Source organism: Ursus arctos, unplaced genomic scaffold, assembly GCF_023065955.2.
Source record: "Ursus arctos isolate Adak ecotype North America unplaced genomic scaffold, UrsArc2.0 scaffold_25, whole genome shotgun sequence".
NCBI lineage: Eukaryota > Metazoa > Chordata > Mammalia > Carnivora > Ursidae > Ursus > Ursus arctos.
In genome coordinates this window covers 41,694,946-41,839,124 of record NW_026622930.1, presented here as the reverse complement: position 1 = coordinate 41,839,124, position 144,179 = coordinate 41,694,946, and the positions used below count along the sequence as shown (strand labels likewise).

At 43.1% G+C, this 144,179-nt stretch overlaps 1 protein-coding gene and 2 long non-coding RNA genes across 8 annotated transcripts; all 3 read left to right on the top strand.

Annotated features, from left to right (window-relative positions):
• Nucleotides 1-33,526: 33,526 nt before the first annotated feature.
• On the top strand, nucleotides 33,527-40,533 carry BMP4 (bone morphogenetic protein 4). 4 transcript variants are annotated; one of them, XM_026480359.3, is made up of 4 exons: nucleotides 33,527-33,841; nucleotides 36,869-36,993; nucleotides 38,059-38,438; nucleotides 39,422-40,533. In XM_026480359.3, exons 3-4 carry the CDS (start codon nucleotides 38,066-38,068, stop codon nucleotides 40,276-40,278), a joined length of 1,230 nt encoding a protein of 409 aa, XP_026336144.1. In that variant the 5' UTR covers nucleotides 33,527-33,841; nucleotides 36,869-36,993; nucleotides 38,059-38,065; the 3' UTR covers nucleotides 40,279-40,533. The 4 variants fall into 4 exon arrangements, with proteins under 4 accessions (XP_026336144.1, XP_026336147.1, XP_044233568.1 ...); XM_026480362.4 differs by having other exon boundaries at nucleotides 33,553-33,632; nucleotides 38,112-38,438; XM_044377633.3 differs by having other exon boundaries at nucleotides 33,554-33,632.
• A 41,764-nt stretch (nucleotides 40,534-82,297) lies between these two features.
• LOC130544810 (uncharacterized) lies at nucleotides 82,298-107,135 on the top strand. The gene is made up of 2 exons (XR_008961429.1): nucleotides 82,298-86,471; nucleotides 86,567-107,135. It is a non-coding gene; the product is annotated as an uncharacterized LOC130544810 (long non-coding RNA).
• An 8,524-nt stretch (nucleotides 107,136-115,659) lies between these two features.
• Nucleotides 115,660-142,724, top strand: LOC123000160 (uncharacterized). 3 transcript variants are annotated; one of them, XR_008961427.1, is made up of 4 exons: nucleotides 115,660-122,427; nucleotides 128,657-128,694; nucleotides 129,683-129,740; nucleotides 142,485-142,724. It is a non-coding gene; the product is annotated as an uncharacterized LOC123000160 (long non-coding RNA). The 3 variants fall into 3 exon arrangements; XR_008961428.1 differs by lacking the exon at nucleotides 142,485-142,724 and having other exon boundaries at nucleotides 129,683-130,744; XR_008961426.1 differs by lacking the exon at nucleotides 142,485-142,724 and having other exon boundaries at nucleotides 128,657-136,258.
• The last annotated feature ends 1,455 nt before the right edge of the window (nucleotides 142,725-144,179 follow it).

Sequence of the window (144,179 nt, the reverse complement as noted above, 5' to 3'; positions counted from 1 at the left end):
CAGTTGGAGGGCAATTTCAGAACCTGGCAGAAGAATAAGGGAGGAGTGGTTGGTGGATTCTTTGGTATTCGTGGCCATTAAATACTCTGTGACTGAGATTTTAAGTATAAATGGGAGACTATTTTTAAAATACAAGCAGTTGTTGCTTAAAACATTTTCTCTCTCTCTCTCTCTCTCTCTCTCTCTCTCTCTATTGAAGATAGTTTTGAGATTAGTGTGGAAATTTGCTCATGGACAAATTCGTCCTGGTGTTTATAGCCACAATTTAAGCAATCATTGCAGCTAGGAGAATTCTACCTTATAGCATAAAAGGAGATAAACACATTCTGGGTATCCTGGGCGTTTAGACTAGCCAGCTGGCTCTCACCATGTCAGCTTCCTTTGCCATTGTAGAGGCTGCAGTGCTATCATGTTAGAGTACAGGACTGGGCAGGTGACAAATTTAAGAGCTAGACCTGGGTATGACCTGGATCTGGGGCTGCTTAAACACAAAGTTTAAGAGGACAGGAGTTTCCGTTGCCCTGCTCAAGAAGCTCAGGTCAAACCTGTTACTTCTGCTGTTTGGCCTACATACCAAGATATATGGTTGCACCAAAATACTTGTTGACAATATTCACTACTTACTCTAGGGCAGGTGTTCCTCACCAGGGATCTAGAGGCTCTTAAGGGATTCAGTGAATTCTCTGAAATTATATGCAAAATTTGGTGGGTACGTGAGCATATGTGTTTTTCCTGGGTATTGTTCATTGAGTTCTCAAAGGGGCTCTGGTCCCAAAACAAAAATAAGAACTGCTTCTGTAGGAGGGAAAATTTCTCCAGGATTTTCCCAATGAGCGAAATTCAATAATTTCTGGCTATGTTTCCTCAGAAGAATTAAGTTGAACAAGTTAAAACTTCACTGTATTTTCCTTTTTGTACAGAACAGTTTTTTGTTTATCCAGATTTAATCTTCCTATCTTTAAAAAAAAGTATGTATTAGTTCATTGGTTACAAATGAAATACAAATTTAAACATTCTATTCAAATGAAATTATATTCTATACTGCAATATTCTATTTAAATTCTAGCTATTTTAACCAAAATATTTCAAACACCATCTCAGCAAGAAAGAAAACTATAGCTTTCTCCAAACCCATTTTCAGGAAATACAAAATAATCAAATTTTTTATCACTGAAAAGTAATTAGAACTCTTAGTTAATCACTTAAAAAGTCTTAAAAAAAAAGAAGCATAAATAATAAATCGATATAAGAGATAAAATGGAAAAATAAAAATGCTCAATTAAGCCCAGAGAAGACAGAAAAGGAGGACATAGAAACTAAGACCCTAGAGAGAAAACAGCCAGCAAGATGGTAGAATTCAATGTGGCGATACCAACAATCACTTTAAATGTGAATGATCTAAACATACCAGTTAAAAGACAAAGATTTAGATTCAGTAAAGTAGCAAGACCCAAATACATGCCATCTATAACAAACGCACTTTAAATGTAAAGACTAAGATTAAGAGTTAAAAAATGGAGAAAGGTATAACACGAAAATGCTAACTAAAGGAAAGCTGGAATAACTATGCTAATTTTAGGCAAAGTAGACTCTAGAATCACAAAGATTATCAGGGATAAAGAGGGACATTTCATAATAATAAAGAAGTCAGTTTTCCAAGAAAGTATAATCCTAAATGTGTATGCATCTAATAGTAAAGCTTCGAAATGCATGAGGCAAAACCGATAGAAGTAAATAAATAAATACACAAATATGCAGTTACACCTGCAGACTTAACACCCCTAAGTAACTGATATAACAGACAGAAAATGAATAAGGATTTAAAGATTTATTTATTTATTTTAGAAAGAGAGAGAGAGAGAGCTGGGGGAGGAGCAAAGGGAGAGGGAGAGAGAGAATGTCAAGCAGACTACCGATGCAGGGCTCACTCACACGACCCTGAGATCATGACCTGAGTTGAAATCAAGAGTCAGACACTTAACTGACTGAGCCACCCAGGTGCCCCAAAATGAATAAGCACTTAGATGACCTAAACAGCACTGGCCAGCAACCGGACCTCATTGACTTTTGTCGGCCACTGGTTCAAACAACAGTGGAATACGTATTCTGTAGTGCACCTGGAACATTCACCACCATACCCTGGGCCATAAAGCAAACCTTAATAAAGTTAAAAGAATAGAAATCACACAGAATGTGTTCTCAGACCACAATGGAATTCAACTAGAAATCTAGAATAGAAAAATGTTGGGAAATTAAACAACACCCTTCTATGGAACCATGGGTCAGGGAGGAAAGGGAAATTGGATGCACATCGGTGAGCCGCTGGGCCCGGGCATGGTATAAGGGAAGTTGGCATGACCGCCAGTGAGGCAGAAGTAGGGGCCAAGCCCTCAGGCCCCTCAGAGAAGGAACACCATGAGATGTGGGGACGAAATTCAAGCAAGGGTGGCGTTGTGGGTGTGGGTTGGGCACCTGAGTGGCAGAACCGTGTATGGAGAACATCTGGGGCCCCTGTGGTATTGTTCGCAGCCCTGTTGCCCAGCCTTTCTTCCTCTGTCTGCTGTTCTGCTGTAGTCAATGCAGTGATGTCCGTGGGCCAGGTGTGGACACCAAGTCAAAGGACAACAGAGTTGCGTAGAGCACTTGATTCTGAGCTCTTTGTTCTTGATCTCTTCCCTTCAACCCTCAAAGTATCTCCTACTTTGCTTTCCCCATTATATCCAATCCTAAAAATTAGAAGTATGGTTTCTTTACTACATGGCAGACACTACACTAAGCATTTAATAAACGTTATTTTATTCAGTCCTCACAAAAAACCTTGTCAGGGAGACAGTCTCCTCTGTTTCACAGACGCGTCAACTGAGGTGCAGAGAGATTCAACAGGCACATAGCCGGCGAGGGGCGAAGCCAGGACTCGACTCCTATTGCGTGTGATTCCTGACACTCTCGTGCCCGCCATGTGCTGCTTCCTGCTGTGGGAGCTCACTTCCTGGCTCTGGCACTTCTGAGTGTCTAAGAACACGAAGGTCTGAGGGGATCCGAATGAGAAGCTTTCCCCGTCCGCGGGCAGAACTTTGGAGCATTCAGAAAGCCCAAGGAGCTTTTGGCGCGAGTTGGGGAAGCAGTCATGTTTAGGCAGAATCATTGGACACCCATTTGTAGTATCTTCACTAATGTAGGGCTAGGTTTAAAAATTCACAGCCTCGGGGCGCCTGGGTGGCACAGCGGTTAAGCGTCTGCCTTCGGCTCAGGGCGTGATCCCGGTGTTATGGGATCGAGCCCCATATCAGGCTCCTCCGCTATGAGCCTGCTTCTTCCTCTCCCACTCCCCTGCTTGTGTTCCCTCTCTCGCTGGCTGTCTCTATCTCTGTCGAATAAATAAATAAAATCTTTAAAAAAACAAAATTCACAGCCTCGCCCTCTCCAGTAGGCCTCTCACTGGACTCTAGCGCAGTGGGCCCCTGGGGCAGTACGCTAGCAGGAGGAGGAGAAACTCCCCTTGGACATGCATTCTTCAGGCTGGGACTGCTGTGACTACCTGCACAATACTGGGATTAAAGACAAAAATGAATCATTTAAAAATCTATACTCATTCTTCTCACCAGGTGATAGAAATATTGAAGGAGAATAAGGAGGATACTAAACTGGATAGGAAAATATTTATGTAGGCAGAAAAAGTAAAGGGCAGGTTGTTGGTGGCAAAAATATAAATGTGTGTACATTTCAGCATGGTGTTTAAGCTTTCCACCCCTGGAGTTAGACAGCCTGGGATCAAAACCTGTTTTTGCTGCCTACTGGCTGTGTGGCCTTGGGCTTCTGTTGCTTTATCTCTCTTTGCCTCAATTTCCTTACCTCAGAAATATCCGGAATAATAACAGTGTTTATTATTACACAGGGCTATTGTGAGGACTGAATGAACATATATGTGCGTGTGTGTGTGTGTGTAGGAAGCAGTGTTTGGTACATTTCTAGTTATGGCTGTATGTCCAGCACTATCACAGAATTAAAAACATTTACGGGATAGTTCAAGACCCAAAGAAATGAGGCTCAAAACATTTAGCTTCCTTCCAGACCCTGATCAATTGCACTTTCGTGAACTTCCTAAGACCGTAATCTTTCCCTCTTTCCAAGCTTTGGGTAAACTACTAGTTTAGCGCTCATTCCATTTGGAGCAGTGGGTGGTTACTTGTGTAGCTGTCTCATGGGCTGTCCATGGTTGGGCTCTCTGAGAGCAGGAATAGGGTCTTGCTCATCTGTCGCCGGGACCCCCCCACCCTAGCTGCAAACACAGATAGCACTTAGGATAGTGCCTGGGACTTAGCTGGTCCTCAATAAATGTTTTTTAAATTGAACTGAACTGAATTGAAGTGCAAAGACTGGCCCACTAGGGAGAAAAGAGGCAGCTAGAAGAAAAGTGGGGGTTTGCCGCCATTGGTCACGCAGAAGCAGGACTGTCCCTGTCCTCCTACGTATTTGAATGAAGGGCGTTCAACGCCGCCAGCACGTTTGGGCACAAGCGAGCCAACTGAGGCCAGGTGGGGACAAATCATCCTTTACAAAATAAGAACTGGGAAGCCTGCTCATTTTAGGAACTTCGGTCTCCCAGATTTTCGTCTGTATCAGGCTCGGAGATCCCTGAGAAGCTGTTTAGGAAACTGTAGCTGGTGCAACTTTACTTGTGCAAATTAGTGTGAGCTAAAGGAGGCCTTTGGACAGACTCAGCTGTGATGCCCTAGTCAGAAGCTCATAAAGTTCGGAGGGGTCAAATGTGACAAGAGTGTGTCTAGCTTTGGTCTCCGGAAGCCTGAGCAAAGTCATGGAAACCAGATGCAATCAGGGCTATTATCATGACTCCAGAGGGATCGGCCTGCGAGTATTGTTCGTTCTGTAGCACTGGCATACACGGCTTGCACGGCGCTCTCTCACACCCACTCAGGCTCTCGCAGACAATCCCATGAACTCCCAAACACTGAGACACACGCGTGCACACACACACTCTTGTAGGAGCCATTTCAGAAACTGCATTCATCAAGCACTTGCGTAGCAACCGTTACTGGGGATCCAGAAACCAGCTTCTTTTCCGTATATAATGTCACAGTGCTGAGTGTTTCAGTGTTTGGCTACCGAGCTAGTAGTTCTCACCTTTGCATTCGTCTGTCAGAATCTCTTGTGGAGTGTTTAAAAACGAACTTCCTGGGCCCTGCGCCTTTCGAAATTCTGACTCAGCAGGTCTGGGGCAGAGTCTAAGAATCTGCGTTTGGCAGACAAATCAATAAGAGGCCACCCAAAATGAATCACACTTGGAGGAATGATTTTCTGCGGACTTGTGGGTACTTTTTTTTTTTTTTTTAAGATTTACTTATTTATTTGAGAGAGTGAGAGAACGGGAGGGAGAGGGCCAGAGGGAGAGGGAGGGAGGATCTCAAACAGACTCTGCACTGAGCGTAGAGCCAACACGGGGCTGGATCTCACGACCCTCAGATCACAGCCCGAGCCAAAGCCGAGTCGGGCACTTAACCGACTGTGCCACCCAGGCGCCCCTTGTGGCTGCTTTTTAAGGTCTGATAAGTCTACTGTACATCTTAGCGTTGAGTCAATGAGGAGACTGTTGAGACCTTCGTGGCAGCCTGGTTGACCTTGTCTGGGATGTGCCAGCACGCTTCCCTTCCGTGTTAACGGCGTAAGAAAGCCTATATTGAAGAGTGGGGCATCATACACAGTTCTCCCTGCAATGAGCCCACTCTCCTACTAGTGTCACACCTAGTGTCTCGCTCTCTCTCAGCAGAGATGGCACTTGAACCCAAACCTTCTGATGTCAAGCCCAGTGTGTTTCACTGCACCACAGTTGTCTTCACTGGGTGACCCGGAGTCTCATAAAATGAAGTTTTTGTGTCAGGTAGTATTAAAAATATTTAGCAACCAGTAAAACAGGTGCAAGCCCCTCAGAGCCCGTGCAGATGAGTGCTCCCCCCCCACTCTGTGGCCCCACCCACCACTAATGGTAAAGTACCGTTCAAGATGTTATCACTTGGGACTCAGGTCCCAAATTAGGGGCGGAAGAGAGAAGCAGGAAATTACCTGCTTTCACCCGACTTCCAGGACACTTGACAGGAAATAGAAAATGATGACTAAAAATGCAAGTTCACTCTTTTTTTGAAATAGAGTAGAAGGACTGAATTATCGGGTTGGTTTCCATGGAAATGGTGACAAACATGTCCCCCCCTCCGAACTACAGCCTAGACCCATGATCTAACAAGTGTTCCTGTATTTATGAAGGTAAAAGGCCACAGTACTGAAAATCATGACCGTCCTACAGATTTGTGAGAAATGCTGGCCGAATCTCAGGCACCATGTGGTGGTCACTGGTGTGCTTTACTATCCCGTGGGGTAGCTGAAAAGTCACCAGTAGAAGCTTATTTCCTTCCTATAGAAAATCGCCCCCTTCTGGGCTCAGCTGCAGACACCTGGGATGATGAGATTGCGGGGGTCTAGCAAGGTGACTGGTGAAGTCCCAACTAGCCTCACAGTCTGGCCTGGATCCAGGGCGGGTCAGCTGTCCTTTGACCCTCTGTCAGGGTCTGTACGAAGCCCCACGTGGGGGAGGGTTGATTTTCTCTGCAGATTGCAGTTTAGAAAAAGCTCTGGTCAGCCACAGGCTTCCTTCTTTTTCTTTTCCCAGCTTCACATTCCCATCTGGTGGACATCTTCCCTATTCTGTCCTGAGTTTTCATACTTCATATTGAATCCTCTTAATTGCACAACTCATGAGTCTCTATTTTCTTACCAAGTTGAACTTTCACTTTTGATGGAAGTTTCTAGCCTTCGTCTTATTTTTTTTTTCTGTGCAGCCATTTAAGTGTGGAGATTTATTGTCCTAAGTGCTCCATTTCTGACTTGAAATGATTTCCAATTTTAAATAACATTCTGATTTAAAATCCCACACTTAGGGGCGCCTGGGTGGCACAGCGGTTAAGCGTCTGCCTTCGACTCAGGGCGTGATCCCGGCGTTATGGGATCGAGCCCCACATCAGGCTCCTCCGCTATGAGCCTGCTTCTTCCTCTCCCACTCCCCCTGCTGTGTTCCCTCTCTCGCTGGCTGTCTCTATCTCTGTCGAATAAATAAATAAAAATCTTTAAAAAAAATAAAATAAAATAAAAAATAAAATCCCACACTTAATACAGCAATGCCTAATAACTGTGCCCACAAAGTATTTAATGTAATTGGAAAATATTTTATTCTGGCTTCACTTCCCTTAAAGCATTCCAATATCACTCATTCAAGGAGCTAAAATAGAAGCTTGATCTCAGAATTAATTGGAGATTAACATGGAATCCTAATTTTAAATGTATCAAAGGAAAGAAAACAATTTAGACCCCAGTGTACATCAAAGGATAATTCTATCTGGCACCGTACAATGGCTTTGTGGCAGCCTAATCTCTCACCACACCCCAATGCTTCCATAGCTACCGCACCACAGAAGCCACAACAACATCTTGAGTGCCGTTCCCTCACGCAAGGAACACTCTCCCAGTGCACCGTGGCTGGGATTTAATTAATTACAACTATTTGCAAACTCTCAGAAGCTTGTTACACATCAGCAGAAAATCTCCAGCAAGTCAGTAAGTAGCCTCTTTGGAAGTCATTGGTGACCTGCCTTCTGATCGCTTGTCACTGAACGCTGATCGAACCCTGGCAAGGAAGCCAGCTCAGCCTCTGCCCTGCTTGCAACCTCTGCGGTGGGAGAGGCCCTCTAGGCCCTGGGGCGCTAGGCCACAGGGATGAGTGAGAGGCCAAGAACAAGGTGGGAGAGAACTCAGAGTCCAACACCAGCTGCATGCAGGGTTCAAAGTGGTGTCAAATGTCAGCACTTTGCAGCCAGGAGGTCCCTATGCACATACCTTCTTCTCCTAGGCAAGGTCTCTTGTGCATTTTTCTTTTTTTCATTTATTTGAAAACCTTGCAATGCAGAGGAAGGGATTATGTGCTGGGAGTGTTTCATTTTCAAATGTTTTTGCACATAGCTTTTTGCCTCCCACCAACATTTCAATCACCCATAGTGAGTTTCACTAGCAAGAAGTTTTTCATTTAAAATTTGAGTAAACACGATAAAATCAAAAAGGATTCAGCATGCCTAATTCTGAAAGATAGAATTCTGGATAAAGTAACCATCTTTTGGTTGAACCAGACGAACCGGAACTTCATCAACCGGACCTTAAGTCAACCTGCGTATAATTTGAGACTTTGGTAGGGGAGTGAAATTTAGGCCTTGAAGAGTAAATTTGTATTTCATTAGGGTGAAAATATTTTAAGTGTACCTTACTTTCTGACCGTACTTACTGAAAAGGGTATTCCTTCTGCTACTTCTCCCCGCCCCCTCCTCTTTTTCTTCTTTTCCTGGTAAGTGTCACTAAAACAAAATTTTTAAATGATCTTCTGTACAACTCCTGAATCATCTTTTCTCCAGCACTCTCTGCTCTGAGCTTCCAAATATTAAACCTCGAGTGGCTTCCACTGAAGTACGGCCCGGGGCTCCTCCTGCCTGTTGCGGAGAGCCTTGTCACTGTTGGTTTCAAACACCTGTCACAGGCAACCTCCCCTCGCAAGGGCTAAAGCGATTACTGGGCGTGCAAAGGAGGCTAAATCCTTCACTCTGGGGACAGCCAGTTCCAAGGGGACACCCCTCCTTCCCCGTGCTGGAAATGGCTTTTTATCTCAAAGAGTTTTTAGCTTGAACTGATAAACAAAAATACGTTGTTAGTGAGTGTTTTCCTGGGTATAGTGTGTCCCTCAAAGCATTTTTCTGAAGAGGGAAATGTTAAGCTCTTGATAAATGAAAAATAAACTCTTGTTTTCCAAGATAAATTATTACAACAAAAACTTTCTCTAACCTAAGAATCTAATACTCATCTTCGGCTTTGCATGGTAGAGCTTCTCTAAACTGTTGAATGCAGTGCTCGCTTCTCAGACCTTGTTTTGGTAAAGGACAAGGAGAGCATCTCCGAAGGGTGAGTGATTACCTATCCTTTTACCGCAGCCCCGGGGATCTTAACCTCTTTAAGCAGTGGCATGTAAGTCTTGAGGACACCCAGAAGCTTGCCCCAGGCTTTAGACATTCTCGGTTAGAAAAGAAGAAAGAAAGGAAAAGAAAGACCAGCTAGGGTATCAACAAGGCAGAAACAGAATAAGCCAGGTAGTTAGTTGCATTCTGATAAGGCTGGAGATCTTCTACAAATCAGGTAAACTGACCTGCAAACAAGTGCCCTCGCTTGGGCAGAGCAGCCTCTCCTGTCCTGGGCTTTGTATCCGGGGCAGTCCTTCTCCGAGCGCACTCAGTGGCAAGCAGAGGTAGAGACAGGCTCTTTCCCAGCTTCTCTGAGCAATGAGCTTATTCTTTCACTTCTACAAACCTTTTTAATCACATCTTCTTACCTTTCCTTTGTGCATCAAAAAGAGGTTATCTAAAACTGAATTATAACCATCTAGGTTATAATGGCTATGTCATAAAAACTGGAATCATCACTTTTAAGAGGATTTTATGGGGCGCCTGGGTGGCACAGCGGTTAAGCGTCTGCCTTCGGCTCAGGGCGTGATCCTGGCGTTATGGGATCGAGCCCCACATCAGGCTCTTCCGCTATGAGCCTGCTTCTTCCTCTCCCACTCCCCCTGCTTGTGTTCCCTCTCTCGCTGGCTGTCTCTATCTCTGTCGAATAAATAAATAAAATCTTTAAAAAAAAAAAAAAGGATTTTATCACCAACACTTTATAGCTCTTGATTGAAATGAAATAATACACATAAGGAATGCTTGACCTCTGAAATGACACCTTGCCAAAGGAAAGCCCGCTTAAAAAAAAAAAAAGAAAAGAAAAAAGATCGTAGAAAAATGCTGTTCAGACCTAGAAGTCAGAATGCAGAAAGTTATTCCTTTATTAAGACTCTGCAAATTGGTCTTATTTTAAACCCTTTTATAATAAAGCCCATATGTCAGAGTAATGATGTCAAAACCCTTAAACTACACTGGTAAATTGAAAAGGTAATGGAAAATGAAAGCTTTTATTCAAGGGTTTTGTTTTTGTTTTTGTTTTGTTTTGTTTTTGCATTTTGCTGGAAGTGCTGCCTATTAAAAAAACATAAATAAGGAAAACGAAAGTATACTGGTATATCTAGTTTTAACTTTAGTAAGACAGTTCTGACTGTCTTACTTTATGACTTGTTCTCAAATTAAAAGAGGTTGTCATGTAATATCATCTATAAAAAGAATACAAAAATAAAAGGCAAGAAGGGCGTATGCCTGGAGTTAAGGAATCCTTGATCTGAAGTGGTATGATTATAGTTCACGTTTTTTCTTACTTTTTTAGTTTTCAGAATTTTCCAATTTTCTTACAGTGAATATTTATGACTTTTTAAATTTAATATAATTTTGTTTAAAGTGTAAAAAGGTTTCAATCATGTTATTTCATTCTTGGGTGTTTCTTTTAAGATTTTATTTATTTATGTATTTAGGTATTTGGGAGAGAGAGCACAAGAATGCACTTGCATCCAGGAGGAGGAGCAGAGGGGAAGGGAGAGGGACAAGCCCGTTTAGTGCTCAGCGCGGAGCCGCTTGGGCTCATCTCTTGACCCTGAGATTTAGACCTGAGTTGAAACCAAGAGTCCACTCTTGAACTGACTGAGCCACCCAGGCACCACTCATTCTTGGGTGTTTTGAATGAGAAATTTTTGACCGTCTTTCCCCTTCTCATTCCTCTGCTCATCTCTGGATTGAGCTCCTCTTGGGTTGCTTTTTCGTCCTCTCATTTCCTGTCCTTCTTCTCCTCTTTCTTCTTCTTCAGTCAGCGTCCTCAGTGTGGGACTGAAGTGCCTGCCTATCCCTGGGAGGCTTTTATGGAAAAGAGGCCAGAGAGGGAAGGAAACTGGTCCTGCCTGGGCCAGGAAAGTTCCAACTCTATTTCAGAGTTGAAGGGTTGAGACCAACTGCCTCACCTTACAGAGGAAGGAACTAGGGTTGACCATGGAGTGACTTGCTCAAGGTCACACCACCAGTTTGGGGCAGAGTAGAAATTAGAACCCAGGACTAGTCTTACAGCTGGAACCTGCGAAAGGCTGTGGAAAACAGCAAACAGAAGCATACAAGGAACAGTGAAGACACCTAATGTGGTAAGGAGGCTGGATTTTTCTAGAGAGTACTGCTGACTGTGGTTTGGGGTGTGTGTGTGTGTGTGTGTGTGTGTGTTTCATTTACTCACCTGAGCTAGAGATATAAGCACAGAGAAATGTCTCTTTGCTGTAAGAAACACAGCAGCGTCCAAGCAAGAGAAGCAGAAACTGGCCTGCAGCCTCCGTGTCCTGGGAAACAGAGGCGCTCTAGCCACCACGTCTCAAGGGTGCCTCTTCAGCTGTTACTGCCATGTAAGAATCTTCTTATTTGACAAGAGAAGTGAAAAATTAAGATTTTTCTGTGCAATTTCCCAGTTTTAAAGTGTTGATACAAATGTTTAAAAGTCCTATTTAAGCCAGGCAAAATACAGCAGGAGCTTGTAACCCTTGATGCCAAACGTGAGGACGGGGCAGAGCTGCCGCAGGATCTTCGAGTGAAGATAAGTGTTCGGGGACCCATGATACAAGAGGGGTGGGCGACTACCTGGTGCTCGATCTCAGAGTGAGGTGGCATCAGCGTACACGGTCAGCGCAGGGACGGACTGGGGCACTGGGCGTTCTCGGCAACTGCTCTTTCCATGCTTTTCATATCCTGCCTGGTTTTCACAAACCCTTTTACACTAAAAGCAAGATGAAAATTGCTGCATCCTTGGCTTATCACTACCCTCAAACTCTCCCTAACCCTTGGTAGGAAGCTGTGGCAGCAGAGTGGGATCTACTTGGATCCAGGTGGGAAAATTTGAATATAACACACAAGGTCCCCAAAACGGGTGAGCTTCTACTCCGATGCCCATAGAAGGGTCCCTTCTTGCCGGGTATGGGAGTCTGGTTCTGTTTTGTTCCCACCTTCATTTAGAAAAAAGGAAATCCTCTCCATGGCACAGAGCTGATGTATTCATTTTATATGCCTAACAACTGACAAAGACCACGCGATCGCACTCCCTTTGAAGCCAGCTCGTGAGAAAAGGCGTTGTTTAATGTCGCCCTGCGCATCGTATCTCGTGAGCCTCAGAAAGCCCTGGCCGCCATGGGAATTCATGTGTGCTCTGGAGAACCAACCCTCCTGAAGGAAACAGACGGCTCTAGAGTTTGTCTTTGCTTCTCCTGCCAGAACATTCCGGCGGAGCACCACGGAACCCTATTGGGTGGTTTGGGGACCCGGGTAAATTCTGTGAGGAAAATGAGAGTTCTGCTTTTGTTTTGAATATTCTACCGTTTTTAAAGAAGCAGTAGTTGAATTTAGAGTCATTGTAAATTCAGTTGCTTTTACGTTTTCAAATCAAAAAATTATATGTCCTTTCAGAGTTTGCAGGGTTCGTTCTTGAGCACAGAACAGTCTCTTTGAACGAACTTCGAGCTTGTACTAAGGACTGTGACAATTTTACTAATGCTTTGCGCGTAGTAAATACTCAACTAATAAACAATACTTGTTACGTATGATGAAATGTTGAGCCTCCTTGACAAATGTTCACCGCATGATAGAAGGCGATGGAAAAGTGCCATGCACAGAGCATCCAGGGAAGCTTTCCTACCCACCAGAATGAAGGGAGACGCCAACTTCTTCATGACTGATTCCGTAAACTATTTAAGCATTTTCCTAGCCTACTGTTTGCTGCTGCTGTTTTATAGCATTTAATTTACAATTTATTATGCCAGCTTAATATGAGAGATTTTTCTTCCTTTTTTAAGAAACACTATTTAGACTGACTGAAGATGTATGTTCACCACCACTGTCCACTCTGGGCTTCATTGTCTCTGGCCTGGACTACTGTGATTGGCCCCCCTGCTGACTTCCTGTTTCGTACAATCTACTCCGGCACACCATTGCAGTCTTTGTGAAATGCCAGTCTAATCCTGGCCTGTGACCCACTAGATAACGAGAGCTATTGAGCACTTACTGCACCTGGCATTGTGTTAAGCACCTTAAATTCATTATCTCATTTAATCCTTGTAACAATCCCATGGGGTAATCTCCATTTTACAGAGAAGCAGAGGGAGGCTCAGAGAGGTTAAGTAAATTGTGCAAGTTAATTGTAGATTACATTTTGACTTCATTCATCCATTTAATGACACATACTCTCTCCACTTGCAGCCCCACAGCGATGATGGCAGGACACAGTAGGCACGGTGACACCTCTGTCACATGCTGTCTTCCCTGTCCGGAAGGCTCTCGCTCTCTTGGCACTCAAGCCAGTTCTCCCCACTGTCTTCCAGATATCCTTCCAGCTCCCCACTTAGTCCTGACGTTTCTCCAGCATGCCTACTGCTTTGCTATTATAAGTTTATCTGTCTTTCTCTTTCATTAAACGTCATGAGGGCTGGGACTTAACCATATTGAATTTGTTCATTTACACAAAGCCTGGGAAATAGTAAGCACTCAATAAATCTTTATGAAATGGGTGAATTCTGAGGTCCTCAAGAGTGACTTACTGATCTTTATATCCCCCAAATGAAATTGCAGTACCAGGAGGTCAACCAGGAAGGGGCAGATTGACTGAGAGGCAGTTCCAGTGGTCTGGGCATTTGGGATGTCACAAGCCATGGGGAAGAGAATCAGTAGACAGAGATGCTAAAGCTGGAGATAGAGAAACCCAACTGGGGGCCAGCTGGACAAAGAGGAGGTTGGATATGGAACAAGTAGAGATGGGGTGGTGTGTTAGTCGAGGTACTCCAGAGAAGCAGAGCCAAATATAAAAAGAAATTTATTATAAGGAATTATGACTTACACGATTATGGAATTTCTCGGGATCTGCAGTCAGCGAGCTGGAGACCCAGGAGAGCCCCCGGTATAGACAGTTCAGTCTGAATGTCAGCAGACCAGAGACCTGAAAAGAGCCAGTGTTTCAGTCTGAGGACAAAACATCAGGAACAAAACTGATGTCTCAACTCAAAGACATTCAGGTAGGAGGAATTCCTTCTTTACTTGTGGGAGGGTCAGTCCCTTTGTTCTTTTTAGTCCTTCAACTGATTTGGATGGGACCCACCCACACTGGGGAGGGCAATCTGCTTTACTCAGTCTACCAATTCAAATATTAATCTCATCCAGAAACACCCTCACAGACAAATCCAGAAAACTGCTTGCTCAAATATCTGGGCATCTCAAGGCCCAATCAAGTTGGCACGTAAGATTAGCCATCATATATGGAGTAGAGTTAACCCTCATGGGCACTGGCTTCCAATTAGAGTCCCTCTTCTAGCTGCAGGTTGCAGTGGCCCCATTTGATGTGGACAGTTCTTAAAGTCTCCCTTCCTGACAGTCAATTGCCCGAGGAACCTACCATCTCCCACTACTGTGCCCTCAGACCTGCTCCTTCTGCACACTTCCCTCCTGAAACTTTGAGCAAAACATACCTTACCTTGGAGTCCCCCTCATTCATCCTGATTCTTGATCCTGGCATCTAAACAGTTGCCGAGACCTGTCAATTCTTCCTATCACATGCTTCTCCCATCTCTCATTCCCTTCACTGTGTGTTGCTACTTTCTTACTTATACAGGGATGGCTCTTCAATTTTTAAAGAGAAAGGAGGGTTGAGGGTCACAGTCTGGTTGCAGAAGAGGTTAAGGAGACTAGTTTTGAAGCAAAATGAAATTATCTTTAGATTGTATGTTACAAATTAGTAATACAGCAGTTTTATGTAAGTATACTTTACATGCAAAGTGTTCATTGTCTCCATCAAATTATACATATATATTTTTCAAATTTGTGATAGAGATTATGATAAGGAGATCCTACTCTGTACAGCAACTATTAGAATTGTTTCTTAAACATTTTCTTTGACTCCAAGTACTTTTTCTTTTGTTCCTGGGTAAGTCTTCCTAAAGTACAATTTCAATACCATTACTACCCACAAACCTTCACTGGATCCTCACAGCCTTCTAAACAAGGAACAATTAGTCTGTAAATGGATTCTATGACCCTTTGAAATATGAATCCCACTCATTTTTCCGGCCTTATGTCGTATGAGTCACCGTTGCCCCTGTATCAGTCAGGAATGCCTTTGGCTGCAAGTAACAGAACATCTAATGCTGGCTTAAACAAATAGTTATTTTTGTCACGTAATCAGAAATTAATAGGTCTGAAGTTCAGGGCTGGAGCAAGTGCTCAGTGATGGATCCGAGCTCCTTCTAACTCTCTTTTCCATCATCCCATTATATGATTTTTGCTTATTACCTCATGACCTCAAGATGCACTTCCAGACATCTCAGTCACATTCCCAGTAGGAGGCAAGGGTCAAAGCTGAAGGAAAGTGCATGCTAATTGAGCCTGTCCTGTTTTTATGGGTGAAGTGAATACTTTCCCAGAATCCTAACCCAGCAATCTTCTGCTTATGACTCAGCGGTCAGAAGGGTGTCACACAGTGGAAGGTGATGGGGTGGGGGGGAGGGCAAGGTTAAGGGTGGAGGTGGGCCAGCCAGTCAGAAGTACCTGCCGTGTACACACCCACTGCACTTAAGCAGCTCACTCACCTTATTCCTCATCTGTTTTCACATCATTTCCTCCATCTTGAATGATCTTTGTCCTGCCCCATCTCTGCTTATTGAAGGGCTCTCATTTTGTTTAAGTCTTGATAAAGTACCACTTCATCCAAAAAGTCTTCCTGGTCTCCTTCCAAGCCCCTCTGACAAAATTTCCCCTTCAGAGATCAACCACTGTTTGTATTTCTACTATACCTAGAATCCTCACACTGTACTATGGTTAATTACATGTGTGTTATCTCCGCATCTATATTTTGAGGTCCAAGAGGACAGGGAGCATGTCTCATTCATCTTTGTATTTCCAAGGCAACTCAGCACAGAGTAGGTATTCAATAAATGTTGGATGAATGCATGCATATTCTGTAATATTCCATTCTGAACAGTAAAGTCTGCAATACCCGCACTGTGTCTATAATGGTGCCTCTGATCCAAGTTAAAGGAGAACATCTGCAGTCCTCTGTGAATATTGGCTGCTGTCCTCTGTCCTCAGCCAAAGCAGGGACATCTGTGGTGACAATGTGACTATCTACCAATGCTTTTTATGTCCCTCTGCCCAAATGTGCAGCTGTTTCCTGGGTGGGAAAGTAAGGAAACAGTAAAAATCAGAGAAAATAACAGCAATTTTAACAGGAGACTTGTGAGGGGCTTAGGTTAAAGTTAAGAACCTTGAAGTTGTGCTACAATATAAGCAATAATAATATTAATGCCAGTTAATACCATTCATTAAACCCCTCATGCCAGACACTGTACTTTATATGCATTAACTCATGGACTCCTCTGAAGAACATACTCCTTTATTAAATAAGGAACCAAGACTCAGAAAGATTAAACAATTTGTCCAGGGTTCCATAGCCTGCAAGTCCCAAACCTGGGCAGATGCTCTTTATTTAGTGCAAGTCTGTGCGGGAAGGGGTGTTAGTTCTGTTTTGCAGATGAGAAAACTGCAACCCGGAGAAGTGAGTGAGTTGCTCACAGCAGTGCCGTGCGGTGGTTAAGAGGATGGGCTCTGGCGTTGGACTTGCTTCTGTGCCTCCGTTTCCTTATCTGTAAAACAGGGGTGACAGCTCATAGGTGCCTATGAAAACAAAATGAATAAGTACCTATATGGAGACTGGCCTAGGCACCTAGTCCAAACCAAGTATTCAGTAGCTCTGGGCCAGGGCTGCCACTAGCCTAAATGATAAAGTAGCCCGAGGACCACATACTCGGTATGTGGAGCAGGAGAGAGGTGGGCATTCAGATGTGCTTTGTCCTGCTGGAGGAACGAAATCAGTGCTACTTTCTGGCTCCTGGTGGTAAGCCCTATTTTCTCCTCAAAAGGGACCCTTAGTCACCCTGCATCAGATTCACACTTTTTGAACAAATTGGCTATGTCTGCACTTCTGTCCACTGCCAGCATTAATTGACCCAGAGAATTAGCAGGCTTGTGATGTTGGGAGTGTTTTGAGAAAGGACCTTCATTTGGTACATGCTGAACTCTGTGGAGTAACCTTCGCTATTTCCATAGGATAATGCCATTCTGTTTTGTTTAAGCTACTTTTCTCATCTTGGTAGCCAGGCTCCAAATATGCTGTGGCAAAGGACCCTGGCTTCTGGCATTCACACCCTTCCCTCATTGAATCTAGGCAGGCTTTATGTAGCCAAAGGAATATGGTAGGACTGATTGGTTTGACTTTTGAGGCTAGGTCATAATAAGCCTACTGGCCTCTGCCTTCAGTTCCTTAAAAGCTCACACTGGTGGAAGCCAGCCACCATATGAGAAGTTTAACTACTAGGAGACCACCACGCTGTGATAAAACCCAAGTTATCTGCGTTGAGAGGCTGCATGGAAAAAAAGAGACATCTGCCCCGCCCGCCCCCCCTCCCGTCCACAATCCCAGCCATCTAGGTGAGGTGGCAAACCCTTAGGGAAGAAGCCATCTTAGACATCTAGCCCTGTTGAGCCTTCAGCTGTCTGTAGCCCCAGCTGCCCCCTGACTGCCACTGCATAAGACCCCAGGCAAGAAGTGCCCAGCTGAGCCCAGTCAACCTACAGAGCCACGAGAGATGACTTAAGTTGTTATTTTCAGTCTGTTTGGGGTTATTTATTATGAAGCACCAGATAACTGAAACGTTCGTGATTCCCCAAGGCGGCTGGTGCAGTTACAGTCAGATCCGAACCACAGATGAGGACTGTAAGCTGTTCCTTTTTATTAAATTAGATTTTGTGGTAAATATACGAGTCAGGACCAATTGAAGTCTATATGCAAAACTTTTGTAATTCTTTCTGTTTTTCTTAAGTCGGAGAAATACTCTTCTAACACCACCTAGCATCGTATTACATGTTTATGTGCCTCTTTGACTATTATTGTGTGTTTGAATATAAGCTCAAACATGGCAGTGATTTTGTCTGTTTTATTCTCCTTTGTATCCCCAATACTGGCAACAGTACTTGACCTACAGTGGGTCTACAATAAATATTCGTTGAATTAGTAAACACTTGGAGAGAGAAAAGATAAATGGATAAAGTGTTCATATAATAAATACATTTAGCCCATAGAAAACTTCCCACCTTGGCTTCAAGAATAAAATCTGACTATGAAGATATTCATAATGTATTAAGTAAAAAGGCTAGTTTTTAAAAATCAGCTTGCAAATCAGTAAGTGCAGCAAAGTTACATTTAAAATGTTTTTAAGTGTATGTTTATGAAAAACAACAACAACAACAAAATGAGTCCACAAGTATTTTCATCTCACTGTTAACAAAGATTATTTCCGGGGGAAAATGTCACAAGGGGATTTTGTTTTTTCTTAATGCCTTTCACGCTTTTTCTAAAATATTTAAAATAAAATTGTATTACTTTGGAATCAGGGAAAATGTTATTTAATAAAAGTAAATTGGAGTATTGATATACCTATTGTTTTATGTATCTCCCGTTTGAGACCACAAAAAGTAAAGTCTTTCAGTTTTTTTCTCAACCAGCGGCACACGTTCCAGATGTCTTTGTCACAGCTTTCCTGACTTTCAGGGGAGACAGAGCACAGCACTTCTGCTCACATGGGCAACAAAATAAAAAGTAGAAAGAATTCGTTTGCGACTCAGGTAAATTCCTAGAGCACCTCCAGCGAGCGAGGGGGGATTGGTTGTGGAGTAGTGGACAGGGATGAAAATGGAGAAATCCATGGCTATGATTTGAGTTTCTCAAATAGAGCAGGAAATACTGTATTTATAATTATGTGGAAGCGAACTTTGTAGCCTATTGTGAAAGTGACCCATTATAGAAAGCACCGGAACATGCTCCCGGTAGCAAATTCTTGTTTGCTTATATCTCTGAGGTCCACGTGAAAATGCCTTGAAACTCACCAGAGAATGGAAGCAAAGTACTTGCCTTTCCCCTGAGAATGAGAAACTCTGTTGGAGAGGTAGCACACATCGGGAAGGAGCGGAACCCTGCCATTTCTGAATGTTTTCTAAGTAGCAAAATGGTGACACCACCACTTGTTCTACCCAGCCTTCTACGATCTGAGACGAACAAATGCAACAAGGGTATGCAGAGCTGCATTGTCCATGAGCAACGGTGCTGGAGCTCAGATATGCTCCTGGTGATGGATGTTAGGAATTCCACCTCTCTGCCTACAGACCCAGTAGTACCTCTTAAGGTGACCCTCGTTGGTCCTTTAGATGTTCTGTCATTGGGAACTAAGCATTATTTAATGGTGAAAACGCTTTCTAAAGCATAGATCAGCCTCACGGATGACCAGACACTGAATTTTTTTTTTTTTTTTACTCGCTAGTCTACTGATTTATTACAAAAGAAATTAAAGGATACAAATCAACAGCCATGTGAAGGGATACATAGGGGGAGGTCCAAAACAAAGGAGCTGCTGTCCTTGTGGAGCTCGGGGCTTGGGGACACATGGAAGCATTCTGCTTCCCCAACCTGGAGACTCTGACCAGACGCTGACTTTATGTATCATAAAGGCTCCTCAAACCTGACTTCCCTCTTAGATTTCCCATCTCCATTAATGGCTAGAAACAACAGAATCCTCCTTACCCTTGCCTCTCTTTCTGCATATCCCTCATCTGGAGGTTCTTGTCAACTAATCCTCAGGAAAGTTTTCAGATTCTAATTTCCCTTCTTTCCCGGTGCTGTGCCCAGAGTTCAGAGTCTTACCACCTCTTACCACAGCTAGTGCACCAGTCTCCTAACTCCAGTCCTGACAAATGCTTTCTGGACATCTTTTCCACCAGATTAACGGGTGTTCTCTGAAGAAGAAGAGCAAGTCTAACAGACTTTTAAATTTCTCAAAGGGCATTTCTCCTGGTAGGTGCTCAATAAATGTTTTGTGCTCACTGATTTGCTTGCTTGCCCGAAGAGTAGTATTTGGGGTGGAAAAAGCACTGGGCCTGAGGAACTGAAGATAGGGTGGTGGCCCATTGTGTCAGTTTCCCATGGCGGTATATGAAATCATCCCCAAACTTACTAACTTAAGACAACAATTATTTTATTTTTTTTCTCACCTTTTCTGTGGATCGGGAATTTGAACAGGACATAGTGAAGTTACGTATCTTTCCTTTCTGATGTCTGGAGCCTCAGGTGGGAATATTTGAAAGCTGGGGGTAATGCAACAGCTGGGGACTGGCATCACCTGGAAGCATCTTCATTCACATGGGTGGTGGTTGGTGCCGGCTGCCAGCTGAGGCTGCGGCTGGCTGCCAGCCAGAACGCTTACGTGGGACCTCTTCATGTAGCCTCTCTGCTTGGGTTATTTGCGTCTCCTCACAGCCTGGCAATGGCATTGGGTCGTAAAAGTAAGTGATTCAAGACAACCAGTTGGCAGCAGTATCACTTTCCTGGCTGAATCTCGGAAGATATACAGCTCAATTCTGCTGTAGTCATGGGCTTGGCCGGTGTGGTAGGCAGAATAACAACCCCCTAAAGAGGTCTGTGTCCTAATCCCCAAACCTGTGACTATGTTACTTTCCCTGGCAAAAGGGACTTTGTGATGCGATTCAGTTAAGGACCTCGAGATGGGGAGATGATCCTGGATTCTCTGGACGGCCCAATGTAATCACGAGTGTCCTTATAACAGGGAGACAGGAGGGTCAGAGTCAGAGAAGGAAATATGAGGTGGAAGCAGAGGATGGAGTGATGCTGGCCAGGCATCAAAGAATGCCGGCAGCCTCTAGAAGCTGGAAAGGCAAGGCAACAGATTTTCTCTAGAGTCTCCAGAAAGAACACAGTCCTACTATGACCTTGATTTTAGCCTGCTGAGATCCATTTTGGGATTCTGATCTCCAAAAATGTAAGATAATAGATTGGTGCTGTTGTAAGCCATTAAGTTTGTGGTAATTTGTTGAGCAGCGATAGAAAATTACCATCTTTCCACACTAAGAGTGTCGGTGTCATGTTCAAGAGCATGCGAGATGGAAGACTTTGTTGCAGCTAGCTTTGAAAAATACAGCCTGCCACGCTCTACCACTAAGTAGGTAATTGTGGGTTCATCTCTCCGGGTCTCAGTCTCTGCTTTTACAAAATGAAAGGTTGAAATGAGGATAACAAACCTTCTGGAACTAAAAGTTCCCTGGTCTTCTGGGACCTTTGGAAAGGGAGATGTAGTATTCCCATGCGAAATCATAATACATCACGACTGGTATCCTAAGTCCTTCCTCGCTGCTTAGCACCCTCTATATGCTACCCTAAAGGGAACAGGAGTGGAGTGCCTGGACCAGAAAACCTCAGCATGTGTGGCAAATTTCCTGTGAGATAAGATTTGAGGAAGGATTTTTGTTTTTGTTTTCAATTTCAAAATATTTAAAGAAGGAAGGAAGGAGGGAGGGAAAGAAGAGGGAAGGAAAGAAGGAAAAAACTATTGACTTTTTGAGGCAGACCGTTTCTTGTTCATTATTGGAACCTTGGCACCTGGTAATACAGTCTAGAAGATAGGCAATCTCCAAAGAATGTTGAGTGAGAACAAAAAGAAAAGACAACCCAAGATTCACTGGTTTTGTGCCTGATAACTGTATGGGGGGCGCCCAATCCTTGGTGGGTCACCAGGCACAGACCCTTTCACCCTTTTACTCTGGAAATTATCTCAGTAGTCTTCCAATTGGCCCCCTTTATTCTATCCTTGCCCTAAACACAGCAGCCAGACTGATTCTGATAAAATATAAAGTCGATCATGCCACTCCTCTGCTGAAAACCCTCCAGAAGCTTCCTGGTTCACTTGTCATTAAAGCCAAAGCCCTTTCCAGGGCCAGAACTAGGTGAGGGGAGGGAGGCTCCCAGGACACAGCATTTAAGAAGGTGCTGACTCTCGGGGGCCCACCCAGCACTCGCACCACTGTCAGAGGGAGTGCCTCCTTAAATAGGGAGCCCTGGGTGCCTCCTTTGCCTCAACCTAATCCTGACATTGCCTCTTATGGTAAGATAAGGGGAGGTGGGGAAGGAATAATGACAGAGGCAGTGTGTGGCCCCCAAAACCTAAATAATGAGCTCTTTGGTCCTTTACAGAAAAAGGTGTTGACACTGAGACCATACACCATCTAACCTCTCACCTCCTCTACCTGTCTGACCTCATCTCCAAATACCCATCCCCTCCCCTCCTTGGCCCACTCCGCTCAAGTGTACATGCCTCTTCCCTGTTTCCTGAACACACAAGGCCACTTCCACCTCAGAGTTTACGCTGCTCTTCCTTTTGATGAAGTGGTTTCCCCACTGTCCATGTTTCCGGGTGCCTCATCTCCTTCAGGTTTCTGCTCAAATACTACCTTTCCTGTGGAGCATTCCATGACTGCTCTATTAAAAGTCAACCCCATTGCTATGTCTCTTTCCCACTCTATTTTTATTCTTAGCATCCAGGTCCATCTAATATGCTGTGAATCGTTCATATTTACTTTGGTGGTGGTCTGCCTTTCCTGCTAGACTGTAAGATCCAGGTGGACAAGGATTTGAATCCATTTTTCACTGCTGTGTCCCAGCATCTAGAATAGTGCCTAGCATATGTGGATGCTCGATAAAAAATTGTGAAACGAATGGACATCGTGAGGCAATTTGTGGTATAAAGCCACGGAGAATAGAGAATTATGGGATATTAGAATAAACAGAGGTCTTACTAAAGGGATCAGCAGACTATAGCTTGCAACCTATGTTCGTATGGTCTGTGAGCTAAGAATGATCTTATGAATTGAATTGTGTCCCTCTAAAATTCATATGTTGAAACCTAACCTCCATCATGTCAGAATATGACCTTAATTTGGAAATGGGGTCATCACTGCAGATATAATTAGTTCAGAGGAGGTCATACTGGAGTAGAATGGGCCCCTAGCTCAAGATGACTGGTGTCCTTACAAAGAGGAGAAATTGGACACAGACACACAGGGAGAATGCCATGTGAACATGAAGGTAGAAGTTGGGTGAAGTTCTACAAGCCAAGGATCACCAGAGATTGCCATGGAACAGATCCTTCCTCATAGCCCCTGAAAGGAACCGACCCTGCTGACGCCATGATCTCGACTTCCGGCCTCCAGAACTGCAAGATGATAAGTTTATGTTTAAGCCACAGTTTGTGGTACTTTGGTAAGGCAGCCCTAACAAGGAATATGAATGGTTTGAACATCCGTAAACAATTGTAGGAGGAGAAAGAGGAAGAGATAAAGGGAAAGGAAGAGGGAAAGGAAGGAGGAAGAGAAGAGAATGGGGGCAAGATAAGGGGAGGTGGGGAAGGAATAATGACAGAGGCAGTGTGTGGCCCCCAAAGCCTAAATAATGAGCTCTTTGGTCCTTTACAGAAAAAGGTGATGACACTGAAAGTTTAGAGATCATCTAGTCCAGAAGTTCATAACTTACGAAGAAATGGCAACCTTCGGAAATAAAATCACTTATCCACATTCATACGTACAGTATGAACTGGTGTAGCCATACCCAAAATGAGGCTATCTGACTTCAAGTCTATGTTTTAAAAAGCACTCTACACCGACTACTGCACCTTTAAAAATCATTTCGTCAATTCCCCTTGTTTAAGTTGAAGTACCAACATGTTACTAAGAAGATGTTTTTATCAATTATCCCCCCCAGCAACCTGAGGCCTTTACAGAAACATACCATCATTCATAATTTTTTTGAGCAAAGTGATGATCCATATTTTTTTTGTTTTTGCTTTTGGGCCCTGCCCTCCAGCAACTCATTTTCTGTGATACTGGTTCTCAAACTATAATTAAAACATAATTAAAGATCAAGAACAGATGTCTGCCTGCTCTCTGGAGCTTCCAGAGTATAGAGTATGGTATCATGGGTTTTATACTAAAGAGAAATAAAAGAGGAGAACTATCGGTTGAACAAACCCACATACAAATGCTAAAGTATTTAAAATAAAGTGGACCTGAACTTGTGGCAGTTTTTTTAATACACCTATAACACAGGGAGCAGCAAAACAAATCTGTTCTGTTTTCATCAGCTCCATGACTTGATGGTATAGACAAAAAAAGACCTGTGTTCTTGCTAACTCATCTTGGGTGAGACATTGAACCATTCGGAGGAGGGTCTCAGTTTTGCCCTTTGTCAGCTGCTGAAGATGAGAGCGCTTCCTACAGAGGGTTCCTGGAGCGGGTTGCTGGAGTGGAGGGCAAAGGTCGTCTTTCCCTTCTAAGGCTGCCTCATTAGTTGAAGCATAGATGCCGCTAATAAGGAACTGAGTGTATAAATTTCTGTTATTTTGCTGGTGAGCCTGAAATGTGGGGGAAATGAAAAGGAAGTGAATGGGTTAAAGACAGTTTTCCAGCAAAGAGTATATGAGAACACTGAACATCCCAAATGTGGCTGCTCTAATTCAAACTCACATACTTTTGCACAGAATGTACAAGTACCATAGGAATTAAATTTTCTTAAATCTGAACAAAATTTGCTTTTTTTTTTTCTTCTCTAGTATTCCTTCTCTAAAGCAGGGATCTCTTCTGAAGTTGAAGTCTGGTGTTAGCTGGGTGGCTTTGGGCAATTGACTTAACCTCTCTTTGTCTTTCTTCAAATGTTTAAAAGGGGGTGGGAGGGAGGGAGGAGGAGATAACTATAGTATATAAGCCATAAATCGGTTCAAGAATTAAAAGGAGATAATGAAACATGAAGGTACCTAACGATGGTCGGGAATCCAAAGTATATTGATTTCCCATGTAAATATATGGTTGGAGAAAATACGCAAATATTCCCCTAATTATAATTATTTACACAATTGGTCCTCGTGTAAATGAATGTGGAAACCTATCAGCATTTATTTTCATAAAGAAACACCACTAGCCCTGTGTTCTGTGGTCCGCGACTTAGCTTCGTAGATACTCCAGCATTCGATCTACAAACTGAGAATCTCAGGAGTCTTAGGTGGGTAAGTGGTGGGTACAGCTAACACGGGGCAGAGCAGGGACCTGAGTTCCAGGTCACTTTTCTGCCCTTCTGCCAGGGTCCTTCCCTCTATAGGTGTTGGCTCTAAACAGAGAGACATTTCTGTTGTCTCAGTGGAGAGTTAACGTTTTGCTCTGGCGGTGCCTGGGTGGCTCGGACTCTTGGTTTTGGCTCAGGTCAGGATCTCGGGGTCCTGGGATGGAGCCCCACATTGGGCTCTGAGCTCAGTGAGGAGTCTCCTGGAGATAATTTCCCTCTCTCTCTCCCTCTGCTCCTCCCCCTGCTCCCGTGGGGGCGGGGGCTCATGTGCTCTCTCCCTCTCTCTCAGATAAAGTCTCACAAATATTTTTTTGCTCTGGAGTGTGAAAGCTGTGTACCACTGAGTCTGTGGGTTTCTGTGTGTTCAACTTGGAGACATTCTCCTGATAAGAAAGGGATTTGCATGCAGCATATTCTCTAAGTTTTTAACCATTCCTGGGTCCAAATCCCTTTGAGAATTTGATAAAATTACACTCCCTCCATGCACTTTTGCATCTGCTTCCATAATTGTATGCATAAATTTTGTGGTTTTCACAGATCCTCTAAAATCCATCTAGAGATCCTTAATGATGCCACTTAGCAGGTTTAAGAATATCTAATTTAAAGAGATTAGCATTTTATTTAAATACAAGAAGGAAAGCCAGCACTCACTTTTATATTCCCCTTAAGACCTTTTGCTTTTCAGTCCTCCAGTTTCTATTTGTCTGTTTGTTTGTTTGTTTGTTTGTTTAGTTCTGTCTAAAGCTGAGGACGTAAAACCATACCATCCTGCCTTCTCAGGTTCCAGCTAAAGAACTAATCAGACGCAAGAGCGGCACAGCGCGTTTTGGTCAAACTGAAGACATATTGACCCCTTACCTGCAGCTGACACCCTAGCACTTGTGATGGAGGAACAAAACGATTTTCGGAATGAAAATCAGAATTCTGACGCGAAGTCTACAAAACCCAGCCTGACATGCCCATGTACTGAATAAAGGGGTCTTCTTGTCATGTTTCATTGTTACCTCTCTTGAGAGAAGCCGGGCCCCCCAGGTTGTTTGGCCATGACCCGCGGCCCCACCAGACACCATCTGAAGCCTCTTCTGACCACCTCACACCTCTCGCTGGCCTTCTCCGTGCCAGGTCCCTGTTCGTCCTTTCTAGCCTTATTAATCTCACTCGCTGGAGTGACACGGACTTGCAGGTATCACCCTGGGCTTGGCAAGTAGACACGCCGGATCCCAGGAGCCCAGGCCCCGAGCAAGCTCACGCCTTCCTTACCTGATGGGGCAACCACACTCTGCGGCCTGGACAACCTATCAGAAAGATGGCCCCGGGAGCGGAGGGGGTGGCTGGCTAAGGAGGGAAGCTTCACAAATGCTAGCCAAATTTAACTCTCTGCGAGTGGAATTGGGACTCCAGCACCCTGTGCCCCAGCACACCCGGGGGCTATGCGGCGCGGGGGGGGGATGCCCGGAGCAGGAGCGAGCCGTCGCAGGAACCGCGTGAGAACTCTTCCTCCCTCCCTCCCTGTCTCCCTTATTATCCCCCCCCCCTTCCTCCAGAAAGAGTCCGGAGTTTCCAAGTCGAGGCAGACAAAGAAGCGGGAACTCGCGACGTCTAAGGAGCCACTCTCGCGGTCGCGCGTTAATTCTGTGCGGACGGCCCGCCCTGGTGGCCGGGGCGCTGGCTGCGTAGTCAAGCGGGGGTCAGGGGAGCCGTCGGGGGCACAAAGCCTGCAAACCGCGTCTGAGAGCCGGGCGAGCCCTCGAGGGAGGCGGGTGCAGCCGCAGAACTAGGAGGCCCGGAGCCCGAGGCCGCGGCGCGGCAGGAGGCTGCGGCGGCGTCCCCGGCCCGTGCGGACACCTGTGGCCGCTCCCTCGGGCGTCGCCGCCGGCACGCGAGGGAATGTGTCTGCGGAGCGGGCGCCACAGCCTCCCGAACCTCCGCCTCCTCCCGGGGCCCTCGGACCTCGGGGGACGCGAGCGGACGTTTCTCGGAGGGACCTCGGGGGAAGCCCACGGCCGCGGCGGACCCGAGAGGGCGCCGTGGGGCCGGCGAGGCTCGCGTCCCCGGCCTGCTACGCACCTGCAGCGGCGAAGGGACAGCGTGCCTCGGAATTTCCGGGGCCCGCACCTCCTCCCGCGTCCGCCCGCGGAGATGAGAGCTGGGTGCATCTCCGCTCTCCAGGAACGCAGCCTCTCCCCTCACTCTTCTTTACTCGAGCTCGCGCGATCTTGGAGCCTGGCCCTGGGGACGCAGGGTCACGTGCACCTAAGAGCTGGGACGCGGCGAGGCGCTCCTCCGAGCCCCGTTTTCTCTCTTGCTATCCTGTCCCCAGCCCGTCGGCAGCCTCGTCCCCAAACCCAAGGTTCCCAGAATCTGGAGACAGAGCCCATTTCTTTCTCTGAGGCCCTTATCTTTTCCTTGGGCTTCAGGCAGTTCTGTCCTCAGAAATACATATCCGGTGTCCCCGCCTTACCCCCTAGAGACTGACACGTCGTCGTAAGGCCCTCTGCGAGCCATTCAGCCAGAGAAGCCCAGGAGGGGAGGAGCTGAGTCCAAAATGCAGATGCGTCCAGGAGCTGCAATTCTGGCCCCGAGGCTCTGGCCCTCCCTGGGCTTGAGAAGAGTGCAGGGCTGGTGCGGAAGGCCCCTTGCCCTCTGACCTTGGGCCGCACTGTGCCCCAAAGGCCCGGCCTTGCTTGCTGCAACGGCTCTTCTTTGGGAGGCCCCAGAGCGGGCTCCCTGAAGCCCTAGGTCGGTTTCCTTGGTGCCGTGGCCACCATGGAACTACAGACTGTGCTTCTCTTAGTTTTGCCCTGTGCAACCCCCTGGTCACCGGAGGTGACTAGAAACACTGTCTCTTTCTGGTGGGCTTCAGATGATGGTCAAAGAAAAGAACCATAAGGAATCATTTCAAAAGCATATTTTTACTAAACTTTTATTGAAATATAACACAAATTTAAAAAGTGCCCAAATCTCATATATACAACTTGATGAATTTTCACAAAGTAAACATCAACAAGCATTTCTGAACATTTATTCCATCTATACATAAGCCCTAAGGGGATGACAAATAATATACATCTATTCTTGAGGAGAACACTGGTGAAAAGGATTTCCCCTCCCCCCCACCATGAAATATTTAGACTATTTGTAAACACACCCAAGTTTTATTTGTACAACAAAAATTTCTCGGATCACGTATCCCTTTGGACAAAACTCTCCTTGCAAAAGGCTAGAAAGCCGTTAGCTTGAATTGAACTGTTAGGTGGTTAGATGGACTTGCCCAATTGACATCTGGTTGGGAAACCATAACAACTCATTTGGTACAGGCTGATGTCTCTGCCTCCAAAACTCATCCCACAATGACCCTGCATTTTTATCCAAGTCACACAGTTACTGCACAACAGGGAGAAATATATGCTGAGATCGAAGATATTCTCAGGTTTTAACCTTCTTGACACATTACATAATAGGTTACTTCCAAGCAGCATCTGCTATAGAAGCAAGTGGGTACAGTTGACTACTTTTTAGCAGAGGAAGCTTAAAACAGGGAGAAGACAAATATCCTTCCCTGTATGCCAATGCCATCCTCTTTGGAAAGGGAGGAATTTCAATATCCATGCCCTGTCTGCCATCCACATGTTAAACATGTTAAGACATAAAAGCAGTCTTTTCATCTTTCTGTGCTCTCTGGGATCTTGATTAGAATTCTCTGTTCATTTTTGATGGTCTGTTTTGAAGGATTTTTTTTAAGTTCTGTATTCCAGAAAGTAGCAAGCCAATGATTTATATTATAAAGAAAAATTGTTAAAAGTCAGAGATGTTAGAGATTGGAAAAATCAGAGATGGAAAATGTTTCAGATATGTCATCTAGTCTAGCATGTCTTTGCTCTTAGTAGTTCATGCCTGTCCACTTTGACAGTTGTTAGTCATCTTGGCAGAGATCTGTTCATGGGTCAGACTTATATAAACAAATCATAATGAATGTTAACTCTGTGCGTGCCGACGCACATAGACAGCCTTTATCCAATCAATACCTAAGACGAGTGCAGCCCCAATGATTATAAAATAAATGCAAGCTCTAACCCCTTCCTTTAAAAGGTTAATCATTAAATAAATAAATAAATAAATAAATAAATAAATATAAATAAAACTCAGTGCCAGAGTGACTTTTGACCTACTTTGCTCATGTAAATCATTACCTTTGTGAAGAAAAATAGCTAATATTTGCTGAACACTTTATGCCTGCCATTTTATTATATTAACTCACTTAATGCCTATAAGAACATTATGAAATAGAAATTGGTATTCTCAGATTATAAATGAGCAAACCGAGACTCTGGAGGTTGAGCCATCTGACCATGATTTTAGCTAGTGGATATTACTATTTCTCCATCTTGGGGTCTGAGAAAGACCTGGGTGGAACTTGGTCAGTCCTCACATATTACACTGAGGAAATTGAGACCCAGCAGAGGTAAGCAGCTTCCTTCTCAAGATCACCACTCTTACCCCTGGGGAAGTTCACAGAAAGTCTTGCCTTAAGGTGGACTATGTAATGAGAATCCCGGGGAGGCAAGCTTCCAGGTCTTGCTTTTGTTCTGTCTTCTGAGCACTGGGAAGATATCCTGACATTCTCTGTCACCATGTGCTGCAGCGGCTGCCTTGGCCTTGGGAACCCCCAGGACAAGGCTTGTCTAGTCAGAAGCTGTGGCCATGGGGGTCCATCCCTCTGCAAGCCCAGCTAATGGAATTTGGAGGTGTAGACAAAATGACCCTGACTGAATTTTGGGTCCCCGACCTGCTAGCGCTGTGACCTTGAGAAATGTATATGACCCCTCTAAATTTGATTCTCATCTGTAGAACAAGGATTTTATGAGGGTTGTTGTGAAGACCAGACAGCAAACATGTAACAAATGAAGTATAAATTAGAGCAAAACGAGTGGTCCTGACCAGTTTCAGAGATCCCTTGTAATTCCATTTCCAACGTAACTGTCTTACTGTTTCTCAAAAGTCAGCAATATTGCTGGGGGATTCGTTCACAGTATCTCTCCAGAGCTTCCACAGATCCTTAATTGGCAAAGAAGGTTTGATGACTTGATGTGGTTCTTAATCAAGGACCTAGAAGTAAGGACAACTACACCTATAGGATTAGAAATCTTTTCATTTGCAAAGACCTATTTGGTGTGTTCTGGGCATAGTAATACTATAATTACCATATTTAACAGCTTATAAAGCACATACCAAGCGTATGCCTTGCCTGTTTAATAATGTCTAGGTATCAGCCTTTTAATGGTTCTATCAGCCTTGAAAATATAAGTGAAATAACTTTTGAAACAGTAGTTCTCCAGCTTTAGTGTGCTCAGAATCACCAGGAAACCTTGTGAAATATGTAGATCCCAGGCCGGCAGCCAGGGCTTGGAAATCTGCATTTCTTAGCGTCTCCAGCCTTGTTCTGAGGCTTATGCTCCTCAGAACATACCTTAAGAAAGGCTGTCCTAAGAGCTTTCTGTCCAGGTACTCTTTCCTGATGCTTCCCAGGAAAAACCCAAACAAATGCCTTTCATTTAGCACTAGCAGCAGAAGAGCAATAGTTAGCTCTTGAATTACAATCGATGGCTCCTCCTAATCTATATGATTTAAGGGCACAGCTTCATTTGGTGCAGCTATATTATATTCTACTAAAACACCAAGATTCGGGGCGCCTGGGTGGCACAGCGGTTGAGCGTCTGCCTTCGGCTCAGGGCGTGATCCCGGCGTTCTGGGATCGAGCCCCACATCAGGCTCCTCCTCTATGAGCCTGCTTCTTCCTCTCCCACTCCCCCTGCTTGTGTTCCCTCTCTCGCTGGCTGTCTCTATCTCTGTCGAATAAATAAATAAAATCTTTAAAAACAAAAACAAAAACACCAAGATTCATAAGTAAGTTTGAGATAGGGACTGATTTCCCTCACCAGCTCTGATCACGAGGCTGTGATGGATTTAGTTCACTAACCAGCAAGTAATTTCTTCTTTTGGCATGAGAGATTGGAAGTAAAAAGGAAAAGAGGAGTGAGTAAAGGGAGGTGATAATAGATGGTTTGCGCCATCTCCAATGTGGGCTAGAAACAAAGCTGTCCGAAGAGAACTGAAGCTGAGTTCTTCTACCACACATCTGAAGATTCATATCGGGGTCTAAACAAGGTATTTCAGGTGGCTTAATTAGAAACTCTGGACTATGAGTGTCACACACTCATGGGTGGCCCAATGGCCACTTTATTATTTAGGCTTCAGCAAAATGAGATAATAGCAATTATCTAAAAGGATTTAGGTTAAAAAAAAAACCCACCTATTATCTTGTGCCTTAAAAATAAAATAAAGCCCTGCTTTTGAACACAGCATATCACTGTTGTTTTTGAATTTAAATATTAAAGAGCACATTTTGTTAATGACTAAAACAATACTGACTATTTTAGGGGGCTTGGTGAACATTTAATCTGTCCTTACTCTAGGCAGTGTGCTGAAGTGCGCTTATGACTCTTGGTTTTTGCTCAGGTCATGATCTCAGGATCTTGAGATCAAACCCAGCATCGGGCTCTGTGCTCAGTGCAGAGACTGAGACTCTCTCCCCCGCACTGTGCCCCCGTGTGCTCGCTCGCTCTCTCAAATAAATAAAATAAAATCTTTTAAAAAATTGGTGTAATTCTGATTATGTTGGAAGCTGGAGGTACCCTGTCAGTCATCCTTTCAGGGTGGTGGTATTGCCCTGCCCTGTTTAATAAGAGGTTTCTAGAAGAGTTGGGCTCAGGTGTGATTTAAAATGAAAGAAGATAGGTGTTTAATGAATTTCAATTAAAAAATGAAATCATTTTCAAATTGAAAAGGGGAATGGAAACTATCTGTCCTAATCCTTTCATTCTGCTGTTGAGAAAACTGAGGCCCATAGGATTTAAAGGACAGGCTCAAAGCCATACAGCTTGTTTCTGTTGTTTGAGGCATCATGAGGCTAAAAGACCTCACAGGCCTAACTTGGAAAAAATGGCAGGATGCCTTGGCCCTGCTCTCACAGTTGTCCCCCGGATTTCATCCAATTCCAACAGTTGGTAATCTCTGTTCCACATAGAAAGTAGTTCCTGTTTTCTAAATATTGAAGGTGTGTAAATGTGAAAGTTTTTATAGGTGAGGTACCGAGGACCAATACCTGTTTAAGTAAAGAAATACCTACACGTTTTGCTGGGACAGTGAAGTATAGTAGCTCTCCCAGCGTAAGAAATCCAGGACAGGAAAGGCTCAATTCTCCAGCATTTCCCCGGCTACCTGGAGCTCAGGGCTGTGACGCTCAGCCCCGCCCTGCAGTATGAGCTCAGGACTCCAGAGCAGAGCCTATGATTTACTTCAGGGCTCTGGGCAAGTTCCTTTAACCTGGCTGTTCTTCCCCTTCCGTGTTTGTAGACCAGAGAGATGATGCTGATATCTCCTGCACTGCTCCATCAGAGACACCGTGTGAAATTAGCTCCTGTTTGGGAAGGTTTTAAGCACACATTCCACCTCCCTGCTAATATGATTACTAGCACTTTCTTGTAAGAAAGGGCCAACTCCTCACCCCTTTCTTCCTTTAAAAACGGAACAAAGGGTATCTTTTCTTGTCTTCCTGTGGCCACAAAGGTCGTTGCTTTAGTGGTTGGTTACCTCCTCTGAAGGTCAGTTGGCTGAGTTTAAGTATTCTCAGGTGTGCCACAAATCAACAACAACAACAACAACAACAACAATGACCTCTGTGGTGGTTCTTAAGAGGGTTTCTGACTTATAATAAGGAGGCTTTTCTAACTGTGAAAACATGGCCCCAGCCTGTCTCCATGCCACCTCTGTCCTCAAGTGTTAGGCCTGGGGTGGCAGGGGAACTCGACTGTTTATTGGGGCCATCTTTCTGACGGTCCTCGCTAAGGCTTTCCACAAGAAGCACTGAAAACGATGGTTTGGAAGGAAAGTCACCTTTCAATAGCCAAAGAGGTACCTCTTAGAGCACACAGTTCTGCGCACAGCCTGTTTCTCACTGTTTGGAAATCCTTTAACAGTTTATGGAAGGCCACTCTTTAAAGCGATCCAACAGCTCCTTTTTCCATAACCTGAGTTTAGAGGTGTTTCATTATCTCTAATTACTCGGGGTAAATGGTGATTACTCAGTGTTTTAATCATCAGTTTGGGCAGCAGTTACTCTAAACTCGGGGAAGCCCAGACTCCCATGGGTATTTTTGGAAGGTACGGCGACTAGTCGGTGCATGCTTTCTAGTACGTCTGCACGTGGTCCCAGGTGAGCCCCGGCCTCTTCCCCGAGCTGGAGGCAGCATCGTCCCGGCCCGGCGGCAGCTGCGGACTCAGGCGCAGCCGGGCTTCCGGGACCGCGGCCTGCGAGGCGAGGCCCGGCGGCTGGAAGGGAGGATGTGGGCGGGGCTCCCATCCCAGAAAGGGAGGCGAGCGAGGGCGGAGGGAAGAAGGGAGGGGCTGCCGGGGACGAGGAGGAGGAAGGAAAGAAAGAAAGAGAGCGAGGGAAAGAGGGGGAAGGAGAAGATGCACGAGGGCAGAGGAGGAGGGTGGGAGGGAAGGAGAGCGGAGCCCTGCCCGGAAGCTAGGTGAGTGTGGCATCCGAGCGGAGGGACGGGAGCCTGAGACGCTGCGGCTGCTCGGGGCTGGTATCTCGCCTCTCTCCCTGATGGGATTCCCGTCCGCGCCGTCTCGAGCCTGCAGCGCCCCAGTCCTCGGCCCTTGCCCAGGTTCACTGCAGCCCTTCAGAGGTCCCCAGGAGCTGCTGCTGGCGAGCCCGCTACTGCAGGGACCTATGGTGAGCAAGGCTACCCGGCGAGGGGTCCCGGGCAGAGGGTCCGGGGAGCGTCCCTGGGGGGAACAGCGGGGGTGCTCAGCCTTTGGCCACATCTAGGGATGCTGGCGCTGCAGGACACTTCCACATCTGCTACTGCCTCTACCCTGGCCACTTTCTCCGTCCGGCAGCCCCGGGCGATTTCCACCTTCGGTAGGTTCGGGGCAGAAGAGATGGGAAGAAGAGGAGCCTTTAGTTGGGGGTCGCTGGGAAACGCTGCGAGGTGTTGCGCGGAACGCGTGCGGGGGCAGTGGCGTTCGCGATCCCCGCACGGGAAGGGCCGGGAGAGAAAGGAGTGTCGGCTCCGAGGTCCGGACAGTGTGAGGGGGCCGAGGTACTGCGAGGCGGAGGAAGAACATCTAACCAGGGCTGGTTCTGCCGCCGCCAGAGCGCGGTCCTGATGCCTCCGGAGACTGCGCGCCGCCGGAGGGGCTGCGTCGAGAGGAGTGTCACCCGACCCGGGCCCCAGCCGGCGGGAGCCCCTGAGAGCACGCGAACTGCGGCTGCACGACGCGCCTTACCCACAAGCTGTTCTCATGAACTTGCAGCATCCAAGGAGCCTCTCCCCTATCATTTCCTGGTGTAGGGTCTGTAGGGACGATGGTCGGGATGCCTGGCGCTCCGGGCACGCGTCTTCCTGCGGTGTCGTGGCCCATGGGGAGTCGCTGACGAGACGCACTGCGGGCCGAGGCTCAGACTGGTCCTTCCAGCCCAGAGCCGACCGGCAAGGGTCCTGGGATTCCCGGGTCCCTGCGGACCCCTCCCTGAGGGAGCTGGGCCCAAGGCCTCAAACGCTTCCTGGGCACTGCTTAGGTGGATGGACTGTGAGCATCGCAGTTTGTGGGCAGAAAGCTTTGTGAGACGATAAACCCCACCAAAACATAGACTTGGTAAACTGAGGCCACCTCTGGGCAAACTTCGGCGTCGGGAGAAGACTGGTGGAGAAGTAAAGGACAATCGCCATGAGTTGCATCCCTGTCACCCCTTCCCCCCAAGAAAAGTTCTGGAGACTAACGTCCTTTTGGGCTTTTGTCTTTTATTAATTAAAGAAAAAAATGGGGGGGGGAGAATTGCGTGATTAGAGACGAATCCTACGGAGTCCGAAATTGAAACGACCCGCTCTCCGTCCAGCCTCCAGGTTTCAGCGCCGTGCGCTCCCGCCGCCGCCGGGGAGGCTCCTAGGGGCAGAGGATAGTCCGGGGATCCCGGGCGCCCGCCCCTTCCACCGGCCCTTCGCCCCGCGGGGACCGGCTCTTCTCTGTCTGCTTTTCCCATTTCTACAGCTCCTCCCACGGGGCATTTTCAGGGTTCCAGGCGTCTGGAAAAAAACCCTCTTTGCTCTCCCAGCCCTTTCGCAGTCCGTCCCGGCGGTGGCGCGGGAGCGGGAAAAACGTAGAGCCGCTCAAGGAGCCGCGCGACAGTCGCGCGGCGCCGACGGTCGCGCAGGGGCGCCCGAGGCCTCCACACCCCGGCCGGCGGTGTGGGGCGGCGCCGGGCAGCCGGGGCTCGGAGGGAGGGCTAAGCGCTTGATTCTTTACTCTTCCTCAAACGCTTCCCGCGAGTGCCGCCAAGAAGAAAACCAAATTTGTGAGGGAGAGAGGCGGGCAACCTGAGCCCCCGGTCTCTGAAGCGACCCGGGGCTGGAACTTGAAAGCGCCTCAGGGAAGGGAGGGCGGGTGCAGCGGCCTTGGGAGCGGGAGTCTGGGGTTCGGGACCCCGGGGCGGGCTGGGGCCGAGGCAGAGTCGCGCGGGGCAGGTTTTTGAAAAGGCCCCCGTGCAGAACGACCCACGCATGCAGCATCTTCCGTTAGAGTCAGGACATCCCGGTAATTCCTTGAGCTGTGGGTTGGTTAAGATTCTTGAAGAACTACTTGCTGCGACTCTGCAGCTGGTGCAAAGGAGGAAGGGGGTGGGGGAAGGAAGTGGCGGGGGGAGGAGTGGTGGTTTCAAAAATAAGACAATCTGGAGAAAGAGACGGAGAGACGCAGACACAGAGGTCGAGCGCAGGCCGAAAGCTGTTCACGGTTTTCTCGACTCCTGGGAACGCGATGGGATTTCCTTTCTGAGCCGGGTCGGGAGTTGTAAAACCTCAGCGACATTAAGACCCGAAACTTGTGATGCGCCCTTTCCGCAGCGACGTCTCCTTTTGAGTCCGCCCCTCCGCCTTGAATGGCTGGAGGACCGTTTTCTTTGGGGATTTGCTTTGCTCGGAGGGGACCCCGCGGCCGACGCGGTCCGGAGATTCTCTCCGAAATGGAAGCGCGGAAAATCGCCCGGCGGCCGCTCCCTCCCCACTTTCCCGCATGGATTTCCAACTAATACCTCCCCCTCCGGCCCGGTGCGTGACAGGGGCGGCAGCTTTTGGCTAGGAGCTCAAGAGCCAGCCCGGCTCGTCTGAGCACTCGCAGGCGTTCGCCAAGGGGTGACTGACTGTCGCTGGGAGCAATATTTGGCCTTGCGGAGACCCCGGGGAGGAAGTGGCAGGGTGCGCGCGCGTGTTTGTATGTCCCTCAGCGCTTTCCTTTTTAAGTGCCCCTGGGTTGAGCTGCGGAGACGCCGCCGCCCCCGCTCCCGGCCCCATTTGAGCCGTGTTCGCGCTACAGGCGCAGCCCCTACAGTGCACCCCAGATCCTCCGGCTTCAGGCCGCTGGCGCGAGGGCCCAAACCGCAGCACCGAACGTCGCAGGTAGAAGCGAGGACCGCGTCCACCGCGCACTGCGCAGGGGGACCGACCGGGGGCTGCGCCGAGTGCGGCGCGGAGCTCCTCCCGGACAGCGGGCGGCTTTGGCGGCCGGCGCGGGGGTTGGCCTCTCCTGGAGGGGGCGGGGCCGCGGGGGGAGGGCGCGCGGGCCCTTTCGCCGCCCGCCGCTGGAAGGGCGGGCTCCTCCGTGCGCGGGGCGGGGCTTCTGCGTTCACGTGACGCAGAGGGGCTGGAAGAAAAACAGAGCCAGTCTGCGCCAGAGTCTCATTATATTCAAATATTCATTTTAGGAGCCATTCCGTAGTGCCATACAGAGCAACGCACTGCCGCAGCTCCTCTGAGCCTTTCCAGCAAGTCTGTTCAAGATTGGCTGTCAAGAATCATGGACTGTTATTATATGCCTTGTTTTCTGTCAGTGAGTAGACACCTCTTCCTTTCCCCGTCCTGGGATTTCACTCTGCCCTCCCCACCCCTGCTCGCCTTGTGTCCCTCCCGTCGGACCTTTTTTTCCAGAGTTCACACTCCGCTTTCTGGCAGCGCTGTCGCTTTCTTCTTGGCCGGGCAGCCGCGGGGCTCTGAGCGTCCGGTTTTGTTTAAAGTTCTGCTTGCTCCCGCTCGTACTCTCAGATCGTGTGCGTTGCAAGAAAGGGGAGCAAGAGGGGGCTAAAGAGATGAAAGGTCCGCAGCCCGGGGTTGTACTTTCTGGGCAACCACACACACACACTTAACTGGGGAGCGCCCAGCGCCCCCGTGCTTGTTCCCAGCTGCTTGTCAAAACTCACAAGAGGTCTCTCTCGGAACCATCCCCGCTCCCCCACCTTCCTGGGAGTGAGTGAGCGGGCGCGATCAGATGCTTTTTGCTGGGCATTTCAAACTCATCAGCCACAGTAAAATAAACCGTCAAGCCACTCACTGGGTCAGCTCCTAGACCACGTTCTCGGTCTCAGCCTTTGGACCCCGCCGCCCTGTGTCTTCGCCCACCCTCCTCCTCGGAACCAGCTGGAAGTTGTGGAAGTTGGGCTCCGAGGGCGGAGGAAGAAGGGGGGTGGAGGAAGAAGGAGAGAGGCTGAAGGTCTGAAGTGGAGAGCCGATGGCATTTTAGTTCTCCCTCCCCCACCTTTTTTACCCCCTCAATGTTAACTGTTTATCCTTGAAGAAACCAAGCTGAGATCATGGCTCAGATAGCAGTTGGGACAAAAAAAGATTAACAGGATGGAGGCTATCTGATTTGGGGTTATTTGACTGTAAACAAGTTAGACCAAGTAATTACAGGGCAATTCCTACTTTCAGGCCGTGCATGGCTGCAGCTGGTGATGGTGGGGGTGTGTGAGGGAGAAGACACAAACTTGATCTTTCTGACCTGTTTTACATCCTGACCCTCCATCACTAGCCTTATATGCATATGCAGAGTCATCTCTGTTTCTCTCTAGTTATTGGTGTTTATTTATTCTTTAACCTTCCACCTCCTCCCCCTCCCCAGAGACACCATGATTCCTGGTAACCGAATGCTGATGGTCGTTTTATTATGCCAAGTCCTGCTAGGAGGCTCGAGCCATGCTAGTTTGATACCTGAGACGGGGAAGAAAAAAGTCGCCGAGATTCAGGGCCACGCGGGAGGACGCCGCTCAGGGCAGAGCCATGAGCTCCTGCGGGACTTCGAGGCTACACTTCTGCAGATGTTCGGGCTGCGCCGCCGCCCGCAGCCTAGCAAGAGCGCCGTCATCCCAGATTACATGCGGGATCTTTACCGGCTCCAGTCTGGGGAGGAGGAGGAGGAAGAGCAGATCCACAGCATCGGTCTGGAGTACCCTGAGCGCCCCGCCAGTAGGGCCAACACCGTGAGGAGCTTCCACCACGAAGGTCAGTGCCCGCCGAGAGTCCCCGGCGGGGGAGGGCTAGTAGGGCTGGTCGGTGGGGCAGTGGAAGCCCTGGGGGAGAAGAGTTCAGGTTACATCAAAGCCCCAAATCCTGGAGGCCGGGAACAGAGCTGCTTACCTCCAAGAGCTGTGGCTGAATTTATTTTTTGGAGACAGAGGGGAGGGGTTCGGGGGAAGGGCAATGACACCACTCAGACTTGGGCTAGCCCCTGTGGTGTGTTTTTGCTATATCAAAGCCTTTTCTGCCAGGTTTTCTGCCCGTTTTTTTTCAAAGCACCTACTGAATTTAATATTACAGCTGTGTGTTTGTCAGGTTTATTCAATAGGGGCCTTGTAATCCGATCTGAATGTTTCCTAGCGGATGTTTCTTTTCCAAAGTAAATCTGAGTTATTAATCCACCAGCATCATTACTGTGTTGGAATTTATTTTCCCCTCTGTAACATGATCAACAAGGCATGCTCTGTGTTTCCAAGATCGCTGGGGAAATGTTTAGTAACATACTCGAAAGTGGAAGAAGAGGGAGAGGGTAGTTGTGTGCATGTTTCCTCCTGCCTCTGCTCTGTTGCCCCCCCCCCTTTTCTTTATAACCACTTGTAAAGAAAACTGTGTACACAAAGCCAAGAGAACTTTAAAAAGGGAGTCTGATGGTGGTGGAGTAAGGAGTTGACACATGGAAATTATTAGACATATAAAGGAGGTTGGGAGATACTTTCTGTCTTTGGTGCTTGCTGAATGCTAGCTAAGTTTTGCTGGTTTGCTAGCTGCCCATTTATCTGCTCCTTCAAATTAGAAGATTTGCTCATTTCCCCAAATAGGCTGCCACTATGTAAGCAGAATTCAGCACTCATCACCCAAAGCTTCTTGACTGAAGCTCTTTCTTGACTTTCTGATCTCTCAAAAAAGTTAATGTGCTTTTATTTTTTTCTTTCTTTTCCCTTTTTCTTTTCCTCCTTGACTGTGCCTAGAACATTTGGAGAACATCCCAGGGACCAGCGAAAACTCTGCTTTTCGTTTCCTCTTTAACCTCAGCAGCATCCCAGAGAACGAGGTGATCTCCTCCGCAGAGCTTCGACTCTTCCGGGAACAGGTGAACCAGGGCCCTGATTGGGAGCAGGGCTTCCACCGAATAAACATTTATGAGGTTATGAAGCCCCCAGCAGAAGTGGCGCCTGGGCACCTCATCACACGACTACTGGACACGAGACTGGTCCACCACAATGTGACACGGTGGGAAACTTTTGATGTGAGCCCTGCGGTCCTTCGCTGGACCCGGGAGAAGCAGCCCAACTACGGGCTGGCCATTGAGGTGACTCACCTCCATCAGACACGGACCCACCAGGGCCAGCATGTCAGGATTAGCCGATCGTTACCTCAAGGGAGTGGGGATTGGGCCCAGCTCCGGCCCCTCCTGGTCACTTTTGGCCATGATGGCCGTGGACATGCCTTGACCCGACGCCAGAGGGCCAAGCGGAGCCCCAAGCACCACCCACAGCGGGCCCGGAAGAAGAATAAGAACTGCCGGCGCCACTCGCTCTATGTGGACTTCAGCGACGTGGGCTGGAACGACTGGATTGTGGCCCCACCAGGCTACCAGGCCTTCTACTGCCACGGGGACTGCCCCTTTCCACTGGCCGACCACCTCAACTCCACCAACCATGCCATCGTGCAGACCCTGGTCAACTCTGTCAACTCCAGTATCCCCAAAGCCTGTTGTGTTCCCACCGAACTGAGTGCCATCTCCATGCTGTACCTGGATGAGTATGACAAGGTGGTACTGAAAAATTATCAGGAGATGGTAGTAGAGGGATGTGGGTGTCGCTGAGATCAGGCAGTCCTTGGGAACACACACGTTCCCGTCCACTCACCCACACACTACACAGACTGCTTCTTTATAGCTGGACTTTTATCTTTAAAAAAAAAAAAAAAAAAAAAGGAAAAAAAACCTAAACATTCACCTTGACCTTATTTATGACTTTACGTGCAAATGTTTTGACCATATTGATCATATATTTTGACAAAATATATTTATAACTACATATTAAAAGAAAAAATAAAATGAGTCATTATTTTAAAGGTACACTGTTTCTTTTCTCTTTAATTCTTTTTCCTTCTGCCCCCATCTCTTTCGAATGAGATTTTTTTTCCTGTTGAGGAGGGGCTGGGGGCAGGATGGAAGTCAGAGGGTGGTAACTGGAGGTGGTTAAGTTGGAGGGGCAGGAAGTAAACTGATGGTAGAGAGATGGTAATTGCCAGGATGAATTGTTTTCCATTTCTATTTAATGTTAACAAGGACGCAGTATCCTCTCCCATCTGGATGACACATGCCTTGGAGAAACAGTGGGATGAAAGGAGTAGGCCAGATTAAAGACTCAGTTTTGGGTTCCTTGTACATCTTCTGTTTTCTCTCACCTGTTAGAGGTGCGTCCCAACTGAGTGTGATGGATAGAGTCTCAGCTCTGGGGAATAATTCCCACCGCAGCTTTTATGATACCCTAGGGTGTCTCCAGCTATGATAGGCACCAATGTTGTATTTTCAAACCAAAACTAATTTGCACGTGTGTTTGTGTTTGTGAACAGGATTTGGGGGTGGTGGTGAAGTGTGTTTTATTCAATAGAAGAAATAATGTGCCTTACCTTTGAAAAGTTTGGTGACCATATTTTAATATACCACATGGTCGAATTCTCCAGTGTTCCTTGACTTTTTCCGCTTGTCTCCTATTCCCCACATGAAGGCCTTCATGGAGTTCAAAATTCTAACAGATTGGGCTGGATGGCAATGGGATCAGAAACTGAAGGGTCAAAATTTCTAAGTAGGCACTGTGAAAACATTGTCCTTTATGCCATCTCAAGTCAATGCCAGCTCACCTTCTCCAGAGCTGGGCAGAAAGTGAGATACCTAGTGGATGTGCTGTTCTGAGCCAGGAGAAACCCAGTTTTTGGCCAAAAAAGAAAATGCTAATATGTTGAGTATCCCTCAGTTAGGGGCCGCCAGTAAGGCAGAGAGTCCAGCTCTCTGGAATGACATGTATATAGAAGCTAAGAGGACCAGAGGAAGAAGACCTTTGCTTTTTCTTACTTGCCACTGGCGACTAAATTAAGCCTTGGCATTTTGGCCTGCTTAGGTTCATTTCTCATGTGTGTACTTTTTCCTGCATAGGCTTGGGTAGGTTTGGGGCAAAAGCTGTGTCTTTGTATAGACTGTGTGAGGTGGACTGAGAGGAGTGCCTTTCTCCCACAAGAAGGTGGAGGTACCAGTGGTAGTGGGGGGTGGGGGGGGGTGTGCACCCCCTACATTCATGTACACAACTCTTCCATGTGCTCTTGGGGGTGGGGTAGGTGAAGCAGGATTCATTTTTGTTTTTAATTACTGAAGTCCTACAATCCTCCAAAAGGAGCAGCTTAGTGGAAACCAATAAAAATAGAAGTGGAGCGGTTGCCAAAGCCCCAGCTCCCCAGAGAGCGCAGGTGGAGAGAGGAGATCAGAGCCCCAGGCAAAGGCAGCAAGACTCCACAGTTCCTCCAAAACTCCCTGCAAAGAGGGATACTTCTCCCCCTCTTCAAGCCCCCCAGGTCGCTGCCCCTTTGATTAATGGTATGGAGGTCGAATAAATCATTTAGGGGAAGCCCATTATGGGTTCCCCTCAGGCGGCCTCGATTTGTTTTGCCCGATTTCCAGCAACTTTCTGAAATGTCCGTGTTATTGGAAAGGAACTCGCAGATCTCTAGCGCTTGGACAAATTATCAGAGGGCGAGTCCCGAGCCTGGTGGCTGCCGGGCTCAGGTCACTTTCTAGCAAACACTCTGCCCCCCAACCTCCCCCTCCTTCTACTGGCTTATTTTCAGGAATGGATAATGTTGTTTATTTGTTCAGCCAAATATTTGGTCTGGGGAATTTACCGTGAAATTCTGTGAATTGCATATACCTAGTTAACAAAATAGTCCTAATGCCACAAATGCTAGCATGAAAAACAACGAGCTATGCCCAGCTTTAACTCTTTAAATTCTGTTTGAAGGCATAGTCCTGAGGCCCGGGGAGACAAGGAGTTGAATGTGTGTGGAGATGATTTAATTCAGGGTTGTTATATTTTGGACTAACGCTCGACCGAGTACTCGCTTTTGGATCAAGCCTGTTCTCTCCCCGCACCCCCCCCCCCCGCCCCGTCTCTCTTTCCCAGAGAAATGTTCCCTTTACTTAAAGATGGGGAGGGAGAATCGTTCTTGAGGAGTTCAGCAAACTCGTAACCACATCAGAAGAGCTGCTTGGTCGATCCCTGCCCCACCTTTAAACTGGAACCGGCTTCCTAGGAGCTAAGAAAAAAGAGGGGAAGGGAGTAGGGGCCCGGAACGCATCACACATTCCCCCGCTTTCGTTGCATAATGCGCTCAGAACCTGCCAGGTGACCTGCTGACTTTGTTTTCTGTCTTGACCGTGCTTCATTCCACCACCCCCTCGCCGCCGGGCAGCACCACACTGAGAGGGCTCTGGGCAGCCGCGGCGCTGGCAGACCCCAATAATCACCCGGCCTTGGACGGACGTCAAGATCCGGCCCGACAGGCTCCGCCCCGCGCCTGCTCCCGGAGCTCCCCCGGCCCGCGGCGGCGGCGGCGGGGGCGCCAGGGGGCGTCCTCCCCGCCGGGGACTAGACGGTGCACGCGGCTGCCGCGCGGGAGATGCGCCGCGGGCTGGCTGCTCTCAGCCTCCTCCTAGCCGGACAGCAGATTTCAGGTTCGGCACCCCCCGGGCTGACCACCCGTCCCGCGCGTCCGCATTCTGGGCCCCGGGGCTCAGGTGAAGCTCTGCAAAGACAGATGGATCTGATTAGTGCACGCGGGTCCTGAGGGCGGGTGCTCGGCACATTTAACGTGAAATGGGGTCAAGCGGCCGTGCAGAGCGGTGGAGTCTGGGGGAAGGCTCACCGGGTGGAGGGGCGTAAGAAGGGTCGAGATCTTTGGGCGTTTTCCGTGGGGGGCGGAAAGCAGAAATGAGGGAGCGAGGCTCTGCTCGCACATAGCTCATAGTGGGTCTGCATCTTGGAGTGACAAACTGGGAGCGTGGGTGAGTGGAGAACAGACCCACTGACAGAGGGTCCGACATCAGGCTTGTTCCTCTAGCTGCCCTCTCATCCTCCTTGGGATGCACTGGGCGCTGGGGTCCAGCTGAATTGCCTCCACACCTCCCCATTGTAGGGAAGGAGAACAGAAGAGGCCCAGGGGGTGCAAGAATGGGTTGACTGATTTCTTTCAGAAATGAGAGGCCAAGCCCATAATACTTGACCGCACCTCAACTGACCTGCTCGGGGCCTCTGGGCCTCCCAGAGACACACAATGCCCATACCTTCACCCACCAGCACCCAAAGACCAGAGCTCAAAATGGTGACCCCTAGGCTGAATCAAGGAAAATAAAGCTTGAGGCCCAAGTCTCCAAACTCTTTGTGCTCAGTGATACTTTTGCTTCAAGACACAGCAAGTTGTATAAAATGTAGGCACATTCTCTTTTTGGAGTGAAAAGAATAATACAAAAGCAACGTCGGTGACCTTCCATTACCTGAGAAATCAGAAAGTGATTAGTATGCCCTGGAGGAATTCAGGATAACTGGTGGACTGCCAAAGCAGAATTGATGCAGAATTATCCAGGCATATTATTTGAGATAGACTAGCACCATTCTGAAAACTGGAAATACATTCAGAGTGGTTACAAATGGGGCCCCCGTGGCCCCATTTCCCCATGTTTTCAACACTTAGTGGCAGAATAAATACACGAATCAAAACTGCAGTGGTCGCCCATGAAGCAAAGTGGCTAGTTTTAGGAAAAATTGCCAAGTGCTCTAATATTTCTTTAAAAACTGGAAAATTTGAAAAATAAATAAGAAAACTCAAGGTATGCAACATTTAGTCCATCCTAGAAAAAGAAATCGGAGTGTTTGCTCACTGAGGAAGCCGCTTGAATTAGAATTCGTAAATCACTTTACCTAAGGTATCAACTGAATCAAGTTCCAATTGTCTCTGCTTTTTCTCTCTCTTCAAAATAGTCTCTGAGAGCCCTGAGTGAAAATGTAATTACTGTTATATTGTTCAGAACTATTCAGAAAATATAATACTATAGGATTCATTACTATAGAAATGTTTACTTCAAAAATGTGAAATTTGAGGAAAAGAAGACAAGATGGAACAATAATTTGCTGAGTTTTGTTACTAATGAGAATTTCTTAAGCCCGGGTTTCAGTTGGTTTCGCCACAGTTTCTGAAGAAAAGATCTCGTTGATCTCTCTTGAACTTTTATAACCTGGTTTCTAACAGAAATATTTAAAAATGACAAGCCCCCCCCCATAAGTCCTTGAATCCCCTTTTGCCAGGGTGCAAATAGATTCTGATTTTGCAAATAGATTCTAGTTTCATTGTCAGTACCTCAGCAATATGTTTTTTTTAGTTTTATTAACTGAATCCATGGCCAGCAGATAATTTTCCTAAGGACCCACAGCAGACTGACTGAGAGTTTAAAATACTGGATTCTATTCTTCACTCCTGACATTGTTTCTCTGTCCCTCTGGCACCAGCGACTGACTCCATCCTGCACATAGTTGCCCTTGATTCAGTCGAGAAAATGTATGACTCTGCTTATCTTAAGCTTTATGCTGATTTAATTTTAATCCTTGTCATTTGGTTTTCAAAGCAGTTTTTATTAAGGTAGGACCCAGGGGAAGAGTCCAAATATATGCACTTTATGAAAGTGAGAGAGAAAGAGAGAGAAATTTTCTAATTGAATTCAATTTGGCTTAGACTTATATTGATTATTCTGAAAAATAATGTAGTGCTGTTTTTCAAGGATAAGAATAGGTATGGGGGCGCCTGGGTGGCAGAGCGGTTAAGCGTTTGCCTTCGGCTCAGGGCGTGATCCCGGCGTTGTGGGATCGAGTCCTACATCAGGCTCCTCCACTATGAGCCTGCTTCTTCCTCTCCCACTCCCCCTGCTTGTGTTCCCTCTCTCACTGGCTGTCTCTATCCTGTCAAATAAATAAATAAAATCTTAAAAAAAAAAAAAGAATAGGTATGGTTAAGGGCATACCCGATATCCCTTGAATTCACCTAGGATTCCACAGTAGAAAAGGTGTACATTTCGAGAACCGATTTATGAGCCCTTTGGAATTGGTCAGTGAGGGCTATATAACCCAAAGCATTAACTTCCCCTCCAGAAAGTTCAGACACAGGTATTCAATGTGCAATTGGAAGATCTCATTCTACTTGCTTAAATGCAACCATGTCTCTCTTCCTTCTATTGTTTCTAGTCTGTATGTAAATATTTTAAAGAAATTTATAAGAAAGCAAATTTACTTGGAGACTCATCATCCTAAAACAACTGTTTATGTTTTTCTGCGTTGTTTTTCAGCTTTTGTTCATATGTTTGCATATTTTCATACAGCTTTTAGTTTTTGCTCCGTTTTTCTTAATTTCAGAAAATTAAATAACGCTAACATATTTAAGATCGCAAATGTATGGTTTATGTCCATGGTAATAAGGATCACCTTGCCTCCTTTGTGAAAGCAAGCTGGGTATAAAACTGACACAGTTATCCTCAGGTAATTTTAAGTAGCCTGGCTATAATTTCCAAATTTCATTAAGATTCTTACTGATTTCTTTAAGTCTCAAATGTTGTGGTCCCAGTACTAAACAGAATGCTCCTTGGGTTACCTGACATCTAGGTCTCAGACAATTTTATGCTAGAGGACTTGTACCCACCTGATTTAGTCATCTGTGGAATACGTTCCTTCTCTGGAGAAAGTCAGTTGTGACCCAGAGAAGGACAGACATGGGAAAGAGCTGTCTCATACACTCAGAAGTCATTGGTTGAGCAGTTTCCTACTGGACTCAACGTGCGCCCCTCATTTTCTTACCCTCGCTTATTGCACTGGTTTTCTTGGAAACTGAGGGCGATGGGACAGGGAGGCAGAATTATCTAAATACAGAAATCACCAAATGGAAACCTATTCAGTTAGGCTACTAGACTCAGAACCGACCTTGACACTTGGAACCTTCAGATTCCAGTTGGTTGGGGTCAAACAGAAATGTGGAGTTGCTGAGTGATTTCCACATGCTTCTTTTGTGTACCTTAACTAGGGCAGACAAAAGATGTTTTTCCAATGGCACTCATTCTTTCGGAGGGCTGACCCTTGAAGGAGCAAACTAATCTCAGGTGATTTTAAGGTTTTAGGGCACTAGGAGAACTTTTAGAGCATGGAGAAGTAATTTGTTCAATGGTACCTTAAAAGAGTTAATTTATCTCCAAAAGGTGAGTTCCTTTACTATCCTGAGTCCTTCACTTCCTCTGAGATCAGACTAATAATTTGCATAGCAAAGCATTCCCTTTCCTTGGATAGGAGGGGGTGGAGACCATTAACAAGGAAAGTCACTTTTCCCACAGTCTTTCACAACTCGGGAGTGTGCGAAGTGGGTTTGATCAACCTTTCCCCTCCCCTAAACTCCAAAAGCTCAGACTCTTTTGCTCATTATCTATCTTGAGATCGAGCGGTTTTTCCGGATGGAAGAGCTGTAGGATTTAGCATACAGTTGTTGAGAGGACAGGTCTGCTGAGTGTCCTTGTTTGGTTTGGCCAGTTAGTGTAGACTTACAGGAGAAACTTCAGGAAAACAAACAGACCCCACTCACATCCCTCCTCCTCTTCTTTACAGACACTGCATTTTATTTTTAATTTAAAAAACCCAGGTAAATCAAGGAGAGGGTTTTCATATATCGATGACTCTGTGCTTGGGAGTTAGATTTATCTTGATATGATGTTTGTCACTTGGTTACTCTGCTCGTTCTACTCAGAGTCATACAGTGAGTTAAATCATAGTCTCTGAGGGCCTGCACTAGGTGTAGGTCATTGTTTATTTGCTTGTTACTTAACGGTTCTCCAGAAGGAGCTCATAATTAGTTTTATTTTTTTTAATTTTTTAAAATAATTTTTATTTTGTTATATTAGTCACCATACAGTACATCCCCAGTTTTTGATGCAACGTTCCATGATTCATTATTTGCATATAACACCCAGTGCATCGTGCAATACGTGCCCTCCTTAATACCCATCACCGGCCTATCCCAGTCCCCCAACCCCCTCCCCTCTGAAGCCCTCAGTTTGTTTCCCAGAGTCCGTAGTCTCTCATGGCTCATTCCCCCTTCTGTTTACCCCCCCTTCATTCTTCCCTTCCTTCTCCTACCGATCTTCCTATTTCGTATGTTCCATAAATGAGTGAAACCATATGATAATTGTCTTTCTCTGCTTGACTTATTTCACTTAGCATAATCTCCTCCAGTCCCGTCCATGTTGCTGCAAATGTTGTGTAATCATTCTTTCTGATGGCTGAGTAATATTCCATTGTATATATGGACCACATCTTCTTAATCCAGTCATCTGTTGAAGGGCATCTTGGCTCCTTCCACAATTTAGCTATTGTGGACAATGCTGCTATGAACATTGGGGTGCATATGGCCCTTCTCTTCACTACGTCTGTATCTTTGGGGTAAATACCCAGTAGTGCAATTGCTGGATTGTAGGGTAGCTCCATTTTTAACTTTTTGAGGGACCTCCACACTGTTTTCCAAAGTGGCTGTACCAACTTGCATTCCCACCAACAGTGTAAGAGGGTTCCCCTTTCTCCACATCCTCTCCAACATTTGTTGTTTCTTGCCTTGTCCATTTTTGCCATTCTAACTGGTATAAGGTGGTATCTCAGTGTGGTTTTGATTTGAATTTTCCTGATGGCTAATGATGTTGAACATTTTTTCATGTGTCTGTTAGCCATTTGTATGTCTTCATTGGAAAAGTGTCTGTTCATATCTTCTGCCCATTTTTTGATTTGTTTATTTGTTTCACATGTATTGAGTTTGAGAAGTTCTTTGTAGATCTTGGATACCAGTCTTTTATCTGTAGTGTCATTTGCGAATATATTCTCCCATTCCGTGGGCTGCCTCTTAGTTTTTTTGACTGTTTCACTGGCTGTGCAGAAGCTTTTTATCTTGATGAAGTCCCACAAGTTCATTTTATCTTTTGTTTCTCTTGCCTTTGGAGATGTGTCATGAAAAAAGTTGCTGTGGCCAATGTCAAAGAGGTTGCAGCCTTCATAATTAGTTTTAACCAAATATGCCCCACCGTAGAGACCCACCACCATAAGTACAGGGGACTTTTCAGAGTTCTAGAAGATTGAATGCTCTGAGGTTCAAATTTACATGAGATCTACTGGGGCTTCTTTTAATCAGTCACAGGGATCTGAGGGAAGAAACCAGGCTTTTAACAAGCTCTCTCAATAAGAAAGGGCAATTACAAAAATATAAAAGATTTGCGGCTAGAAGCCAAACTGTGATTTTGAGTTGAAACTATTACATTTTGAGCATTTGTGGGAGAATCTAAATCTTGCCATGGCTCCCTGAGATCAATGATGTTGTATGACAAGTCATGGTGACTATAGGAACAGTAAATTCAGAGAAATACTAGAGGAAGAGAATGACAAGCAGGACAAAGTGATCCGCGGTCTTTTCTGCAGGGCTCTACACATTGGCAGAGTTTATAGGCTTCTCTAAGAGCAGCATGGCTCTGGAGAGGGGAGAGTAACTAGGTGGGGGAGAGTCCGGAAGGGGCTTCTGTTTTCCCTAGAATAGGAAATGTGAAAAGGTACTCAGGTTGTGCATACATAATTAAATATAAATACCCAGACTTTTAAACAGAAAAGTACATGTGTCCTAAAAGAAACATGAATTTATATAGAATTGATTGTATCCCTGTGTTGTAATGCTGGGATGCTGTTGTTTTTGTTTGTTTCTTAAAAGGCAGAGATACGAGAATAGGTAGAAGTCTAGCATCGGTGGGAAAATTATGTTATGATGAACTTGAAAATGTCCCCTAGCTTAACTTACTGCAACGCTACAATCTTCTCGAGCATATTGTATGGCACTTGAAAGATGTTCAGGAGGGTCAATGAATGAGGAAGACTAGTCCCTCAAGTTTTAGCGTAAAATAGTAGACTGGCCTTAGCAGACATGAAAATGTTATAAAATGACAACTATAAGAAGCTCTTGTTATTAGATTATGAACAGAAAAAAGGGATCAGTGAAATAAGCAGATAGCTCAGAAATAGATTTAAGATATTGTTAGAGCTAGACACCTGACATTGTTAAAGACTAAAAATATATTACTGAACTCTACATCCGAAACTAATGATATACTATATGTTGGCTAATTGAATTTCAATAAAAAAAAAAGACTAAAAATATAAAAACTACAGTAATAGGCCGCAGGCGGATTTGGACTGAAGGCAGTAGACTGTCAGCTCCTGTATTTAGCCTGTGTTCCCCAAAGGATTTTCCTTGAAAAAATAGTCTCAAGAGCTTTTTTATGAAAAAAAGAATGCCGTGACCAAATATACTTGGGAAACCCTGTGAACTGTGTTACCCTCTTGGAAATTTATAATGAATGTTCCCATTGTAAAACCGTTGGAAAGTCTCACAGGGAGAAACCTGCTTAACTGAGGTCAAGCAGTGGTGCTTCAACTTATTTAACCATAGCACCTGCCCCCACTTTGTCCCACAGATCTTCAGCCCTATAAGGCTTTGGCCTGATTGGACCTTTGCCCATCTCTCTGAGGACACTTCTGGCCTCTTTTCTTCTTGTTAACTAGATGCCAGACACACAGTTCTTCTTTCTGTTGTTAAACCACCAAATACGTTCATTCCTGCCTTGAATGTTCTTCTGTCTGCTGTTCCCTCCTCCGGCTAACAGTTTCTGCCCCAAGGTCTTCACAAGGCTGGCCTTCTGGTTCAGTTGCTGCCGACTCCAGTGTCTCCTCAGTGAGGCCATCTGTGATGTGCGCTTCTTGAACAGCTCCTTCCTTCCAGCCTGCTCAATCACAGGATTCCAGCTGTGCTCTTCACTGAAAGCTATACGAAATTTTCTCTCTGTGTGTGTCATCTTCTCACTGCAACGAAAGCTCGATGAGAGTGAGAACCTTGCCCCTCTTGTCTTCCTTCAATCATCCTGTCCCTAAATGAGGCATCTGCCACATAAAATACATGCAATGTAGTTTTATGTAGAGAGATGGAAAGAGATCTAGAGATAGAGATAGAGTGGGGGGAGGGAAGGAAGGCAGAGAGAAAGTATTTCGCAGATCACATTTCACATTTTTGGAAATACTATTTTGTGCCAGAGAAAATACCAATGCTAAATTATCACTTTGAAAAAAAATGCGCAATGTCACTAGCAGTTAAAATGCAAATTAATACCACATCAACTTTATATTCTAGCTCCGTTTACTCTAAACAGTTCATGTAATCCCACCCATCAATTGCTGATGTTTCTCTGAATGGATCCATTTTTTTTCCCCCTGGGGCATCCAAGGAAACTGCAATCCGAACTATAAAATTGTTTATACTCTTTGACACTTTGGGGGACACATTGCATATAAATAATCTATAGAGGAAAACAGTATTGTTTTCAATAGGTTGATATCCACACTACAAAGATTGGAAACAATCTTTCTATAATTGCTAAACATGACAATAGTGTAAATTACATCAATACTTGGACTTGTTTATTATGCAATAGTGAATGAGAGGAGCAGAACACAACATATATGGGGCGCCTGGGTGGCTTAGTCGTTAAGCGTCTGCCTTCGGTCCAGGGCGTGATCCCAGGGTCATGGGATCGAGCCCCCCATCCGGCTCCCTGCTCCACTGGGAAGCCTGCTTCTTCCTCTCCCACTCCCCCTGCTTGTGATCCCTCTTGCTGGCTGTCTCTCTCTCTGTCAAATAAATAAATAAAATCTTAAAAAAAAAAATAAGGAACACAATGTATATGCCCTCTGATTACGCTGATGTGAAATGTGCACCCACCCACTAAACACAGCCAGACAAGACACTGCAATAAAGCATATTAAATTTCATGTTAGCTGCAGTCTGTTCTCTGTAAAGTTAAAAAGTTGCTGAAAGAGAGAGAGAAAGAGAGAGAGAGAGATTGGAGTTTGTCTTCACTGAGGAGAGAAATCCAGTTCTATACATGCTTTATTTGCCTGAGGTCAAAGAGAGAAAACTTAAATATCCTTTCTTTTCTTTTTTTTTTTAAAGATTTTATTTATTTATTTATTTATTTGGCAGAGAGAGAGACAGCCAGCGAGAGAGGGAACACAAGCAGGGGGAGTGGGAGAGGAAGAAGCAGGCTTCCAGCGGAGGAGCCTGATGTGGGGCTCGATCCCAGAAGGCCAGGATTACGCCCTGAGCCAAAGGCAGACGCTTAACGGCTAAGCCATCCAGGCGCCCCAAGACTTAAATATCCTGATGGAAAAGTGCCCAACTGATCCTGGTCAGCCTTGCAGGGTAAGTCTGAGCCTGTGCTCCCCCAAGCGTTTCTCAGTTATCTTACTTAGCTGTGCTCTGAGTCCTTGGAGAAGCAGAAGGTTACTCTGCACTCTGAAGTCTTTGCATTAAATAGGGTACTTCAGCATAAATTACACGGAAGACAAGAGTTCCTACACCTTGAATTTATTAGCTCTGTTCTGTTGGTTTCAATAGGTTAACAAACACCTGCTGTTTAAAACTTTCAAGAGCAAAATCTTTCCCATGCAAAGATTAGCTAAGGGGCAAAAACCTGGCCCCATATTTACAGGGTGCTCTGGGGTCCCAGTAAGGAGTGAATGCCAAAGTGCTTGGCAAGAGTGTTTGATCTGAGGTACCAGGATCCGCTGGTGTATACGTGAGCTCTGTGGATGAGCTCTGGGCCGAGGAGAGCTGTTACGTAATTATAGCATCCACAGCGTCCAACGCGCCACCAAGCCGAGCCTCACAGTTTGCACTGAGAGTGGGCGTCGTGAGGATAGTGAGAATTAATTAATGCTTATGACGACTTGTCCAGATTCATGGGAGAAAAGCACTCTGTAAAAGACTGTGTGTTAACGTGTTTGGGAAAATGATACCTTTTTTTTTTTTTCAAGAGCTGATTGGGTAGAAATGTTGTCATTGTGAACATTCATTTTAATTCATTTGACAGTTTTGAGCAAATTCTTTTCTCATCGTGCAAGTCAGGTTTATTTGGAGTATAGTGAATATTTTGACAGCATACAAATTTGAAGAATTGAGATTTGACCTGGCTTCATATACGTAAAATATGATCATTCTCATCAATGAATAAATAGAATCAATTGTTCAGTTCATATATGTCTTTAGGGCACTTCTTTATTGTGTGCAGAGTAAGAAAATATAGTCTCTGCAAAATACCATACTTTACAATCCAGGAATAATTTTTACTGAAGTTTGAAGAAACAGAGTGGCTAGCAATGTATATTCACATACAATTTTCATCTTGGCTTTTAAAAAAATCGAAAGTATGACATAAAAAAATATGTTTGAAGTGCTATCAATCGAAATTTATCATTTCAGGTGATAAATCTGACAGCTGGCTAAATTATCATTTCAGATGATAAATCAGAGAGCTGGCTAAAGAATTGTTCATGTGCTTTCTTTTAGAGTATTTAAACACTGGAGGCAGAAAATAAGTAGGGTTAATATAAAGTTGCACAATTGAAATAAATTGCACACAATATTTGTAATGTCATTAGCTCACCTACATGGCATGAGATATAGAAATAGTTTTTATTTAGTAGATTACCTATAATTTTAAAGACAACATAACATGAGAATATAGGGCACCTGGGTGGCTCAGTCAGTTAAGTGTCTGCCTTGGGCTCAGGTCATGATCTCAGGGTCCTGGGATCCAGCCCCACATCAGGCTCCCTGCTCAGTGGGGAGCCTGCTTCTCCCTCTCCCTCTGCCTGCCACTCCTCTTCCTTGTGCTCTCTCTCTCTCTGTCAAATAAATAAATAAAATTTTAAAAAATACAAAGTAACATGGGAATAAATTGCTAACCGATGTGTACTTCCATAGCTTATGAACCTGCATTCTGGGTGTATGGGACCTAAGTGTGGGACCTAAGTTTAGCATGGTTCTCAGCTATGTATGGAGAAGCATGTCTGGTGTTCTAGGGAAAATTATTCCCAGACAAGGTGTCATCCTCCTATTTAATTTAGAGTAATTGTTTTTTTAATATTTAAGAATGATCCTTTTTTATTATTAAAGGAGATGGTTAGAATATCCTTACTGTTACACTGTGATTTTCCTGTAACAGATGCTTAACTCAGCAGTTCCAGCTCATTCATTCGTAAGTGTTTCATAAGGCTAAAGGCACTAGTAGCAGAGCTGCAAAATACGGAAAGTTACTCAGGTGCTGGAGACCACAGATATTACAGATTTTGTGCTGACTTTAAATTCTGCTTACATTTGGTTTAAATGATTTGATAGTTTTTTATCCTTTTCTCAGGTGTGCAAATTATTCTCCTCTTTAAATTGCATTTTCAATAGAAAACTGTACCCGGTCTGTTCGCCCAGGGAAATACAAAGATGTTACAGAGAATCTTGTGTCATCCATTTATAAAGTCACGAATTTAGAAACCCATTTTGTTGCACATTATAATATTTATGGTTTTCAAAATGAAAGGATGATTTTGTGCACAAAGACTGAAATGCCTCAAAATGAGAATTAGGCTAGGTTACCAAGGAAACCTGTGAAGACAGGGTGGGATGTGTTAGGGGTGAATTTGGAACAGCCCGAGGGGGGAAAAATCAAACCAAGAAGAAAAACTGTGATGGGATTTGATTTGATGAAAAAGCCAATTCATAGTAGAAAACAATTTGTGTTTAGCTTTATATTTTACATTTGATCAAGTGCAAGCAGGAAACCAGAGCAGATAATATATATGAGGGCAGAAAACTCAACTGGCATGAGGAACCTGTGAAAGCTGAGATAATTGATCTGGCAGTATTCAGATTTTTAGGTTCTGATGATTAACACCCGAGGGTCAAAGAAGAATTGGGTAAAATCTCCACAAAGTGTGAAAGCAACATTCTGAAGAATTCAGAGTTCACTGACTAAGATGCCTAAATAAAATAATAAATGTATTTTTATTTATTTATTTATTTATTTATTAAAAGATTTTTATTTATTTATTTAACAGAGATAGAGACAGCAAGCGAGAGAGGGAACACAGCAGGGGGAGTGGGAGAGGAAGAAGCAGGCTCATAGTGGAGGAGCCTGATGTGAGGCTCGATCCCATAACGCCGGGATCACGCCCTGAGCCGAAGGCAGATGCTTAACTGCTGTGCCACCCAGGCGCCCCATAAATGTATTTTTAAAAAGAAAATTAATCAGCTCACCGATCTAATGTGTGGAATGACTCAAGTCTATCACAAATTGTCTTAAATATAAGCTTTCATAGAGCAAGTGAAATTTGAACTAGACCTTCGAAGTTGAGAATTGGATCCCTTCAGAAGTTTCTGACCTGCTGTATCCCACATGGACTTTGAGGCCATTTTCCACCAGTGTCCTTGACTTGCACTGCTTTTCCACATAGATTTTTGTTTCCAGGTTCCTCACGGGACAAAACCGTACTGAATTATTATGGCAGTCTGCTGTGACTGTACCACAGAGGGAAAGTAACTGATTTTGTAAACTGATACCTTGACCTTGCCCCTGAGCAGACAATGCTATAACCAACTTAGCTAACTAGTCACAGACCTAAGTAGATGAGCTTGGTTGACTGAGGGGAAGCAATAAATTATGTTTGTATTGACCTTAGTAAACCTTTTAATTCCTTCCCACATGATATAGTTCTCAACAAATTGGGAAAATATGGCCTAGAGTCTTGGTAATTGCACAAGCGTAGATCAATGGCCATGGCCTGTAGCATCGGTTTTATGCCTTGGTGTACTCAATTTCATCATCTGCAGGGGTGCTTAAACTCCAGGCCATTCCCTCTCATGGGCCCCAAGAGGATGCTGGCCTTTTGTTGCCTACAATGGTGGGAGGGAAGGGACGTGGCCTCCTGCCCCATTAGGAGGAAGCACTGTTCCAGGTATGTCGGGGGTCAGGGCTGACAAGAGGAGGCCTGGAAGTTACTGTTGCATTTCCCCTAGCAGCTGTCTCTCAGAATGGCAAGAGGGACCCAATTTGCCCCCTCACACCATTTATTTGGCTGCTGGTGGCTATCGACTTGAGTAGAAATCTTCCTGAAGTGTCCTGGGCTTTTGGTCTCTGCCTGTTCACTAATAAGTTGCTTCATGGTCCCTCTCTTAGTTGCAAAGGGGGATGCACAAAACACTTCCATGACTTCCAAGTTGGAATGTTTATACCATTTGTAGGAAATCCGCTCCTTCTTTCACTCAATACGTTAACTGTTGAGTAACTACTATCATGTGTCACCACTGTAGTTAGCAGAAGGCATACTGAGTAAGAGTCAGCTTTTGCTCTGGAGGAAGTTCCATCTATTTGATGACACTGACATGTAAATACATAACGACTGTCTTAGTTTGCTAGGGCGGCCATAAGAAAATACCACATTCTGGGATTAAACAGGAGAAACATATTTTCTCACAGTTCTGGAGACTGGAAGTCCAAGATCAAGGTATCAGCAGGTTTAGCTTCTCCTGGAACCTCTTTTCTTGTTTTGTAGATAGCCACTTTTCTCCTGTGTTCACACATGGTCTCTCCTCTGCATGCACACAGCCTCGGTGTGTCTAAATGTCCTCTTCTTATAAGGATACCAGTCATATTAGGGCTCACCCTAAAGGCCTCATTGGAACTCAATCACCTCTTGAAGACCTTATCTCCAAATACAGGTATATTCTGAGATACTGAGGGTTAGGGTTTTAAAAGTGAATTTTGGGTGAACACAATGGTGAGATAAGTGATAACAGGTATGAAAAGTTTTATGCGAACTCAGACGGTATCTTGGGACCAGAATGAACACCAGTTCTCAATATTACTAGAGCCTGAGGCAGGTGTCACTGTGGCAATTTCTTAATGGAATTAGGTCTGTGGTTATGATCATTTGGCTAGCATCATGTATAAAAAATTCTAAATCTGAATGTTTTAAAGGTGGGACAAACTCTTGCCTCTTCCCCACATTTACACTCTTTACTTAGCCCTTCCAGGTATTCAAGTTTGCAATCCTTAACTAAATGGATAAGGAAAAAGAGAAACATTTTCCTAGCCACCCCATAGTTTGCCAAGCCCTCCAGCCCCCATAAAGTCAGTGAACTACATTATTACACACCTGTTGTTAATTTATTTTATCCAATCTTCTCTCTACCCATTTTCATTTACTCTTCTCCCAGCCAACCAAGAATCAGAGATGGACTCATCGAGTCACATACCTCTTCACAACTGTCCCTATGGCTACGTGAAGATATAGCCAAAATTTTGAAACCACTACTTAATTTCCTGTTAATTTCTTAAACAACACTTTCTTCTACTACTATGAAACTGAATCTTCTCCATTCTGTTCTAATTTAAAATTACACATGGTTGTGAGAGATAATAATCAAGACCTACGATCCTTCAACATTCAGCTTGACTGCCAACTGGCAATGTTTCTTGGGATATCCTGGTTAAAAGAGCAGGCAGACAGAATCCGATGAGTTAATTCATTTCTTAGCGTCAGGTGGTAGGTTACCACCATTTATAATGTGGACGAAATTGGTGAGTTTCACTGTAAAGGAAGGATAGATAAGTGGGCAGGTTATATCCAGATACCCAAAGTACTTTATGATCTTGGTATTGCTTATTTTTTCTGTGATGGTTTAAAAATAACATTTAAAAAACCCAATATGATAAAAATTAACATTTTCTGGTAAAATATAAAAAAGGTGGAGAGTTTCAGTAGTAATCAAAGAAATGCCAATGAAGCAAATATGAATTATAACATTTGAACTCAGTTTGGCAAAGATTTAAAGACTGATGATATCCTATATTTGCAAGAATGTGGGAAAATGGGTACTTATACATTATTCATGGGGTATAAATTTGTACAATTTCTGGACAGCAGCCTGAAACTAGAAATCAAATATAAAATCCCACTTCTAAGAATTTATCTTAAGTGCACCCAATACAAATACACACACACACACACAAATCATCACAACATTGGAAACAATTGGTGAAAAAATTACTAGTGACTTAAGTGTCCATTAATAAAGAATGGGTCAAAATCATTATCCATTCATATAATGGAACTCTCTGTTGCCATGAAAAAGAATGCGTCATAGCAATATTCACTGGCATGGAAGGATATTTCAATAGCATATTGTTTAATTTTAAAAAAGCAATATTGAAAACAACTGTATAGGACAATTCCATCAATATTAACTTAAGTATATGTATCTTTGTGTGTGTGTGTGTGTGTGTGTGTGCACGGAGAGATGATATCACAGGGTTCAGTAATATAGTTACAAGGACAACCTCTGAGAAATGAGATTTGGGTCATTTTTACTGATTTAGGGGACTCAGAAAGACTGCATATTTTCATTGTATCATCTTTATAATTATGAAAAAGGAAATAAAATATTTGACAAAAATATACTTCTTGGGACCAAGATATTTACCAAACAGTTCTATTTTAACGCCTGATCTTATAAATGGTTGGCCTGCTCAAATATTTTCACTTTTTCTTTAAGACTTTTTAAAAAATTTATTTGAGAGATAGAGCAGAGTGGGGGGAAGGGGCAGAGGCAGAGGGAGAAGTAGACTCCCCGCTGAGCAGGGAGCCCTATCCAGGGCTCAATGCAGAGCTGGATCCCAGGACTCTGAGATCATGACCTGAGCCAAAGGCAGATGCTTAACTGCTTAACCGCTTAACCGACTGAGCCACTCAGGTGCCCTCATATATTTTCTTTTTATTTACAGGCATAATTCTTATATGCAGAATATTATTGTAGTACACCTTGAACTTCCCTTTTAACAAGTGTGAGGTATTCCAACAGTGGCCAGTATATTAAGAATCTGTACATGTTCATTGAAGACAAGTGTTGTGGTCTGAGTTATGTCCTCCCAAATTTATATATTGAAGTAGAATATGACTGTGCTTGGAGATAAGATCTGTAAAGACATAACTACATTAAAATAAAGTCATTAGGATGGGCCAACCCAATATGACTGATGTCCTCATAAGAACAGGAAATTTGGGCAAAGATATGCACAGAGGAAAGGCCTTGTGGAGACCCAGAGAGAAGGCAGCCATGTATGAGCCAAGGAAAGAGGCCTTGGACGTAAACAATCCCACTGAAACCTTGATCTCCAACTTCTAGTCTCCAGATTCCTGAGAAAATTAATTTCTGTGTTTAAGTGACCCAGTCTGTGGTGGCCCTTTTTTAATGGCACACCTAGAAAACTCATGCAGTAAATAAACCTACCTCATCTGTAATCCCTATTGAAAATCTTATTTCTGTTCTGTAATATTTCCAAGTCACTTAAACATATCTGAAATGAATGGTCTTAAACGAATTTTATTAAACTGCCCAAATGAGTTAAAAAAAAAAAAAAGTAAGCACCAACTTCAAAATCTTACACCTGAAAAAAGTTATCTAAGGTAGAAACATAAATATAACACCACAGAAATGAAATTATGCCACCCTTAGATAAAACTGGATTTGGCAAAGAAATTTATATACACAGGTGTGGAGTTGTTCTGCAATTTCAATTAGATAAAAGTATTTGAAATAGAAATATGATTTTAATCAAGGCTATATCTTGTAAAATTAAAGAATCTACTTACTGTTTTATCCCATTTATTGTTTTTGTGTATATGGTTTTCAAAAATTTTTCATAGGAGGAGGGAAACCTCACAATCTGGAGAATTTAAAAAATGGAAGGAAAGGAAACTATTTCTTTAAAATATTCTTGAATCGGCGGGGCTTTTAAAACTTGTTAGTGACAAATGAAGTCCATATAGTAATTTTTATTTAGCAATAATCTAAAGATTTTAGATAAAGCTTTTACGTTTTTTTTTTTAATGTAAAGTCATATTTGTAAGTCAAGGGTTTAATTTTACCAAAGGTATGGTAGCTACTTAATGGTTACAAAGTATGAAATCCTCTGGAAAAAAAGCTACTTTTAGTTAACATATGTTGGATCTTGTGTATTTACAGGAAATGTTTCCATTTAAGACCATTGATACATTAATAGTTTCCAGGCACGTTTTATGACGGCCTAAGTTTGTAATCTTTTGAACAACTAGAAAAGGATGTTTTTAAAATAAGCACTTAGATTTGCCTGGATCTCATTTATAAAGCAAGGGTCTTAACTCCGAATGTCTCTGAAATCAAATGGTGTCCCGAAGTAGTGAATTCCCCAGAGGGATGACCACAACATTTCCCATTCAGTTTCTCTTTACCATCAAACTTCCTAAGTCTCTTGTACCCTTGTGTTTTCTTTCTGGAAAGGTGGTGAATGGATGCCGCAGTGAGTGGAAGTTGTCCCTCCAGATGCTTCAGGTTTATTCATGGATAGTCTGTGATTTTACTTTTTTTAACTCTCTTGGAGAAGTTGCTAGTTGTAAATCATTTATTACAGTACTGCTTGAAAACTCTGTGCTCACTGACGCTGGGGTTTGGCTGGCATCTTTGAGTGGCATTAGGAGGCCCCAAGAATGGGGAACGGATTTGGTGGAGAAATACGAATGTTTTCTCGGGAACAGGTAAAGTACTGATGACCTTAATCATTTTGTCTTCCAGTGTGTAATGAAACGCCCTAGTGGCCAGGTGAACCCCATTGGGTGCTGTGTGCCCCCTCTTTGGGGGAGAGGATCTAACTCTTCCTCTCTCTAGATCTCCCTGAACTATGGGAGGGGACTCTCACGTCTCCAGTGTAATCCAGTTCCCTGGTTTCAGAACTTCTCAGGAGATGCTGGCCCTCACCCTGTAGGCCTCCCAAGGAAGGGAGAGGGTAACTGGTCCTCCAGCTCAGAAGAAGGTCTTTAACTAGCTCTTTAAAATGGTGAGAGATATTTCTACTGTCAGTGCAGACTGAAAAACTCATTAAGGCTCTGAGAGCCGCGAGCCGGGGTTCCCCAAGGTAGCTTCCTCATTTTAAGTGTCTTAACCTGTCTGCATAACTTCAGAAGGAGAGGCAGACGTCCAGATTTCCCCTAGACTTTCTAGAAAGTTTAGGTAGCACAAAAATACAGTCTGCACAGTTACTCTGTACTTGGTTACACTGTACAGTCACACAGGACTTGGGTACTTGCTATAAAATCAAAGGACCCTCAGCTTAAGCTCCACAGTGCAGATCCTTGAGGAATCGGTCCCCTGTCTCCCCTAGGAACCCATTCCTCTGAACCCTTATGGCCTCCTTGGACACAAGCCCGTTCATAATCGTGTGACAAGGGACCATGTCTCCCCTGTGTCCTCAGTGCTGAGCAGGGTGTCTGGTACATAATAAGGCCACACTGAGTCTTTGAAATAAATGCAAGTAACTGAACCAAGTTGATCTGAAGGATCGATGTTCTTGAGGAGACCCTCTAGGTTACAAAAGCAGCACATCCCTAAGCTTCTGAATTCAGAAGGTTTCTGTTGCGTGTGAGCAGTGCGCCAAGTACTATGGGGCTGCAGAGAAGTCTTAGACGGAGGTAATTCCTGGTCCCAACGAAGCGCCTACAGCCAATCGGAAACCCTGCGGCCCCCTAACCCCGTGCTTCCTCGGACCCCTGCCCTAACTCTCTTCTGCCTGTCCAGGTTCTCGCAGCTCTTTCCCCACCTCAGACTCCCCATTTGCCCTCTCCCCTCTGCCTCCTGGAATCTGCTTGTGCTGAGGTCACTGTGTCACAAATTCAATGGTGACTTAGTAGCCCTCCCGCTGGGAGGCTGAGTCCACCTGCAGCAACGTTCCCATGAGTGGCCACCCGCTCGCTTCCACTCTCGGCTCCTGGTTTTCCAGTTTCGGACTGGTCCCCTTCAGGCTCCTTTGCCAGTTCTCCCTTCTCTTCTCAAGTTGAAGTGTGGCTTTTCTTAGACCTTTATCTTGGATTCTCTTTTCTCTCACCACTTTTCTGGTTATTTCAATCACAGCTGTACATTAGATGCCCTCGGGGAGTTATTTTAAGCTAGGCATCGCTAGACCCCAGAAATTCTGATTTATTTGGCCTCTGGGGTGTGTGTGTGTGTGTGTGTGTGTGTTTCAGGAAAGAAAATTCCACAGGTGATTCTTAGCACCTCTTGTAGAACCATGGCCCTGTCCCCCCCCCCCCACTCCCCATCTCTTCATCTCTGTCTTTCTTTCTCTAGGTGAACTCATCCCCTCCTGGCTTCCATATGCTGATGACTTCCAAATCTAAATCTTCATCCCAGAGCTTGCCTTTGATTCCAGATCATTGCATACCAGTGCGTTCTTGGGGGGCTTAAAGGCATCTGGTAAGATTGTCCTAAATGGGAATCATGGTTTATTTCTTCAAATCTGCTCTCCTCCTGTTTTTCCATGTCAGTAAGTGACATTGTCCTTTGTATAATCCAGAAAACCAGATATTCTCCTCGACTCCTTCTCCTTCATCTCTCATACCCAACGAAGCACCAAGTCTTGCCAAACCTTAAATACACAATTGCTGATAAGCAACCATTTTTACTGCAATAAAAAGGCAATTGCAAATGATTGAACCTAATACGTATTCACTTTTCTCTATTTCAGTGACAACATGTTGGTCCAAGTGCTGGTTCTTCAGATGGCTGAAGTACCTTTCTTACTGGCCTCTCTGCATCTGTCCTTGTCCCTTCTTCCATTATTTATACTGTCTTCAGACTTACCTTTTTTTTTTTTAATGCAGATCTTATTACCTCATACCTTCACTTAAAATCCTCAGTAAGTTTTCAGTGTACTTCGAAGTAGATTTAAAAGTCTTAACTGGCTTAGAAAACCCTATATCATCTGGTCCCTTTCTCCTCTGCACCTTATTCTAAGCAACCGTTTTCCTTACCTGTCCTACTCTGATCACATCTCACTGGGCTTCCTCAGGTACCTTTTGATTTAAGGACTGTGCACATGGTAATTTTCTTGGCCTGGTATGCTTCTCACTAATTATCTTGTTGGGGTAGCTCCTGTAAATTTGTCATATCTCACTCTAAACATCACTTGTGCTGGAAGCTTTGCCTGATGCTCCCCACTAGGTGAAGGGCCCCTATTATGTATCCCAAGACTCTCAATTATAGTGTGAACCATTGTTGTTATTCATTCTGTAAATTGTTGTGCAATCATTTCTCCAATAACTTTCTCTCAGCTAGACAAAGACTCCATGAAAACGGGCACTATATTCTTCTCATTTTCTGCATATCCTCGACTTTTAACACGGTGTCTTAAATTTGATAAATCCCCAATGTATGTGCATTGAATACATGAACAAGATGGGAGAGTTAAGACACAACTGTGAAAAACAAATACCAGAAAGTATTTTACAAGTGTCAGAGTAGAGGAGTAGATAAAGCCTGGTGGGGGTTGGGAGAGAAAGAGAGATTGTCCTGGGTTTTTCATGGAGAATTTCACGCAGAAGGTGATATTGGTCTCGGCCCTTTACAGGTAGTAGGGTTTTTCGGGGATAAAGAATGGCATCATAGACAGAAGGAAAAGCAGGAGCAAAGGCATAAAGGTAGGAAAAGATAGAGTAAGCTTGAGGAATGGCAAGTGATCCCACTGCTGTTAGGATAGGGTAGGTGCTGGGGAGTAGCTGGTAAGACGGCCAGGACATAGAGAGGAGAAGGGAACAGGGATGGACAGCCTACGGAGTTTAAACTTGTCATTTTCAGCCACAATCCCAGCAGTGTTCTGAGACAATTGATCTGGCTTTTGTGGTCAGGCGGAGCTTAGAGCACCCAAAACCAGTTGGAAAGATTGCAGTAAACTTTCAAGAGATAATGAGAACCGGAACTCAGGTTGTCCCAGTGGGCGTGAAAGGAAAGCTGGATCTTGTGCTGGAAGCTTTGCCTGATGCTCCCCACTAGGGGCTAGGATACCAGAAGGGACATTGCTAGGCATTTGATGACTGCTTCTAGGCAATGACAACAGAAAGAGACCAAGCTCAAACACTAGAAGAAAGACACTTGGCCCACAATTTCATAGGAGCCACTAGTTAGAATTTAAGGCGGAACTGATGATTGCATCGAGTGTCCATTCTGCAAAAGCTGCAAGAATTCATTCATTAGAGAAACGCATTCACCACGATTCCCAACTTTCTATCCAGTGTCTGCTCTGTTGGCATGTTCCCAACCATCAAAGTTGTTGAGGTGGTTTATAAGCTGATTTCTAGAATGGCAATTATAAATATAAATATATATACAATACAGATATTTTTTTGCATTTTAAAAATTCTCTTCTTTTCCCAGACAGTGGTTATGGCTCAATCTACTTTACAGGTATGCGGGAGCCTTGCAAATGACTATTTCACATTTACTGTGTAAACTAGTGACTCAGTATGTTTCTTTAGAACCAGATATGTGTGGTTTTGCTTCACTTGAGGAATTCAGTAAAGAACATACTTCATGTCAGCAGAAACCCTCATAAATCTCTATAGAGAAGGACATGAGTAAAACCTTTTATAATCACATGGCTGCGTGGAATCCATTTCCTTTTCTTTATGGAGCCGCTCTAGATTTTTCTACATACCTCAGAAAAAGCTCATTCATGTCTAGGAGGTGATTTTGATAAGGGGCATCACTGTCATCTTTGTCTTGAGTTTACTCTTCAAGATTAAAAAATGATTGAAGGAGAAAGTAAAATTCGAAAGGTTGTTATTTTGCTTTGTGTGTAAGAGGTACGCATTTTCCCTCTAGACGGAGCTCCAGGGGGAGTTTGCCAGGAAAAACAAACAAGGTAGTTTCTCCTGCAGAATGGCTGAGCTTCTGTATCTGGCCCTATGTATATAAACTGTGTGTCTTGGGATAGAAAGTCTTTCAGAAGCACAAAAACATGGATCCAAGAAGTAGGGAAGAGAGCTACTTTTCTTGCAGCTGCAAAAGACCGTTTACACGATACTATTTCAGCTTGGATATTAAGCTTTCAAATTTTCAGCATTAAAAATTTCATCTTCTGGCTATGCAGGTGTTGGCTCAGAGAAATCCAGATTAGTAAGATTAACTGAAAGGAGAGAAATGGCAGGAGGAAGTCCCAGACAGAAGGGTTTCTGCAGGAGACACCTGCCCGGCTTGGCATAATGAGCTCAGCGGCCTGGCAGAATCTCCATTTGAATACTTTGGTTGGATTGATGACCTTTTGTGGCTTTTGTGGCATGGAAAAACATATATTTTTTTTTCTGAATGGAACACTATATGTTCCTCTAAAGAGTCCTTGGCATTCTGTTGTCTCCCGGCCTTTCTTAGCGAACTTGGGGAGATTCTTGGACGTGCGTGATGTTAGAAACAAATTTAGAACTTCTAACTCTCATGTTCTGTGGGCCGTGTTACAAAATTTCCCTAGGAAATTGATGTATTATTTATCTAAATTTATACTTGAAATGCAAACCATTTCATGTCGTCACAGGGATATTTACTTAGCAATAGTAGGATATTCCTTAGCATTAGTCTTTAAAAACATGTTTTTGTTTCATTTCCTAAATAACACCATTCCTGTGTGTGTGTGTGTGTGGTGTACGCACGCATGTGCTCTAACCTCTGAAATTTGTCTTATTTTGTTTGACTTTGGAAGACTTTTGAGGCCATTTGTCATGTCTAGTGATCAGTGGACAGAGACCGCGTGTCCCAGAGCACGCAAGTTTGGAACTGAGGTGGTCACCCCTGGTTTAATAGCAGCCTGAGCGCTCCCCGTGGCCATGTGTTTTAATACTTCCCTTGCTGAGTAGGACTAAAAAGCATTGTCCTTTCAACTGACAGATGACACTTTTTTGGAAGGAAAAACTAACAGTGTATGTCTGAGATCAGAATTAGACTTCAGAATAACTTTGATAGGACCGAGGAATGAGTAGAGCAAAGCCCTGTTCGGTGGCAAATACATTGCCTGGTCACAGAGCAGCCCCCCCCCCCCCAACTCACCCCCAGTCGCCTGCTTCCACTCAAACCTGACTGCTTCCCAGGACAGCGTGCGCTGCTCACCTGCGGCCCTGCTTACTGCCCACTTCTCTTACACGCTCACAGGGCAGGCTCCCCTGAGGTCATCCGGATCCGCAGTCTTCGGCTGACCTCCATCTTCTGACCACTTTTCTCGCACTTCCACTGACAGTCACTGAACACTGAAGGCGTGTGCCTTCTTTATTCTTTCAACACAGATTTGTTTTTCTCCCTCTCCCCTGTCATGATGGAAAAGATGTTCATCCTTCTACCTAAAGTCAATCCTAAGGGTGTTCTCTGAATCCCATCCTTTCTGGACTCCTTATGGCCCTCTGATTTTATCTACTTACCAGCTCTTGCCTTTTTCCCCTATCTCCAGCTTCCCTGCCTGTCTTAATTTATGCCACCACAATCTCCCCATCTCTCAGCACCCCTAATTTGTTTCTCTGCGCATAACGTTGCCTTTTCCAGACCATCCTTCACGAAGCTGTGAGTTTTCCAAAACATAAACCCGACTGTTTCATGTACCCCCCTTCTTTCCCTTCCACACTGGGTTCCCCTTGGTTATTAGAATAAGACCAAACTCCCCTGCACACACGCACGACATTCAGGGCTTTGGCCTTTGCTGAGCTCTAGGAGGAGATAAGAAATCACCTCTCCACAAACTAAACAGCAGTTTGGAATCGTGAAGACTTTTATGTTAAACTACATTATTTATTTATTTATTTATTTATTTATTTATTTATTTATTTATTTATTTTTAAAGATTTTATTTATATATTGGACAGAGAGACAGCCAGTGAGAGAGGGAACACAAGCAGGGGGAGTGGGAGAGGAAGAAGCAGGCTCGTAGTGAAGGAGCCTGATGTGGGACTCGATCCCAGAATGCCGGGATCACGCCCTGAGCTGAAGGCTGACGCTTAACGGCTGTGCCACCCAGGCGCAAACTACATTTTTTAAAGAGACAATTTCTAGCATATATATACGTAGCCTAATGTTAAAGGGTCGAGAGAGAATTTCGGAGTTTAGAAAACTTAGGCTTTTCTTTGCAGGCATGCCAATAAAGAATATTGTTTCTGACATTTGCACAGTCTCTAAAAACCATGTGCCTTTTTCTTTTAGATGTCTATGATCCACGCTGGGACAATTTCTTGTGTACAGAAGATACGATTCATAGGGGAGGTTGGTTGGTAATCTAGAAGCCATGAGTTCTAATGATAGGAAGTTGTCGGTGTGAGGTATGCGTGCGTGCGATCTCTACTGATTTCCGAAGCTGTAAGACGGCGACAAAACCATTATACCACCTCCACGAGTGTTTGTGAAGCAGAACTAATAAGAATAGCAGGTTGTGTTATAGGATATTAAGATGCCTTGCAAATAATCTTTTTCCTTAATAATGCGTGATGATTTACGAGTCCTTTGGAGTTGCTTTTGATCCCTGAGGTTAGCCCTCATGTAATTTAAGCAAGAATAATCAGATACAAGGTGGTGATATTTCCTGCTTCTCAGTGTATGTAATGTGATATACGATGCCAAGTAAAACCATGAAATTGGAAAGAAAATCGGCTGATATTTAGCATTTATGACTGTCATTTTGCTTTCACAACTCTTTCCAAACCTCAACTAATTAATTTATACACATCTCAAAGGGAGGTGATGATTATCTGTTTTACAGGTGGGAAGAAACTGAGTTACTTGTTAAAAGCCTTGCCCCAGGCCACAGAGGAGGGGGATGTTTTGGTCCTGGCCTAAAACCGGGGCACTCCTGATGTCCAACTCTGCGGCCTCACACGCTCTTTCAAGGGTGCCTCTGCTCCCCTCTGCAGCAGCCTCGATTGCTGATTAAATGAATCTTTGACATTGACCTTCAGTGGCTAGAAAGTTGAAGCTGATACGTTTTGTGATTCATGTAGACTTCATGGGTCCCCAGAAAAACCAAGTTCAGGGAACCTTGCTTTATGCGGGGGATCATTTTTAGAGAGAACATAAGGGGCCTGCCTGAGGGAGTAAGTAAAAACGTGATAGATATACCAGAAAATGCTTCTGCTCCAACATGTGAGTGAGCGGTAACTGATGGGCTGCGTAGCTCCCAGTAAGGACATTTAAGCATTTAGTGTGAAATGTGAATTTTGAGCGCACTCGCCCTACCTAGTCCAAGGTGATGAATTGTAAACTTCTAGAGGGCAGAGATGATGGTGTAATTCCTTTGTACCTGCAAACTGAGGATGACAGGTTAGACAGGTTGTTCCAAATGCTCTTTGAAAAGGGACTGTCGGAGGTCTTAGATTGCACGCATTCCTCAATTTACATAACACACATATCCCCTCAAGTTTCTCTACGTGGATCATATTTTTAAAGCACCAGGAGATTTTTGCCTTTTAAAGGATCCTTGTTTTGAATCCATTTGCAAGTGAACTAAGCTATTGTGATAGAGACGATTGCTTCTGAATTAATCTCTTGTGCCGATTTGGCTCTTCAAGTAAGTGAATTTTTTAAAAACAGAGCCTTTCTGTGACCTTGTCACAAAATGCAGCCTTGATATCGCTACCAAGTGGAAGGTAGCAGGGCCCCTGGAAGAACAGGACTTCTAGAGCCATATGTCTCCAGGTTGCACTAGAAACTTTGTCAGTTAAGACTGAGTGACCATGGGCAATTTTTCTTTGGTAAGCTTTCCAAAGAATCGAACGGTTTTATACAGAGAATTTTACCTTAGTCAAGGAACACTGACAACTTCAAGGCAGTTCCAAGGCAGTTTACGCAGAGCTCTCTTATTTTCTTAATATTTGCATGGTGTTCCACAGCATAGACCGACCACAGCTTGCTAGCTCATTCATTCATTCATTCATTCACTCATCCATTCTTCTAGTAAGGGATGTATTACCCTTTTCCCATTTTTTTTTTTAAACAAATGATCTTGCAAAGAACATCTTCATAGTAAGTGTTGATGTATTCCTATTATGTATGTAGGTCTAAAAGTGGGGTGACTAGGTATGTGTGTTTTTAATTCCAGGGACTCTGAAATTGTACTCTAAAAAGGCTGCAGCACTTTATAGGCCCATGATCACTTTATCAGAGTGTAGGTATCCTGACACCATCGCTCATACTGGGATTGCCGAATGTTCTCATTTACCTAATCTGCTGCATGAAAAAAAAGCCTCTCAGTGGTGTTTGTATTTGTCTTCATGTAATTGCGGGTGAGCGTAATAAGCAGACGTTGCATGTGTACGAGACCAACAATTTTGTTTCTGGCTGATTGGAAAGGAATAAAAATCAGGCATGCAATTTAATCCAACCCTGAGGCTGAGAACCTCCTTGATAGTCTCCTTTGTTACAGTAACTTGCAGGATGCTGACCCGACTTACTTGTTCACAGCACATTGGAAAAAAATGAAAAAGCAGGTGCAGGCAGTTCCTGTATGGCCTCTAACTTGATTGAGACTTCTGATGATCAGACGAGGATTATTGGTTCTAGGAACTGGAATTGGTGAAGTGCTTTTAAACAAAGCCTAAGAAAGAACTGAATTTGAAGGAACATGAGACTAAGATCTTAAGGGGAATAATTTTTTACCCCTGCGTTCTGACTTTCAGCTGGAGAATCATTCGTTGCCATGACATTTTGACTGTGAGAGTTGGTAGTAGTTATGGGCTTAATCACTTTAATTCATGGTTTGAACAGCCCACAAAAATTTGGCCTGTAGCCTTTGGAAGAAAATGACCCTTTAAATGTGTTGTTGTTGAAAAGAGAATCATCTCTGTACAAAAATATTAAATTTGATAACAAGCCTTTCCCTATAAGTCTATCTCTCTCTCTCTTTCCCTCTCCGTCCCTCCATCTCTTCTTCACTCTTCTTCTCTCCCTATCAGTCAATTCTACTTCTTCCTTCTTGTAAGAAGCATTTTTCAGGTCTAACCTTGCTTAATCAAGAGAGAGAAAGAGTGAAAAGACCAGAACATAAAAGCAACCTCTTTTTTGATTTTAAAGCAACCGTAATTTTATTTTATTTTTTAATTGTTTCAAAGTTTTTATTTATTTAAGTACTCTCTACACCCAACATGGGGCTCAAACTCACATCCCCAAGATCAAGAGTCACATGCTCCTCCAACAGCCAGCCAGGCACCCCAAAAAAGGAAACTCTTTTTACCCTACAAAGAAATGATTGTAATTAAAACAATTTTAAGGTGTTTTTTTGTTTTTGTTTTTTTCCTGTTAGCTTCTTATAAGTGTAGTGTAGTTTCTCAAACATGGACCACTATTTGGCAAACCCTGGGAAAGTGGGATTAAACCAAAGTACAGATAGGAGGAGAATTTGTGTCTCTTGGAAGAACAAAAACATTGTTGCCAAGGAATCACAGATCGTGTCTTTCTTTTAACTAAGGGTTTATAGTACTCCAATTAGTATTTCAAATCCTGTTTTGAAGAAGGGTCTAGTCAAACTCACCTCCATAATCAGAGCAAGAATATTTAGTACAAAAGGTAAAACAGTGAAGGTAGCCCGATCTTATCACTAAGCTCATTTTGGTTAGGGTGATTTGGTGGGGGAGACGATGGTGGAGGACAGACGTGGGACAATGGGAAAGGACAAAGGGCCAGCCAAGGTGGGGAAAACTTGATGTGCTGTGTAGGGGTGGTCTAGCCATGAAAAGTAGTGGTGGCCGAGAGGACTTTTAGGAGCAGAGGAGGCTTATTTTGAATTACATATTGTTTGCAAATTTGTGTCTTAAATCCCCTTCATTTCATTAAAATTTCAGTAAAACCTGCCTACACAAAAAGACTTTGTGTAAGTGTGCTTATTTTAAAAGTTACTATCCGGGGCGCCTGGGTGACTCAGTCGGTTAAGTGTCCAAGTGTCCAATTCTTGATTTTGGCTCAGGTCAGGATTTCAGGGTCCTGAGATCGAGCCCAGCAAGGAGCGCTCGGTGGGGAGTCTGCTTGGGATTCTCTGTCTCCCTCCCTCCTTCTGCCCCTCCCTGCTGCTTGTGCGTTCCTGCAAGCTCTCCTGCACATTCTTGTGCGTGCTCTCTCTCTCAAACAAATACATAAATATATTTTTTAAAGATTTTATTTATTCATTCAACAGAGAGAGGGACAGCCAGTGAGAGAGGGAACACAAGCAGGGAGAGTGGGAGAGGAAGAAGCAGGCTCCCAGCAGAAAAGGGAGCCCGATGCGGGGCTCGATCCCAGAACCCTGGGATCACGCCCTGAGCTGAAGGCAGACGCTTAACGACTGAGCCATCCAGGTGCCCCTAAATACATATTTTTTAAAACGTTATTACTCTTCTATTGGAAATTCAGAAGAGTCTCAGTTGGCTGAGTCAATGTTTTGTAGAGGAGAGACAACATGCATGTGCTATCTAAATGATTCATAGATTGAATTAATTATTGGAAGCGGGACCTAGAAGTCAGAGACTGTAGCTCTTGAATCTCTCTAACCATCCCCCTCCCTCATCACTCCACTTCCTGCAACACTCTGGGAGTTAGAAATCATTGGGTGAGGGAAGAAGAAAGAGCAAGGGATTTTCTACAAAATGAGAATGGTCTGTTCAAGCTGATCCTAACTGGACATTGAAAGTTGCATCTATAAGTAGGCAGATAGCCAAATTCCACAATTCCACTTTGCAGTTGGGGAGAGGCACTCCTGATAGAGAAAAGAACTATCTTCCCAGGCTTGGCTCCAAGACCAGATATAACTATGGAAGATACAAAGCAGTGGAGATACTGTATCAGGAATTAAAATGTATATAATCTGTTAAGGATATAATCAGTTAAGTGAGCAAAAAAAGTATGTAAGATGATGTTCATTGAAGAGATTTTTATAATAGACAAAATTGTAAAGAACTCCCTATTTGGCAGATGACATGATTATCTGTGCAGATAATTCAAAGGAATCTACAAAACTGGATACTACTGCAATTCATGTGAGTTTAGCAAGGTTGACCAATATTGATCCACAAGAGTTAGCTGTATTTCTATACAGTAGCAATAAACAATTAGAAATCAGAATTTTAGGGGCACCTGGGTGGCTCAGTCGTTAAGCATCTGCCTTCGGCTCAGGGCATGATCCCAGAGTCATGGGATCGAGCCCCGCATTGGGCTCCTCTGCTGGGAGCCTGCTTCTTCCACTCCCCCTGTTTGTGTTCCCTCTCTCGCTGGCTGTCTCTCTCTCTCTGTCAAATAAACAAATAATTTTTTTTTTAAATCTTAAAAAAAAAAAGAAATCAGAATTTTAAAAAATGTCATTAAAAATAGCACTAGAAACATGAAATATCATACTTAGGTACAAATCTAACAAAATAGTGCAGGATCTGCACGTTAAATGCTACAAAGCATGCTGAAAGAAAGACGACCTAAATAAATGGAAAGATATCATATTCATGAACTGAAAACTTCATACTGTGAAAATGTCAATTGTCTTCCGAGCTGACCTATAGATTTAAAACAGTATCACTCAAAATCCCAGTGGGATTTTTTTTGAGAAATGTACATGCTGAATTAGACTTTGTATAAAAAGTCAAAAGAGCTAGAATTTTGAGAAAAAAACCCTGCAATTTGAAAAAAGAATAAAGCTAGAGGACTCCTACTACCCGAATTCAAGCTTTATTACAAAGCTGCGGTAATCATACAGTGTGGTATTGGTGAAAGGACAGACATAGAAATAGAGGGAGCAAAACAGGGATTTCAGAAATAGGTACCCCAGAATACATTTATATATGGCCAATTGATTTTTCAAAAAAAAAAATTGAGATAATTAAAGATTCACGTGCAGTTTTGAGAAATTACATAGAGAAATCCCACTTCCTCATTATTCAGTTTCCCTCCATAATAACATATTGCAAAACAATGGTGTAATGTCATTGATTCAATTACACCGAGTCAATCCATCCCTCTTGTTCAGATTTCCCTAGTTTTACTTACTTGTGTGCGTGCGTTTAGCTATGTGCAATTTTATCACATGTGTAGGTTCATGTATCTACCTCCACAGTCAAAGGACTTACAAAATACCGATCTATCACCACAAGGGGATCCCCTGTGTTTCCCTTTTGTAACCACACCAATTTCTTCCTCTCACTCTTATCCTTAACTTCTGGCAACCCCTATGTGTTCACCCTCTTTATAATTTTGTCATTAAAAAATGTCATATAAATGGAATCACATAATATTTAACCTTTTGGGATTGGCTTTTTTTTTTTTTTTTTAACTCAGCATAATTCTCTGGAGATTCACCCACGTTGCTTTGTGTATCAATACTTGGTTGCTCTTTGTTGCTGAGTACTATTCCTTGGTATGGATGAGCCTCAGTTTGTTTAACCTTTCACCCAGGAAGGACATCTGATGTGTTTCCAGTTTTGACTATTACAAATGAAGCTGAAATGAACATTCTAATATAGGTTTTTACATGAATACAAATTTCCATTTCTCTGGGGTAAATGCCAAGAGTGCAGTTACAGAGTCATATGATAATTGCATATTTAGTTTTTAAAAGAAGCTGTTAAACTGTTTTCTAGTCCTGCTTACATTCTCATCAGTAATGTTTGAGTAATTTGGTTCCTCTACATCCTCACCAGCTTTCGGTAGTGCCACTATTTTATTATTTTAGCCATTTTGATGAGTGTGTAGTGAAATCTCATTGTGGTTTTAATGTGCATTTCCTTGATGGATAATGATTTTGAACAGGTTTTCATGTGCTTATTTACCATCTATATATCCTCTTTTGTTAAATGTCTCTTCAAGTCTGTTGGCCATTTTCTAATGGTTTTTTTTCCCTTACCCTTGAGGTTAGAGGGTTCTTTGTGTATTCTAAATATTAGTCTTTTGTCAGATACATGATTTGCAAATATTACTCCCAATCTGTAGGATTGTCTTTCAACCTCTTAACAAAATCTTTTGCATAACAAAAGCATGTTTTCATGAAGTCCAATTTTTTCATTTTTAAAATTAAGCTTTGGCAGTCTAATCTAAGAACTCTCTGTCTACCCCTAAATCCCAAAGCTTTTCTCTTACATCTTTTTCACAAAATTTTATAGTTTTAAGTTCTATGTTTGAGTTCGTGATTCATTTTGAATTAATATTTTATAAGGTACGAGGTTAATGTTCCATTATTATAATTATTTTTTGCCTATGGGTGTTCAATTGCTCCAGCATCATTTGTTGAAAAGGTGACAAATGAATTTTGATAAAGGTGCAGAGTCCATTCAATGGAGAAAGGATTATATTTCCAATAAATGATGCCGAAACAATTAGACACCCATGGCAAAAATAGGAATCTCAACCCCTACGTCACAGAGTATATGAAAATTTAGCTCAAATTTTAGATTTAAATGTGAAATCTAAAGCTTCTGGAATAAAACAGAAGAAAATTTTTGTGACCTTGGGTTAGGCACAGATTTTTTAGATACAATAGGGAAAGCCCTCTCATAAAATAAAAATGTTGATGAAATAGAATTCATTTTAAACTTCTGATCTTTGAAACTGTTAATAAAGTAAAAAGACAAGCCACACACTGGGGAAGGTATTTATAAAACATATATGTGACAAAAAACTTGGGTCCAGCTTATGTAAATAACTTCCAAGACTCAGTTACAAGTATGCAAAAATCTAATAAGAAAATAGGCAAAGGATTTGAGCAGACACCCAAAGAAAGTCAGATGGCAAATTGGCACAGGAAAATGTAGTCGACATCTTTTGTTATTAGAGAAGTGCAAATTAAAACCACGAGATACCATTCACCTGTATTTGAACGACCAGAATAAAATAAAACAACAACCACCAGCAATAACGAATGCTCACAAGGACGCAGCTACTGAAACTCACACGTTGTTGGTAGAAATGCAAATTGGGACAGCCGCCAGGAAAATGTTTAGTAGTCTCCTACAAAGTTAAACATATATTTACCGTATAAGCCAACAATCCCTCTTGGGCATATTAACCCAAGAAAAGTGAAAACTGCATGCAAATGTTCACTGCTGCTTTATCCATACTCACCCAAACCTGAAAACAATCCAAACGTCCGTATGGACATTTTAACCTAAAGGTTAAAGCTGGTAGATAGATAAATGTGGTATATCCATACAACGGCTATTACTCAGCAATGAAAAGGAACAAATTAATGGTACAAGAGAAATACGAATAAATCGCAAATGCATTATGCTGAGTGAAAGATGGCTGGCTTAGAAGCCTACATACCATGTAATTCCATTTTTTTTTTTTTTAAGATTTTATTTATTTATGTGACAGACAGCCAGCGAGAGAGGGAACACAGCAGGGGAGAGGGAGAGGAAGAAGCAGGCTCCCAGCGGAGGAGCCCGATGTGGGACTCGATCCTGGAACACCGGGATCACGCCCTGAGCCGAAGGCAGACGCTTAACGACTGCGCTACCCAGGCGCCCCTCCATTTGTATGACATTCTGGAAAAGGATGTCATTATAGGAACAAAAGAGACCAGTGATGGACAGACGCTTGGGGTGGAGGGAAAGATTAAGCAAAGGAGCAGCAAGGGAGAATTTTGGGGGGTAATGAATCTTTTCTGTATCTTCACTGTGGTGATGGTGTTTATCAAAACTCATAGAACAGACATCGACACAGAGGGAACTTTTTCATGCATAAATAAAGAGTGTGGGGCACCTGGGTGGCTCAGTTGGTTGAGTGTTTGACTCTTGATTTTGGCCCAGGTCATGATCTCAGGGTGATAAGATCGAGCCCCTCATTAGGCTCCAGACTTTGGTCTGGTCTTGGGGATCAGAGCCAGCAAAGCAGTCTTCTCCCCTTTGAGAAGCATGTGAGCTGCCACTGGGTCGATGCCTTTAATGCTGAGCTGGCTACGCCCTGGGTAGGCACCTGCCAGGGCATTCGTGTGAACGGAGGCGTATAGGCAGATATCGTATCTCTGGGAGCTTCATTTCCAGCACAGGAAGATACCTCACTTAGCTAGCCCTCTAACAACCAGTGTGTTGATATTTGTCCTCAAATCCAGCTTCCTTCCTGGCTCCCTCTCGTATTTAGAGTTCCTTCGCGGTTCCCCCTTTTACCTGGAGCCCAGCTAGCACATTCCTTTGGTTCTCCCTGCTTCACCGCACTTGCGTGTATGCTGGACTTTCCCCCAAGTTTATCAAGTTTCCTTCTGGGCATCTCCTTGATTGTTCTGGCTGCTGTTCGCTCGGGCTGCTGGCCGATTCCTGTCTCACGAGCCTCTCTGTTTCTGGGTCATTACTCTCCACCCCGGTCTCTCTTTCTCTGCATGCCTCTCCCTGTCTCTCCTTCTCTTGTCTCCTGCTTCCTCTCTCGCATTTGGGCTCTCAGCATTCTACAGAGAGGTCTGAGGGTCGGTTCTCACTCACACCCCGCATAGCCAAGATATTTGTAATGACTCCACAGCTGGTACCAGATGTCTGCGCCAATATCGCTCATGAATATAAATGGTCAAGTGTGAAGATTATAAAAGAATGTTATTTGGATTAGCTTTGTAGTGTCTTTTTTATACATAGGAAGAGACAGCATGCGTAGTGGTTAGGAGTGAACACTCTGGGCCAGATTACTTGGGTTTGAATCCCTGTGGTGCCACTTTCCAGCTGTGGGACCTCAGCTGAGTTACTTGACTTTGTTGTGCCTTGATTTTCATATCTGTCCAGTAGGGACTCAACTGGTATCTATCTCATGGTATTGCTCAGAGGCTTGAACTGGGTTTATTAAAACCATTTGAGGATCGCCTGGCACATTTTAAGAGCCACATAAATGCAATCTCTTCTCATTGTGGGATAATTCCACTTCTGTAGGCCGTGAAGATGATGGCGGAAAGAAGCATTAACTACAGATGTCAAACATAAACTGGGGAACGAAACCGTTCGCAGACGAGGATTCTCTGTGACATGAGCGAGAACGAGCAGGAAAGGTGGAGGGCTGAGTACTGAGAAGGCAGTGGGGTGCTCTCCAAGGATGAAAAAGTTCAAGCAACTGCCCCAGAGAGAGCACTTTCTCTGGCAGCTTTTACCTATGTGAGGCCTGGAAAGATCTGGAACCCAGAAAGCTGCTTGCCCTGTTCAGTGTCGTGTGTGTGTGTGTGTGTGTGTGTGTGTGTGTGTGTGTGTATCAGGTTGGGGAATGGGAAGGAGGGTCGTTTCTGCACCAATGCTCAGTGAGCTGGGCAAAGGTTATATTAATAAATGCCATTTAAAATGCACTACCCCTATTATCTAAGGGGCCCTGCCTTAGTCCTTGGTGGATCCGGACTCAGCCGCGGGAGAAACTTAGCTGCTAGGAAAAAGTTAACAAACCTTATTTTGGTTTTTGAAACGTAAACTCAAGACCCTGAGGAAATTATTTACCTTTCATGTTTGGCTCTGTTCTACCTGGCTAGTGATTCAGACACAAATGCACGATCACATCATCACGTCGCCAGAAAACAGACAGAGGCGGCAGAGGGCTCATTAACGCTGGACATGGCACAGGGAACGGGCTCTTTCCGCGGCGCGCACACGGCGCAGGGAGGACATTCTCGAAGTTCATTATCCATTCCCAGCATGCATCCGTGGAAGGCAGTGGACTCTGTTCACACGAGCACTCGTCTGTTTTCCTACAGCAGTGCTTTCTGAATCCTTTCCCTCTGACCCGAGGATTCCTGTGTATGCCCTCCCACCAAACAAAAACAAAACAAAACAAAAACTCAAGCAGCTGGCAGCAAACTGGAGGAAGGAGATTGGATCAGCAAAATGTGCCCAGGAAAGATTTAGCTACAGATGAGATAGAGGAATAAGGTGTGAGGGTCTAGGCGGAGATGGTCCTGGAGCTACCTAGGAGGGCCAGAAGGTCATTGTGGAACACGTGCCTCGCTCCAGGATTGCAAGACGGTTCAGCGTATTGATTTATTTTTTTCAGGCAAATAATTGAAAAATGAAATTTAAAAAAAAATTCCATTTACCCTAACTTTCAAGAGCATAAAATACTTGGGAATAAATTTCGCGAAAGGCACGAAGACCTCTACTCTGCAAAACTACAACCACTGCTGAACTAAAATTGACAAAGCGTCAGATACCGGAGACGTACAGCCACGCCCCGGGGTTGACAGTCCAGTACCGTTTAGCTGCCAGTCCTCTGCAGATTGGTCTCTAGAGCCAGGGTAAGCCCCATCACGATTCTAATCGGATCTTGGGGGGTAAAAATTGACCTATATATTATAAAATTTAGGTGGAGAAACGAAGGTCTGAGAGTTGCCAAACAACCTTGAAGAGGTGGTGTTTCGTGTACCTTAAATATTGATGACTAAAGTGTGCTTATTTGGTTTAACGATTTAAGCTCATTTGGGGAAAAAGCTGAAATACTAACTGATATGCCCAGGGGTTTTATTTATTTTTTTCCCCCTCTCTGTGAGTGTTTTCCTGGTGGTTAATACTGAAAAGTAATGCAGTTACAACTGCATTTGGCTCTTGGTTGGCCGCCTTCCTTTCTTAATTCAAAAGTTGGAAAGGGTGGGCGTGGAGGCGGAAGCCAACAAAACAGGTGATTTCCCCGAATGCTTCTGTTCATTTCTAAGCGTACAGAGCTCCAAAAATGGAGCTCCTGCGTACACAGCTCTCTAGATTTACTAACAAAAGCCCTGTGTAAATCTTCAAAGGTGGTTTATATTTATAACTGCTTCCTAACGTCTCCCGCTTTGGTCCTCTCTTTAGACATGCTAACCGTAGGGTTTAGTAAACTGGGGCTGTTTAGAGAATGTTAGAGAATATTGGATTAAGGCCAAGATGTGTTAAACTTCTAAATGTAAATATCTACTAACATCCCATGGTGAGTGGGAATGCAGCTCGCATTTATATTTACCATTGGCTTCCATAAATTCACATTAGCTGGGCTGCAAAGTAGACTGGATACAAAACTTGAATGGAGCTCCTTTACTATGTACAGTCTGTGAGTGGATGTGAATGGTGATGACAGCTGCTAGAATAACAAAATTGAGGAGAGGAAAAAGGATAGCACAGCTCTCATCCTGAGCTCAATTGTTGCTAATTGGAGGACCAGTCTCAATATCCAGGCGGCTTGTTCTGGGCTCAAATGGCAGACAGATGCTCTAAAGCCCTTGGGCTCAGGTATCTTATAATTGTGGATCCAGCCAAGGACAAATTTGATTTGTAGCCCACATTCTGACCTCTCTATAGTGCAAAGTGCTGGGAGTTGTTCCCACTTTGCCCCTCTCTTTCAGATTGTTTCCATCAGAGTCCCACACTCCCAACTGCTTGTCGATTTCCAGAACTATGTCCATATTTTACTAACAGCCCTCAGGAGGTTGGATTCCAGAAAGAATGATGAGAGAGAAATGAGACCAGAGGAGAGGAGGACAGACTCTCTGTAAAAGCTACTATGAAGCTGACCCACAGGCTATTTGAGGGCAGAAAATGAAGAACATTAGCTTGGGAAGTCTATAGTTCTGGGAAGGCCCCATCTACCTCTCCACTGTAGATTTTTGGGTGGGTAAAGTCAAGTTGAAAAGAATGGTGAAGGCATGTTTGAAGGGAAAGAGGGTCATGAGAACCACACACAGTGTGCACTCTATGTATAAAGGGGGTCGTGTGTGGTGACAATGGAGAAGATTTAAAAACTGATTTTGGATTATGAGCCCCAAAACTTTTCAGTTACTGGATGTCACAAGTACCTCTCAGCAAAGCAGCCCGCCTCGATAAATGCCATCACCAATACCTTGGTCCTCGGGTATTTATCTTTAAAATAATAGCTCCTACTGATGGTTAGGCTTATGGGATGGAACCCTGAGAAGCTGCCTGTCCCAGTCAGGACACAGCCTTGGTACGACAGACACCACACACACACACAGACACACACGTGCACGTCGAACACAACCGGTATAGACAGCATCAGGACACTGGTTACAGCTTCTGCCGAGTTCTTTTTTTTTTTTTTTTTAATGATTTTTTATTATATTATGTTAGTCACCATACAGTACATCCCCGGTTTCCGATGTAAGGCTCGATGATTCATTAGTTGTGTATAACACCCGGTGCACCATGCAATACGTGCCCTCCTTACTACCCATCACCGGTCTATCCCATTCCCCCACCCCCCTCCCCTCTGAAGTCCTCAGTTTGTTTCTCATAGTCCATAGTCTCTCATGTTTCATTCCCCCTTCTGATTACCCCCCCTTTCTTTATCCCTTTCTTCCCCTACTGATCATCCTAGTTCTTATGTTCCATAGATGAGAGAAATCATATGATAGTTGTCTTTCTCTGCTTGACTTATTTCACTTAGCATTATCTCCTCCAGTGCTGTCCATGTTGTAGCAAATGTTGAGAACTCGTTCTTTCTGATAGCTGAGTATCTGCCGAGTTCTTTACAAGTTAGATCTCCACGGCCCCAGGCATCTCACCTTTCTCTTTAAGTGCATTTATTGAGAATAGTGCTATTATATAGAACAATAGAAATATAATGCGAGCCAAAAATATAGAAATATATATATTATATATATATATATATATATAATATATATAATAGCACTACTCTCGATTTTTAATGTAGGAGGCCTGTAAAAAGAAATCTGATCAACAGGCAAGATACTTCTCTCATCTAAACAATTAAATGTTTATTCGAAATCTGCTATGTGCCGGACACTTCCCTAAATGTAGAGGAGCTTACAATGTCAGTGGGGAGAGAGACATGCTAATGAGATGCATTGGCATCTAGCCATTTCTTAATCTGAGACTGAAAATAAGGGTCAGCATTACGCCTGCAATATTTTCATACGAACCATCACCCACGACGAACAGATGAGAAAGGGAAAATTACACAGAGACAAGACTATAGGGTCATAGAATTTGGGGCCAGAACGAATCTTGGTGATCACAGGCTCCAAACACTTCATTTTACAAAGGAGGTATGGTGGGGGGAAGGAGGTGAAGTGGAGGTGGGGGTGGAGACAGAGGGTTTCGTGTCTCGGAAGAGTGAGCTACTTGTCCAAGGTTATATGGAATCATTGGTCTGTGCAGGTGGATCAGAAAGAGGCACGCCCTCTGGGCGGACCAATCAGGAAAAGGCCCCTCCTCTGCAGGGGAGAGTAAGTCTTGGCAAGAGCAGCAGGTCCCTCCCTCCCACCGTGGCTGGTGTACAATGAACCGTAGGCAGGGGCTGTGAGAAAGCTCACTTTTCTCTGATCCTGTCACCATAGTTGGGATAATTCTAACTTTTAAAAATTGTACTTCCCCCCCTCTCTGAGGTTCCCTGCGTGAAAGCAATATGCCTATCACAATCTTTGCTGATTTCAGCATATAACAAAAACCTCTTTATTATTTTGTGTTGTTTCAAGAGTTTCAAAAGTATGCTTCACCCTAAGCGTGAATCCATGCTTCTTATTAAAAATATAAGATTAATGTTATTATATTTTTAAAAAGTTAAATGAAGAGAGAAACTTTAAAATCATATAAAACAATATTTTTGCTACTTTTGTGTTGTCAGGAGGGCCATCACATTTTATATTTAAAAATCAAATATTTGATTGTAGGCAGTGACATTAGGAAGTTGACCTAACTTACGCCAGTCAGTGTGTGTGTGTGTGTGTGTGTGTGTGTGTAATCAAAAAAATTGTAAGGTGAAAAACTCATTTATGAAAGAAATATAAAAAATACAGCCTTTTTGCGGGCAGACCTTTGGAGGACTGCCATGAGATTTATCTTTTTTTCCAACTTCTTTTTCTGAAAGATTTTATTTATTTATTTGACAGAGAGAACACAAGCAGGGGGAGCAACAGGGGGAGAGGGAGAAGGAGGTTCCCCACTGAGCAAGGAGCCCTACATGGGGCTTGATCCCAGGACCCTGGGATCATGACCTGAGCCAAAGGCAGACGCTTAACCCACTGAGTCACCCAGGTACCCCTTTCTCCCAACTTTTTTTTTTTTTTAAGATTTTATTTATTTATTTGACAGAGAGACAGCCAGTGAGAGAGGGAACACAGCAGGGGGAGTGGGAGAGGAAGAATCAGGCTCCCAGCGGAGGAGCCTGATGTGGGACTCGATCCCAGATCGCCGGGATCAGGCCCTGAGCTGAAGGCAGACGCTTAACGACTGCACTACCCAGGTGCCCCCCAACTTTTTGAGATATAATTGTTACATAGCATTGTGCAAGTTTCAGCGGTACAACCTGATGATCTGATACATTTATAAATTGCACACTGATTACAAACATAAAATTAGCAACTGCTTCCTTTCAATCACATAGTTACCATGTCCTTTCTGTGGTGAGAGCATTTAAAATCTACTGTCTCCTCTCTTAGCAACATTCAAGTCCACAGTCTTTATATAACTTTAAATTTCCTCATTTTGATCATAAGGATTTTCTTCCCCCAACTTTAACGTTATTTTTTTCTAGCTTTAAGGAAATAGGAACTATACGACATAGAAAATTTATCTTTATTTCTAAGGATTCTTCTTTGAGATCAGTCCCCCTTAATAATTAATAACAAATTCTCCTACCCTTCTCTTTGAAGATACATATTACTGTCACCGATGACTTGCAACCAGTAATCTCTAGATAATTAGTGTTGTTTCTTTGGAATTTTTGCTAATAATTTAGGATTGAAGATTTTTCTTGGCATATCTCTAATTCTGGATCTTCCTGCTTGTTTCTATAATTACAGTCTTGAAAATATTTCTCCCATTTTCTTGATGCAATTTAACTACAAAAGTTAGTCATTGATTTTGTTCCTGTTTGTTTCTGGAAAGCTTGTTTCTTTGTGAATTAAAGATGAGGAATACTTTTTCATTTGGAATATAGTTTGTTTCCTGGCATTTGTATAGTTATTGGTCACCAAAATAGTAGTTTCTTATTGGTAAGTTGCAGTTTAATATAGTCTCAGTTTCTAGACACCAAATAATTGAAAGATAAATCATTTAAAAAATAAGATTATTTTAGTTATATTTAATATTTTTTAAAAAGACCCTGAAATATTATAATATTTCAAAATGCTTTAAGAAGTACATTAAAAGAGGATGGCAGTCAAGATAGGTTTAGGATTATGGATTTTTGCTCTTCAATATGATATATAAACTATAAATAAAATATTATGAACCTGGGGGCATGTGGGTGGCTCAGTCAGTTGACCCTCTGACTCTTGACCTCAGCTCAGGTCTTGATGTCAGGGTCATGGGTCCAAGCCCCACATTGGGCTCCATGCCGGGTGTGGAGCCTACATTAAAAAAAAGAGAAAAAAAGTCCTGAACCTGGATTTCATACATTTTTTGTGGACTCAATCTCATTGACTTCGTTTTCACATTTCCTATATAATAACCCTTGGTTTACCAGGATATTAGGTTAGCCAGAATATATCCCATTTCCAACCCCAAGAGCAACTAAAACAACAACAACAGAACCCACTAGATTTAGTAATAAATAGTCTTTCTTTCATTCAGAATGCATCACCTTACTGAAATATTCCTAACAAATATTTTGATCATGGTGAATAATTTTCTTTTCTGAAAGTTATACTCCAGCTTGGTTTAACCTCAAAACTGATTCTCCATATTTGTATTGACAGTCCAGTGTGACTGACTGATTGCCCTAATGGTACTTTTAGGGATAAACATTGTAAGTGTTTACTCTGTAGTAAAGTAAATAAAACTCAACGTAATCTCCATTAAAGCCACCCCAAATTATACATTAATAGTATCTGTTTCCCCAACCCAGATTGCAAGCTCAGGGTATGTCCCAAGGTTGTTATATTCCACTTTGTGTTCCCTGATTCATCCAGCCTAGGGCTTTGCATGTGGTGAGCACTCAAAATGTTTATGGATTAGAAATAAATAAACACATTTAAAATAGGCTTTGGAAAGCACTTCCTTTACAGATGCTACATCGGGCCTCATTTGGCACCAACAAAGCCTTCCAGAGCACTCTGTTCTGCACACAGCCTTGTGTTTAATAGAACTGGAGAGGGATGGAGCAAGAATGGGGGTCTGGGACCTGGGTTAGCTTAGGACCTGACACTGAAATGTGTAGACCTTCCAGAGAATAATGCGCCAAGGCAGATGGGGCAGGGAAGGGTGTGGGGAAACGTTAGTGTCTTCTCCGAACCTGGTGCTTCCAGGGGGCATTCTTACCTCTTTGGGGGCTTCTTTTTCGAATCTGTCAAATACAGGTATATACTGTGGGCTAGGGAACAGGGCAAGAGGCCAGTGCCCCTCAGATGTCCATCTGCCCCTCAGATGTCCATCTGCACCCGAATCTGCTGGGCATCTTGTGAAAATGCGGGAAACCTTGGGGTGAGATCTGAGATGCTTTGTCTTGGCTATTTCCCCGATGATGCCCGTGCTGCTGATCCCTGGACCACATGCTGAACAGACGGGCAGGGATCTGTTTGAATCACATGTGCACATCTAATCCTACGAATGGAGTAGAGCAGGCCCTCAGGAACTATCTGCTGAAAAAAAAATCAACAGTTCTAGATTTCATACCCAAGCTGTCTCAGCTTTCAATTCAGAACTGGGCCCTTGCAGGAACAAGTAAGGATTTTGAATTGCAGACACTTTGCTTTTAATATCAAAAGCCCGGTGGACTAAGAGCACAGAGCCTTTACCACGAGCCACAGAATTGGGAACGATGGCTGGTTTCCAGCTCTAAAGGAAATATGACTTCATCTAACAGTGAGGAAGGAAGGATTGGAGACACAATGGGGGGTGAGGTCCTAGCGGGTGTCTAAGAAGGGGTCCTTGCAAACCACATGCTCCAGGGTTCAGGCCCCAGAGGGGGTCCCAGAGCAGAAAGGACAATGACCCATCTCCCAGGGTTTAGTACAGGGAGACTTGAAGATTCACCCCAGAGCAGCACCGGAGGGGTGGATCAGGAACGGAGAGGACTGCCTCACCGGAGTCCGGAGCTCCCTTAGAGAACTTGAACTGGCAAGTCTGCTGCTACCTAGGTTAGCAAGAAATAAAGTCTAGTTATCTGAGGAGGTGCCTCCCTGAATTTTTAAACTTGCTCCAGATGCCCGATATGAGGCTCCACCGGAAGTGGAATAAAAGCAGAGACAAATAGAGGGTTGGAGTAAACAGACAAGTCCCAGAAAATGCCAGACAATTGTCCCGTGTTCGCAGCAGCAATTTCCCCGGGGTGTCTCGTGCCTGGCTGATCTAATGAATTGGATTTATTTGCTTCTGAACCTAAGCGTTTGGGAGGATGATGAAACATTCCCAAGAACTCCAGCAGGTCTTCAGTGACCCAGGCCAGGAGGAACAGCCAAATGCCGAGTTCACACGCCGCACGCAGACCGTGGTGTTTTGCTCCCTCAGTGAGGACCAGAACTGACGCGAGGTTACCCTCAAAGACGGAGCTCTGACAGTTCCCATTTAAGACAAAGAACTGGGCAAGATACAAACAGAAACCTGCCTTAAGGAAAGCAGACCAGAGGAAGAGGACAGAGTGCTTTGGCTTCGTGCTTGCTTTTTACTCTGAGCCCTTCACCTCGCAGACCGAGGTCAGCACCTGACCGCTCTGCAGCCCTGCCCACCTGCTGCCCGCAGGGTCCTGCGTTCCGTCGTCCTCCGCTCCACGAGATGAATGGGGAGTCTGAGAACCCAGTTCCAGCCGTGCTGGACTCTTGCAGGCACGAGTCCAGTCGCAACATCTGGTGGCTTGGGAGGGGCGTTGGCCTGAAGCTCAGAAAACTGTTGTGACATCCTTGTCCTCACGAGAGGCAGCCTTCTGCCACGGCCTCCTCTTGGAGCTTCTGCACTACCCAAACTGACAACTGTCGAAGTGGGTGGGATCATGGAGGAAGTAATGGCAGGACCTGGGGCCCTGGGCCTTTAGAAGGAGTGGACTAAGAAATCAGTGTCCTGGAAGATCACAGGCCTGTTATGGCTCTAATACTTTGCCTTCTTGGTAATTCCCTCAAGCTTTGATCTCCGATTTGTCCGAGGACTTTGGACTCCATGCATTGGGTCCGCTTGCATTGGGTCTCAGACTTGGCTGGTAGCAGTTCAGACCAGGCCTTACCTCAAACCTGGTGACTAATGTCCAGAGGTGGGACCTGGAAAACCTTTCCCCCCTCTCCTTCCTTCTTTCCTTCCTTCCTTCCTTCCTTCCTTCCTTCCTTCCTTCTTTTCTTCTTTTTCTTCATTTGCCCTCCCTCTCCCTCATCCTTCCTTTAAAAAATAAGCTGCTCAGCTGTTTTCTGCAGACCACTTCGGAAGAGCGGGGCAGCAGTGGTGTCTGTGAATTCCCTCTGAGGTTTTCTGTGCTCTCTGGCCATGCCCCTGACTTCTCTTTGGCCTCATGGACCATGCTTTGATGTCTTGCCCAGGCATTCCTAGCAACTACCCCTGCCCCTGGTCTTGGCCTTTGTTATTTGTGTCTCAGCCAAGGCGAGAGAGAGGAGGGCTGAAGATCGGACCCTTGGGAGAAAGCCTAGCTTGGGGTCGTGGTGCCTGGCACAGCGGACAGCAGGGGCCCGAGGGGCGGTGAGGGAGGGAATCATATGACTGGCATTTCAAGAGAGGAGAGCAGCTGAGGGAGGGAGGCAGACATGTCAAAGAGCCTGTGTATCTTTGGAGGAAGGGCAATGTGCCGCAGTACCCGTGGGTGGTGGAAGAAGCAGCCAGATAATGGGGGTCAGGGAACGCCACTTAAAGGGAGAGGAAGTTGCTTCCTAGTGTGGCCGCTATGGGCAAATTAGCTCCGTTTTCCAAATCTCAGTGTCCTCATCTGTAAAATAAGATAAGAATAGTTATAAAATTAAACTATTTGCCTTCAGAGGAGCCAAATGCAAAAAATAGGGCTTGGCACAAAGTCAAACTCAAAAATCATTTTGTCCCTCCTCCTTCTCCTCCTCCTCTTTTTTCCTCCTCTTTTTCTCTTCAAAATCTTGTTACAGACTCTACTTTGCAGTAAGGGCGAGCAATTATTAGTATTATAGTTGCCAGAGACATTGACCTTGAGTTAAAATTATAATTTTCTCTGGGTACACACGCCCCCCCCCCTTAAATTTTACAGGTACAAATGTCTTCCTTTACTGTGCAGCTTAATTCCTGTGACTCTTCGCATCTAGGCAGGTGACAAGGATCTGAAATCATACTGTGTATGGCCAAGCAAAGTTGCTGTACGGGCTGAGTCTTCTGCTGCAAGATGTCTGAAAATGTAAGTTTCTTATAAGGCAGAGTCTCCTTTGTTGCTTTGGATACTCATGGCTTCTTCGCTCAATCAGGATTTGTTTGTTTTGTTTTATTCCTTAGGCGTCTTGGTTATCTGTGTTGTGACTTATTTGAACATACGTCGGCTTTCCTCCATTTATCGGAATCTCTACTAGAAGTGAAAAGAATGGGGGAGAAAGCATATTGCCTCACTGAGCCGAAGTTATTATTGTTATTTACAGCGACAGAGAGGAAGGCGGAAATAACAGCGATTTGCTTTTGGTGGTCTTCACACGCAGGTCAGGAACCGAGGACTGGACTTGGGGGTGGAGAGGTACGTCACCAGGTCACCAGAGGCAGCACGCTATTCTCCTAGGTTTGCTTTACTATTCTTAGAAGCTCTTTCAGTGTGGAGCTGATGGCTTCTACTTCTCTTCATCCACAGCACTAGACCTATAGATCGGTTAACTTTATTGGCTTCTTTTTTATGCATCACAACAGATATCGAGTCTTTAAAACATGGTGTTACCGTGCCTTTAATGTAAGGGTGGAAATTGCCACCACTGAAAAATCTTGACATCACTCAACTTTCTGGGACCCTGTTTTGGTTCCCAGGGCATCTGAGTTCTTAACGTACCTTGAAACCTCAACACATCGCTTATTGCTTCCAGATACCGAGGCCATCCTCTCTTGGAAACGCTGTGCTCCCCTACTCAATTGCAAACAGTGGTAAAGGAATGCTATATTGGTGGCCTATTGTTCTAGCCTGGCAGCCCCTGGAAGACATTTGTAACATGTTTTTTAAGTTTTGGATTTTAAAGCGAATATTTACAGGGTCAGCTGTGTAATGTTTTTTCACTAATTAGACTAAGTCCTTACAGTTCGCCCCTCCTTTGTGTTGTATGTTTACTGTGACCTATATAACACGCAAAGATACATAAAGTCTTTAGTAAAACACGTAATAAGTAATTAAGTAACTTCATTATTGAGTTCTTGGCCAGGGTCTTTTTAGCCACATCTCCCTCCCTTCCCTTCTTCCCTTTGTTTTGAAGGCTCTCCAGGCCTGTGCCTTCGGGGACCCATAATTACTCGGCCTTTGTTCCCAGTGGGCCCTCTGTTCTCTGGGCCCACCTCCCTGAGCGATGTAGTGGGTCCAGGGGTTTTATTCTCCCATCCCTTGAGGGGTCTTGTGGCTCTGTTGAATTTCAGGCCTGGGATTTCCAGAGATCTTCGCTGGGCAACACTGGGTGGCCTGGCCTGCCTCCTTTGCTCTCAGTGCTATAGAGCTGTGAGCAAAGAGCATTAGTGGAGGAGGGGAAAAAAAACTGCCCACCAGCTGGGGTCTGGAGTGCAGTTCCACCCTGGGTTGCAGGATTCCTGGAAAGATGATGTCCAGAACCTGTGCCATGCTCTTTGTAGGACTAACTAGGTACTGGTGTGTCACCAACATCTGGTTTTCCCTGGAGATGTTTACATGCAACTGTTCTATGAAATCAGTCCACCATGCAAACTCATCCTTCTGAGAAAATGTGTGCAGATGATTTAACTTAATGACTTAGTTGAATTGAATGGCTTCCAGTTGCATAGTAATGTGTTTTGAGAAGTTTTGAAGGAGAGAGAGGAAAAGCTGGTTTCCCATCTCGTTCAAATAATTTTCCATTCCTCAGGGGGAGAAAGGAAAGTCTGAGAATCCAGCAGAATTAATGCAGGTTACCCATTACTTCATTTTATAATGTTTGGCAAGGAAAACATGTAAGTCAGTTAAATCTGTTTATTTAGCTCTTCCAGGCATTCCATGTGGATGGGGCCTGGGTTGGAGGGGACGGTGAAATGTGTTTTTGCTGAGATGCCTTACTCCCTTACTCAAGAGAAATAGGTCTGTTTTGTAAGCAGCGCCCACAACACCTGGATTCTAGCGGGTTCATTAGGGACCCAGGGGTTTCCTTGAGCATTTGTGTGCCGCGGGCCCTCCTGCAGATGAGGAACCTGAGAAGCCCGTCTCTGACCCCTCAGGCTGTTATGGAAAAGCTGGGCTTGGGGTCACCTGTGTTCCATTCTTGGTTCTGCAATCTGCCAGCAGTGTGACTTTGGGCAAGTCATGAAATCTCTCTGCATGGCCTAAGGAGAATTCCCCGCTTCAGAGGATTGTTGCAAGAACCGCATGAAGCAGCCGCTGTGGAGAAGCCTTATAATCTATAATCCAGTATAACAGTGCATTCCCACGTATCATTCATTCTTCACACGGATCCTAAGAAGCATGTTTCCAGCTGGAACGTGGTAGCCGAGAGGGCAGAGAATACATAGACCATCAAGATTCTTTGAGGGAAAATACTGACTTCTCAGACCTTTTCCAAAACGCATGAGCTGTGCTTGAGGAAAGGTTGCCTTATAGGAAGGAATCGACGCAGTAGTTGGTAGGGCCATCGGCTGTGTTTGGGTCTTAACAGCATCAGGTGAGCGAATGGAGGTTGCGTGGGGCAGATGAGGGTGCCGGTGCTGATGACGTCATCGGATCACGTGCTCTGGTCAGACACACCACCACCACCACCCCCCCCCCCCCCCCCCGCTGGCGCTCACTTGACTCATCTCGTTTCTTCCCTACAACCATTGACGCTACTTTGATTCTTACTCCATTTTACAGAGGAGAATTCCTGGAGAGGTTAAGAAACGTATCCAGGTTTACAGGCTAGAGAGCCGCAGAACAGGGATTCAAGCTCAGGTGGGCCTCATTTGCAAGCCGACACCCTTAACTACAGCTAAAGGGAAAGAAATAGAACAAGGCTTTTTTTTCTCCCTTCCCTGAAGGTCCCATACAGAAACTTTCTTTGCCTCTATAAATTCTATCAGTAAGTAGCTCCTGAATCCTTTAGGATCACCTAGAAAAGGAAAAATAGGAAGGAAGGAGGAGATTATGCTACGTGGCTGTAATTACTGTTGCTTACCATGAGCTAGAAGCAGGGTCACCTCTGAGAATCCCTAGTTCTCAAGGGCACCTCTGGACTCTCCGTTTGGAGATTTCAGGACGGGTGTTAAAGGGCAAGACTGCCCTCTGTGAGTACGGGAACTGTTTTCCGTTTCTTTAAAACCCTTTTATTTATTTTTAAAATTTTTTTATCTTTCAGAGTGAGAGCACCTGAGGGTACAAGCAGGAGGAGGGTGGTGGGGCAGAGAGAGAACCCCAAGCAGGCTCCATGCCACGGTGCAGAGACCAACCTGGGACTCAATCTCCCAACCCTGAGATCACCACCTGAGCTGAAATCAAGAGTCGGATGCTTAATCCACTGAGCCACCCACGTGCTCCACTGTTTTTTGGTTTCTAAGGATTCCCTTTAGCCTCTAGCTCAGTGCCTTGTACATCAAACAAGAAATGTTTGGTGACAAAAAGAAGCTGTAGAAATGAAAGCAAACCCCCAAATCTTCCCTCGAGACCCTGTCCTTTTGTCACTTCTATCAAACCAGCCCTGAAGTTGGTGGCTCGCAGCATCTCATAGCTGAAGTCTGGAAGTAATCTCTGCATTTTTTCTGTGGGGCAGGTCCCTGCACCCTACCTGGTCCCCTGCTTGGTCAGTGTGGAAGCTTTCCTTCCATCTAGCTGTGGATTTGAAATGTCTGCTGAAGTTACTGCCCATCTGGAGGAAGGAACAGATGCAACCAGAAGGGACTGGAACGATTTGGCTTTTCATTCAAGACTTTTGGTTCTCTGTGACCTTGTTCTTCTCTAGTTGTGTTTCCAAACAAAGTAGACAAGTATGGAAACCCCCACAAAAGGGCTAGAGGCTGCTGTTTTGACAGAGGGACTGATTTATACATGCCTCATGGTTTCACTGTGCTAGGCCGCTCTTTTCATCTTCTTTTCCATCCTGTGACCAACCCCACGTACATCTGGACCGTCGCGAAGGCACCCCCAGGAGTTTTAGTGGGGAGGGGGAAGATGAGCCGGGGTGCTGTGACTGGTGCTTACTTTCTCACAGCGTGTGACAAAGATCTGGGTGAGACCTTGGTGGAGCTCCTGCGGCCAAACGGACGATGAACAAAGCACTTCAGGGCGCACGTAAGCCACGAAACGAAATCCCGAATCCTTCTGTTAAAGGACTCTAGTCCAAGTACTTCATGCTAGATGGCAGTGAGGTCTGTACTCGGGGGAGACTGTCCCAGCTTCTGTCTTTTACTCCCGTTGTTGGAGCAAATGGGTATGTCTTATGGATGACATCCGTCCTGGGTAGTTTTGTAGGTGGTTTACGGAGTGTTACGGTTTCTACCATCTTCCTCCCAAAGCTCAGGTGGCCCCATCTTCTTGGCTTTGCTACTTACCAGCTGTTTGACCTTGACCTTTAACCTGTAAAAGCACTATCCAAATTTCAGACACTTGAACTCTGTAACTTTAGAAAAGGCAGGTCATTGTTAGTAAGCAGAAGACGGAATAGAGAAAAAATATTTTTTATTTTGTTCAAATAAGGTTTTTGGTAAAATCATAAATTGGAGCTCTTTGCTGTTGTACAAACCATTTTTGAATATATAGGACTCATTAGTGTGACAAAACAATCATAGATTAAACTGATGTATCAGTTTACAATTTAAAAACTAGAAGCTGATTTATTTTGTAACCACATATTAGCAAGTACTATTGGCATACTTCTAAATCCATGGTCAAGATGATTAAAAAGCTGAATTATGATTGCTTTCCACTGCTTAGGTAACATTTATACAGTTATTTTACTTATTTAGAATCACCAAATTACAATGATTAAATTACCATAATTAATTATAGTTAATCAGAATTATATAACATTCTACTCATTCAGTTACTTCTTCATAAGCTGTAAAGAACAATTTTTTCCCCTAATTTAAATACCTTGTATTTAAAGGGGAGTGGGAGGTACAACCTTCCAGTTATGGGATGAAAAACTCAGGAGAATAAAAGCGCAGCATAGGGAATATAATCAATGGTATTGGAATAGTGTCGTACGGTGACAGACGGGAGCTAAGTTGAGCACAGCATTACGCACAGTGCTATCAAATCACTATGTTGTACATCTGAAACTAACGTAACGTGTGTCAACTTCACTCAAATGCACACACACACACACACACACAAAAGCCACTTGAAATTTTTGTTTGAAACATGCTAATATTACGTTATATATATTCTATTCCAGTAAAGTATTTTAAAAGTTAAAAAAACCCCAAATACCTTATATTTACATAGTGCTTTGTAATTTTCAAAGCCTTTCGCAGACACTACTTAATTTGAGCCTTCCATAATCCAAACGTTCTGTGCTTTTGCTCTCAAAATAACATGGGAGGTGAGACACTGGTGACTCCAACAGGCCCACAAAACCCAATGCCAGGTTTCCCCGAAGAGCGTTGTGAGGTCAGAGTCTCTTCATTAGATGCTCTTCCAGCTTTCTGCCCCATATACAGCTGTGCATGTATATGAGTTTCTGTGATGACTTAGTAAATGTCTTTCTCTTTCAGGAGACTTCCATTGCCGAGAGGGCAGGACCATTCGGGTTGCTCCCTTCTATGGCCCCAGCTCCCCACCCACTGCCTGGCGCTTAGTAGGTGCTCAGCAGAGATCTGATGAATGAATGAATGAGCTCAGGACAGTGCTTGTTACCAGACACAGAGTCTATTTCTTTGAGGCTTCCCGGGAGGAGTGTCCTGGGCTCTTACTCTTGCAAACAACTTTGCTTCTCTGAAACAGTCGGTTTGTTCTTAGTGCCTGGACCCTCTCAGCTGAGTCGCCATTCACAGTCTCCTTCTCTTGCTGGCAGCTGGAAAACATTGAAATAAATCCTGGCTGACCCTGAGCAGATGTGCAGGACTTCACGGCATATACTTTGTGCCCTGGCCACCTTCCTGCTTACAATTTATGCCCTGTTCCGTATTTCCCTCTTTCCTTATTTTTCTTTACCATCCTTTTGTTTACTATAATGCATATTTTATGTGACCTTTACTCTTATCTTCAGTATATTTGGCAGCAAGTCAGGTTATAAAAAATAGTGCTCAGATGAATGGCCCTTAATGTACTGGGGGTCAATAGATAAAAGGTTAGAACTTCAGGAAAGATATTTTCAAATGACAGTAATTTATTTCAATTTTTAAAAAAATTTCATGGTAAAAGCAATGATAAAAATCGATGTTTACTCTGAGATTCTTGGAGTCTAGCAATATAAGATCCCTATAATTGCAGAGAAATGTGGGCTTATACTGTCACCGTAATGTGTAGAGGATGTGTGAGAAAGAAGAAAGTCATCTGAACAGTGCCTGGCCTGAGAGATTGCGTGCTGTCTCTGTTGGTCTGCTTTTATATTCCTTTAGCTCTTGGAGACATGAATAAAGTAGGTTCTTGTCTGGCCCACCTCTCAGTTTTGCTTTGTCTTTCCTCTAGCCTTCAGGGATCTCAATGAATGGAGAACTTCTTTCCCACGTGGAAAGCTTGGTCCAGCCTAGATCTTCTCCCGCGTTCTTTTGACCTAAGTGCCGTCTGACCCATAGCATCCCTGAATTAAAGCTCAAAAATAGTTCCAGCTACAATTGCCACGGCGTTCAAGCAACCAGATTTGTAGCCATAGCCTTCTCCCTGTGCTTTTGAAACTTTTGTGACACCCCCCCCCCCCGCCCGTGGGGGCAGGGAGCTTTTGTTTACCCGTGAAGCACCACTTTCAGTTATACTCATGATTATGTGACTTTCGGTATTTGCTATGTCCTCACTCTTGGCCAACACAAATATGTTATCACATTCGACCTTCCTTAGCATAAGAATGACTTTGGAAGGCCACAAGATTTTCTAATAAACAAATAATGAAGGAAATGAGAGCACCTGCAGAAGGAAGGAAAAGCTCCAACTGCAGATGAGGAGATAAGACATAACAAAGCCATCCACGTTCCTGTTAAGTGATGGTCCCTTCCAAGAATGCAGAATGCTATGACCGCTTGTATGGAATGCCTGCCCTGGCACGCTCGCTCCAACACAAGCAATCCATGCTAGCCAGACCGGCGGTACTGTCTGATCCACTGTCAGCGGCATGAAACCCCACGCATTTGCCCCAGGGCCTCCCCTGACCCCCACCCAGGAGGCCGAGGAGAAAGCTCCCGTACCATTACACTGGAAATTAACTCTTTGAGGGCAGCAACCACAAGAGCTAGTCCCAGCCCTTTTCCTGTTCCCTTGATGCCCACTCCCCCTCCCCCACCTGCCACCCTTCCCAACTATGTAGAGGTCCGTTTATGAAGACAGTACTTAGGGTGGGAGAGGGGCTCCCCTCTTCTTCTTACTAAGGAGGAATATTTTAGCCTCTATTAGCCTTTGTTCCATCCTCTGAAAATAATCCAGTTAGTTTAGAGGATCGTTCTGAGATGAAGCATTGACCTTACCTTAGTTCAGGAAGTTTCTTCAAATGTCCACTGCCTCATAGATTCATTAGGTTCTTAGGGAAGTCTCTTTTTTGGACCTTGACCACCACCACCATTACTGAGGGAAAGATGGGGAAGTAGTGGGGGGAGGGATGGAAGAGAAAAAGGGGAGAGGAAGGAGCAAACTAAAACTTTGTAAAGGTAGGTGCCTGGTATATTTTGGAGTTAGCTTGGTAAGGAGTTGCTAGTTGAGTTGCGGGCAAGTTTTTTTTTTAACCTGCCTAATATGTCCTGAACCCCCACTGCTTAAGAAACTGTGAAGGTAGAACTGCACCTAGACAAGAGGGGGCGCGCATAACCAGCATCCCACATACAGTGATGGTCACCAGCTTTCTCCCCGAGAGCCTGCCCTTACCAATCAGTGACGTTTGCACAGCGTCTGCAGGAAAGACCAGAGTGATGGGGACAGATGGACTCCGTATCTGCCCCTTCTAGATTAGGATACACAATGATGACATCACCGTCTTAAGCAGGGACCGCTCCAGAGTGTAGTGCGGCATGCTGACAGGGAGAGCTGAGTACTCTTTTCTTGGGTGAGGGTGGGCAATGGAATGGGGAAGGGAGTGGAGAAGACAGAGCTGCTGAAATGAATAGGGGAGGGAAAAGGCATTGGTGCACGGTAGGGGGATATAGAATATACAAGAACCTTCACTCTTTGTGAGATGAAGTCATAGGAAGCAGTGTTTTAACAAAGTCTCTCCTTGCACCTGTTAATGTTTAACCCCCGCTGAGGTGGGCTCCGGTAATTCAGCCGGACATATCTGCTGAGTGTAAACGGTTTTCTAGGTTTCCCATATGCTGTTTCTGTCTTAAGCTATTGATACTTGCAAAGAAAAGGGGGAAAAAGTTTAATTCAAGTGTATGAAAGAAGCCTTCCTTGTCTTCAGTTCCCTTGATGAAAAGTTATGCCTTTTAGATAAATTTGACGAAAACAAAGGGTTTAAAGAGTCTCTCTCTGTTTTGAAGATTGTTGCTCTTGGTGATGATAAGTTAAATTGCAGAGATGAAGCACAATCTGGCCATGGCTGCTCAGTGCACACTCACACTGAAATTGTCCCTATGTCTGCCAGGTGCTTGGGTTCCTTAGTACACATTAGGATGTGTTCCAGAAGGTTTTCATCCTACAGCCCCCCAAAAAAAGTTTGATAATGACGGTCACTATTTTGAACTGCGACGTTTATGATTGCGGCACATTTGATGTAGACATGATGACTTTTTTCCCTAGGTGTCACAATTTGTCACTTACAAATTCGGAGCTTTCTGAAGCAGCCCAGCGGGGACGTGTGTAAGGAATTCGGTGTTAATGTTTGCTCTCTTCTCTAACGACTCCTGCTTCCTACACCAAACCCCACACTTGTTCCCACTGAGATTCTTGGAGTCTAGCAATATATTAGAAAGGTTTCGCCTTCTAATAACTTTTTTGTGCTTAATTTAGGGCTTCATAGTGATCTTCCTTCTCTGTCCTTATTCAAACCATCTTTACTTCTTTGATCTCTTTGCCCAACCCCTGCCATAACAGTCTTGTTGCTCCTTTACCTGAAGCTGTTCAGCAGTCTCTCCTGGGGCCCACAGGACAAAGCCCCTGGGAGGCGTTCTTGCTTTGTGGGCTTTTCCAGCCCCATCCCTGTGGGCTCCGCTCCCGGCAGTGTAAGCCCCCACCCCCACCGACTCAGACCTCGAGTTCTCTCTGCTTCCCCTGGTGATTCTCACTCCGTGCTGCCCTAACGGTCTCTCCCCTTCATCTGTTCGTCCACCAGGTAAGCGATTACCTTTGGAAGTGCAGCCAGCACTCTCTCTAGTCACCAAGCCATTCTTTCTGCTTTCACCTTGCGTTTGCTTCTGTCCTAGCCCAGTAGGACCTCCAGGCTGTGTGTTCCAGCACAACCAGACAGGTTGCTGAGTAATTAAATACTTCCACCGGACCTGGGGACCCCCAGAACCTCCTGGCGATCTAGCAATGAAAGGGTTACTGTCTGCAATAGCGGAGGGCCCCCTGGACCCTGCTCGACACTTGGGCACTCACTATCCATTTGGGTTGGGTAGTTAATTTTTTCAACCCCCCTCCCCCATTACATTATTTCTACCCTTTGTGGCATTGCCTGTTGCATTTACTCGTTTTTCTATGTTTCCTTCTAAATTGTAGCTTCTCAGAAGGTCAGGACACAGTCTTCCCCCACCCAGAATCTCCAGCATCCGGCGCAGAAACTGAAACAAAGTGGGTGCTTCATAAATGTTGAATGAGAATGAGGCTGTCTCCCGGGGCCGGGTGGGGCGGCTGCAGCAATGATGTGAACTGGTTGGCTCGGAACCACCCTTCTCTGGAGACATCCTCTGGAGTTTTCGTCGTCCCGATTGTGGGAATGGGTGGCGGGGGTGGGGGTGCTAATGGCATCTAGGTGGTGGAGGCCAGGTTCTGCTAAAGATGTATCATGAGCTGGGCAGCTTCCATCACAAAGCCTTATCTGGTCCAAAATGTCAGTCATCAGTGCTGACGTTGACCTCCTGCCTTGGAGTGTTGGCAACGTTCCTTTCCTCCATCTTGGGGTCTCATCCTCCCCTCGGTTAATGACTTTTTCTCCCTATGTTCCCCCATTTCATGGTTCTGGCAAGTCTGTACCTAGGAACAGAAGAAAATCACAATTTCTTTTCTTTTTCTTTTCTTTTTTTCCTCTCCACTCCTGCTGCCTGAGGAGGTCCCTCTAGACCTTCCCTTTGCCTGTGTCCCTTCAAGGTTGAGGCCCCTCCCTTGGTTACATGCCCCAAAGTGAAGGTTTCTGAGCAGTGCGTAAGATGTGAAGTTTACTAGCACAACCCGACAGACTCAAGACAATGTTTGGGGTCCGAGAGAGAGCTAGCGAAGGAGAGGACATGGGAGTCTAGATATTTGACTGTGTCTAAAGGATATCAAAACACTCGGTGGAACACGGAAAAAACGGGGCCGCCCGCCGGTTTTGTTTATGTGGAATAAGCGAATTGTTTCCTCCCATGTGAGTGGCTGGTTTTGTTTTATCTTTCTGTAGCCACTGTCCCCCTTCTTCCCCACAGAACAACTAGGACTCATTCTTTTTTGTGATCATTGTTTTGGCTTTTTTTTTTTCCCTTTTGATTTCTTCCAATGAACTCTTATTTTGCTGCATAATATCAAAATATTTTCTTCAAAGACAATTTCCTTTAAAAATAAACTGTTATCAGAAGAGAAGCTATGTCCACAGCTGGTAAAGGCATGATTAAATAATCACCGTATGGGGAATTGAAAAGCAATTTCATAATATAGCTTCGGAATCCAAAGAGAAAATCGAAGGAAACATTCCAGTTAGTTAAGAAAACTTTTAATCAAATGAAGTGTTTGAACTCTGTTTGGTTTTTGGTTTTTTTTTGGGTTTTTTTTTTGGCAACTTGCTGTATGTACATGTTTTACTTGGTGAGACTCTGTAAGAGGTTATCTTAATACAGTTATGGGCTTCCTGAGAGTTTAGTTAACCTTCTAATTACATATAAAATAGCCTTGCAAATAGTTACACTAAATGTTTTGGACATAAATTTGAACATGGGCCCTTATCTTTACTGCCAGTCTCCACCATAGCTCTGGTTTTTTTTACTTTTTATTTTATTTTTAAAAATATTAGTCTAAGAGGAAATAAGAGTATTTTAAGAGAAACGCCTATATTCTTTAGGCTCAGAGAGTGACATAAAATCTTCTATGCATGCGTAGTAAAGATACAGAGAAAGAGAACAGTTTTTGAGTCAGAGAGGCTGGGGCTCTGCCAGGGACCAGCGTGCAAGTCTCAGAAACCCCCTCACTTCTCTGGGGCTTAGTTTACCTCATCTGTAGCCTGGGTACAATGCTACCACCTTTCAGGTTTGTTCTGTGGACTTGAGTTTACCAGTGCAAAGCCCTCGTTGAAGTGCATGGCATGTCTGGGGTGCTCAGAAAAAAATCGCTGTCATTATTAACCACAGTTGGTGATTCAGAGGCAAACTTTTTACAGAAAAGTTTTCACTTTGAAACTGATAAAATGTCGGAGCTACCAAAGAGGAATTTGTGAAATGCATATCAGAATTTCTAAGGCCACCACTGCACAGATTCTAAGCTGAACTACAATTTAATGCCTATGATTTTGGGACCAGTATACACTGACTTCAGGTGAGAATTCCTTGATTTTTTTTTTAACATCAGTGGAAATCCTGTACTAATACCGGATAAATTAAAACACTTTACATACCTGTAATTGTGAGACATTGTACGTTTCGCTAGAAAATTGTATTGGTATGTTTATAAATGTTACTGTATTATCAGCCCAAGATTTTTAATTAAGACATTTAATTATGAAACTTTACATTATTTAAATACATTCAAAATAAGAACAGTTTGGACTTTGCAAATTGATTTAATTGTATAAGATGATAAGTGTTTCATAAAGCTCCATTAAATCTTGAGAAAAGATAAAATAACTTAGAAAAATCTTCCCAAATTTTGTGAAATGACTTTATTTTTACTGTTTCCATGTAGCTTAGAATGTTTTGATATTTGTGCATACACTAAAATAGTCAAAGTTGTATGTTCTAAAACCATACTGAGCTTCTATAAGAGAGCTGACATATGCTTTGGAATTGCATTTGAGTCGCGCCTTCGGGAAGTCATTTAATCAATTTATATAATACAGTATTTGTAATGCCTCTCCAAAGCATATTTAACTGTATTTGATTTCCCATGGAAATTTGAATTTTATTTAAATACTTGTATGTCATTTTTCATATTTATCTTGAAAACACCATTTAACATTTTGCAAAGACTCCCATTGGTATTAATCCGATAGGTTAATTCCAGCGAATTTTAATTAAATGCTTGCTCTTTACCTTTCATGGGAATGCTGTATCATACCGGTATATAAAGTTTAGGTTGGAGGTACTTCAGTGAAAAGATAACCTTGCCTATCCCTGCCCAACCTTAAATGCCTGTAGAATTTTTAAAGAGCGGATGAGTTCCTTCTCCGATTCTAAAGAAGAGTAAGAAAACTAGTGGCACTCAGATCAAGAGAATCGACCTAGTCTTAAAGCTTATTGCTTTGTACTTGTGTCTTATGAACTTTGAATTGAACTTCTGCACAGGATCTGATCTGGATGAAATGTCATATCTGAGACTGATCCTTATCTCCTAAACGTTTCCTTTGTTTCTTTGATTCTTTGGGCTTTACCCTCTTATTTTATTGTGAGTGGCCCAGAGCTTTGATCTTGCAGTAAGCTCTGGCTTGCAACACAAACCTTTGCTTTGGTATGACACACAGAAGGACATGGGTATACTCAGAAAATCTAAATAGACAAGAGGTTACTTCTTCTGAAGGCAAATGGGGTAACTTCAGAATTTATTGTCTCCCATTACATTATGGGAAACTAAAAATTCACACGGGTATTTCAACGTTAAGAAAGCACACCTGTGAGAACAAGTTTGATGTACAGTGTGTATCTGTTTCTCATTTCATTTACAATTGTTTCTTGGGTTCTACGAATTAAAATTTTCTTCTCTGCGTTGCTGCAGACATAAAAATTTAGAGCCATCTTTCAGATTCCAAATTCCTTTCTGGTCCAAAAATTAAAATAGTTTCGAAGCTCTACAGTGAGTACAAAAATGATTAATATACCCAACACAAAACATATCATACATAGGTGTTTTTTAGCCTAAATAATAATTAGAAATGCCAAATGTATAATATAAATAGAAGTTATAAGTATTTTGTTTGCAAATAATATTTCCTATTTCCTGACTATTTTAGATTTTTCTTACTTTAAGGGAAAAAAAGGAGCATAAAATTTTCTGAACCATATAGTTCATCGTCTTCAGTTTCAGAAAATGTACCCAATAATCATGGATCAGAGGAACATATTTAGACTAACAGACACCCTACCCTATACCTTGTAGATATGAATGCACAATGTACCTCTAAAATTAAGCGTGTCTTAAACATACTGCTTTAACACTCAGGTACCTCTAAAGAGGCTTGGGGAGAACTTCCAAGGGTTTCTTCCTCCAAGAAGATCTACTAATACGTTAATTACAAACCTGTAAGTGTGGTTTTAAAGGAAATTCTCTTGGCTTTCCTATCTTCATTTAAGCAGAAAATGTTAGGTAGCAATCCAGATTCAGCCGTATGACTGGATTAATGGCAAATGTATCATTTTGAGACGGACGCTGACATTTTATGTCCCTCCAAATACAGGCAGCCAAGAAATTGATTTCACATGTTTAATAAATGCATGATAAGAATGGGAAAATTTTATTTGCTGTCATCAGACATTTCTCTAACAGACATTTCTCCTAGCAGTTTTCATTAAACTTGAGAATTGTAGCTGAAGGAGCTAGTTTAAACATAAAATGGTAGACAACACCGAACTCTGAGCTGTGGTAAGGAAGCAGCCTTCTTATTATGACTGTTCTGTCAGTCTTCTGTTTCAAGGGTCAGAGCCTTTGCATATGCTGCTCCTTATTGATATATTTACATACATACTTATATTTTTTTAAATTGGCATTCACCCACTTAGCTACTAAGCAAGCACTGAACTTTGGCCAGTGGGTTCATAACTTGAATTCAAGCTGTAGGTAATGTTTGTAATTCTAAAAATGCCGACATTTGTCATTGTGAATTATGTTTCCTTTAGGAAATTCCTTGACTAAAGAGAGGCAGTCATTTTTGACACTAGTCAGATGCCTCTGTGTTGACCCTCCTGCCGAATGAGACCGGGCTCGCTAGGTTATTAGTATTTAAAAAGAAATAACCATCCAGTGTAGCATTTCAGTAAATAATGACCTACGAGACTTCTTAGGCATATTCCTCCCATTTGCCCCCCCACAGCAATGATGACAGCGTTTTTCTGTGTCAGCCGAGCAGGGGCTCCTTGTTCTTCATTCACATTTTTCGCTTAATCCGATGTCTTTGAAATCCTTGCCTTGTAAGTTCCTATATATAAAGATTAGGAACTGCTTTTGGCGATGCGGAATTACACGCTTTTAGATGAAATTCAATCCTTTGTTAAAGGTTTTGCTCAGAGCAACACTATTTACTCCTTGTTGAATTTGGATGACACAGAGAAGAACATAAGTTAACTGGGAACAGAAATTGTGTTACCCAATTTAAAAAGAGCTGTAACAATAATTTTGGGAAAGGCTAGAAATATTAAACATCGGTGAGTTTATTTAAGCCTTTTAAGGAGGAAAGGAAATACAGGAAGATAATTAAAAGTGCAGGGCTGACTTTCCCTCTGGAATGTCTTTGACTTGCCTGCCTTCATATAGGTTATATCATAATGAAGGTTGGGGATTGAAAAAAGAATTTCTGGTATTTAAAGAAGTGATGGGATTTGGGGACTCTTGGTACTCATCTTTGAGTAAAACAGATTTTAAAAAAATCTTTAGGAGTGAAGAAGAAAAGAATATTTGGATATCATCAACTATTGGAAGTGGTTTTCTTTTGACAATTTTCCAAATATAATAGGTTAAAAACTTGGAGAAACACTGAAAAGTGATTACAGTCTCCCAAATGATTACTCTCTCTGACCACTTATAGACCAGAGGGGAGGTTCATACCTGAGATTTAAGATGAGACCCTTAATATTTGGGTAAAGAATTCCAAAGAAACAGAAACATGGAGGTGACGGGTGGGTTCGAGGATTGGGAATAGGAGGGATGTCTACACATTATCCATGGGGGAAAATACTGAACAAATATTCAATTTGTTCACATGGCAGGATTGAAAGTTTTGTTCCCTGTGGCGTACAAGCACGAATCCTTAGACAATCTCTTCAAAATTGGCTGAATGATCCCTTGAGCTTAAAGGTAACAAATTCTTGGGGTCTCCGAGTTATTCATTTTTACATCTTTAGGCCCTTTTCAGCAAACAGAAAAGGCAAAAACCCTCCTTCCCAGGGGCCCCCTTTGTTGTTCTGTGTGTCCTTCTCTGCCGTTTGCATCCCAGATGCATTTAGCAGATTTTTGTTTTGGTTTGTGCAAATGAACTTCATCTCCAATACCACGTCCCTCCCACTTCTGAATCCACTCTTAATGGATAACCCTTACTTCCTTGTTTCCCAATCTGCCCTCTTGAAACATTTGCTGCTCCACTGTGTTTAACATTAGCATTGGATGGTTCTCAGGATTCATTCAAAGATGGGAAATGAGGTTTGGGGTTTTTTTTTTTTTTAAGTTGACTTGGCTGGAAGGCACTCATATACAAAGGATGCCGGGAAAAGAAAATGAGCAGACATTCTAGGGAAGTGAGGTAATTGCACTGGGCACAGGGCAGTTCCGGAAGGTCCCACTCAGAGTGGGCTTCAGTGTTACCAAGCATGAATGTCCCAGTTCCTGGCTGGGTGCCGTGTGATGGAAAGGGCGTTGTAAATATTTAACCTCTCTCTCAGTGAACAGCTCTCATCCCCAGTAAGTATTATTGACTGATCAACTATTTGCTCCTGGAAGAGTCCTTCATTTATTTTTTTCTTTTTTGGAAACTAACTAGAAAGAAAAGGAAAAAAAAAAAAAAAAAAGACCAGAACACCATGACTTCATTGGATTGAGACCCAGACTTCTCTGACAAACCTCATTGAAGAGGAAACCGGAAATGCTTGACTGAAGAATGTCGATGGCTGTTTCATGTGTACCCAACTCATAATATTTGTCTGGGGAAAAGCACCAATGTCAGGGAAGTTAACATCACCAGGAAGAACACAGACCAGTAAGCTCTGAGAAGGCCGGGACCGGGACTGTCCTGACCACCACCATATCCCCAGGTGGCGGGTGCCTGGTGCAAGCTCGCAGAATGGCTGAGTTACCCTGCAGGCTGCAGTTGCCAAATCTTTGGCTTGTTTCTCTTCTATGTCATGTGTATTAGGCCTAAAATTTGCTTTGAAATCACAGGAAGAAAGACTCTATATAAACCAAGTGGCCATTGTTTTCCTTAATATGATGTCACACCCAGCCTCCAACCCGTTGCAGACAACAATTGAACCAAAGCAATATCTGTCACATGCTGCCCGAGGTCAAGTTAGTTCATCTCCGTGCCTCTAGCCTGGCATTATGTAAAGCACTGAAATAAAGGCAACGAAGTATAATATTTCTCTGGAGGTACAAACTTAATAGAAACACAATTTGAGGTGAGAGGCCAGAGAGAGGACTGTGTTTGATTTCCTCCAAAGGAGTAAGATATGCTCAGACACAGAACCAGTCTTCTGCAAATTCCGTTTTTTTTTTTTTTTTTTTTTTCTTGGTTGAAGTTAACAGGAAGAGGATTTTGGCCTTCTGGGTTGTTGTGGGCAGGGAAGGCTTGTCCTCACTGGCAGAAGGTGGTTTCTGTCTCTTGGTTAGTGCTGAAGCTCAGACACAGCCACAGAGTCTAGGTGAGTGTGTACTGACCTTTTGGTAAAGGTAGGGGCAGACAGAGACTATACATTTTGAGCCTCATGAAAGTATCCTAGGATTGGTGAAATCTCCGAGTTCATGTATTTTAGAATTTACAGTGAGAAAAGGAAGTGTTCTTGCACGTCCCCAACATTGATGAAAAGTGTACCCTTCTCACGATAGTGTGTCACTAGGTCTTCACGTCCTTCAGTTATCTCTGTAGCGGATGCTTATTTAGCATCTGTTATGGGTCAGGCTAGGGCCAGACAGGCATGATTCCTGCCTTCCTGGAGTGCCTATGTTGAGCATTGAAACAGTTATCAATGGATGGGCATTTTACTCACACTCTGAATGAAATACTATATTCAGAAGCTGAAGACCACTTAACAATAGCAATGAGGAGGAGGAGAAAAGAAAGAGAAGGAGGAAGAGAAGAAAACTCAAGAAAATAAAGCCTAAGGCAAAAACCAATAACAAACCCAAAAGAAATCCTGTGTTCATCAGTAGCAGACAGGTCAGCCCAGATCCCTGAACCCACCTTGCCACCTTTAGAAATCCCGTCACACATTATTTGTTCAATGGACACTACGGAGTGGGGCCAGCAAGAGAGCCAAGCCTTGGGTCAGTCTGCAGATGTTTGCCATTCTTCTGGGGGTTTCCCCCTGACACAAACACCTGCTGAGGTAACTGGGACTTGCGGCAGCCCCACAGAAAGCAGAGAAGGGGACTCCCATTCATCTTGCAATGCCAAGTTCAGGCCACATGTTCAGTACCCCTTGCCTTGATAAGATTCCTCACCGGCGATGATAAGCCTATTTTTCTTAGTTATGTAGTGCCAGTGGTGAGGGTCCTCCTGCTTTCCTCCCTTTCTTGGGTCTGTGCCCAGCAGAAGGGAGGGTAGAGGCCACATATGACAACAGAATGTCCTTTTCTGCCCATGCCCTGCTTCTTCCAGATGCATCTACAAGCAGTGCTTGGGACATGGCAGCCATGCAAAGAGTGTATTGCATAAATTAATGAATATATTGTTCAAGGAGTAAGCCAAATGCCTTACAAGGCACGTGGGAAACTCAAAGAACAGAATGGCCAGTGTGGTGAGCGGTACTCAAGCTGGGGACCATGCAGGCAACATGGGCCCCACTCCACGGGTAGCAGCAGCTTAGTTCCGGTGGAGTATTGCCATGTGGGGAATATAGGTCCAGTGTTGCTCAATCTTCTGATTTTTTTAAGAGGACCCAGAAATCTAGACTTATTTTTTAAAAAATCTAATTTAAAAAATGTTGCTATCACTATTTTGAAAAACACTGTGTAGACCAAACATACATACCTGTGGGCCAGATGCAACCCAGGTCTGCTAGTTCATAGCTCTAGCAGAGATGAAAACAGAGGGGCCCCTGCTGGGAGAAACAACTTTGTGAAGGCAGTGATTTTGAAAAAAGTTGTTTGGAGTCCATATTCATGAAATCGTTTGGTCTATATCACTTAGAGAATGTGCTAGAGACTGTGGGGTTCTAGGCAAACTGGTTAGGGGCTCTCTTTGGCCTCTGCTGCCTTCCCAGAGCAGGAATCTGGAGTCCTGTTGTTAGCTCCAGGATGTGAAAACTCTCCTGCTCTCTACTGCTTATGCTTAATTTATCTGAATTAATGCAATGAATTTAAAATACTTTTGTGTGGGTCTTTCTGCCTGGTGATCGATGGAGGTGCCAACTTAGGCCACGCTCTGAGAATGATCACAGCAAACAACAGTGCTTGTCCCAAATATATTTAATGATAAGTTTAGGGGAGGGATAGAGAACTGAGGCCTGATATCATTCTGGGAATGAAAGAAAATGGACTTTTTTATCCCAATCAGCACAATGCAAATTTCCAGGGTGTGACCTGCAAAGAATATCTGTGACCCTCTTTAGTTCAGAAATTCTAGGAGGAGGCTATAGCTGTGGCTGCCACCACTGGTTGAGCTGGTCAGCAGGAAGTTTGGCCTGCCAGATAAAAAGGAGGGAACAAGGAAGCCCTTCCCCCTCATCCACCAATTTGTCCACATGCCTCAGAGCCTAGAAGTGATTGGCCAAAGAGAATTGATTTTAAAGAATTTATTTTTACTAGTCTGTATTAGATATGGTAGGCCACCTGATGCTGTAACAAATAAACCCCTAAACCTCAGTGGCTTAACACACACACACACACACACACACACACACACACACATTTTTGCATTGGCAAAGTCTACTGGGTTCTCAGGGGATGGTTTTTGTGAGACTTTCCTCCAAGCATAGAATCTGGGATTTAGCTCCTCTCCTTCAGGGCCTCTGCTGTCCCTTGGGGTGGCCTTGAGCCCTTCTCCTGGGGTAAGCAAAGAGAGAATTGATTGGCCTGTTTTATAGCCAGGCCTAAGAGTAGCAATCTTTACTTCTGTAATATTTTATTGTCCACAACCTAGTCACACGGGAAGCTGACACATTGCCTGTTGACCATCTGAGCAGAGGAGGGAGGAACGTGCCAACATGCCCTTCACTCCTTCTCTTCATTTCTCCCTCTCTTTCCTTTCATCTCTTCCCCCTTATCTTTTTTTCTCTCTCTCATGCTGATAACGACTGGCCAACCGCAAGAGCAGTGAGGCCCAAGTGATAACAGGCTGGTAGCCTGGCTTTCCATGAGGCTGGACTTTAAAAATCAGGGAAGCACGATGGTCTCCTTCAGATAGCACAGCAGCTAATTTGTCTCTAATCAGGGTATTGCTAATTTCTCACTCAGTAGAGCTATTTTCATAGAATTCCTCTTTCTTTTTCTCCTACATACATGCTAAGATGTATGTAGACCCTTCCTATTTTATATACACAAAGGATCCCTTACTTAATTTCTTCTATTTCCATGATGGAGACAAATCATTTTAATTCACGATTTTTTGCAATTTCAAAGTGGGTTCCGTCAGAGGACCTAAGGGCACCTCACAAATATTTAAGTCATTAACATTCATCCAAAGGAGTTTTCGAGGTAGCTAAACCGAGCATCGAACTTCTGTAGTTTATAGGAGCGAAACTGAGTCACAGAAGAATTAAGGGATGTGTCCATGATCATTCTCAAAAGGAGTCATTATTGCCAGAAGTTCCTAAGACTTTTAATCATCTAGTTTCCCAAATCAGATCAGAATTTGTATTTAAACCCCTTACATTACGCTTGCAAAAATTAAAGTGTATTTTTGTTTTATGGATTTTAAATATGCATTTTTGAATCATTGCTACTAAAATTACAGGTCCTTTGTCCTAATTCAGAAATGGTTGGGACATATATTTTAAAAGTTCACTCAATCAAAGGTAAAATTTTGAAAGCCACAAGGTCACGTTAAATGTCCAAGCAAGTGGGTCCTTTTTGTTTGTGAATCTGGCTTCCTGGTGAACCTGTGTTCCTATGAAAAAACTCTAAAAAACATGTCTGAACTTTGAATGCAATTTACAGAGTGTCAGTAAGAGGTGGTGTTCTCAGTACAAACAGCTTATGTGGGGAGGCAAGGGTATTCTAACCAAGTTAGGTGAAAAATGACTATTTAATGCACTGAATTTAGAATTGTTAAATAAAAAAGATAGACTTTTGAGTAGGCTTAAAGTGACAGATTTGGGGAGGGTTTATTGACCAGATGCAGTGAATCTGAGATCAATTAATTTTGCTTTGAAGTTTGTTCGTGATCCAGATCTTCAATAAGAAGGTAGTTTCCAAATCACTGGTCTGTGAACGCGGCTTGTGATTAATTACCCTTTTATAATCTTAGGAATTCTGTTCTTTGCTATTTTTTGAATAACTCTGACTCCACGGGGAGTTGTATTTTGGCTGGTATATTTGGAACTGCTAATAAACACCTACTTCCTGTTTTTCTTACTACTGTGTATAGCAAATTGTAAAATTACTCGTATTGCCATCTCTGTTTCTTGTGTGTTTAATCAGCCCTGATTTATGTTGTGGGATAATCTGCATCAAAGAGTCTTTGCCAACACATTTCTCATAGCTTCAAAATGTAAGATACTGTATCTTCCTATTGCAGTACAAACTGGAAGGATGATAGGAGAAAGTATTCCATTTCATCAGCACAGAAAAATTGGATTGTAGTATCGTGAGCCCCAAACAACTCTTGGAAAGAAGTTAGTGTATTTTCACTTTATTTTCTTACATATATTTTTGAGGTCAACAGTTTTATGCTTTTAGGAAGACATGTGGTGGTTTAGAAGGCGCTTTTCTGTTTTCCATTGAGGTGTAATTTTTCTTGGTAAAGTCTAAACAGCGTATTCAGCTAATCATAAGAACTATTATTATTACTCATCTCGGGTTTTTAATTTGCAGAATGTTCTGGTTGCTTTGGTTGCTCACACTAGCCTGGCCAGCACTGAGACCTCTGGCTTGTATTGTGTGGGCTGCAGGTTCATGTCGAGGTCCAGGAAGTGCTGACCTAGGATAGTTTGGGGCTTCCCACAGAACATGAGGCACCTGGAGGGCAACGGCTCCGGGTCTAGCACTGGCCCCAGGAGGAGGTGAGGCTCTTTGCCTTGCAAGTCTAGACAGCTACTGAGTGAATGATCAACAGATATTCATTCTCTTTTGCTGATAGAAAAGCATAGAGAGTTAATGAGTCACTGGTGCCCTGAATCTCTACCCTTTTGCTACTCTTTTATCCGAGCTCCACCCCATGTTCCTGGTGACCCAAGTGGCAATGGAAAGCTTGAAAATGGTATGAGATATTACTTAGCAACTGTCTACAAATCTGGCACTGCACTGGCCATGGGGCAGTATTACTCTTGGAGGTGGACAATTGGGCCCCTGTTCTAGACCCCCTGCTTTAGAGGATGCTGTTAAGACCCTTCTCTGCTTTGCTCTTACCAGTGGGGCAAGATATTTTGGGGGGTTAAGAAGTATCCACCCAGGGGCGCCTGGGTGGCACAGCGGTTAAGCGTCTGCCTTCGGCTCAGGGCGTGATCCCGGCGTTATGGGATCGAGCCCCACATCAGGCTCCTCCGCTATGAGCCTGCTTCTTCCTCTCCCACTCCCCCTGCTTGTGTTCCCTCTCTCGCTGGCTGTCTCTATCTCTGTCGAATAAATAAATAAAAATAAAAAAATGTTTAAAAAAAAAGATTAAAAAAAAAAAAAGAAGTATCCACCCAGAGCTCACACCCAACCCCTCCATAATCTGAGTACCCAGAACTAGAGAATTCCTGCCCAATGATCTGATATGTCTTCCAGGGCCCATGAAGGCCTTGTTCCTCATTCATTCTCCTGAGGGGTGGATGGTATATGTGTGTGTTGGGAGGATGGAGTTTGGATGTGAAGGGTGGGGCTTCTAGACATAGGCACCCAGACCCTTACAATGTAGGATGAAGCAGGTGATAGGAAGAGAGGGGGCAGGCTAATACCAGAGGCCTCCGTTTATTTTCTCGTCCTGGCCAGGAGATGTTAAGGGCAGGCCTGTTGTGCAGGACCAAAGGCAGGTAGGAGATTGAAAGCCTGCCTGGTGCTCCCCATGTTTCTTTCCTCTCCTTCCACCTTTTTAACGCTCTTAATGGCATTCTCACATCATCACTTCTCCCCTCTCTGCAGCTGGCTTCCCAAACCATCCTTCTAACCTCTCTTCACCAAATTCCAGACTCTGGAATTCTGTATCTGTTTAGGCTCCCACCTTCAACTGCCTTCTTGTCTTCTCTTCCTGGAGGTCCCATCAGCACCTGGACTGCAGCATGTTTAAAACCAGAAGGAGAATCAGAATCGCCCACGACCAGCTTCTGTGTTTGAGATCTCTGCTCTGGCTAATCGCACCGCCTCCATAATCAGCCAGGCAGCCGTATTCAGCACCAATTTTGACTTCTTGCTCTCCTCTACTTTCCTCATGTAATAGATTCAAACCTAATGAGTTAACCCTGGATGCCAGTGCCCTGAACCTCTAGTTCGCCTCCCTCCTCACTGTTGCTGCCTCCCAGGTGGGAGAGGGGGGTGGGATTCGTGGCTGCTCACCTGCTCACCCAAAGGACCTCTTGGACCCTGTCTTCTCCTGCTCTGCTTTAACCCCCACCACCTGGCCAGGCTCATGTTCCCAGAGGAAAGCAGAAACGCTCGTATCATTCCCCTGCTCAAAGGAGTGTCATTTCCTGATCAAATTTAGCAAAAACTCCATAGCCAGTCATTTCATTCTTTTATGTTTCCATGACATACAGATTCTATATATCTTTTTGATCAAACCATTGTGATCTATCAAGATTTAAAAGAATACCCAGAAACGTATCTTGTGTTCTCAACTGTAGTGAATATGTTTTTTTCTTTTTGTTTTTTAAATGTATTTTTGATTGTATAATACTTCCGGACACACAAGAATAAGGATGGACAGCAATAAGGAATAAGATGATGAATAGCATGTACTTACCATTCGGCTTTACCAGATCCCAAGATCACACTGTATTTGTTCCAGACTTTTTTTACATTTAAGAAATATAATTTTGCCAATATTGTAAAGGCTTCATGGTACCCCAATTCCATCCTCCTTTTGCTCCCAGAGGGCACCATTACCGTGAAGTCAGTGTTTATTATTACCGTACGTATGTTTCTATGACGTACTTATGTATCCCAAAATATATCGTATTACTTTCCAGGTTTATAAACTTAAAAGTCGTATCTTGAAAGTTATAAATAATTGAGCAATGACTTTGTTCTACGTATTATTTGGCAGCCTTATCCATGTTTATTTCATTTAATGACTGTAGGTTGTTCCACTGTTTGAATATTTCACATTTATTTATCCATTTCCCTTTGATGGACATTTATGTTGTTTCCAATCCTTTGCTCTTTACAAACACTAAGTACGTGCTTTGTCACGCGTGCCACCTTATATCTAAGCGCAGGAGCTTCTCGAGGGCTGAAAAGTGGAATCTCAGGGTCACCGGTGTGACCATCTTCATCTTGCTCAAGAGCGCTGCACGTTGTATCTGTTTAGGTTCCCACCAGCAGGAGAGGAGGGGTCCTGCTTCTCCACCGGCACTTGTGATCGTCAGATTTACAAAGTTTTGTGAAGAGGGTCAGGGTGAAATTGGATCTCGTTGTCTCCATTTGCATTTCTCTGATTTTCCTTCGAGGCAGTTTTCTAGACAAGACACGTGAAGTACAAGCATGAAAGATCTGTGAGAGAGCCATACATTTCACAGTCCAAGAAGAAAGGTACCATAGAATTAAGAGACAAGACACAGACAGGAAAAAGAGATATGCAACACATATCACTAGTACACAAAATTAGCATCCCGAACATATAAAAGAACTCTTGTGAATTTTAAAACCAGATGACTCTGTAGAAAATGCATAAATGTTATGAACAGGCGATACTCCAAGGACGAAATCTCACACTGTCCTGGAACTCAGTAAACATTTGCCGGTTATGACATGAATAGAATGAATGGCCAAAGCAGATCTCTGCAGGTGTCCGTGTCTTCACTGGGTTCCAGGGACACAGACTACAAGATGGAAATGTGTGTGGGGGAAGTTTGATGAGGAGTGGTCTCAGGAGGAAATGAGGAAAGCGGGATTGGGCAGAGTGAGAAGTTGATTTGGGAATTCTGCAGCAGGACGGTCCTTTACAGGGGTCCTGAACTGAGGCAAGGGGCTGGGCCTCTATGTCCTTGCCTCCACCAGTCACTGGTTACAGGCCTCCCCAGGGAGGGGAAGTAACCTTTGGTGGGGCAGATCCCTTTGGCAGAGAGACTGTCCGAGGAGACTTTGGCCAAGGGAGAAACTCAGCTGCGAGCCATCTGTAGCCTAGGCTCCCGGCAGCTGGGGGAATGAGGCGGGAGCTGGGTGGGACGCCACCACGGCCTCCACTTCATCCACTATTAAGATCCAGTGACTTAATCAAAGTATCGTGATTCAGAATATTGGCTGAGGAGTCAGAGAGCCCAGAATGGAGTCCCAGATCCACTACCTATCCAGCTGGGTGACCTTGGGCGAGTTAATTCTTATTGCTCTCAGTCATGATATTCTTTCAGCAAATATTGAGTATCCAAGAGCACCTTCCTTGAGATTGTTGTGGGGCGTAAGTGAGTGAATACTCATAAAGAGTTTAACGCCTCTCCTGGCACGTGTTTAATGCTTGATGAACAGTAACTATTATTTATTGTCATTACTAATACTTGCGAGTAAAAGCCTGTGTTTCTTTTGCTCTGTCGCTGCAGTACAGCAGGGCCCTTTCTCGGAATGTGTTTCTGTGGCTTTCCTAGATAAATGGAATACTCATGGGGTTAGTGGGATTTAGAGCAGGCTTATTCTCTAGTCTAAGCCCGTAAGTGCCTTAACCATTTAATAAAACATTTCCTGGATTCATATTTAAAACTCAACTGACTTCCCACTCCTCCAGGCCAATTGTTATTTTTCTCTTCCTCTTTTCATATGTCTCAATTTCTGTAACAAATGGGTAATCTCAGGCAAGAGAAATGATTCAAATGCCCCATCTCCACCTTGACCCTATCAGGTCACTATGGTAAACAGCTTTAGACGTTAGAAAATTATGTCCTTGTTATAGTGGGTAGAATCAAATAAATTTTAGAGCCAGAATGGACCATAAGCCTTAAAGATTATCCAGGGTAATGGCTTTCTTTTCTTTTCCTTCCTCCCTTCCTTCCTTCCTTCCGTCCTTCCGTCCTTCCGTCCTTCCTTCCTTCTCTCCTCTTTCTTCCTTCCTTCCTTCCTTTCTTTCTTTCTTTCTTTCTTTCTTTCTTTCTTTCTTTCTTTCTTTCTTTCTTTCTTTCTTTCTTCCTGTAGTGGGACTCTAACTCCTCTTAGCCCTTGCCACCTTTTTAAGAAATGAGATCTTATGCAGCAGCCCAGTATTTGGAGTAAGAAAGCAGACCAGCTCTGGTTGGAGAGGGGATGACGAGACAAGACTTGCCCCCTCTGTCTGCTCCTCGCAGTTCATCTTTGGCTAGAGCTGTCCCTGATGTATCTCTTGGTCATGGCTAAAAAAAATTAAAAAATTAAAAATAAATAAAACATTGCTGTGTAGTCTAACAAATTCATGGTAAAGATGAAGGAATGCCTATTTTCCTCCTCCCTCACTGGCTGCTTCTCAATCTCTTTTGCTGATTCCTCCTCTTTTTCTGCCTTTGGGGCTCCTCAGGACTCCATTCTTGGACCTCTCTATTTCTGAAGTCACATTTTGATGATTCCTTCCAATCTCATGGCTTTCAATTCTGTCTGTATGCTATCGATTCCCAAATTTATATCTCCACCCTAGACCGCTCTCCTGAACTCCAGACATAGTCCCAACTGCCTAACCGATCCCTTTCCTGGATATGTCATAGCCCCAAATTACCATGTCTCAAATGGGACCCCTGGTCTTCTCATGGAAGGCCTGCTCTATTTTATTTAATGCAACTCTGTCCTTCCAGTTGCTCCATCCTCAAAATCTTAAGGCTCCTCTCCCTCTCACGGTCCACATCGAAAACATAAGGAAATCCTGTGGTCTCCATGTTCAAAATATATTTTGAATCAGATCACTTCTTCATTTGCTATGAACCTGTCTCATATCATCCTCATCTCTCATCTGGCTTTTGCAATACTATGGCCTCTTAATTAGGGTGATAATATAATTTATCATCTGAATTGGGACACTTTGAAGACTCAGAAGGGAGGAACATTAATAGTTGTACTGAGACACATTGCCCAGAATCGTTTTGGGCAAACAGAAGGTATGGTCACCCTACTCTTAACTCATTTTCCTTTCTCTGCTCTTTCTACCTGGAAGTCTTGTCCCAGTATATCACAATGTAACCCTGTTCAACTCTAGCTTTAGATCATATCACACTGTTCTAATCCCTTCAAAGGACTTCATTTCACTTCAAGTAAAAGCTGAAGTCCTTCCGAGGTTCAGTGTCATCTGCTGCCCTCCGACCTCATTTCCTACTACTCTCCTTCTCTGCCTTTCTCTCCAGCAGCCTCTTCACTGTTTTCAATCGTACCAGGCACGTTCCCCCCTCAGGACCTTTGTATTGGCTGTTTCTTTGCCTGGAATGCCCCTCCCCTAGACATTTGCATGGCTGCATCCCTTAGCTCCTTCACAGGTCACTTGTCATTGAGGCCTATCCTTACCATGTTCTTTTAAATTATAACCACCCTCTTTTACTCCCCATTCCCCTTTCTTTGCTTTAATTTTTTCATAGTACTCCTCTAACATTGTATATAATTTACTTATATTTATTTTCTATTTTCAGCCAATAGACTATAAGCTCCATATGGATAAGGGATTTTTTTTTTTTTTTTTTTTGGCTTGGTTTCTGCTATACCTCCTGAGCCTAGAGCAGGGCCTAGCATGTAATTGGAAATCAAAAAATATTTGTTGAAAACTGAGTGAAGAAGGCAAAGCTTCAGAAGATTAAAAAGCCTCCTTCAACCCCTAGAGGAGCTTGTGGAAAGTCCAAATCTAGAGCTAGAGTCCCTGCCTGCCTGTCTCAAGAGCTTTGGTTGGGCCTACAGGACCATGACGTGCAGTAAGGTATCTAGACCAAACTGCTGATTGCTCAGCTGGCCCCTGTTACAACTGGGCACTTACTCTTGTTCAGGTCTGGATGTCATTTCTGAAATCTGGGTACTGAAAATGGTATTAGAAACAGATCAGAAAAATTCATGAAGAGCTAATTCCTAGCAGAAATAATTCTTAGTTTTAAGAGCAGTGATGTGAAAATAAATGAAATCCTATTTAGAGGTCGATCTGAGAAGGATTTCTGCTTCAATCCTATTGAACTGGAGATTTAATATAGCACTTTTCATGGTGACTGCCTCAGAAAACAGAATAGTCCTAGGACATTGACTGTGTTTATAGAGGAAAATGGTAGGCTAGAGGCTGAGTTCAACAAATGCTTGGAACTCTAGAAATCTCAGTGGTTCTACTTTCATCCTCTATTTCTTTGAAAATATAAATCTTGCCTTCCTGCAAATAGTAGGGTGATGAGTGAGTTGACTTTTCAGTATTAATATGTGAATTGCTGTTGGTAATGTGTGACTTCTCCCATTTCCTATGTCTAAAATGTCCTCCCCATACTCTTTCCTAAGTTCCTTCCAAATAAGAGTCCAAAGGTTAGCTATTTCCAATAGTTTGAAATATTTACATGTTGCTTTGTATGTTGTATGTGCTTTAAAAATGTTATTGAACTATTTTCATGAGAGTCTGTCTTGTGTCTCTAGTTAAACTTAAAATCTTCTCAAGGTAGAGGACAGGTCACTATGTACCTTTTCTATTTTATTTTTTTTAAGTTTCTCTTAAATAAGGGTATTTATCATATAAGGGCCAGGAAGAGAATGAGAAAAACTTGATCCCACTTTCAGTTTTACTTTTACTACCTATATAATCTCTCTGTAGTTTAGTTTCCTCATTTGTAAAATGAGAATATTATTACTTATAATAAGAGTAATAAAAACTTCAGTCGGTCGGGCAGAATATGGAGTAAATAATGAGTGTATTAGTACCCATTGGGTTGCCTGTCCTGGATTCTCGCTTTTGGGGTAACTGCGCCCTCCACTGCCTGGCCCCCTCCCACCCGCACCATTACAGTGACTGGGCTCTCGTAAGCCACGCTGGCGCCCTGTGACAGCAGCCTCCCTACCTCAGCGGCTTGACAAAGGTCGCGTGGGCACCTGACCAAAGAGGCTCTTTACATACTGGGAATTAAGACCAAGAGACTCCAGTCTCCTATGACCTTCCTTTTAAACAGAGAAGAGGCAAATTCAGAAGGTTTCGGTGGGTGACATTTTTTCCACCATTCAGTGGCATCAGAGAGAAAGCAGCTCTCCAGTTAAAGAGTAAAATTAAAACAAATGAAAGAGAGAATGTGGGGAGTTTCCTGGACTAGAGCATTCTACTTCCTCATTCTTCAGGCCAGGCTGCATTCCTGCCCTGAGGTCAGGGAGACGCCCTGGTATCCCCATAATCAATTACTATTGTTATTATTATTTGCTTTATTTAGCTTGCATTGGTTTCTGTGACAACCAAGAGTATGCTGGATGGTCCATTATATGTGAAAGTGATTTGGAAATCAGATGTAATAGATTATTACCGAGAACCTCTTTTTCACTGTGTTCCACAAGCTCTTTTGATGCTCCCGTCTCTAATGGCAGTAGAAACGTGTTCAGGTTTTGAAGTGAATCAACCCCTTCACCTCCACGTCCAGCCCAGCACGCGCTGAGCCGTGGGTTAGCCGAGGGCACCAAAGAGCATGTCCTTTGCAGTAAATAAGCTGATAGAGCTGTGCTGTGGGCGAGAAGGAATTGGGACTTGTGTGGTAGCGAGCGAAGACGGAGTCAGGGCAGTAAGAATGTGCAGTCTCTGGGAGTGACCATTGCAACAAAAAGCCTCCCTAAAGCACAACTTTTTGTGGGAGGTGGGGGGAGGGGGAGAGGAGTGAAGGCACTGGTGGGCTGGAGACCTACCCACGGGTGAAGCTGGATGATACCACTGCATAGCCCGCTCTCAGAATCACTCCGGGCCAGAGCCTGCAGGAATGCCAGGCTGTGCCTCCTACTGAACCCTAGTGTGTGGCCCGTTTTGGTTTTGCTCCTGCTGCTTCATAATAGGACCTCTAAGAGCCAAGATAAAATGAGACGATGTGCTGCAGGGTCAGATGCAAAGATCTGTCCGTTGAACTCTTTTCCTTTTCATTTCATATCGAACTTTTACAGACTGTAAAACAGTTTGTAACACAAAGGACCCAGTCAAGGTTTCTATTGGAAACAGCTTGGGAGGGACGTTGGAAACCTGCATTTGCAAGCACCTTGCTTGTTTGCTAGCTTTAGAGGATGCAGTTCAGAGCACGGCTGAGCCTTTCTCCACGCCTCCCACGTGCAAAGTCAAATGGGATGCAGTTTTGAAATGCAGGTGAGGCTTGGTGGGGTAAGGTCCAGAGCCGACAGCCAGGAAAGAATTCTTGAGACGTCCTCGGTGCAAAATAGTGGTTTTATTAAAGCACGGGGACAGGCCCCTGCCTGCCGCTTCATGCTCCCAGCTGCCCCGGGATTACGAAGGGCAACTGATTATACACTTTGGGGTTGGGGGAAAGTAAAGATAAGGGAAGTTCCAAAAGGATTTTCATATACTAAAGAAGATTCTCAGGATACAGAAGGCCTTGCTATTGTCCAACTAAGGTTGCTTTTCCCTCTAGCAAGGTGCTGACATTAAGACAGTTGGGGGCTTGCTGGAGGAACAATTATACTCTGCCTGCCTCAAGTATTTGTCAGTGGGCTACAGGTTATAAGGACATTTACTTTTATCTACATTTCCTCCTGCCTTTGTTTCCCACATCAAATGAATGAGGTTAACTACAGGCACTTGTGCGGGAAATAATCTGCGAGTCAGGACAATGGTGAGCAGCCCTGCCCTCCAGGAGGAATGCGTGGCTGTGCCTGGCGAATGTCACAGATGGTACGCACTCTGGGCAAAACCACATTTCTCCGTCATCTCTTCTTTCGTTAAGACTCAAGTGCCTTGCTTACAAGTTAAGCTGGATCTGTCTCTCATCACTGGAAAATGCAAGGAGGAAGAAGAGGATATGATGGAATAATGGGTGGCAGAGTACGTGACTTAAGCCATCTCCTGCTGAGAGGGGGTCCCTTAGCAAAGGAACAGGAAGGCAATGCAGAATCCTGGTCAGAGTTAAACTGAACGACCCAGATGAGAGCCACAGGGATGCCCTTAGTTGCAATTTCACTGGGAGAGAGTCCCACCATCTCCAATGGGGTGTGCGGAGGGAATTTGCTCCCCTCCAAACTTAGTTTCACTCCTCCCCACACTCAGTGATTTTCACAGCTTTAAAATATCCTGAAAAACAGATGATCAGATGGTTTTCTCTCCCCAAACTTCTCTATGCTTTGTTCTCTTTTAAATCTGTGATTATTAATTGTCATTCTATGAGTTCTGTGAGCTGCCAATTTGGGGACACCAAACAGATTTATGGTATTGCAAATTATACATACTTATATTGAAATTCAATGACTTAGGAGTGTTCAAGAGATAGAAAAAATTATATTCTTTGGTTGGTACATATACAAAACTAACAGCAGAATGGGGTACATATTTAGCCATCCTCATATAGTATCAGATCCCAAGATAAGTGGTAATGCTCCTGTATTGATTTCTTCGCAGGTAATGAGTTATCACACAGTTAAAGGAATAGAACTTTAGGATCAGATTTGGGTGTGGATCCTGGCTCCGTCACAGCAAGTGTATCATTTTGGGCAATTTAAATAAACTCTTAAAACCTCAGTTTTCTTTTTGGTAAATTGAGAGTAAAACTCACCTTACAGAGTTGTGATAAGAATGAAATGAAATAATAAATATAAAGCGCCTGGAGTTCCTATAAGCCAACGAATATTACTACTTCCTATCTTCTACGTACTCCCTCCTTTCCTCCGGGTTACATGTGCAACGGGCACACACTACATCATTTTGATTCCTTCTCTCCCCCCCCCATTTATTTTTTAACTGATTTTCTCTTCAAAGGAGGCATTGCCAAACAACAAAAGAACTAGCGGAAGCTAATCCCTTAGGAATAAGTTGATTAATTACTGCCGATCATTCCCAGTGTTGAGGGCAGTACCTCGCTTTTGGTAGGTGCTCAAGGTTTTGGTGAACCGATTGATTGTACACCAAACACATTAATTTAAAATTTCAAGCTTTATTTTTGAAGGAGCAGCCACAGTTGCCAAGCAAGGAATTAAACTTTTATTTAAAAAAATTTCTATGTCTGAAAGGGTACTAGGATTGGTTCCAGAGAACAGAATTAGGGACAGAGTTGGTCCTAGGGAAGGGAATTTCAACTCAATTTAAGAACTGTTTAACAATTAGAATTGACCGACTAGTGGGTGTATTAGATGATGAAATGACCTTAAAACACTCACTTTCCCTGAATGCCTCCCTCCACATATATTACAGCCTATATTGACGTTATTTTTTATTCACTGAAATCATCATAAGGAGTTTTATCTATATGTATGAATCAGATAATGTCAGTGAACTTTAACCAGTAACTATATGCTAAGTCTTGGAGTGTCAGGGCAACGTGCCGTTCTGGAAAGCATTGTGAAGGTCTGGTCTTGTCCTGGGTGAGTGTAAGGCGTGGGGAAGGGGGACGTAAGACAAGTGAATAGGAACTGTGCTCTACCTCTGCTTGCGACCCAGTTTTGAAAGGGTCAAGAAGCAAGCATCAAAATTTCGCTCTACGCTGAATCAGGTAGCCAGGATCCGTGAAAAGTTTTTCTTGAAAAATTGTTCTGGGCACTCCTGTCGAGTGTTCTCCACTACTTTCCCTAGATAATTTACTTAGGGCTCTCCTGGGTGGCCAATGGGGCATCTAACATTGATAGCAGCGAGGGCCAGCTTTATGACATTCTCTGTTTCCATCAGATGGACTTAATGAACCCAGTGGAGTCCCATCCTAGAGATGTCCTTGTCTCCAAGATTGAAAGGTAGAATTCAGAGAGGGGAAAGAAAAAGCTAAATGGATTTAGCTTTTCTGTTTATTTTTAATCTTTCACCTGTTTTAAAAGATGAGCTTTCAACAGAAGCTGATTTAATCAGTCTAATTCAGGTTGGGAGAGAAATTTGAAGTCCTTGTGAATTCTGAGAGCTGTGTATCTATTAACCTGGCCCTGCCTAGAACCATTCAGAGAAGTAGCAGAAGCTCTCACCCCTGCAGAGCTCTTTATGGAGGGTCAGTGCAGTAGGTGTGAGGGTGGGCAGGTCAACTCTATTTGGGAAATCTATGAGAATTTTTAAAACAAGGTGAAATAATTTCTGCTTTTGGAGGTGAGAAGGTTCTGGACTGGAAGATTTTACCATGTGACTCTGCCTGTAGACCTTCCGCTTGCTGGGGCTGTTAGAATCTCAGTGAAGCTGCCGTGTATTTTCTCTAGTGCTACTTTCACAAAGAGGTCGACCAGAACTCTTACCTCTCGGCCTAATTTTTCACTGCTCAGAAGGAAGCTGCGGAAACACCTTGGATTTAATCATGGCAAATGATGTGTTTACCTCAGAACATTTTAAGTTAATGAAAAACCTGGAAAATATCAATTTGGTCATAATGCAAAGTCCAGAAAGCAGTAAATAATTCTGGCACCTTTCTGTGTCTGTGAAACACAAGACTAGCTTTGTTTTATTTTTTCTATTTTAAATCTATTTTCTGTTTTAAGTCTCAGTGGGATATATTTTCAGCTTTGAAAGGCTCATTAAATCACAGATCCTTAAATTAGGTGCTTTTCAATGGGTTTGAAAAATACAAGTACCCGTAAGTTCTAATTCATACTGTCCTGAGTTGTCTGGGTGGACGCATTCCCATTCAGGGAAACCTGGTCACTGTACTGGATCACTATGGCAAAACATGTTAGTTTATCAACGTATACTTGAAGAAATTTACCCATGCCGACTTTGGTTTCTCAATCTATATTTAGTTTATAGTCATTACTGTATGATTGGCAGATTAAATACTTCATTTACATAGTTCAAAAGGTATACTTTACGCTAAAAATATTTCTGCTTAGGGCACATGACTTGGGTAGAAAGAAGTGTTTAGGGACTGGCATGGTGCAAGCGTTGCTTGCTGAGGCTAGGCATTTCAGTGCAGTATAGGGGGTGCAATGTGTTCACTCAGGCAAAATTTACTGAGTACCTGCTATGTGCCAAGTTCTGTGCTGGACACTCTGGATAGCACCATCTACCTTATGGGCCTAAGAACCGTGTCCATTGCTGTGATTGTTAGGGATAGCATATAAGACCTGGGTGAAGGGAGCATGAAGCCAAGTCGCAGTACTGATTGGACTGGGACTGATCCCAGCATAATCCAAGGGGGACAACCTAATCCTCTCTTAAGTGTGGGCTCCTAGGATCAGGTTCCCAGGAGGCTATCTAGACATTTTGGTCAAGAAGCCAATGGTAAATCCTTAGATTGGAGGGCCATTCAAGAGCAGTTTGTATGTGCTACACCATAAATGCCTTAGCAGGAATTCAGTTCGAGCCTGTGAAATAAAGATAGCAAGTGAGCATTATGTGGCCAGAAGAATAAAAAATGTTTTTATCCAATTGCTTACCTTGTAAAAAGGAGAAAAGCAATGTATTTACTGAATCAAAAATAGCTCGTGGTGTTGGGTTCTTTTTACGTACGAGGAGCTGTACTCAGTATCCTATATACATAGCCTCGTTTAACTTCAATATCGGCCTTATGAGCTGCACTCATATTATCTATTATCTCACCTCTACCATTAGGGAATTGAGGCTCAGAGAGGCTAACTAACTTGTGTGATGTCATGTGGCTATTGAATGGGAGGGAAAGCATTGAATCCTAATCTCTGACTTCAAAGCTAATGCTCTTGACTGGTCATTAGCTCCTGATATCGCACAAGGCATGCAGAGAATCCCAAACCCATTGCTCCTCTTGTCTTCTCCACCCTAGTAATGACCCTGAAACCTGGGAGCCACCTTGAACTCTTTTCTTCCTCTGTTGCCCTTTCCCCTCACCCATCAGTATTTAAGTCCTGGTGATTTTAATGCGGAGTATTTCTTGAATCTGCCTGTATTCATCATTTTTTTTAACCTGGTCAACTACAGTGATTTCCCAGCCAGCACCTCTCTCCCTTTCTTCCAACCCAGTCCCTACAGTGCGGCCAACAACACAGGACAACAAAGACGTGCATGGCACATCTCTGCTTAAAAACCCTCAGTAGCTTTCTGACCCCTCCTGATCTAGACCCTCTACCCATTCCTTTCACTGTGTGCTCCAGGGACCTTGAACTAGTTGCGGTTGACTGATTGTGCTGTTGCTTCCGTGCCTCTGCATGTCCTTTTCTCTAGGACTAGAAGGACCTCCTCATGGTTTTCTGCCCAATAAACTGGCTCTATTGTCTCCTCTGAGAAGCCTGTCCTGCCCTCCCAGACAGAGGCGGTTACCAGTTGTAGCTCCTCCGTGCCTCTGTGATAATAGGCACCACCCTGAGCTGCAGTTTAATGCCTGCATGTTTCCCCCTCTATACAGCGAATGTTTCAAGGCAGAGAAACGTAACCTATTAGAGAGACATAGTGTATTAGGAGAAGCTGTCCACACCACAAGGAACACCAATAACAAGCATCTTGCAGTATTCTAAGTCTCAACGGGAGTCCTGCTCCCGGTCATCAGAAGAGAAGCTTTCCATCTAGGAATCCCTGACACTTAGACACCTATTTTGCTAGTGTGATCAGCTCGAATGTCAACACCACCAGCATGGTCCCTCTGTATTTCTCTGCTGGAATGTGCTAACTTAGGCTTCCCGCTCCCCTCCTCAGCTATGGTGTCCTAAGTTTGCAGCAGGGAAAGTTTTGTCAGATCTGGTTTTCCTCCTTACTAACTGGGCAGAGTTCCCTTGTCCCAGAGACATCACAGGAACATGGTCTGTTTGTCTCCTTCCTGAACAATATCCTCTCCTCTACCTTTCTCTGTATTTCTTTGCACATCAGTTTTGTTTTTGTTTTTGTTTTAAATAACTGGAAGTCTGTCATTCATAAGTTCTCTTTGGGCCAATTTGTGAAATGGGGCTCTTGCCATCGTACAGTGATGGACACCTCGTTTAGAGCTTGGTTTTAATTTGAGTTATTACTAAGGCCATTGACCTCTCCCAGGACTGCAGATCCTGGCAGGTGCTCAGCCTTGCCACAACTCCCCACTGCCCAGGGAAGACATCACAAACAGATTGCAGCATTCTTTCCACTAAGCCCAGACACAGCCTCAGGATCTCGCTTAACCCAGTATTTCAGGTAGCTACTACCGATCGTTTGGAGTCAACACCTGAGAGGAAAACTCTTTAGTACCTTCAATTCACAGGGTCAATTTGACCTGTTTCTTATGTTGGCTGTAGAGACTACCTAGTACTTGTTGGAGAAAACGGAACTATCTTTCCCCAGGGACCACGACATGACTTGTATTAATGTTTATCTTGTTCCCATGAAGCTATTAGGTCCTTGTGGATGAAAATTTACGAATTTGTAAAAATCCTCCTAGGTCTAATGTTAAAAGCACAAGAAACCCAGACTCATTTGAAGTTACCCGGGAAGGCGCTGCCGGCATCTGCTCGGGAGGAGAGAACCTCCCTGAGTAGTCAAGGCACTGGCTATTCACGTCCGGCTCGAAGGGTGGAACTACTGGTAAGTCTAATAAGGTAAGTGTGGATGGTGTGAGAAACAGGGACAAGAATTTGAAAAGCTGTAGAGGACAGTTTGACCTTTTAAAAGTACATGAGCAAAAGGAAGTGAACAGCAATGACCACAGATTTGAAGGGTACTTCTGTACGGAAACAAACGCAATAATACAGATTACTGAGCAAAAATGAAGATTTAAGTTGCAGTTAAAATCTAACAAGATTATTCAGCAAGCAGATAACTAAATATGATACCTGCTTTCATTTCTTTTTTTTTTTTTTTTGCCAAAATAATCTTAAATGACAAGAAAACCCATATGCATGTCTTTCAAGGTGGGATTGCAAATATTCAGCTGAGTGAGGATGAAATTTAGCTTTAATAATAGCATGTGAAAGGCCTACAGAGAGAAGATGAATGTCTATGAGGCAGTCCTGAAGAGTGGGAAGGAGGTTGAGCTGGGAGTCAGGGAGGTTAGAGTTTCATCTGGTCTCTGCCTATTGCCAGCTGCTGGGTAGATTCTTTAACGTCTCTGACTGCGCTCTTTGCTTGTATAAAATGGAAATAGTATAATAGCCACGTGAACATACAATGCTGTAAAGTACTTCAAAAGTCTGGGTTATAATCAGCACTCAATCAGTGGGGAACGATGCATCAAGTGGGCCTATAATAAATAAAAATGCATTTTATTATTTAAATTGCAGTCAGTGAGATTGCTCTTGGTTAAGGTAATTTCTTACTTCTCTGATACATTTGTCACCAAGAGTCCTTCGGTCAACTGAACACCAGACTTGCACTAGAGGGGACCCTAGCTCTGGACAAACTGATCTGGATCTGACATGACCTTAAAGGCAGTTTTGACTACATTTGCTGCAGCTGGCCTGGCTCTGCCCTAAGGCCACCAAAACTTCATTTACTCAGTGTCCAGACTGAAAGGGGCTGGATCCCTCTGGAAAAATCACCCCTGTGGCAAAGAATGACATGATGAACCCAGCTCCTAGCACGGGAAATCCTTTCTGGGTCACGAGATTCAGCCTTCAGTAACTGCTCTAGAAGCAGCTGTAAATAGATCCAAAGAACTTACCTGTTGCCCCCCGCATCTGAACCAACATACCCTCAGAGCAAAACCAGAAATGATTATCAATTGGTCCTCAGACCCAAGTAGTACCTTTTATGGGCCAAGCAGAGTTCTAACTTTGACAATCGTCACTACAGCTCCAAGGGAAATCAACATTGCCTTTCTTATTTTATAGGCAGAAAACCCAAGGCACCAAAGGATTAAGTAATTTGTATTGGAACGAGATTTTACTAACTCCATAGAAAATTGACCTAAAACTTAAACATGGATAAACCACATCCTTTATTTAAACAATATTTTACAGTCTATGATGAAAGAATACTTAGAGATGGAATTTCCAGATTGGCTGTTCATGAACTCACAGAAATATTATGCAACTTTCCATTCATTCAGCAAACATTTATTCAGTACATACCGAGTGGTAGGCATTGTGATAGGTGCTGGGGATATAAGCCCACGTAAGGACATTACCAGCCCCCAGGGAAATCGGGAGGAGACACCCACGTAAAGAAATACAGTAAAATGGTATGGACCTCATGATAGTGACAAAAATCTGTACATGGTCTGGTAGACGCCCAAAGAGGGGGCAAGTCTTGAAAGCTCACTCTGTTTGTTTTGCCCTAGGTCGGCTTGGCAACAGAAAGAATGCTACTGAACCCTAAAAGAGTTGCAGTACTTGCCAAATTTAAACCCACAAATAGGCGAACATAATATACATCCAAGGGCTGGAAGTCACGAGTGCATGTACACAAAGAATGTTATCTTTTATGTTTAGTATCTGAATTGAGATTGTATTTATTTTCCAAATCCTGAAAAACTAGGCTTTCAAGTCTCCTACAATTTGACCTTTAAATAATAATACCTTGCTAATAGCTATCTTGCCAAAGTGGAGATTTACCATGGGGAGGGCTCGAAATCAACCCAGAGGTTTGACGGTTGGAAGGAGGGTGGAGTTTCAGGCCCTGCCAAAATTAAACACAGCTTTCAAGCCACTTACACACACTCTCTTCTGGAAACATTCCCTTGCATTGACTTTGGCAGCACCCCATTTTCCTGGTTTCCTTCTAACTTACCAGTACTCCTTCTTTGTCTCCTTTGCTGACTCACCATCTTCTGTCTTGAATGAAGGGGTTTTTCAGTGCTCTTTTTCTATTTCTCACTATTACCTCCCTAGGTAATTGCATATTCTGCCATGACTTCTGTCTTGATGTAAATGTCAGTCATTTTCACCTGTCTCCAATTTAGGTCTTTTCTGCATCATCCAGACATGTATGTCCAACTCTGAACTTGACATACCGCTTGGGATCCTCCAACAAGACCCACATGGGATGGAAACTCATGGAATTTCCCTTCAAACTTCCTTCCTTTCTGGTGTTCCCCTCTTGGGAAGTCTTGTCCACCTAGTTCAGGGGTTCTCTAACCTGACTTCATATTTGAAACATCTGAGCAGAGTAGAAAACGTACCCATGCCTGGGTGCCTTGCTTAACCAATAAAATCCGAATCTTGGGGATGAGGGTCTTCAGATGAGTACAGTGAGCCTCCAGGTGAAGAATCGCTGAGCCATTGCTCAAGTTGGAAGTCTATGGATTATCTTGACCTCCCTCTTTTCCTTATCCTTTCATACTCAAGTCACCTGCTATTTTATCTCCTAAATAGCTCTGATTTTATCTACCATTTTCCATCGTCAAAGCCACCACCCTAAACTAAGACGTCGTCATCTCTTGCCTGAAAAAACTTTCTAGCTGCTCTCCTTGCCTTTATTCTTGTTCCCATTCATACCATTATTCACAGCACAGCCAGGGTAACTTTAACAAAAAATCTGATCACATCACTTTCTCACTTAAAATATTGCACTGGTTTTCTGCTTGCTCTTAGAATAAGCCCCAGGTCCTTATGGCCTATAGAGATATGGATATAGGGGCTATAAACTTTTTGTTTTGGTCTGATCCGCAAACTTACCCATCTCCACTCTTCTGATAACATGTCTTCTTGCCCACCAGCACAGAGGGTGGGCTTATGATCAGATGTTTCAGGGGTGAGCTCAGTGATTGAAGCTTACCAGGTTAATAAGGGTCCTCCTTCCTTACAATTTTTGGGGCTAGAGTAGAACCCCTTACCTTGGCTTTGTGGTGAAGAGATATGGATTTGGGGGGTCTTGGCAAACATCTTTCCTCCCCAATTCAGAGCAAAAACCCAGTACTTCTGGCAACAGAGGGAAATCCTCTCTTTGATTAATTAATAATTTGAGTGATGTTTTATTTGCTGTCAATCTTTCTTGCTCAGCTGTTAGCTCCATGAAGACAATAGCCATACCATTTTTACTTACTGCAGTATCTTCATTCCCTAGCGCACAGAAAGTTATCATTCCTTAATGGGTGGATGGATGGATGGATGAATGAATGAATGAACAAATGCCTAGTCTTGGAGACATGCATTGCAATAAAGGTCAGCTTAAGGAAAAATATGTCAAATGTAAAGTTTATAGATCCATTTTACTAAATTTCATGGTGCCGACTCAACTAAGGGGTCCTACAATGGAGGGATGGATGGATGACATGTGAATGCCACTCACCTTGGAACAAACAACCAAAATGTATATAATCTTCTACGATTCTTGCTTCATAACTGAATTCACAAGGGTTCTTGACATTTGGATGTAGCCATTTGATTCAGTGATATTGAGGGGGAAATATGTTGACATAATCTAAAAAGTAAACCCTAAAGTGTATCTATTTTAATTATGAAAAATGTGCAAATCAAATTTACCTTATCTTTGAACTTCACTCCATCTCCAACTTGTACTTCCTGGGGTAGGGATTAGGGATGAGATGAAATCAAGGATGGGTTAATGTCAAGGTTGAGGGAAGGATGGTATGGAAATATGGTCAAACAACATGGAAAGAGGAATCAGAGTCTTACTACATTTGCCAATCTCAGAAAGGGCCCCCCATCATCCTAGGTTAGGAGGCTGCTTATTTTCTGAGAGTTCATATGCATCATCTGTATCTCAATATCTTGGATGTCTCTCTGAAACGACAGTTGTCATTATCATTTGCTTTTAATCAATAAATAGATGTGCTCACTTAACTGAGGTACTCATTCCATCTTTTCATTTGAAAATCTATAAGATGAACACCGTTAGGTTGACTTCTTGATTCTATAACCCTATTTGAGTGGGTTTTTTATTATCTACTGGGCAAGGTGTAGGTGGGAATTAGAAGAGGATATTTGTAGCACAATAGGATCTCATATTCTTCAGATTTCACAGAAAACACTCAGTTAAATTTCTAATGGTTTTCTCAGTGGTCCATTCCATATAGGCACTTCACTAATTATTAAGCTCCTTCAAAATGGAGGTTGGGGAACAGATGATCAGTCTTGGAGTCTAACTTGATCAACCCCAACAGACTTTAACAATCTATACTGTTTTTCTGATTTTAAAATCAAAGCTCATTCATACAAAATAACATATTCTGTATACAAATAATACAGAAATACATGATCAAGGGTTGTCTAGTTGGCTCAGTCAGTTGAGTATCTCGCTCTTGGTTTCACTCAGGTCATGATCTCATGGGTCATGGGCTGGAGCCCCATATAGGGTTCTGCACACGGCGAGGAGTCTGCTTGAGGATTCTCTCCCTCTGCCCCTCACCCCCCCCTAATAAATAAATAAATTAAAAAAAAAACAAACCCTAAAGTTTGAAGTTAGGGATGGAATGAAAGTGAGGGATCAAGGCTGATCCAATGCAAAATGTTGAAGCATAATATCAAAGCCCCTCATTTGCTTGGGCCCCTTTAAAAGCCCTGCCAGGGCCCTAGTAATATGTAGATACAGCCATTTGCTTTTATAAAATGTGTAGAAGTAAAATACTTAAACTTCCCGTTAATGAAGGCTGCTTTCTCTTTCCACGCTCCCCTCTTCTGGTCACATTACCCCTCCTGTCGAGTGGCACTGGGGTTGCCACAGGCCTTTTAGAGAAGAGGCTGCAGAAAAGTTGAGTTGGGGATTCATTGATGTTTAGGCCTGAGGGATATATTTACATTGTTTACAGTCATATCCACATAGAACTATTTAGCTCAATGTTTTGGTGTAGAAATGACTTCCAGGCTCACCCCTGCCATCCACCGCTTCCACTCACCAACATTACGACTCAGAAGTGTAAGGGCAGAGCTTGCATGGTAACGTGGAGGGGTCTGGAGTTCCTGCGACTGAACTTATGTGGATGCTGGAGGAGAAACACGGTTTGAAGTCTATGGATCCAGAAGCCCATCTGTGGAGAACTCTTCCAGTCAGGCAGACAAAATTGTGACAGAATCATTCCATTCCCATTAGGGTCCCATCGAAACCGAAGTTCTTTACTGTCAGGAATATACTTGATAATGTAGTTGGTACATTTAGAAATATTTTAGAAATCTTTCAAAAGGAAATTTGTCAGAAATACTGTGCTTGTAGGACACATGTATGCAGCACTGCTACAAATTCTGTAGTACTTTCTATCTTGATAACATCGTATGTTTTATGCATCCCAACATATCACTGAATTACATGGATATAACGGAAAAATATTTACATTCCCAACTGACTTAAAACGAAATAGTGACATTGACGATGATAACACAGAACTTACAATGTGTAATTATTACAAGCTCATTGGCTGGTTATTAAATTCTGTTCATTCAAAGAATAAGATTGGTCACTACGCAAGAAAACTTGAGGCCTTAAAATCTTACAGGTCATCTATGAAAGAAATGGAAGTTTCCCAAAATTTGATAAAAATCCTAAGAATGTAGTGTATTTGCCAGTAACAATTTGTGATGCTAAACTATCAGTAACTATCAACAGCTTTTCTAAACTATTAATAATTAAAAATAAATTGTGATCAATGATGCTAGAAGACAAATAGAATTATCTTCCTCTTCTCTCTAAGGACTGCGATTACAAAATCATTGGCATCTGAAAGGATGATCAAGAGGCATGTAGTCAAAAATATAGGAAAAGTTCTTTAAGATCTGCCAGGGAGTTAATAAAAAATGGTTATTTTTCTGGTTTTTTTGTTGTTTGTGCTTTTACAGTTTATTAAAATGTGTAACATGTTGTGTTTTTTCTTCATTTTAAGTAAATAGTGATTTTCACACCAAATTTATTCTTTTTCCTTCAGGTATGACCTAGGCTTCATAAGGCCTGAATCCAGTTACGGTAAGGAATAGCTCTTCTATGTTTTTGAAAAGACGGTGATCTCACAGGTTGGCAGGGTGGTGTGACATGAAATGGCTGCATCGGACTGTGAGGTCAAATACCCTGCTTTGAACAGGGCCCATCCCAGGGTGGAGTGTCGCTGGCTCAAGCCTCATGTTCACAAATCAGGTCTCGAGTGTTATCGGCAAGTGAGGTTATACTTACAGTTACCAGGATATGCAGAACCGAAAGTAGAAGTTACTCATTGCACACCTTTCTGCGTGTGACCTGTTATCAGGCCACAAGCTCTGGAGTGCACTTTGAACCGATGATTTAAAAAATAATTACCGTATGGTTAGTGCAATGATCGTGCATTGGATTTTTTTCTTTCCTTTTAAAGGTATTGATTTGTTAAGTGTGAAACATTTAAAATAGGCCACAGTTTCGGTAACCACGCCTTGACCTTGGGAGAGTTCTGCCACACTGCTGGCCTTGGGCCTTGGGCCATGAAAGCTGTGCTGAACTGGATTCTTTTCTTTCATGGATGGCACATAGTAGGCCCTCAAATATTAGTTTTTGCTCCCTTCCTTCTATTTTTTTCCCCCCACGGGATACTGTTTTTTCTTTTCTTTTTTTTTCGTTTTGTTTTGGGTTTTTTTGGTCTATCAGGTGTGGGGAAACTTTTATAAAAAGAAAACATACCTAACACATTCCAATTGTATTACCAAATGCCTACCTTGATTAAGCTGTCTACTGTGACAGAGTCCAGAACTATGACAACATGGCACGTAGGAACTGTCTTTACACCTGGCGTAATCTTTCATTGTGTCACACAGGACTGCAACTAACTAGTCAACCACAACAAATTAGAACAAAATGTATTTATCAAGATGAAGACTTATGCTTAGCTATGAGATGATACACTTGAACTCTAGTCCTTATTCTGTGAACAGAATAATAGCAACTAGTAATAACAACAAAAATAATACTATGCTATGGCCCCTTTCAGGCGGATAAGGCCCTTCCGAATTCATCACTACATGAAATCCTTTTAATGACTTTGGAAGGTAGGTACAAACATTATCCTAATTTTGGAGAGAACAATGCTGTGTGGGGAATTAAGTGATTGATCAGGGTATCTTGGCCAATGAGTAGAAAAGCCAGGTCTTGGGTCTAGGACAATATGAACTCTATGACTCCTGAATTTTTATGACATTATACTAATGATATTCAAGGACAAAACCTGCCTTGTTGACAGCCCCCTGTTGTCCTCTTAAATTCGATCAAGATGGAAGCCATTGTGGAAAAAACTTGGATGTTGTTCAAAATAGTATCACTTCAGGAAGTCTCTGGCAGCCTCTGGGGATAAAACCGGAAGGAAATGGCAGAAAAGCCGAAAAGGGGGTGAAAGCTCTGAAGCAAGAAAGAGCTTGGCATTGGAAAGAAAAGAAAGCAGGAGGGTAGTGGTGAGCCCCCAGGAGGTGGGTAGGACTGAGTTATCCTTACAGAAGGCTTCATATAGGATTTTATCTTTTACTCAACACTTATATAGCATTCTATATGTGCCAGACACTTTTGTACCCTCCTACGTGAGGTAGAGATTTTTATTAATCACATTAGTCAGATGGTAAAGAGCAACTTGCTACCTGGAACTCTTGCGCAGTCTGGCTCCTGAGTCTGCTCCCTGGGGGAAGGGTGGTGGAGTCAGTTCATTATGGAATTTCCAAGTGGAATGTCTCCAGCTGCTTGGATACAAAGCCTGAAACACAGGGCTGGGGTTGGGATTGAAGATACAGATTTATTAGTGGTGTCGGCTGCAATCGATGGCCTTTCATCACTTTTATTGATCTGCTTTGCACCAGCAGATTTAAGGATGATACTGTTTCTTGCTGGTTATGTTCTCAATTGGATAAATTTCTGCATGTGTTGCGGTACTTGGTTTTAAGGCCTCACGGTTTTCCATGGATTTCCTTGAGACTAGATGTATTGAAATCACAACACCCTTCCACTCATTTATTCTGTTTTAAAACATTTTTTTAAATTAAAAAGATAATACTATTTAAATAGTACTAGTAGCTATAGTAATAATAAAATATTAAAATACTACTATTACTAATCACCACTTAAAAACCATATAGAAAATAAAGCAGAGTATGTACATTATTTTAAAAAATGATATGCTATAATTGCTGGACAAATTCATATATAATATTAAAACGTCTTTATTAAACCCGGTTTTATTCAATTTTGAAAAGAACCCTTCTCTCATCTTATCCTGGATTTGGATATTGTATATAAAATGGATCGGGGGTGCCTGGGTGGCTCAATCAGTTAAACTTCCAACTCTTGGGTTCATCTCAGGTCATGATCTCAGGTCTCAGTCGGGGAGGGGGGGGGGTCTTTGCTCAGCAGGGAGTCTGCTTGAGATTTTCTCTCTCCCTCTTCCACTGGCCCTTTCCCCTCTCACTCTCTCTCTAAAATAAATAAATAAATCTTAAAAAAGTGGTTCACAGATATATTTCTGATGTTAGTATACCAAAACATCCTGGCAGAATGGTTTTACAATTCTTGCTTTAACTCATTGGCAAAAAATACCAGACTTTATTACAAACTATAAGGGAGACATCAGTTTGCTCTTACCAAGGCTCCTTTTGGTTCAGCATTGTACTAGAAAGAGTGCGAAAGATCATGAGCAAAAGGTGTTCCTGTCTCTGAAGGAGTTTACAGTCCAGGGAAGCATGGGTCATATAAACAATTGACCATAATGTAATGTGTACAGGGCTCTAAAAGACACAGACAAAATGGAATCAATGGAATCAATGACCAGAGGAAAATGCAATGTAGTCTATCCTTACATTAGGCATTAGGAAACTCCACACTGATGCCTAATTCTTAATTTGCAGAAAACAGGACTGCAGTAGTTAATACAGTTGCTTAGAATTATTATACATTAACTCTGCATTTTCAAGGCACTCCTAAGTTTATAAAGCAAATGGACCTGAAGTTTAAGGATGTGAATGACGTATAATGAAATTTACCACTGTGCTAGTGTGTTTTTCCATTTTCATCCCAGTTATCTGACTTCTTTAGTTATATTGTCTAATTTCAACTGTTTTGAAAAATATGTTCTGCTGTAATTAACTTCTTGTCTTTCCAATCTAAATAAGACATTTCCGATCTTTTAGCTACAGTTGGGCCTTGAATTAGACTCCTGGTTGGAAAGGATTAAACTAAATGGGAGGCTTTCTTTTCTTCCCTACTTAATCTATTTTTATTTGATTGTGTGACACCTGCAGAGAAGCATGGAATTATATAATCTACTAATTGTTACGAAGAAAATTTAAAGCAGATACTATTGAATCAGATGGAATTTTAAAATTCACCTATGGAGACATAGACTATTTCTTTGCCTGAAATTACTTAAGGGGTTGATTTTTTTGTATTAAAATGGAATTACGTACTTAAATTGTTCTCACTTTTGTCTGTCAGCTGAGAGTCTTGAAAATGAATGAATTCAAGCATTATGAATTACGTGCTGGCTATTTTTCCACGTCTCCTATAATGTATGTGAAAACAGGATGTTTGCTACTAACGATAATTTCAGGTAGATTTTCTAAGTTTGTCCACTAAACAACAGACTCAATCAATCGCCTAATTTAAATTTTGAGTCAAAATTCTAGACGTTAATGCCTCTTCCTACTGAAAATTGTCCCAAATATGCCCTACGTTGAAATGCTTTGTCATTTTCTGTTTCTATTCTAGTCTCCTTAACTCTTTAAAACGTGTAGCACCTCCTATTTCTCTCTCCCCTATGCCTTAGTAGACTAGGGACATGTTTGCTAAGTCTGCTCTCATATTTAAATTTTTGCCTTTTTTTCAGAAAACAGGGGTGCATATTCCAGTTTGATTTTCTCCTGGTAAATCTCATCTTTATTGTTTCTAGCTTCACTTTTTTTAAAAAATTATTTTTGAAGGTCTTGTCCTAATATCATTAGCCCTACCCATAGATTAAGGACCAATCTTCCTTCCCCCCACCCTAATTCTCTCACCATCCATGTCCTAGGCCCACAGAACCAGTTCACATTAAGTGTAAGTTTATGACAAGAGCAATGGCCTTTGAGTTACATGTGGTTCTCAATTAGTTAGGATTTTTTCCCTAAGTGATGAAAATCTTAATTTAAATAGGTTTAGGTAAAAAAAAAAATCATTGGCTCACGTACTTGAAAAGACTAGGAGTGAAAATTTTGACACGGCAAGATCCAGAAGAGCAAATAATGTGGCCCTGTACTCCATCAAGTGTGCCCTGGAAACTTCAGCTAATCCTTGGCAAATCCAATTACAGTAGGAGAACTTTTCTTTCCTGATATTCTAATGCAAAGTCTGAGATCAGCTTTTGATTGGACTAATTCAGATCATTGTCATCCCTGAGCCAATGATCGTCACCAGAGGCATGGAATATGCTAATTGAGCAAGCCTCGGGGTCTTGTTTCCATTCTTGGAATCTGGGAGTGGGGATCAACACTATCAGAACTATAAGGACTTAGGTGGGGAGGAGTGGTACCCAAATGAAAGTGAGGGTGCTAGTTCAGAAGGGGGCATGGATGCTGGTCGGGTAAACACAGCAGGTATTCATTATGGTGGCCTTTCCAGGCGGACTGTGATCCTTCCAGAGCTCTGGTTTCTGTACTCAGATTTTTTAAGCCTACTCACCTCTATCAAGGATACTGTAGAAAACAAGAATTAAAATTCACTTAATACTAATAACAAATCTTGACTGCAGAGTAATTGAACAATGGTTTAGATTTCCACATTTTTAGACATGTGGCAGGAAATCAATATCTGCTACTTGTCTATCTTTGGAAATCAATATCTGCTACTTGTCTATCTTTATGGTTACTAATAACAACTTGGGGCAATAAGGAAGGTTCTTGGCAGAATAGGCGATAGGACTCTCTTGCTGACCCCACATTCCTGAGCCTGATACTGGGTGTACCTTTGGTCTCAGAACTTGGCTCCACTCCAGGGCACACCTGCTACTGACCTGGCTCATCTCTGTCCTTGTAGGGCATGCTGAGTGCCTCAGAGGTTGGATTCTGGCTATTTGACTATGACACAATTTGTTGCCTAATGTGTGTCATGTGACTTACTAGCTGTGTGACTTTGCTCTGGGCACTTAACCTCACCGACCTTCAGCTAAAGTCCTACCAAATTTCTACTTCATAGGGTGATCCTAAGGATCTTTTGAGTCAGTGTGAAAGTAGCCTGGCATACAGGTAGTGGCTAGTAAGTGGTTGTCATTGGAAACATGTCCTCAATGGACCAACTTCCTGCTTGGACCTCTGGCTTTGCCCTGTCTTATTTCCTCGTTGTGTCTGCTTCATCTGTTCACATTTGGTGAATTCTTTTCTGTTCTTTAGAATTTCTTTTCTTGTGGAAAGAACACTTTTCATGAGATTTACCCTCTTAACACAATTTTTTAGAAGATTTATTTATTTGAGAGAGAGAGGGAGAGAACACATGAGTTGGGGGGAGGAGCAGAGGGAGAGAGAATCTCAAGCAGACTCCTCACTGAGCACAGAGCCTGACATGGGGCTCGATCTCACAGTTGTGAGGTCATGACCTGGACCGAAACCCAAGTTGGAAGCTCAACCAACTCAGCCACTGAGTCACCCCTACCCTCTTAACAAATTTTTAAGTGTTTAATACATTATCACTGGCTGCAGTTGAATTTTTCATGAGCTTATTATAATTTCTATTGCATTTTTTGAGTACTTACTGTATGCTTAGCATCTTAGATTGTGCATCATGTGATCCTCGCACCAAGACTATAGGCAGATAGTATTTTCATTTGACAAATGGGGAAACTGAGGCCTAGAGAGGCTGGGCAGCAGAAAGGGGCAACTTATCATAAAGCTGGGGAAACGGGCCAATCTGACATTCTTGTTCTCACCTAGTGAGTGGTTCAGAAATGTCAGTGTGCAGAGGAATCACCCGCAGTGTATTCTAAGCGCAGATTTCTGAAGCTCATCCCCAAACATACTGCTGTGATAGCTCTGGAGTAGGTCAGAGAAATATGCCTTTATGACAAAACCTCTGGGTGATTCTCCCACAGGTGGCCTACAAACCACTTGTCTACAGGTGAACTTCAGATGACTGAAGCCCCTTCCTGTGGTTTCTCACCTCACCCACCTTCTCTGGTGGAAGGAGGGAAGTGTTACTGAGGGTTCTGGCATCTGTGCAATCTTATGCCAGGCGTGCGGTTGCCCTCTCCTGGTTTTCTGCTCTTAAAAACAATTCCTTAACCCTTTGAGCACCCAGGCTAATCGGAGCCCCCTTTGAGCCATTAGCCCTTGAGCGTATGTTGAGAGTGCACACGTCAGTCTTGTCCATCCGAGTATCTGCCGTGCACTGTGCATAGAACAGGAGCTCCAAAAAATGTTTCTTGCCTGATTACTTATGTATTGTGTAAATTTCCATTTGGTTCTTTTCACTTTGAGCGCTCACTTTTCCTCAATCAGGTTGTAAGATTCTTAGAAGGTACTGACTGGTCTTCCATTGTCTCTGTATTACCAGAGATCTCTCCACAGTTTGTAGGTGCTCAGCGAATACTGCTGACTCCTTCTGTTATAGTAGGAGATGGCTAATGCACGTTCATTGATGGGGCGCCTGCGTGGCTCAGTCGGTGAAGCCTCTGCCTTTGGCTCAGGTCATGATCCCAGGGTCAAGGGACCAAACCCTGTCAGGCTCCCTGCTCAGCGGGGAGTCTGCTTCTCCCTCTCCCTCTGCGCCTCCCCCCACTCATCCTCGCGCAATGCTCTCTCTCTCTCATATAAATAAATAAAATCTTTTAAAAAAATACGTGTTTGTTGCATTAATTAACCATTCAAAGGTGTTGGTTACCACTATTCTTTCATAGAGATGAGATTCCCATGACTGGAAATCTTTTGAACATTTACACTTGATTTTCCACCTTAAACATTCAGAAGGGAGGAAAAAAAATAACTCAATTTTAGCCTCAGAGGTAAAATATTTAACTACTCGACATTCTTTGTTTTGCATAAAGAAATGTTTAACCAAAATTCCTCAGGTTACAGTCAGATGCCAAACTTTTGAAAATAAATGTGCACGCACAAATATGCAAGCAGCATTTACCTCAAAATTCAACGGCTTGTGGACTATGTCTCTACTTCAATGTCTTTGTAGGATCTCACGTTTTTTCTAAAGACTGGATCTGTTCAAATAAATGGTTTGTCCTTGGGCATCAAATTCCTCATCACAGATAATTGTTGAGACACCCAAAGTTCAGCGATTGCACCAGGAGTTAAACACAGAACTGTAAAGAAACGCCTAAGTATAACATGGTGACTGTAGTTGATAACGCTGTATCGTATAATTGAAATTTGCTAAGAGAGCAGGACTGACGTGCTCTTACCGAAAAAAGGGTAAATGTGTGGTGACGGATGTATTCATTTGATGGGGGCTCTTTTCACAGTGTATGCTTGTATCAGATCATCACATACGCTTTAAATATCTTACCATTTTATTTGTCAATTATACCTGAATAAAACAACAAAAAAAGATAAAATGTCTGCTTTCAAACATTCTGCAATCTAATTGGAATGACAGTAAATGTGCATAAGAAATAACTGAGAGTAAAAGATTGTTGTCTATGTTAGGGATTTCCAGAATCTTAAAGGTATCGAGTTTTAAATCTCTCATGTTTTAGATAAAGGGTTGGAAGAAGAGATACGGAGATGGGGCAAGGTCATAGAGAATGTTCAAGGCATAGTCTGAACCAGAGCCCGGATCCCCTTTCTCCTATTTAATCCAAACCACAATCACACCTAAACTTCTCAGAAAAAGAAGAATCACCAGAGCATCGGCGGCTTGATGAAGGTGGTCAGGACCAAACGACATGTCAAACTAGAGGGTTATTAGTTGTATCAAAGAATGAGTATCATGGCATTAGCAATCAGGAAGCTAAGTAGCACGGGGATGGCTGTGTGGGTCATACAATTTCAAGTGGGTGGACAAGCAATAGGGTCTAGAGCAGTGCTGGGTGCTAAACATATAACGTGAGCCACAAATGCAAACCATCTGTATAATTTCAAATTTTCTGGTAGCCCCAATAAAAAAGTGAGAAGAAACAGGTGACATTAATTTTAATAATATATTTTATTTAACCTAGTATCTCTAAAATATTCATTTCAACATGTAATTAATATAAAAATAAGGGATTGTACATTTACCTTTGTGTATTAAGTCTTTGAAATCCATTGTCTGTTTTAAACTGATAGCGGATCTCAAATATTTAATAGCCACAAGTGGCTCCTACTTTCTGTACTAGACAGTGAAGGACTAGAGGATACTCACTGTTGGGAAGGATTGGCTGAGTGGAATAACGCCAGGTAGATTGGTCTGGTCTGAGCCCCTCCTAGAGAATGCTTCTCAAACTCTAGCAGGCATAGAACTCACCTGGGGATCTAATTAAAATGCAGATTCTGATTCACCAGGTCTAGAACGCTGGGGTGGGTCTAGGATTCTGCATTTCTTTTTTTTTTTTTTTTTTTAAGATTTTATTTATTTGACAGAGATAGAGCCAGCCAGCGAGAGAGGGAACACAAGCAGGGGGAGTGGGAGAGGAAGAAGCAGGCTCATAGCGGAAGAGCCTGATGTGGGGCTCGATCCCATAACGCCGGGATCACGCCCTGAGCCGAAGGCAGACGCTTAACCGCTGTGCCACCCAGGCGCCCCCTAGGATTCTACATTTCTAACCAGCTTTCAGGTGATGCCCGTGCTGCTGGCTTGTGACCCACACTAGGAGAAGCTGGGTACATTCAGGGGATCAGCTGTGGTGGAGAGGAAAAACCAAATGCAGTTCTAAGTGGGCCAATCAGAATTTTCTCAGGAGGAGGAAATGGTTTTCCTTACTGAGTTCCTTGCCCATGAAATAGGAATTTGTAAAATACTGCTCGCCCCAAAAAGTAGAGGGAGTTTTTCCGTTCTGTCTACGGCTTCCTTTCTCACGTGGCTATGACGAATGTGTGGAGGTGTGCTCCCATGAGGGAAGAAGAGAGAGTGAAGGGTTAGAAGTTCCTATTTCATATCATAAATGTGATATCTCTTTTAACTTATATAGGTCTCAATTAATGTATTTTAAAACATTTTGTGATTTGTTCTATAAAGGCCTTGGAATATATTTTGATAGATTTATTGGTAGGCCTTTTTCCCTAGGCAAAACTTATCATTTTTATTGCTGTAGCAAACAACATTTTAGAAAATTATAAATATTTTTTCAGTTTGTGGCCGATGTCTAGAAATGCAGTTAATTTTGATTTTATATCCAGAAATCACACTAAATTTTCATATTAGTTCTCATAATTTATATGGAAAATATTCTGGATTTTCCAAGTAGACAGTCATGTCATCTATTAAAAGCACCACTTTTTTTCTTTCTAAATCCTATTCCTTTATTTCTTTTTTCTTGTCCATATTGTGCTGTCTAGGGTTTTTCAGTGTATTGCTGAATTGATGAGGTGAGAGTAGGTGCATTTGTATTCATTTTGAAGCTTTAATATTCACCATTAAGTATATAATTTATATTTATTTTTGTGGTTGTCCCTTATCAGTTTAAGAGCATTTTATTCTATTCCTGTCTTGTTTTGAATCATGAAAAATCCATGCTAAGTTTTATCAAATTTTTTGCATCTATCGAGTTGATATGTTTCTTCTCTTCTAAGCCATTAATGTGGTAAATTATATTAATAGATTTTCTAATACTAAACCAATGTTTCATGTCTGGAATAAATCCTACTTGGTTATGAAATATTATGTTTTGAATACATTGCATAATTTGTACACTAATATTTTGCTTGGAATTTTTGTATTTTGGGGTATTACTAAGATTAGCCTGTGATATTTCTTTTTATACACTTTCCTTCTCTATTCTGATGTCACAGGTGTATTAGCCTCATATAATGAATTGGGGAGTGTTGAATCCAAGAGTTAGTAACTTTCAACAGGTTTTGGAAATTCTTAGCTATTGTTTCTTCAGAAGTTGTTTCTTCCACATTCTCTCTGTTATCTTTCTGGAGATGAGACACATATTAGATTTGCTCACATTATTTTCCATTTTCCCTTAAATTTTCTTTTATGTTTTCCTCCTCTTGGCCTCTCACTTTGCATTTCTTTATATCTATCTCCCAGTTTAGTAGTTATCTCCAGGGTTGTCTCATATGCTATTTCAACTTTGAATAGAGTTTTTACTTCCGTTTTTATAATTCCTGTTTGTTCCATTTGTTTCCTTTTCAAATTCTTTTAAAACTTTAAAAAGGATTTCTTCATTCTATTTGCATCTTAATGCCTCTCTTTAATTTCTTTAAAAATATTAAACACACTTATTTACTATTTCGTGAGTTACTGTATATTTGTGGGTCTGATTTTGCTCTCTGTTGTATCTATTTATTCTTTTTCATTGTACTTTTGTTCCTTCTGCGTTTTGTGTTTTTGAAACGTTGGGATTTTGTAAGGCCTGGGTTGATGCTGATTTTCAGTGGTATTTGTCAGCTACATAGGTGTTTCTGCTGATGTGTGACCTCCAAATTAAATTCTCCATTTAAGGTTTTTTTGAACTACATAAGTAGATAAAATTGGTCTGGCAACCCATGTGAGAGAGAGGTGCACTCTCATGAATTATTCTGGGTGATTTGGTCCCTTCAGCCAGTACCAAATTCCCTTGCTATCTTCTTCCTTGTTATCTTCTACACAAGGTAATGTATAGATAGAGACTGTGTAATACGGTGGGCTTCTTTCTTTTTTTTTTTTTTTTTTACACAATGGGCCTATTTCTAGAAGGTTGTAGTCCTTTGGAGTCTTAGCCTCTCCATCTTCGATGCTCCCTAGGCTTCTCCATGTTCCATTCCCATGTAGCCATTGTCAAGAACTGGAAGGGCCTGAGAATTTTTTATCCTGCCTTTACCTTACCTTCAAGAAGTCCAGTTTCATGGATTCTGGTTCAAGACTTGAGACTCTTGAGTCAAAGGTGAAGGAGAGCTTATTTTTCTTGCAGTAGGGGCAGCTCGAGTATCAGCATTTTGCACTGGTTCCCCAAGGCTCGGTTCCTACCAGGTGACAGGAAGAGGTGTCAGATGACATCTATACATGCAGAGGGTTATATTATTAAATAGCAACCTTGAGCTTAGGGAACCTAAATCTTTTATAATACGTAGTTAAGCATATCTGATTTTTGAACAAAAACTTTTTCTCAGATTTCTAGTCTGTGATATTGCTGGAAATTGAAGTTGAAAAGTTAATTTATAGGACTTAAAATAAGCCAACTGCTTATCCTAAGCTTATTTCTTACTACAAATTTTAATTGCTGCCAATATCTGAACTAGAAGCAGTTCCTTTATATTTCCTTTTCTACTTTTGTATTATGAAATAGGGCTTACCACTTAAAAAAGAATAATGACACGCAAAGGAAGATTCTGCTCTTGTGTTGTATACAAAAATGGTTTTCCACATAAGCATTCATAATCTCTTTCTTGCTGTTAGAACAGAAGGGAGACCTCGTAAGTCCCAGTGAAGAATAGTATCTTCATGGATGATGGAGTTAATCTTCAAAAATAAAACTGTATTAGATTAGTCTCTCATTTGAAATGGTTTTCCTCAGTTCATTGGGAATACTTTGGAGTTGCAAGTATTGGCAAAAATTTATTTTTACTTCCTTTATGTATGCTTCAAACTCTGATACAGCTTATTTCTCTTGAGCTTTTCATTATGGCCATAGGAATGTGGCCTGCATGTAGATGCCAAGAAATAGGGGTACTTTGTCCTTTGCAGTTTGCTATCTCTGATGGTAGTTATTGGTAGTGAGAGAGAGAATATGTACCATGAGAAGACATTTATTTAAGAATAGGAAATCTTTCAGACAGAATTTGTCAGAATTGATTTTTTTCTACCGAACCTCTGAGGGTATCTCTTGCCGCTGTTGGTGAGGTTAAAGGATTTCTAAGAGGTCACTGCAAGGTGCTTATAGGCCACTCAGGCTGTAACTGTTAGTCCAGTTTCTGGATTTCCATACTGTTTAACTTTGTGTGCTAAGAATAGGGCCAATTTCCACATTATAGGCTAAACGTCAAAGCCCAGAGCAATAAATTGTTTTAGTGTCACATTGCTAAGAATAAAGAGTGGGGTAGAGACCTGAGATAAAGTTTTTTCTGAGTTTGATGCTTTTGACATGATACAAATTTTCCCCAAATTGTGCCCGTGGAATCTTTTTTTTTTCTTGTAAGTTGTCAATAAGTGTTTCTCTAAATCAGAGTCAAATCATTTAGAAAGTGCTGGATTAAATACACTTTAGAGTATTTTTTCATATATTTTGGATCCTAATACTTTATTAGTTAAGTGTCTTGCCAATACCTTGCCTTATTCTAGGCTTTGTCTTTCTACTTTTAAAAATAGTATTTATTGATGAATAGAAGTTTTAAATTAAGCTATAGACTAAGTTATTAATATTTTTTATTGTTTAAGCTTTTGAGGTTTGGTTTTTGGAATGAATCTCTAATATATTCTTACATATTTCTACTAGAAATTCAATGTTTTGTTTTCTACATATGAGTGTATAATACACCTAGAACTGATCATACAATATATCTGGAAATGATTTGGGTATATGGTGTGAGGTAAAGATGTTATCTAATTTTTTTCACATTGATAAATAACTGTTGCTGCACCATTTGGTAACCAATTTTCAACAGTTACCATCACAGGTGGTATTTCCACACACGTGTGAATCTGTTTCCGGCCTCTATTCTGTTCTGCCTGGTTGCTCTGTCTATTCATATAGCAATAGTAATGCTGTTTATAATTGTAAAAAAAAAAAATCAATATTTTCAACAGATAAAGAAACTGGGATATATTCATACAACTGAAAATTATTCAGCAGTGAAATGAATTAAAGCTACGTATGTGTAAGTGTCATAAATATAATGTTGAGTCCTCCCCAAAAGAATTATCAAGATAATGCCTAGAGTATTATACCATTTTTAGAAAAGCTAAAACATAAAAACAGAACTACTCATTATTTAAGAATATATGTAAATGTAATAAAATATTAATAAATACATGGACACAATCTACATTTTAGTATTTCATTACTTCTGAGAAATGGAAGGGGTATGACGGGGGAAGGGCACACAGAGGTGTCAGTTGTTATTTGTAACATTTCTTTCTTAAGCTCCTATGTGGGTACTTGGATTTTTGTTATTATTCTTGTTACTTTTTTATCTCTATATTTTTTTCTAATTAAAAAAAATGTAGGATGCCTTTGCTGCAGTAGTTCTCAGAGCCTTTAATTTGCTAATAGGCCTTGTCTTTGTCCCAAAAAGAGGGTCTTCTGAGTATTTCCCAAATTTAATTGACCATGGAAACTTCTTTCCCAGGATCACCTATTGGTACCTTGGGAATTGGTCTGTTTTATGGATCCCAGATTCAGAATATGTACATTAGCCCATACGGCTTATAAAGATGAGACAAATCCAAGGTCTAGTGTTTCTTTAGCGTGTCATCAAGTTACGAGGAGTTCTTTGAACCCAGCAGGATATAAAGGGAGGTGTTGTGCACGTGGTTTTTACCTTAGCGTCTGTCTCCAGATTTCTGGATATTCCTATGGCTCTAACTTGTTGGGTACATCCTTCTCCCATCCCACCCTGTGGGGGCAGTTGGAATGTTTAAAACAGAGGACTCAGCCAAGTGCAATTTCCACATGGTGAGAGTACAGCTATATAACACGGCCTTCTCTTTGTTTCCAGAGTGCAATGCAAAGAGCACACAGCGTAGAGAATGTCTGCGACATGAATAAGGGCCACCAAAGGCATTCACTGATCAAGAATCAATTGTTACAGAGAACTTACTCTCACCCTAATTAACAGAGCGTTTTTATGGTGGGTCATCCTCATAAGTAACATTGTTATACAGAGTGTATCTTTTTTGTAATGGAAGCCATGGTAATGACACTTTGTTTTAATGAGTATTTTTTAATATTATAAAAATGAGGCGGATTCTTACTTTTTTTTTTTTTACAATAGGAATGCTTTATTTGGCAGACTTTGTATATAAAAAAAGAATGTAAAAATAAAGCAGCTGATTTGACCTGGCAAGCTTCGATTCCAATTCAGCGTACTTTCCCTATTTATAAAGTGCAGTAAAAATGTTGGCCTTTAGAAACTGATATTCCCTGGGTGTACAAGTGTGGTAAGGCTTTTGTTGTTGTTGTTATTACAGCTCTTAAAAAAAAAAAAAAAAGGAAAAAAACCTGTAGCAAAAACTCTAATAGGAAAACTCCAAATAAGAGCTAATGTAATATCTGTGTGCGGAGTTTAAAAAGGAACAAATTATCTTAAGATGACTTTTTAAAGACTGTGGCCCCAGATGGTGACGGCAGGCCTTCTGCAGTCGAGTGTATGTGCTGCTGTAATCTTGCTTGAGGCTCATAAATCTTGCATTATTTGGATTAAGTGTAGACACTCCAAAATGAATTTAGAGGCAAATGTGAATGTGTTTCTGGGCACAGGCTGGGTGGAGAGAATGCTGTGATCATGTCTCAAAAAATCCTAATCATCTGGTCTTCTAATGAATGGATTAGTTCCTCCATTCTGCCAGTAGGACTGGAGCATCTGAAAACTTTGAAGTGCGGGAGGCAACAGCAAAGAAAACAAGAAAGTGTGCATGTGAGGCTGGCTTGATGCTTGGTGATTAAGAGATGAGGACCCCGCGGGTCAGCTCCCCATAGGTACAAACAGATGTTTGCACTGTTTCACAGCTGCTAAATATGATATAAATCCAAAGAATTTTTCTTGTTTTTATAAAGGAAAAAAATACCCAGACAGCAAATTTTTGGTCATTCAGATACTCTTACCAAATGACATCTGGTTTCTGTACTGCTTATTTAAGCAATCCTTAAAAAAAATGTTTGCCAAGGGGAGTAACTCTAAACTTTCAGTCCTTCGCCGTACATAACAGTACAGTTTAAATTACAGTGTAGCATGCAGAGTTTATTATAAGCAATGCCGTTTTTTATTTCTTAACCAGCAAGTTTTACTTTTAAGAAAATGGGTTAGATATTATGTAATTAGTTAAGGGAAATCTATGATGAAGTTACATTTAGAATATCTGGGATTCCGATCCTAATGATGGCAAAGAAAATGAATTAATTGCTTCCATATGTTAAGAATGGTGGTGAGCAAGTTCAACTGTACAGTTCGCCTAAAATAAAATGTCAGCAGTGCAACAAGACAGCATTTTGACTTGCATCAAGGTGAGAGAACATGAAAGACAGAAAGGAAGCAGCGACAGGTTGAAGGTCAAGATGGAAATGAATCTTAATAAAAGACTTGCACAAATCTTTAGAGAGGAACCAGAGTTTTACCCTCTCTACAGCCAGCACGCCGTGAGTTTATACGCAGAAATTAGTTCGTTAATTACGCTCAAGGGCAAGTCTGTTTATG

Coding starts and splice junctions, on each gene's coding strand:
- BMP4 (XM_026480362.4), top strand. CDS start 33,571: ATGCACGAGGGCAGAGGAGGAGGGTGGGAGGGAAGGAGAGCGGAGCCC. Junction 33,633..36,868: donor GAGCCCTGCCCGGAAGCTAG/GTGAGTGTGGCA, acceptor TATTCATTTTAG/GAGCCATTCCGTAGTGCCAT. Junction 36,994..38,111: donor ATATGCCTTGTTTTCTGTCA/GTGAGTAGACAC, acceptor TATTATGCCAAG/TCCTGCTAGGAGGCTCGAGC.